The sequence below is a fragment of the Onychomys torridus genome, chromosome 2 (genome assembly GCF_903995425.1).
Source record: "Onychomys torridus chromosome 2, mOncTor1.1, whole genome shotgun sequence".
NCBI lineage: Eukaryota > Metazoa > Chordata > Mammalia > Rodentia > Cricetidae > Onychomys > Onychomys torridus.
Genome location: NC_050444.1, coordinates 53,795,693 through 53,939,871, shown reverse-complemented (window position 1 = coordinate 53,939,871; position 144,179 = coordinate 53,795,693). Strand labels below are relative to the sequence as shown.

The window sequence follows — 144,179 nt, the reverse complement described above, 5'->3', positions numbered from 1 at the left end:
TTTTTAGTTTGAGGTTCCACTCATTAATTCTTGGTCTGCGCTAATGGGGTTCTGTTCAGAAAGTTCTTTCTGGTTCCCATAAGTTCAAGCCTCTAGCTTGATTTCTCCTCTAGCAAAATCAGTGTTGGGTCTTATGTTGAGGTCAGGTCTTATGTTGAGGTCCTATTTGGAGTTGAGAGTCATGTGGAGTAAGAGATATGGATCTAATTTCATTCTGCTACATGCAGCTAAACAGTTTAACCAGCAACATTTGTTGATGTCTGTGTTTATTTGTTGTCATAAGAACCTGCCAATTGCTGAGAGTGGTGTATGGAAGACATCCACCACTGTTGTGCTAGAGTTAATCTGTGAATTTTCATCTAATGATTTTTGTTTTATGAAATTGGTTGTGCCTGTGCTCAGGCCATAAATCCTCACAATTAGAATGCTCTCTGTGTAGTCTGCTCTCTTAGTCAGCGTGAGTGACCTAGTATCAGGTATTGGAGCAGTGACATCTGCTTGTCTCCTGGGCCCATTGACTTGAAATGTCGTTTTCCATCTCTTCACCCTATGGTAGTATCTGTCTTTTCTGGTGAGGTACATGCTTTGGAGGCAGCAAAAAGAAAGGATCTTGTTTTCTAGCACAATTTCCTAGCCTGTGTCTTTATAGGGGACTTGAGGTTATTAATATTCAAAGTTACTATCAGAGGGTGTTTGATTTGTTTTCTTAGTTTGTTGTCTCCATGTCACCTCTTAGATGTGTTTATATTTCTCTTTAATCTCAAATATTCCTCCTGGTATCCTTTGCAGAAATGGCTTGATGATCATAAATTCCTTTAGCATGCTTCTGTCAGGGGAAGATTTTCTTTCTCCTTGGATTACGATAGTTTTATCAGGTGTGAGTTTGCAGCTGTGATCTTTCTGAATTTGTAATAGATCTTTCCTAGGTTTTCAAACTTTTTTTCCACTGGCAGATCAGCAGTTATTCTGATGTGTCTGTCTTTATGTGTTGCTTGGCTTTTCTCTCTTGGAACTCTCAATGTCCTTTCTTTGTTCTGTATATTTAGTGTTGTATCTATGTGATAATGAGGGGGGTTCCTTTTCTAGTCTTAATTGATGCTCTGTGGATCTCAAGTACATTAATGGGTATCTTTCCCCTTAGTTTTGGGAAATTTTCTTACATGATTTTACTGAAAACACTTCCCACTTCTTTGGCATAAACTTCTCTCTTTTCTATGTCCACAGTTTGTGAATTTTTCCTTTTCATAATGTCTCCCCAAATTTGCATATCCCATTGATGCACTTTTTAAAATTTATCATTGATTTTGCTGGAGTGACCCAATTCCTCTACCTTGTCTTTAAGCCCAAAAGTTCAGTCCTCTCTATGATCCATTTTACCATTGAGAGTTCAGTCCTCTCTATGATCCACTATACCACTGAGAGTTCAGTCCTCTCTATGATCCATTATACCATTGAGAGTTCAGTCCTCTCTATGATCCACTATACCACTGAGAGTTCAGTACTCTCTATGATCCATTTTACCATTGAGAGTTCAGTCCTCTCTATGATCCACTATACCATTGAGAGTTCAGTCCTCTCTATGATCCACTATACCACTGAGAGTTCAGTCCTCTCTATGATCCACTATACCACTGAGAGTTCAGTCCTCTCTATGATCCACTATACCATTGAGAGTTCAGTCCTCTCTATGATCCACTATACCATTGAGAGTTCAGTCCTCTCTATGATCCATTATACCACTGAGAGTTCAATCCTCTCTATGATCCACTATACCACTGAGAGTTCAGTCCTCTCTATGATCCATTATACCACTGAGAGTTCAGTCCTCTCTATGATCCACTATACCACTGAGAGTTCAGTCCTCTCTATGATCCATTATACCATTGAGAGTTCAGTCCTCTCTATGATCCACTATACCATTGAGAGTTCAGTCCTCTCTATGATCCACTATACCACTGAGAGTTCAGTCCTCTGTATGATCCACTATACCACTGAGAGTTCAGTCCTCTCTATGATCCACTATACCATTGAGAGTTCAGTCCTCTCTATGATCCACTATACCATTGAGAGTTCAGTCCTCTCTATGATCCACTATACCATTGAGAGTTCAGTCCTCTCTATGATCCACTATACCATTGAGAGTTCAGTCCTCTCTATGATCCATTACACCACTGAGCGTTCAGTCCTTTCTATGATCCATTACACCATTGAGAGTTCAGTCCTCTCTATGATCCACTATACCATTGAGAGTTCAGTCCTCTCTATGATCCACTATACCATTGAGAGTTCAGTCCTCTCTATGATCCACTATACCATTGAGAGTTCAGTCCTCTCTATGATCCATTACACCATTCAGGCTTTCTTTTGACCTTTTATTTGACCTATTGTTATCTTTCATTTCCATCATCATTTCAGTTTGCTTTTCCTTCAGTATTTCACTTTACTGAATTCTACTTTCGAATCCTGAATTGACTTATCTTCCAGTTGTTTCTATTCTCTTGAAATATAGTCATTTCCTCTTTGAGTCGTTTCAATGTATTTGTAATCATTTTTTCAGTTGTGTGTTTAGAATTTCATCTGCGTCTTTTTCATTTTTGTGCATTGATAATTTTTGGAGTAGATACTTTTTTAAATCTTTAGTTACAGTTTATACATTTAGTATATATATATATACACATATATATGTATGTGCAAATGTGTATGTGCATGATCACCTGCTGTGGGGTGGTCTTTCTGTACTCTGTGAACATGTGTTGCTACCATTGGTTAATAAATAAGCTGCTATGGCCTATGGCAAGGCAGAATACAGCCAGGAGGGAATCCCAGGAGAGACAAGGAGAAAAAGACAGAATCAGAGAAGATGCTGAGTCCTGCTGGGGGAGCAAGGTGTAATGGGATACAAGTAACACCTCAAAGCCATGTGGAAAACATAGACTGATAGAAATGGATTAATTTAAGATTAAAGAGCTAGCTAGCAAGAAACCTGAGCCATAAACCAAACAGTTTGTAATTAATATGAAGCCTCTGACTGGTTATTCAGGTACTGGCAGACAGGAGGAATTTATCTGGCTACAATCATGGGCCACGGTGTGTGTGTGTGTGTGTGTGTGTGTGTGTGTGTGTGTGTGTGTGTGTGTGAAGGTCAAAGGATAACTTTTGGAAGTCAAGAGTTAGCAAACAAAACACTCGTACACATAAAATCCACAGATCTTTAAATTAGTGGGTGATGCTCTACACATATTCACAAGCACTGTTGTTGCCCGCCCCCTCCCTCGAAAAGAAGAAAATCCAGACTGTAAAGGTTACTCTAAGCCTAGGGAGGAGGTTTCACCTCGAAAAGACTTAAAATTTAAGGGGACATAGTTTCTGCTCCCCCAGGGAGTAGAAAGAAAACTGGTGGAAAAGGTTCAGAGGAACTTAAAGGGGAGGTTGATGGCAACTGGGAATCTTACTAAGAAATTGCTTTTCTTACCACAAGAAGTCAGGCAATCGTCCTGTGTGTATTAAACACATTAGGACACCACACACACACACACACACACACACACACACACACACACACACCCCAAGCCCCCACCCCCCAGACAGCCTCCTCTGGCCGACACTTCTATGTGAATGGTCTGTGGGTGGCATCTCTGCAGCCTTCCATCACGACAGCTCCCCATCACTCTAGGGAAAATGATGCACACGCCTGACAAGGGAACGGAATCCTGACTCCACCCACGCGGCTTGTGGGCTTGTTTCCCTACACTGGGCTTCTGAGAGGCATTGTGAAGTAGAATTGCTTTGGCAGAGCCCGGGACTACAGACATTGACGGGATTACTAGGTACAAATTACTTGGCCCTGCCAGTTGGAACGATCAGCAAACCTTGTGACGAAAGGATGCCGGTTGTGAAGCAACTTGAGAACGGAGTAAACTGGCCCTGTTAGGCTTTGTGGTTAAGTGCCCATAATGCGTTCAGTTTGCTTTAGCCAAACTGTGTATTTATGTATGCAATTTGAGAGCTAGGGTCAGACTGATCAGCACAGCCTTGGCCCTCACCAAACGTGTAATGAAGGAACAAGCCATGCCTCAGAAGGCAGCCTGCCCCCATCCCAGATCGGATGGTAAGTCACATCATGTACCAGTAACCTCCCATTTCGTTTTTACAGTAACCATGGGTTTTTGTAGAAATTAATGACAGAAATGAGACTTCTGAAATAACACCATTTAGTAGAGTGATTTTCTCCCCCACCCGCACCGTCTTTTTGAGACAGGGTCTCTCTGTTGTAGCCCTGGCTGGTGTCAAACACAAAGACCCACCTGTCTCTGCCTCCTGAGTGCTGGGATGCCTGGTCCTCTCCTGCTTCTCTGCAGGTCAGGAAGACACCCCTTGGGTCCTGACTCAAGTCACTCAGTCGCAGTGCATGCAAAAGCTGGCATTTAAGAGCTGAGGGTGGCTGTCGGGTCTGGTCTAGCATACAAGTTCCTGTAGTGGGCAGCCATTCCAGCTTTGACCTGGAAGATCCAACCCCCATTGAGGCTTCGGTAACAGTCAGGCCTACAAGGCGGGGCTGAGAGAGGACCCTGAAGACCTGAGATCGGGATGCGCCAGCTCTCTTGGTTCCTGGACCCTGGATGCTGGAGGTAGACTGAGCAGAGTTCTCCAGAGAACACCGCAGGACTGTACCACACCTTTCCCAGACCCTATAACCTATCCCTTCATTTGTGAGTTACCCCACAAAATAAACCTTCCTTTTAACTATGTGGAGTGGCCTTAATAATTTCACCAATAAGTTCCCTCCCCTCCCTCCCCTCCCTTCCCTCTGCTCTACACCCAGGACTGCATGGCTCTTCCTTGCCTTCCCTCTTCTGTTCCCACTGCCTTAACTTTTGAGAGTCATCTTTCTGTAACACAGATCCTCACTTTCTTTTATCCTTCAAGTAAATGTTACTGATTCTGCTGATTCTTGGCATTTATCTTTATCTATTTATCTATTTATCTATTTATTTTGGGTTTTTGAGATAGAGTTTCTCTGTGTAACAGAATCCTGGATGTCCTGGAACTTGCTTTGTAGACCAGGTTGGCCTCGAACTCACAGAGATCCTCTTGCCTCTGCTTACTGAGTGCTGGGATTAAAGGCGTGTGCCACTACCGCCCAGCTGGCATTTATATTTATAAAGTTGATTCTCCTTCACTTTTGTTTCTTGTTTTCTTAGGACACTGGTATTGAACCCAGGGCCTTCTGTGTGCTGGGAAAGTGTGGTACCACCAAGCCAGCTCTCTATGTCCTCACTCCTTCTGCTTTGATTTTGTGCATCTTCCATTTCGAGATTCTCTTTCTACTAATTTTAGAAATTTTAAATTTTATAATAATTTTATAATTACTGAAAATCTGAAAGAATAGTAAAAACAGTTCTCATGGATTCTTCACTCAGATTCCGCAATGGTCATTATCTCTTCACACTTATTCTATCATTTTCTCTCTGGTGTGTGTGCGTGTGTGTGTGTGTGTGTGTGTGTGTGTGTGTGTGTGTGTGTGTACATTTGTCTAAGCTATTTCTGAGAAAGGTGCAACATGGTTCTCTTTTGCCCTAACATATTTCAGGGTGTAATCTCACCCTTAAAGAATTGCTCTTCAGTGCTCAAGAAAGAAAACACAGATAAGGAAAAAAGAAGGTAATTAAATTCCATCTGGGATCTCACCACCCAGAAATAAGCGCTTGCTCCATAGTCTTCCAGTTCTGTTCTATGCATATATTCAATCTCTTAAAACACAAATGTGCTGTTTTACATATCTTTCTGAGCCACACTGTGAGAGGCTGACTAGTAAGGTGGGAGACTTGCCTGGGTACAGATCCGGGTGGAGTGCGTTTTTCTCCTGCACCTTCTATAACTAATTACTGCAAGCAAGGTAGATTGGAAGAACAAATCTCATAGCTTGTGAGGCAGGAGTCTGATACCAACATGCTGCCAGGTTGGTTAGTTTCTGAAGGTCCTCCGGGAGAATCTGCTCCATGCTCCTCTCTGGCCTTCCAGGGATTACAGGAACCTTTGGCATTCCAAGGCTTTCAAATGATGACTCTAGTATCTGCCTCTATCCTCACAGCTCCAAATCACACCATTGATTAGAGTCCTAATTCGAGAACACCACCATTTCAAGACCTTCAAGTAATCAATCGCATTTACAAAGACTTTCTTTCTAAATAAGGCTGTGTCCTGAAGTTCAGAGTGGGCATGAATCTTGGGGGAGATGTCACTGTTCATTCTACTATACTATTCATGGAAGGATCTGTACCTCTCCAGGTATGTTATGTTTTCTGAGTTTACCTTCCTGGCCATCAAGGATTAAATGTACCTACCTATAACACACAGAAAAGGGGTAGTCGATAATTCTGGCTATTGACTGTAGAAAAATATTGTTATAATTTATTCAACCAAAACCCAATGTCTGTTTCGGGTGATGTTTTATATCTTTTGCTGTTGTGTGTGTGTGTGTGTGTGTGTGTGTGTGTGTGTGTGTGTGTGTGTGTCTAATAAATATCTGTGGCAATTTCTGAGAACTGTACACAATTATTCCTTAGTATGAATGTTTGTGTGATTTCCAAAATTCTAAGAGTTTTGATTTGACAAGTTTCTTTCTTGAACTACATGCTTCCTGTCTGATTTTTATTGCTCATTCTATGAGGTCCCCTTTTGTATGGCAGTCTGTGGACTGTTGGAGTTTGCCTGATGTGCGCACTTTGTGTGCTGAAAGCTTGGTCTCCAGTGTGATGGTGGGAGCTGTGGGGACCTTTAAGTAGAGGGGTCTAGTGGGAAGTCCTAAGACCCCTGAGGCGTGCCCTGGGACCAGGTTAAAGCAGTTCACCGGCAGTTCTTTAGAGTGTTGTTTTCTAGGGCTAGGATGTCCCTCAGTGACAGAGCCCTTGCTTAGCGTCTATCTAGGCCTTACATTCAGCCATGAGGACCATAAAAAACATCAAAAGTTAGGCAAAGATGGGAGTGTTGGATTTAAGAACTAGAGGCTGGCCACACCCAGCACCTGAGCTTCCAGGTTTGAGATGTGTTCTGTGATGGGTGGTGAAGGAGGCGCTCACCTGATTCTGCGCCGTGCGGTTTGGACTTCAGCATCCAACATGATGACGTAACGAGCCTCTACTTTATAGAGACGTGTCAGGCATTTTGTTACGGCACACACAGCTGACCAATACAGGACCCATTGTTTGTTCCATCCAAAGCATCATCCTTGGAAACACACTCTGCTAAGGGACTAGAGTTGACATCCCCTTTCTTCGTACCCTTTCTCCTGATGGTTAGTCACATGGTGGACACACAGTGAGCTGTGAGAAAAGGTACAGTGTTGTGCTATGGGGGTGACCGGGAGTCAGGTCAGTGGACAAGGGAGAAGCACTCAGCTTGAAGCAAATCCCCTGCTTTTATAAAGCAGTTGAAACACTTGGGTCAGCAATAACTACAGTAGTGTTGCTATGGCATTGCTTAGCAACTCAATGGGCGTGTCCAGAGCCCTCTTCACTTACAGAGGAACCTGATAGGTGTCTTTTAAAGGGACTTCAGGCCTGGGGCTCAGGTGATTCCAAAGAGAAACGTGCAGATCTTTCAAGAGAACTAACCCCTCCTTCTCCTAAGTGCAGAGCTGATGTGGGGTAAATAGAGAAGATATAGCTAGGTGTGGTGTCACAGAACTGGAATTCTAGCTCCAGAGGAAGAGGCAGGAAGATCACTGTCACTTTGGACCATCCTGGTCTGTACAGTGGTTCCAGGCTAGCCAGAGCTACATAATGAGACACAAAAGTCACAGTGTTCCCCGGCATGGTAAGAAGTTGTTGGTTTCCAGTGTTAACACGAGTCTTAGCATGTCTCCATGGTACGGCACAGAGGCTCACACAAAGGCAGCACCAAGCCAGGCCAAGCATGCTGACGAACTCCCAGGCCCATCAGGCATGTGGCAGCTCAGAGTCCTAGAGCATCCCTGAATTCTGCTGCTTCAGCTGCTTCTGACCACACTAGAGAATGTCCCCAGTGTAGGTGACCATGGCGGTATTTTAAAAAATTTGATGGGGTGAAGCCACCAAGCTAGCCCCTACCCTCACATGCCCAGCCTGGGTTCCACCTGCCACACACTGGTTTTCTTTTATTTTTGTTTGAAATTGTTTAAAAAAAAAAGCCATGAATTTGGAGGTGAGCAGTCTATCATCTGAAGCCTGCATTTAGTTCTGCAGTGAGCTTATGGAATGTTGTTTTTATTTTGATTGTTGTGGGGCTTACACATTTGGAGTAAGCTTTGACTTTTAGGGTTAGATTCAAAATAAAATTCATCCAATTGTCAAAATCTTGCCTGTGTTTCAATTTTTGAAGATGGAGGTGGCGTGGCGGCATGGGGGAGGGGGGAAGGTGTCTCATCCCACAGGTTTGACTGTTTTTCAGGACCTAAACCTGGAAGCTACCGAGTAGCAGGTGTGACCTCGGTCAGGTAGGGAGCTGGGAAGTCCTTCTGTGAGAGTGCTGGCCACAGTCTTTCCCTGTTCTCTACGGAATCTCACAGGGTTGCTTTTAAACCGCCTATGAGACATGTCAAGTGAGCAAACCACAGCTCTGTGTGGATTGGGCTCATTTCCTATTGCTGCTGCAATGAATTCTAACTGTGGCTCTAAACACACACAGGCCCATTATCTTAGAGCTCTGGAAGTTAGAAGTCCAAGACAGCCATCCTGGACAGCATCAAGGTGAAGAGTGTGTTCCCACTGGAAGCATCGGGGAGAATGTCCGCTCGCTTCACCAGCTTCCACAGGCTGCCCATATGTCTAGGCTTTGGCCTCACTTCACTTCTGTCCATGCTCCTGCCTCCCTCTGTGGCCACTCAGGCCCTTTAGACGACCCGTAGAATCTCCCTGTCTTAGGATCCTAACATAATCACATTGGCAGAATCTCTTTTGTATGATGACACAGTCACAGATTTCATGGGGTGGGGTGTAGACACTTTCGGATGGATGTTCAGTCTATTCAAGTTATAAAAGCTGAGGCTCGGGCTGCCTTGTTGACCTTGGTAGAACGTGAAGACTGCTCTAGAATCCACCACGCTCGTGAGCTCAGAACAGAAGCAGTCATGGAAGAAGAGCAGGGATGGGTCCTAGATGCTGGGCACAGGCCATGTATACAAGAAGGTCGTTTAAAAAGGCAAAGTGTATCTGATAGTTGCAAGCCTCCTTTTAAAGACAACAGGCTCTGGAAAACTTCCCAGCCTTTGAAGAATGACTGAACATCCAGAGAAAGACATCTTCTGTTCCGAGCTCACAAGCATGGTGGGTTCTAGTACAATCTGAAAACTTTGCCTTTACAAATCACCTTGCTTGACTAACCAGTAACACACTGAGCATGGACGTGTTGGTGCTATGCCCTTTTGGTGGAGGACATTGGAAAAACTAGGTGCCAAGTTCACACACTTGCTTTCATTTCAGCCCACATGGGTTTAGAACAGGTTCATTCACTCCAAATATTTCTAGAAAGTTTTCAAAGCCTGAATCTTTTAATAATAACACATTTCTGCTTTTGACAGCTGAGTACACACACACATACTTTAAAAAGTGTGCATACACAGGCATGCACATACACACATACACTCTGGTGCACGCACATGCACACACACGCATGCACACACCTTCACACGTGTACACACATGCATCCCTCCATATTCATACACAAACACCTTAAAGTGTACACACACACACACCCCTACAATTTGTAGTCTTAAAAAGTCAGTGACAGTGAGCTGTGATGACCACTAGATGGCACTCTACAAACCACTCACAAAGAGACTTGCCTGAAGGACATTCAGAGACAACCCAGAGGTAAGAGTCTCCGTTTTTTTAATCTGTAAAATTAGAAAAGGAAAAAGAAATATAGGGAAGGGAAGGGAATGGAAAGAGAAGGGGACTAGGAATATAACTAGGTTGGTGCAGTACTTGCCTGGCACGCTCCGAACCCTGGTTTGATGCCTAGGACCATCTAAACCAGGTCATAGCTGTAGTCCGAGCACTAAGGAGGAAGAGGCAGGAGGATCAGAAGTTGGGAAGGGATTGCAAAGGAATGGAAGAAAAGATCACCCTACTCCTGCCAGGCTTGTGCTTTTCCAGGGAATACCATTAGACACAATAAGCTTGTAAGCACCCTAGAGAAGTGTTACTCAGGAAGAAAGAATTTCAGAGGAAAGGGTGTTCTAAACTCCATGTTTCTTCTTCCTTCTCACTTTGATACAGACGGGTGAAAGCAAGTTGTGAACAAGTACTTGGAAACCAAACCTAGAGGAAGATTTGCAATTCTGGGGTATGTTCCCAGGAGTGGCATTCACACCTGCAGATTTGGGCTATCTGAGCCCCTAAAAGACTCTAAGACCTAACCCAGCTCAGGGCTCAATCCAGAGGCACCAAGAGAAAGAGAACCACTCCCTGATAAGAACCAGAGTCGGCAGAACTGAGTGCGAAGGCCAGACATTCTCATCCCCTTCTCTCATTTGGAGTATGCCCCTCCCCCAGACACCTTTGGTTGAGATCAGAGCCATTCATTGCTGAATCCTCTGGTCTTCAGGATGGGCCCATTTGGCCAAATTTCTGGTCTAGGGCATAGGAACTTCTAGAAGGCTCCATTCTGATGGCTGTGGCTAGGCTTGCCTGCATTTGAACTTCACCAAAGCATTCTGAGCTAGAACCTACAGATAGGCACAATGGGCAGGACTCCATTACAGTTTTTGATCAGGCGGAGCCAGTTTCAGATTCTAGGGCTTGGAACAATCTTTTGTAGCTATTGAGTTAATGAGGTGATCTCCACCAGGAGTTCAGTGTCTGCACTAACTAATAATACTATAACTTCGATCAGGGGATCCCTTCCCAGAGCAGGCTGGCTCAATTGCCCTCAAAGATGCTCTTCTCTAGAATGAGAACTCTTAGGATGCAGTTGGGGGAAATTTTTGCCCCTAGAGAGAGATGGCTCATAGGTGAGGGGGAATGTGAGGGAATCCTATTCTTCCAGAAGTTCCTAATTTGGTTCCCAGTACCCATGCCCTGCTGCTCAAAACCTCCTGGAACTCCAGTTGCAGGGGAGCTAACATTCTCTCTCTCTTTTTTAAAGCCATAGTCCCGGTGCCCATGTGGCATACAAACATATACATTTTAAAAGCTTCTGAATCGAATTCGAAATTCCTTTGAGCAGCTGGTCACAACAAGTAAGTGACTAGGATGTTGGCGACCTGGATAGAGCTTGTAGATGGAGCCCCCTTGTCCAGAGGGCGATGAGTGGAGTGTTTCTCTCAAGTCACTATATTCGATTTCCTGGAGGGCTCACGGTGTTGCCCCCCTCCCCACCCCCAGCAAAATTATGACAACTTTGGAGAGCCTGGAAGTGCAGAGGAAACTCCAAGTGGCCAAAAAAACGCCGAGTCGGACACCAGCCATCTGAAGTTATAAAAGACAAAAAAGAAACAAAACACAAAGCCAGCCTCATTAGCAAAGCGGGCTGTCACCACCCTGTCAATAAAAGCCCGTTGGAAGGCTATGCTTGTACTGCCATCTAGTGGCTAGAGAAGGCAAGGCTGGAGCCGGTAGCGTCCCTGGCCACGCTGAGCGAGGATGGTTCAATAGGAACCACCTTTCTCTTGAAGAATTTATAATAAACGTGTGATCAGAAGCTTGGAATGATCGTTCTCTGTTTTTGTTTCACAATGTCCCTAAATCACTGATAAGTCTCTGAGAATTGAGAAGAGGGCAGCCTATGCATCTGGCGGCTCAGCTGGTCCCTAGCTGGCTGGGGTGTCTTAGGGGAAGTGGTAAAAGCCTGTTTACTGTTAGAGCAAGCGTTCAGTTCATGATCCTCAGAAATGAAGGCGAGGGGTGGTTAGCTCAGGAGGGCTGTGCTGGCCTCTCGTGAAGGAGACCAGGTTGGAGGTCTGAAGGTAAAGCCAATCGCTCTCCACATGCAACCTCCTGTGTCCTCAGCCCTGTGTTCTCCAACTTCTAAATGAGCGTTCCTTGCTTCCCATTTAACTTCAAAAATTCTTCATCTGAGTTCAGAATTCCAGGGAAACATCCCGAATTTGCGGAGCCTCTGGATTTGGGCTGTGGGCTTGTTCCCTTGAGTCACTGGCCCTAAGACTACAAAACAGTGCTTTCCACGGGCAGCCTTCTCCTTGACATGGCCACGGCCACGATCACACCAGGGTTAGGCTCGGCGAAGGGCGAAGGCCCGTGCTTCAGGGACACAGAATTTGGGAGCTGCACCAAAGTGACGCGTTCGAAATCCTTCCCCATGTTAATAGTCTGTAACCTTTTAGGGCAATGGAAAATTTGCTGAGTATTATATTTACTGTGTTTTAAAAACAAATCTAAGGCTGAGGCCAGATGAGTAAATGGCTGACTGGATAAAGCACTGTCCTGCAAGCCCGATGACCACTGACATCGTGTTGTCGTGTCCTCCTCCCCTCCCACCCAACCCCACACACAATTATTTTTAAAAAGTCGAGGGTGGCAGTTTCTTATTGTAGTTCCTGTGCTAGGGAGGCAGACATGGGAGGATCCTCAGGGCTTGCTGGCCAGCCAGTCTAACTGAGCTGGTGAATTCCAAGTTTCTTCGAGAGCACATCTACACACACACACACACACACACACACACACACACACACACACAGAGTCACTCACACACTCACACAAATAAAGACAAAACAGAAAACTAAGTCGATGGTCTCTGAGGAATGGTACCTGAGGTTGATCTCTGGCCTCAAAAGGCACACGCACACAGGCCACACGCAAAGTGAGGATTTAGATTGAATTTAGTCTCCCGAAGCCTGGGATCTTTCATAAGGTTGTATATGAGAACCATCATAGTTTGTAGATCCATTAGCTTGCTTTCTAATGACCAAAAGAAACTTGGAGAGGAACGTTTCTTTCACCCTTCCACTTCCAGATAACAGTCCATCACTGGGAGAAGTCAGGGCAGGAACTCAGGCAGGGCAAGAAGTCAAGCACTGTGGAATTATAAAAGCAAGGAAGAGCTTGCCGGGTCACCTAGTACCTGAGACAGAACCGCAAACGATGCCATGCCTTCCGAGTTTGAAACCTATGCCCCTACACTGCCCTGGAAGACACACCATTTCAATGCCCAGGCACAGGCTTCTCCATGGCATGCTGGCGAACAGTCTCATATTATTAGCTGGGACCCAGGGAACCAGGTCACACAGCGCGGAAAGCCAGGAGAAGGAGCTACAGAGCAGAGGGCCCACCGTTGCCCAGGCCAGCCCAGGAAGGTTGTTTCACTCTCGCGTCCATGTTCCGAGTCTGGACCAGTCAGCGCTGAAACGTTGCTTCACTAGAGGAAATGAGCGGAGCAGCAATCACACAGGTTGCTGAGAATCAAGAAGTGGACCGTCGTCCTCACCATCATCGTCGTCGCGTCTACCAGAAAACCTTCAGTGGGATGTCTGTCTCCTTACGCTCTAGTACTGGAATGCTTGACACCCTTCTGGAGATGTCAGACTTGCCTTAGCTGCTGTGTTAGTTAGGGATTTTTCTTTTCCTCTTTGTCAACATGACACTAGCTAAAGTCATCTGGAAAGAGGAAACCTCAGCTGAGAAACCACCACCGTCGGATTGGCCCGTAGGCAGGGCTGCGGGGCATTTTCTTGACTCTTGATGGATGTGGGTGGGGCCATCCCTGGGCAGGTGGTCCGGAGCAGGATGGGCAAGCCCTGGGGAGTAGGCCAGCTGGCAGAGCTCCTCCATGGCCTCTGCTTTGGTTCCTTAGTTCTGTCCTGATCTTCTTCAATGGAGGGCTGTGACCTACATGCTGAAATAACCCCTTTTTCTTCTCAAGTGTCTTTGGTCACAGTGTTTGATCACAACAACAGAAGCCTAACTAGGACAGTTCTTACCATAGTAGAATCGGTAGTGACCTTCAAACCAACGTGCAACAGGGGTTAAACTTTTCCTCTTGTTTCAGTTAGCTGTGGAGCCGAGTATCGCATAGGGAAGCGGCTCGGGGATCTTGGAGTAACCACCGGTGTCTTTGATCCTGGGTGACCCGCTTACCATCAGCATCCTCATCTGAGAACCAGGATTCCCATCAGCAGAGGTTAACCAGAAGGACGTGCCCTGCCCCAGGTGTGTGGTGTTTAAATACGTGATGGATCCACCTAATATCCCTGTTTGAAGATGGTATAGTCGCAGCTTCTGCGGTTTTGTGAGGCAGCAAAGAATAGTTTAATGGTTCAATTAGCTCCTTGAGGAGAGACGTGGTGCTTGAGATATGCCAAATAAGCAGCATGTAGCCTCTGTGGGAGAAAAGGGTTAGCAACTTCTTGCGAAGACACAGCTTCCTGCAGAGCCAGATGTAGTCTGCATTTTCTTATTGCTTTTTCCCAATAGCAGTGCTCAGGGGGGATAAACTTTACTTAACCTAATTAATTTTAATCACAGCTTTCAAATCTCATACTGTGAAAAGAATTACAAATTGGAATACATTAATAGAAGCCATAGTTTATGCTGCAAGCTAATCATGAAATGTGCATTTACATTTTCTGCATGAGTTTGCAATTATCATTAAAATAAAAATCTGTTATGTCCTTTTAAATTACCAAAATGTGAAGAGCAGATTGAGCAGGCCCATTTGTGTGTGTGTGTGTGTGTGTGTGTGTGTGTGTGTGTGTGTGTGCTAAATTACTAGAGGAATGTCTAAATTTCCAAGAAATGGATGACTGCCTCCATGTGAGTTACTGTGAGGAATGATTGACAGTCCTCTGCTCCAGGGATGTTTCTGTTTTTAAAAAAAGCTCATGCTGCAAAAAGTCTCACCTGCTTTAACAAGTACTACTCTGAGTTTAGTCCAGAGATATATATTCTCTCTCTCTCTCTCTCTCTTTCTCTCTCTCTCTCTCCTCTTCTCTTAATAGTATCATCTACAATCTACATATAATTTCGCTTTTGGGTTCTGTGTCTATTTCTGCATTATCAATATAAGAAAATTTTAGTTGCTTCCTCAAATGATTACAGGAAGTTTAAAGGCAACAGGAGGCATACTAACAAAATTTTAATTTAAAAATTGGTTTCCGGGCTGGAAATCGAGCTTAGTTGGCAGATGTTTGTCTAATGTGCACGAAGCCTTGGGCTCAGTCTCCAGCACCACAGAAACTGGTTGTGATGGCACATACCTGTCATCCCAGCACTAGGGAGGTAGAGGCAGGAGGGTCAGAACTTCAAGGGCATCTTCAGCCATATAGTGAGTTCAAGGCCAGCCTGGGCTCTGTTAGGCCCTGTCTCAAAAAGCAATTGGCCTGGAAGGGCAGTGCAGCTGCAGAGGGATGCACAGGTGTCTGTGTCTCTGTGTCCTGTTCTTTTCCTCATCATACACAAGCTCGCTCCCCAGAGGGATGGTGCTAGGGTTGCAGCATAGGTGTGACTGTCCCCACATCATAGACAGGAGACCCAGAGAGTTGTCATGATCCACACAGTTTGGGTCTAGAAACCTGACTGGGGTGGTGGAGAAATGAAGGAGGACAGACACACTACAGAAAACCCGGGTCAGGTGGGCTCTCTGTACTCTGATGGAGCGTCATAAGCTACCATAGCAACCAGGATGCTCAGCCTCTATTTATGTGCAGCACGGGGGAGGGGGAGGGGTGGGTGGGTGGGGGGGTGGGGAGTCTGCTCCTCTGGGTAGGAGGTTTCTGCAGGGAGCAGTCTCAGGCTCTACACAGAAGGAAAAAGCTGTTGTTGCCAGTTTTTGCACGCATCCATCAATCATAAACATTTGTTCTTGCACACACTACCAATGTTCACACCCAGACCACCGAAAAGCTTTGCCAATTTCCCATGGGTCTGAGGCCTTAATCTTTGCTATGGCTGCGCCCATGTCAGACAATACACATTCACTCAGGGCTTCCTCAGTGTCTCGTAGAGAGTGTTGTTGAAAGCAATGTGATTTTTCAACTACGGTCTTAGGTTCTGACCTGGATGGGTTTTTTGTCAATCTACTCAAGCTAGGATCATCTGAGAAGAGAAACCTGTAGGCATGTCTGTGGAGCATTTTCTTGATTGATGATTGATGGGATGGGCCCTGCCCACTGTGGATGGTGTCACTTCTGGGAAGGTAGTCCTGAGTTATATAAGAAAGCAGGCTGAGCCAGCCATGGAGAGCAAGCCAGTGAGCAGCATTCCTCCATGGCTTCTGCTTTAGTTCCTGCCTCTAGTTCCTGCCCCCGACTTGCTTCACTGCGGACCCTGATGTGATAGTGTAAGAGAAGTAACCCTTTCCTCCTCAGTTACTTTTGGTTGTGGTGTTTTATCATGCCAGCAGAAACCCTAAGACAGGTCTTTCTGCAGAGAGGCTCCTGACTGTTAGAAACACAATTTTCAAATGTGCTGGATAAAGAGGGAGCTACTTCTTCTCAGATAAAGATTCCATTTCTGAGAAAATTTCTATCCAAGATGGCTTCAAGGTGCCCACCAATCAGTGAACTTACCTCTCTACATGCCGACTGAGAATATGCTGGGCTCCTGGTGGTCCTACACAGAGGCAGACCCCCACCTGGCCCAGGAGGGTCAGGCCATTTGTAGAATGGGAGTCCAACTTCAGGTACCCCTGTTTCCTTCAGACGTGACTGTCTGGAACTAGCACTTCCCGTCTGAATCACTGGCTTCCAGTATGGAGGCTCATCTGTTTTTAGAAGGGTTAGCAGACAATGGGGCACACCTGAAAGATGAGGATTTCAGAAACTGAAGATGGGGGGGGGTGAAGTGTGGATCCACCCTGTGCCTACTGGGAGATCAGGTTGCTAGGGAAAGGCTCCACACTTTAAGCTTCTTCCCTGTTAGCAAGGACTAAAGTCTGTTTGTAGGGACTTTAACCATGATGTGTGATATTATGGCTGGTTTTAATGTCGGCTTGCCACACAAGCTAGAATCATTTAAGTAGAGAGGCCTGACTGAAGAACTGTCCTGATTGGTTGCCTTGACTGATGCAGAAAGACCCACTCCAACTGAGGGCAGCACCCTCTCGTAGCAGGGCACCTAAAAAGGGTGTCTTCCCTCTTACCATCTGTCCTGTTGTTGCTGCTGATTGCTTCAATGACACCAGAACCAGCGTCTCTGGCTTCTACCAATTGCTCTCTGGAAAACTTCTAGGTTTTCAGTGACCAATTGAGACTGTTGAAGAATCTGGCCTTCAAGGACAAGCAATGACTAGATTTTCAAACTCTGGTGTGATTCAGCTGTTGTCATTATTTCATAAGCTTGACTTAATAAATTCACACACACACACACACACACACATACACACATATGTGATATATCTCCGTATGTAACCATCCATCCAGTTGATTCGGTTCCTTTAGAGAACCTTGACTAATTAGTACATGTAGCCTCTTGTAGGATACTCTTTTTGTACACTGTGAAGATGTACTCTACCAAGGCACCTTCTTATTGGTTTAATAAAGAGCTGAATGGCCAATAGCTAGGCAGGATAGGATAGGCAGGACTTCTGGACTGAGGTAGGAACTCTGGGAAGAATGTATGACATTTCCAGACATGGAAGAAGTTAGGTATACTGTACTGAAGAGAGGTAATAAGCCATGTGGCAGAACATAGATTAATAGAAATGGGTAAATTTAAGTGCTAAGAGCTAGATGGGAACAAGCCTAAGTTAAGGCCAAGCTTTCATCCTTAATAAGGAGTCTTTATGTCATTATTTGGGGGCCAGTGGTCCAAAGAAAGTCTGATCACATTTGGTGCCCAACAAGTGGCATTGTATAGCCAAGCATAGGGCCTGAGAGGGCTGACAGGAGTTCCGGGTGCAGAGTCAGATGTGGCTTCCTGATGACCTGGGTCTATAGGCCTGGTGCTCATGGTGTACAGAGGTGAGGCTCCTGCAAGAGGCCCTACTGTGCGGTCAAGCACTTGAGCAGCTGGCATGATACTAGGGCCTGGGTAGAAATACCTGCTGTAGCACAGGCCCACCAACTTCCCAGAGCTGGGGTGGGTAAATGTGACTCCTGGCCAGTGCCCGCAGGTGTAAGGCTTGGCTCTCACAAACCCAAAGTGGGTAGAGCCAGCCACCAGCCACATGTGCTAAGTGAAGCAGCAGTAGGTGGCCTGGCCATTTAAGATTTGGCTCACATGATCAGAGAACAAAGAAGGCATGTAGAAAGCCAGGTCCAGACCAAAAAAATCCTCTGAACAGGTACAGTATGCTTGAATATGCTTAGATGCTGAAGAAAGAAAAGAAAATGGGAATAGACAATCATAGAAAAAAAATAAGTAGTTTAAAAATAATAAAGAGAAGTCTTTAAAGAGAGAGTAAAGTAATATAAAAAGAACAAGCCATGTAAGGGTGGGGAATACCATAACACAGGGCATGTGGGCCCTATATAGTTAAACCAGCCTATGTATTTTAAGAATGTTTTAACTTCAGAATGGAAGTCAGGAATTGTGTTGTATTTGGGGAGAGGTCATGCCTTTGTTTCCACAGGAAATAAAAAAGCTATAGATTCCTTCAAAACTAATAAAGGTCAGATTTGACTGGGGGAGACCTCTTGAAAATCTTGGCTGCAGACATGAATGAAAAAAACAAGAAAAACTACAAGACAGGTGATGTATATGCTGATCCCTTGACATGGGAACAGCTCTGAGACTGGATGTGAGACATGGTAAATCTTGTTGGCTACAAAGTCCTTATTGTAGTTTTTTTTTTCTTTTAGTTCTTTTTGGGTCCTACCACCCAGCTCCCAAATAAATACACATGGAGACTTATTATTACGTATAAATGCCTGACCTTAGCTTGGCTTGTTTCTTGAAAGTTTTTCTCAACTTAAATTGTCTCATCTACCTTTTGCCTCTGAACTTCCTCTACTTCTGTGTATCTTACTTGCACTCTTATTCTGTGGCTGGCTGAGTGGCTGGATGGCTGGTCCCTTGTGTCCTCTCCTTCTCTCTCTTGCTCTTTCTTCTTTTTCTCCTAGATTTCTCCTTCTTCTTATTCTTCCTACCTGCCAGCCCCACCTATCCTTTCTCCTGCCTCACTATTGGCCATTCAGCTCTTTATTAGACCATCAGGTGTTTTAGACAGGCAAAGTAATGCAGCTTCACGAAATTAAACAAATGCAACATAAACAAAAGTAACACACCTTAAAATAATATTCTGAAACAACTCATGACTTCTTATTACATGCCATCCTTTCATATGGCATGGATGGAGATTTATATTACAGTTTGGTTATGCAGTCCAAATGGACTTATAAAGTTGACAGATGCTTTTTACCTGCTCAAACATAGAACAGAAAATCATCTTTACCTGATTTGTGCATACCACTTATTCCATACTTATGTTAAGGCAGATATGTATGTTACCTTTAAAGGTTTGTGTATTTTCAGAGCAAAAGGACCAGACAGCAATGGAGAAGACAAGAAACCCAGGTGATCCAGCGTTTCAGAATGCTTCTCTTGCAGTTTCTTCAAAAATATGCACCCAGAACAGCTCCAAATCAGCTAGCTGACATGCTCCAGCCTCAAGGACTACTCCAGCCAGGGCTTCAGTTAAGCCCTACATTTTCTCATCACACAGAGACTAGAAAACAAATGACACAGCCAGCTCTCCCAGGACTGGACCATTATCACAGGGTCCCCTAAAGATTCTGTCACTCCCAGATAGCAGGAAATAATTTTAAGAACATGACACTCACATTCCCAAGAGGTGGTGGGTGTAGGACAAATGCTTCTTGAGTCCCACCAAGCCCCTGCAGTCCTGTGGCCCACTTATAAAATAATCACTCAGAAGCTTATAATAATTATAACTGTTGGCCATTAGCTCAGGCTTATTACTGACTAGCTCATTAACCCATAATTAACCCATAATTCTTATCTACATGGCTTGGTACCTTTTCTCAGTTCTGCCTTGACATCATCTGTGTCTGGCTGGCAACTCCTGACTCAGCCTTTCTCTTCCCAGAATTCTCATCTGCTCACCCTGCCTATACTTCCTACCTTGCTACTGGCCAATCAGTGTTTTATTTATCAACTAATCAGAGCAACACATATTCACAGCATACAGAACAATATCCCACAGCAGGTGGGTGGTTTTTGGTTGTTTGGTGGGTTATGGATGTTTTTCATTGTTTAGGGGGGTTAGTTGCAAGTTGTTATTGGTCATGGTCAAGGAGGAAACTAAACAAAGGAGGTTGGATTAAGGAATTCCTTCCTTCCTTCCTTCTTTCCTTCCTTCCTTCCTTCCTTCCTTCCTTCCTTTCTTTCCTCTTTCTTTTTTTCTTCCTCCTTCTCTCTCTTTCTTTTCCTTTCCTCTATCCTATCTAGTGAAAAATGAGGGCAGGCAGCAGAATGATAAAAGGGTAGGCTATTGAATCTACTTTTAAACTAAAAAGCAACTACTAGTCTTAAATATTTTACATTGGTATAGATTTTGTATATTGATACAAATTTAAGGTTGCTATAATACCTCTCGCTTAAGGTATTGTACTTATGTAGCTCATTTAAAAATTTAATGTAAAGTTCTAGTCCTTGAAAGCTACCATTACAAACTACTTAGAATAATTAAGAAATGTAGGTTAGTATTAGTCATCTATAGCAATCAAACTTGTGGTCATGTTAGATATGTTTTCAAGGTCAAACAGAGATATATTTTGGATAGATAGGTCATCTTCAAACACTTCAGGGAGCTACAGACTATGGCACTTAAGATGTTTTAATAACATAAGGCTTTTCATGACAGTGAGATGTGTCCTGGCAACACCAACTTACTTCAGAGAAATGATGGGCACTGAAGAACCTCCATATGGAGTTTGCTTTCAATGTGGCAAAGTTAACCACTGGGCAAGAAACTGCCCTTGCCTCAACTGCTGACAGTATGCTGTCCAAACTGGACAAGCAAGACACAAAGAAAATCAACTACTGAACTTTGCCAAGACAAGGCATGGCAGTCCTTCAAAATTCCTGCTTCACAGAAAAGTCTATCAGATATTCCAGGCCTGTAGGCTGAAGATGGATGCCCATAGCAGACTTTGGGTGACTGTGCAGACAGCTAGCTGTCTCGGTCATTTCTAGTTTTGGAGGTTGTTTGCTATGTACTTCTTGTTTACTCAGGTAATATTTTATCCTTCTCACATCTCTGATAGGGATGAAGACTAAATTAGTACAGTCTTACAGTTTTCCTTGTTACTAAATTCAGAAAATTTACATCTCCTCACAAAGGAGTTATGAAATTTATAAAGATTGAGAGACATAAAAACTTAAGTTGTTTATCTAAGAACAGTTTTAAGGTCTAACAAGATATTTTTAGGTGGCAACTCAAATTATGATAGAAAGTGATTTAGGTACAACACTTTGGACTCACGAAGACAGGATAGATAATAGAGTACTTTCTACAAAGTTGCCATAAAAATGGACTGGACATTGTGACTGTAATTTTTACCTGATAATTGCTCTTATTGCATATGTTTTTACTGTGTTAGAGTTAAAACCTTTCCTTTTTATTTAGACAAAAAGGGGGAAATGTTATAAAATTTTTGTACACTGTGAAGATGTGTCTCTGCCAAGGCACCTTCTGATTGGTTTAATAAAGAGCTGAATGGCCAATAGCTAGGCAGGCGAGGATAGGAAGGACTTCTGGGCAGACATAGAAACTCTGGGAAGAATTTGAGGCATGTGGCATTCACCAGCTAGACACAGAGGAAGTCAGATGCATTGTACTGAGGCAAGGTAATGAGCCACATGGCAGAATGTAGATTAGTATGAATAGGTTAATTCAATTTTTAAGAGCTAGTTGAGAACAAGCCTGGCTAAGGCCAAACTTTCATACTTAATAAGAATTCCCCATGTCATTATTTGGGAGCTGGTGATCCAAAGAAAATCTAACCAAAGCCGCTAGGTGAAGCAGGAATCTAATCTTTAGCACATAGTCAAGATTTAGTGCCCTGATTTGAATGTCCGTCTTTTCTTGCCCCTCAGATTGGATTGTGATTAACTTCTGCTGGAGAGGTCTAGGCACATTTTCAGAGCACTAGACTGTTCCACAGTTTCTACCTCCACTCTCCCAATCAGGTGTTAGCACTCCTCCTTGCCGGCCAGAGCATCTGCCTAGACTCCATAGATGGGACCCTACACTTCAAGTGCTGGGAGCTTCAGTGAGCAGTCCACTAGTAGCCCCTGCACTAGAGCAGTAAGTTCCTGTGATTTCTTGTAAGGTGTGTGTGTGTGTGTGAATATGTGAGCACCGAAGGAGATAGTGAAAGAAGAATGGGAAAGACCTGGATCCTCACAGTGTGGCCAGAAGCACAGATACCACCTTAGAACTTGTTAGACATACAGACTGTTGAGCTGAGGACTCAGAGTGTGCATCTCCACAGGTTCACAGGTAAGCCCTGTGCACGTGAAAATGGGAAGCACAGACAGAGCTCCCAGGAAGCAAGGGGTTCCCAGCCACTGCCTAGAACCTCCAGCTGCCCACATACCCTGCTATTCCACCCTGGCCCCAGACTTAAGGACCTCTTTTGAGTGCTATCCTTGCCATGCTTGTTAAGTGTTCCTTACCTACAGAAGCTATCAGGCCAGCCAAAGCCTCCGTCTTGCTCAAAATGGCCTCATAATGACATTTCTGCAGCTTCATGGCATCACAAAATTTTGTGTATTATTTGTACACTTGGTAACACTGAAGGCACAGCTTTCTGTCTGACACCGAATTTCAGGCATGTCCTGGATGCCCTGAAAGTGCTTCTTGCATAAGACAAAACAAGCTGAGCCCAGTGTGAGGGGTTCCCCTTTGTCCATTGCAGTTTAATTAGAATGAAAGAGAACCACTGCAGATTCAAAGCAGTGGGGGAATATCTGTGAAGCCCCACAACCAAAGTGGAAAAAACAGGTCAAAGGGAAATTAGATGGCAGTGTGTGTGTGTGTGTGTGTGTGTGTGTGTGTGTGTGTGTGTGTGTGAGAGAGAGAGAGAGAGAGAGAGAGAGAGAGAGAGAGAGAGAGAGAGAGAGAGAGATGGTGGCGTTTTAATTAGAGGGTCTTCTGAGGAACTCCCAGGGAAATACTTGAGACATTAGAGTGTCCCTCCTCATGTTTCCCTCCAGCTGTCACAGGACCCACTGAGAAGCCTTTGTGAGGCAGCACTGAGAAATCACACAACAGAGCACTTAGCACTCTGCTAATGTGCAACTCTCTCCCCTCCTGGCCCGCAGCGGTGAAAGCCCACATTATGATCGGGATTTACTGGTGAGAGGTTCGAGAAGTTGAGAATAAACTTACTGGGCTCCATCCATGTGAACCTCCACATGGGAAAATTATCTATTTATCCCCCTAAACAACAAGGCTAATAAAATTGAAAATGTATGACCAGAATTATGCCTTACACACAAATATTTTACACCCAAAATAAAGAATTGTTTCAGTTTAGGTTTTGTTTGTTGTTTGCCTGGTTTGGGTTTTTCTGTTTTGAGATAAGTTCTCACTACACAGCCCACGTTGGTGATCTTCCTGCCTCTTGAGGGCTGGGCCTGGAGACATGGCACTCCTGGCAAAAACCTAAGTATTTACAGACTTTTAAAAAAGGTTTATTTAATATGCATGTTTTTGCTTGCTTGTGTTTCTGTGTACCATGTATGTGCCTGGTGCCCCCAAAGAGGAAAGAGTGCATTGGATCCCTGGAGTGAGGGATGCCTGTGAACCATCCTGTGAGAGCTGGGAACTCAACTCCAGGCCTGTGTGAGATCAACAAGAGCTCTTTACTGCTGAGCCTTCTTTCTGGCCCTGAAATGTAGCTTTTAAAAGTGGAATGCACTTCACTGTAGGAGAGTCTCGTCTACTGCTATTTTTCTCCTTCCACTGCAGATTGATGAAGACCAGTTTGGATCTGTGCTGGGAATATCTCACTCTAGTGACCCTTAGTAAACAAGCTTAATCCACAAGGTGGATGCATTTAGGATGGTTTAAGAGTTAAACTTTATTTAGTTTAGAGACAGGGTCTTACTATGTAGGCTAGGCTGGCCTTGAAATCACAGAGATCCACCTGTCTCTGTCTCCTGGGTGCTGGGCTTAAAGGCCTGCACCACCACACCTGTCTTACTTAACCAGATCTATGATGAGTATCTGTTAAAACCTCAAAGCCTGACTTGTCGAGGAAAAGTGATTGCCTGTGGTGGCCTACTGCAGTGTGTTCTCTGCTCCTCCTTCATGGCATACACACATAGGTGCCACTCAGAATGGGGATAGGACTTAATGAGAATCAGCATTATAGCCCTGCCAGGCCAAGTTCCAAATACCAATCAAAATCAAAACGTGAGAAACCAGGAGAGAGTGAAATTTACCTGTCCATCCATCCATCCATCCATCCATCCATCCACCCACCCACCCACCCACCCACCCACCCATCCATCCATCTATCTATCTATCTATCTATCTATCTATCTATCTATCTATCTATCTTCTATCATTTATCTTATCTATCTAGTATATATTCATATATACATACACACACACACACACACATATATATAGTGTGTGTATATATACACATGTATGTATGTGTGTGTATAGGTATATACAGTGAGGGTATAAAGGAGGAAGAGGAGGGAGAGAGAAATGTGGGGAGCAGGAGAAAGAAAGATGCTTTAGCTCCTGGCATTTTAGAGACTGCCCTACTGCTTCAGTCACCTCTGGTCTGAGTCTTCTCAAAGGTGTTCTGACCTGAGCCCATTGGCATTCAGATCAGTCTTGAACCACAGGATCTTGTTTTCACATATAAATGGCTGCTTTCTGTTGCAAAGGCTTGTGATTTATCTTACCAGGATCTGTGGCCATTAGAAGTTCCTTTTAGTAAAAGCAAGGGAGCAAAGGAGAAGGAAGGTCCAGTGACCCTGAACACATCTACGTTTATTTTATTTTACATTTTCATTGTGTTGAAATATAAAGTTTGGTCTGGTGTGGTGGCATGCACCTTGAGCTCAGCACCCAGGAGACAGAGGCAGGTAGATGTTGGTGATTTCAAAGGTCAGCCTAGCCTACGTAGTGAGACCCTGACTACAAACTATCTAAATAAATAAATATAAATACATAAAATTTAACTCTTCAACCATCTTAAGAGCATCCATCTAGGGGATTAAGGATGTCTGCACTGCTGTGCAACCATCTCCAGAACATTCTCCCTCTCCAAGCTTTAGCATTGGACCTCCAAACCCACTCCTTCTCATAGCCTCCTCCAGGCTCTGCTTTCTGTAGTTCCCTCTTCTGAGGAGAGCCGCGCTGTCCTCTTGTGACCCACATGCCTTACGTAGGCTTCCCAGTGCTGTGCAGGTTTACCTACTACAGCATGGGCAGAAGTGTCCCTCTTTATAAAGGCTGGATAATACGCCATGATGTACACATACCATCTGCTTTCATCCAGTCTTCCATCAGTGGGCTGATACCTTCTGGCCACTATGAATATTGGCATACAGATCATTATTTGAATCTGTTTTTATTCTGTGGGTGCTATATTCAGACGTGGAATTCTAAATTATACAATTATTATCCTTAATCTTTTGAAGCAATTCTGGTTGTAGTTAAGGAACCGAATAGATGTCTGTTTACAGGTATTTCATTGACCTTTCTCATTTGATTTGCAGGTTCCTTTTTTCTTGTTTCTTGCTCCCCACACCCCCAGCCAAGCAGGGTCTCATGTAGTCCTGGATGGCTTTGAAACCATTATGAGGCAGAGGATGACTTTGAACTCATCTTTCCTGCCTCCACTTCATGGTGCTGGACTTAAAGAGATATGCCACTACACCCAGTAAGGTCTGTTTGTTTGTTTGACCAACAAGGTAGAAGTATCGAGGCCACCTGTAAATTCATGCAGCCAGTGCTGGGGTGAAAGATCAGATTCTTCTTTGTATTTCATGTCACTATACTAGAGGGTCTCACATGTCACTAATTAAATAAAGAAAAGAATATCAACAAAATAGCATTTTGAGCAAGTATCATACAATAGCTACCTTGACATTTTGACAGCTCCAAGTGCTCTCCTTCTGAGGCGAGCACAGACTTCCCTGGTAAAATTTGAATGTTGGTGAGAAAACTTCATTGTTCCTGGAGGTTGGCTTCCTTTTCCAGCATCACCCTCTGCCCTTCTGGAAAGAACTCAGACTGAGGGAGGGGCCTGTCTCCCTTTAAAGACACTGTTTCCACGGTAACGGGCCTTCATCTTCAGTGTAAATCAGGAAATTCTATTAAAGGACCAGCCAGGCAGTCAGCCGTTTCTGAAATGGGGTTAGCTTTCAGCTGCTGGCTTCATCCACCCATGTCGCTCAGTAATCTTTTGGATTTGGCAGTTTTGCTCTTGTCCAGAGTAGGAAGCTAAATAAGACAATGTGAAGGTGATTATACAGGTTAGGTCCTGTAGTGTGCTTTCTCTGTGACCGTGTGAGCTGCGCTCAGAGCTGGGCTGCTGGAGATGCACGGTGGGTCAGCAGAAACAGGGTCAGCAGCATGGTGGGGAGAGCAGAAACCAGCTGCTCCGAGCAGCGACTCCATTGGTGACGGATTTCATGCCGGCTGTGAGAACAACCGCATCTAAACACGAGCAAATGAAGCAAGTAACAGAATTACCTCACACTGAGGACCTACATTTTCCTGAAAGCATATTTTAAAGCTTCCCTGCCATTGGCAACTGGGCAGAAGGTTTGGGCAGCTTTGGTGGAGCAATGTGATAAGAATGCATTAAATCAATGTAATTTTCCAGTTCTCCAGATCCTCAAATAACACGTTTCAATTTCACTTTAAATCATAGGGGATTTCTCAGAAGTTGAGGAAATTCAGCTGCTCCGTTCCTCTTGAGAGCACCATCACCTGATCAGATTGCAAACAGAGCCTTCTACTGGCTTTCCTCCTTCTGTGTAATAGGCAATCACTAATCATCATCTTACCCCAACTTCCCAACACAGTTCCTAGGTGAAATACCAATATTCAAAAACAGTTTTGAGATTGGGGGACCGAGACATTCTGGAGCTGGATGCTGGTGAGTTTCCAAATGCCCTTGAACAATGTACTTCAAAATGTCATGAAGGGCAGGAGAGATGACTTAGCTGTCAAGAGTACTGGCTGCTTTTCCGGAGGAACCAGGTTTAATTCCCAGCACCAATATGGCAACTCACAACCACCTGTAACTTCAGTTTCAAGAGATCTGAAGCCTTCTTTTGGCTTCTGCAGGAACAAAGTACATCTGCATATACATACATGCAAAATGCCCTTACACATAAAATAATTACAAACGAATCTTAAAAAATAGAAAAACATGTCAAAGTAGGTCAGTGGCATATTATACATATTTTACTGAAATGGAAGAATACTCAGGATTTTCAGTGTAAAAATGCAAAAGTGTCTGCAGATCTCAGTCAGACTTAGGGTCAGGGTCTGAGTGGGATATTTGCAGGTTCTTAGCCTCTTATTAAAGGAATTGAAATAAGAACACCACAAACTGCAAGAGTGGCAATACTTTTCATTCAAAGCTAAGCAATGGTACAGAGTAACAAGGAATGTACTGTCAAGACAGCCAGCGAGACATGTGGTGAGTGAGGGCAATCGAGGGCTGTGTTTATTGTTTGGAGTTTCCTTTTATGGGGTTCAAGAGCAGGAGAAGTGTGGCTACTAATGGTATGATTTGGGTGTGTTTCTATTTTGACTGACAAGTATGGGTTATATAAGCCTTGCTCCCTGTTTGTATTCCTTCCCATAATGTACAATTTTCAATAATCTGTAAGCCTGCTTTTGCAACCTTTCGGATCTCTGTCCCATCTGACCCTCATATCCATAAATCCACCCAGGATGTCCTATACAAATGAAGCTCTGGCTGGCCTTGAACTCACAGAGATCCATCTGCCTCTGCCTTACTGGGTTAAAGATGTGTGCCACCCACCCAACTAAATAACTATTTTTGAGTGCCTGCCTTTTGGGGGGATACAGTGGAGAATAAATCAGGCAAAATTTTCACATAGTTTACAAGATAGTTACAAGGAGAGGCACAGGATTGGGGGAGAAGGGCACACATTTACTATAGAGGAGTTTCCTTTTAAGTTTTGAATGGTTTTTCAAAAAACTAAGCACAGAGTTACCCAATGAGTGAGCAATCCACTCCTAAGCACCCACGTAAAGTAGCTGAAATATACATGCTACCCCTTCATGTGACTATTCAGGGTAGCTTCATTCACAACAATCAGAAGGTAGAAAAGACAAAATGCATTGCATCTTTCAACAGAGTGGTACTAAAGAAGCAAGGAAGTAGCATGTGCAAGCAGATGGGAGAAACTGAAAACACTGTGCTAAGTGAAAGGAGCTAGACACAAAACAAGATTCATTTAATAAGAAATATCCTGAGTAAGTAACCTATAGACACAGAAGGAGCAGTGGGTTGCACGGGCTGTAGAGGACAGGTGAGACCTTAACGGGAGGAGAATACTCTCTTGGGGGGGGGACGTTTTGGAATTAGATAGTGCTGGTGGTTGCCCCAGCCTAGGAATACACAGGGTGCTACCCAATGGTGCATATGAAGATAGCTAATTTTCAATTTGGTGAACTTTGCTTTAAGTATTCAAAGAAGCATAACGAGAAGACTCATTTAGATTGAATAGCAGGAAAGATGACTCTGAGGAAGTGGCATTCAGGTTCAGATGTAAAGGCCAAGTGAGAGTTGACTGGGAAAGGTGGTTGTGATCATACCATTGACAAGAAGGGAGTGTCTCAGAGCGGTAAGAAGTTACCTTCTACTTACCGACTTACTGCCACACAGCACCCAGACAGGGCTGCTGGAAGCCTTACTCCAGATGGGTTCAATGACCTGGGATGGATGTGTGAAGTCGGCACCAAGAGGAGACTGTGGCCACCTGTTGTTGTTCAAACAAGAGGCCCTGGAGAGCCTGGGCAGTCTTTATTTATACCGTTTCGATGGTTTTCATGGTTTTACAATCAGTTCTGCTTTGAGTTTCTAAAAATGGTTACAATAATTACCAGTTTATTCCTTGTTTTGCACAGTTAATGATGACTTATGGTGATGGGGCACCACATTCAGCTCCCACTAGGCTTCAGAGTAGTGTCACTAAGGTTTGATAGGGGCTGCTGGGAATGTAGGTTTCCACTGTGCCAGTAATCCTGGCCCAGAAATGATGTGGCTTCTTTGTGCAAGCTTCTGGATGTTTGATGTTTGGTTGCATGAAAGGTATTTAATGGTTCTCAGTCAAGATAGGATTTTCAAAAGGACTGTGCAACATTTACACTGATATACTGTGTTTGTGAGAGGCTTTAACTTGTCCTAAAAGTAGGAATCAACAAATTCACACTAATTCTACTCCCCCATTTCAGTAAGTTTTATCATCAAGACTTAACTTGCAGGGGACAGAGCCCAGTGGAGAGTGAAGCTAATACAAACAGTATTGAGGAATTAGATACTTTACAGTGGGTGAGATTTTGCTGTTCTTTTTTTTTTTTTTTTTTTTTTGATGCAATCTCATACAACCCAGGCTGACCCTGAACTCATCATGTAGATGAGGATAATGCTGAACTTTTGGAACTCCAGGTTCCTTCCCCATGACTGCTGGGATTACAGCCATTGCACCAGAATGCCTGGTTTATGCATGATGGGGATGGAAACCCAGGGTCTCAAGTCTAGCTGTACCAACTGAGTTCCATCCCCATGCCCAAGTGTAGAAGGATTTTTCTTCGGGATGCCAGCTCACAAAAAATGGCATGGAAACTTATTAATTATGAAAGTTTAGCCTGTAGCTTAGGCTTGTTCCACTAGCTCTTAGAATGTAAATGAACCCAACCCATTTCTATTTATTTACATGTTGCCATGTGATTTGTTGCTTTTCACTCTTCTATGGCATGACTTGCTCCCTCTGTGTCTGGCTGAAAACTCCTCCTTTCTTCTTCCCAAAGCTCTCTGTCCCCAGAAGTACTGCCTCACCTCTTCCTGTCTAGCTAATGGCCATTCAGCTCTTTATTAAACCAATCACAGTGGCACATCTTCACATAGTATAAAGGAATGTTCCATCACATCCTAGACGTCACCATTTGACCTAACCCATCCCTCTTGCATAGTTTTCTGAGGAGGAAATGGAGCTGGGTTCATGAAAAGATCGGACTGTGAGGAGATGGAGCCAACTAGGACTAGCCCAAGTCTGCTTCCACCTGTTAACCCTTCACAGTCAGCTCTTCATCCGAGGACCAGGAGAGACCAGGCACCCTGGGGCAATTTCATGACTGCTGACACAAGGCAGAGCAGCATGCTGGACAGCAAACCTCTCTGAGTACCAGTTGTGAAACCTGAGGCTGTGGCATCTTGACCTCATTTCTTTCCCTTTTCACTCTATTTCTGAGCACACACAAATCAGCAACAAGACAAACAATGGTCATTCAGAAAGGGGGAAAAAAGAAGATCCACAGGCTACGAAGCCTGCTTGAGGAGGATGGTCTTGAGAGGAGAGATGCCATGTTTGAATGGATGATGTTTCTAACAGCTAACAAAATAGAATTTGAAACAAAGGTGTTAAATCTTTTAAGTAACAAATATTTAATATTTCCAGATTCCATTAGACCTTTAAAAATATTAAAAGAAGACATCCCTCACACCCTCAAATAAGCACAGCATTGCTTCTAAGCTGTAGAAGTTTCATTTTGGTGAATCTGCTTCTTGCTCATGCATGGAAGCTGTAAATGCAGCCTGCCTGAATACTTAGCATTTCAGATCAGCTACCTCCACACTTGTCACTGTGACAGGTTGTTATTTATAGAGTGGCTCACTGCTCAGATGCTGAATGTAACAACAATACATTTCAGGCAGCCACATTGGCTCAGGTGCTGGTTTACTTAGGCAAGAAAAAGAAATGTGTGTCTTGCTTTATATACCTTCCCAAAGAACATGTGAAGTCACAAAGGCAGCATGCAGTTTGAACTGCAAGCTGACAGGGCATGTGCTGGACAAAACAGACTCACTGATGGCCTGTAATTGTGGAAATGAAAGAAGCCAGCCTCAAAAGTAACCCATTCTTTTGTGGTGTTCTCAGTCTATTGACATGAACTCTTGGCCTGCATCTTGTCATCTACTTAAGGGAGCAAAACTGAAGGCAGAGCAAGTTGAACTTGAAGGAAGCTTCCTCAGTGGCATCCAGTTCTGGTGTTTCATCCCATGTAGAGCTGCATTTGGCTACATGAATCGCTAGCACATGTGTGTATTCTGTTGTTAATTTTGTGCACATATCTGTAAGGATTGTGTTTCAAGGAAAGAAGAAATTAGGATTTGTCCCTTAGGAACTAACTGTCCCAACACTTACTTCCCTCAGAAGACAATACAGTTGTAGGTAGAGTTTTCTGTCTAGACCGTTGATCAGTTCTGTCCCACCAGCCGCTTCCCAAATAACCACACAGAGGCTAAATATTAATTATACATGCTTGGCCAATAGCATAGGGTTGTTTGTTTTTTGTTTTGTTTTTTTTTTTTAGCTAGCATAACTTAAATTAACTCATTTCTATTAAGCTATGTGCTGCCCTGAAGCTTGATTACTTCATGCATGTAATTCCCAGCCTGCTTGCTCTGCATCTCATGGTGTCTCCTAAGACTCCTGCTTCTTCTCAGCATTCTTAATCTGGTTGTCCTGCCTAACCTTATCCTGCCTAGCTATAGGCCAGTCAGCTTCTTTATTAAACCAATCACAGTGACATATATTCACACAGTGTAAAGGAATATTCCACATACAGTTCCTGAAGATTTTCCTTGCATGCTTCCAATGATCAAAACCGTTCTGGTGATAAGGAGATTACAACTCACCTTTGAAGAAGTCCCTTGCTCATGTGAGTCTACAATGGATCCCATATTTCCCCTTAAAACCATAAAATCCACACTTAGCCCAGTTCAAGGGAAACTATTGAATCCATCATAGACTCATCAATTGTATACTTACACATGAGCAATGGTGTCAGCAAAGGAGCTAAAACAATGTTATAGATACAGGTCATTCAGTAGGCAGTGCTGGAACACAACTCCATAGCTGGTGAGGGAAAAGCAAGCAAGCAAACAAACAAAAATATTGATTCTTGCTTTACCACAAACATGATAACTTAGAGTAAACCTAAATTCAATAGCCAAATTAGCTAACAGAGTGGGGGAAGTCTTTGGTATCTTGGGTTAGGTAAATATATATATATATATATATATATATATATATATATATATATATATATATTTGGCATATATGTTTATAAAAAGTTTATTGAGTACAGTATAGGAGGATAGTGGGCTGGGGAACAACTAGAGTACCACCTGCAACATAGGTAGGCAAATTTTTTAAAAAAGATTTATTTATTTAATCTGGGCAGTGGTGGCACACGCCTTTAATCCCAGCACTTGGGAGGCAGAGGCAGGCGGATCTTTGTGAGTTCGAGGCCAGCCTGGGCTACCAAGTGAGTTCCAGGAAAGGCACAAAGCTACACAGAGAAACCCTGTCTCAAAAAAAAAAAAAAATTCCTCCATGTTGGCTAGCTTTCAAAGGGCTAGAAGGTTCATGTGATGGCTGCTGGGTAGAAAGGGCATCAGTGGTCTTTCTCAGCTATGAACCCTATGAACCAAAAAATCCAAATTATGGAACAATATATTCCTACCTGTGCTATAACAGCTGTTGTGGGATGAAGCAACTGCCCTTTGATTGGATTTGAGGCCTGTCCCACAGAAGGAGTCCCATGCCTGGTATTATAAGCCTGATTAACCACTAATGCCTGGAAGTCAGAGACCCAAGTGTGGAACTACTAATATTGTTTAACTAAATTGACTCGACATATAACTGCCTTTTCCCCCTCCAAGACAGGGTTTCTCTGTGTAGCTTTGCATCTTTCCTGAAACTCACTCTGTAGCCCAGGCTTGCCTCGAACTAAAAGAGATCCACCTGCCTCTGCCTCCTGAGTGCTGCTAATTGCCTTTTAAATGTCAAATTTATACTCATAGACAAAAGCTTCTCACCTTAAAGAAATGCAAGTAAAAAACCATAGTAAATGAGGAGTTGGAGATCTTGGAGGAATTGTAAAAGAAAGTTGATCAAAATATAGTGTATGCTGTCTTGAAAAACCAACACACACACACACACACACACACACACACACACACACACACAGTATGAATTTCTCCAAAAGCAAAACATAACTCAAACCACAATAAGATACCCATTTGAATGGCTATGATTAAAAAGAAAAGGGCCAGAGACACCCACATCATGTCTCCCAAAGGTCTGTAACTCCAGTTCCAGGGAATCTCACGCCCTCTTCTGGCCTCTGTGGGCACCAGGCACACACATGGTGCATAGACATACATGTAGGCTATGTGAAACACTAATACACATAAAATAGAAATAATTTTTTAAAGACTTAGAAATGAAGGACCACACAATATGTTGGCAAGGTTATGGAACAACTGGAATTATCATAATCTGCCAAAGGGAATATGAAATTGTACAACCACTTTGGAGCATTTGTGAATTTTCTGAGAATTTAAAGACATACTTATAAGGTGACTAAAGGATGAGAAAGATAAAGAGCTTTGTCTCATGCCAAGCAAATTTATTAAGAAGTACTGCATCACATACACTGTTTGCAAGGGGGTAAACAGCCACGGGCAGTAGAGAGCCACGTCAGACAATGTTGGCAGAGAGAACACAGGTTACCTCAGAGAAGCTGCCCATGGACTGATAACCACAGCCCAGGGGGAATAGTCGGGTCCCCAGAAGCTGCAACCTTGACTTCTGTGAGGCTCTGGCTCCAACCCTACACCATCCTTGCCAAGTGCACTCCTGGACAAGGACACAGAACTGAAGTTCCCATTGTCCTTTTATCAGGGCTTCTGAGAAAGTCTTGGGTTTGTCTGCTTGCCCACATATGTATATTTACTTTCATGTGAATATAGATGCAATTTCACATGATATAAATATGTTGATAGCACCTTTAGTTGTGAGAGCCCTAAAGTGGAAGCAGCTCCAAAAGTTCACCAGGGAGGGATCAACAAAGTTTATATAGGATCCTGCCCCTAAACTTGAAGACAGGAACAAACTATTAATACATGCATCACCTGCAACAACCCCAGGAGCAAATCCATGTGTGAAGCCCCGCACTGTTGATATCTTGCAGCAGCAAGCTCTAAGCATGGGAGTAGAGGAGCATGGATTCCAGATAGGCCCCAGGACACTCTGGGACAGAAAACTGTCACATTTCACATTTGATAAGTATACTTATTAATTAAATTGTATACTTAAAATTTTCTGTATGTGAATAATTACTCAACCTTAAAATACTCTCTAAAACCCACTCTCAATGCTATTATATTTCTTAATTTAAATGAAAAAATCACCATGTAGATGTATGCAGATACAAACTTTGAAATTTTGAAGCTGTTTTATCATTTAGGAAAATGTTCTTCATTATGACTGTGACTTCTCTCTCTCTCCCTCCCTCCCTCTCCTTTTTTATCCTTTCCTGGTTCCTGTTAAATAATTTTTCCTATAATTTCATTATCTGTTAAAACTTACAAAAATGATTTATTTTTATGTATGAGTGTTCTGCCTACATGTACATATGTACATGACATGTGTGCAGTGCCAACAGAGGCCAGAGAGTGTTGAATCTCCTAGAACTGGAGTTAGAGATGGTTGTGAATCTCCATATTGGTTCTGGGAACTGAACCTGGGTCCTTTGCAAGAATAGCAATTACTCTTAGCCAGTGAACTACCTTCCTAGTGCCCAGTTAAGACTAGCCATTTTTAAAAAATCATTTTTTTGGATACTTTCATGAGTACTATATTTCCACGCCCCTCTGGCCTCACAATTCCTCCATGTCTACCCTACCTTTCAAATTCATGACCTCTTGTCACACACACACATATTAACATACATGTAATTACATATACAATCTACTGAGTCTACTTAGTGTTGGTTGTTTGGACACTTGGTTAGGACTGACTACTTGGTATTAGATAACCAATTAGGAGCCTCATCCATGGAGAAAAAGGATTTTCCCTTCCAGTAGCCATTGATTCCCTGCAGACTTCATTACAGAATGGGACTTGGTAGAACGTCCTCCGTCTACATCAGCATGCTGCTAAGTATTATCATTACAGGAATTCACGGGTACAGTCCCCCATCTCACAGCAGGTGTTTTGTTCTCCTGGCTTCCACAATCTTCCAGCTCTTCTTATACTATTTTCCCTGAGACTAGACATAGGGCTTGCTTTGTAGTTTAACTGGGGCTAGGTACCAATTGGTATCACTTATTCTCTGCATTTTGACTAGTGTGCGTCTCTGGAAGTCTCCAGCTGCTCCACAGAAGGAAGCTTCTTTGTTGAGGGATGAGAGCCACACTTGTCTGTGGGATAAATACTTAAGAGTGCAGTTAGACATTATATTGATTTAGAAATGTGACAACAGGAGTTTCTCCTCTAGGGTCCTTGGCCTCTCCAGCCAAGAGTACTTGGCTATGTTTATAATACCAGGAATGAATTCTCACCTGTTAAGTAGGCTTTAAGTTCAATTAGACAGATGTTCATTACCCCCATGATGTAAGTGTCATTATTTCACCCCCAGGAGATACCTTGCTATGCTGCTGGTCATTGTGGTATATAGGCTTTATAACTGGGTATGACTACTGATTGCTTTTCTTCTTTCCTCAATGACGTTTCCAGATCAGTTCCAATTCAATTCCTCCAAATTCTCTGTCCAAAGTGTGTGTCTTCAGCAATAGAGTCTTACTTTTAAGTTCTGGGAGGTAACAAAGGGCAATGGAAATAGCCTATAGTTTTTTTTTTGGGGGGGGAGGTGTCTCGGACTCCCTTGACCAACGCCTGGAAGGGAAGTTTACCATGCCTGGCACAGGGCTTTTTTATTAGTCCTGTGTCTCTTGGAGGAAGCATTACCATCCCATGTAGCAGAACTTCCATTTAAACTACATATATGTACTATCCGTTTCCCTGCAGCTTTTTCAAGCATCCTTAGTGTTACCACTTCTTCCTCCCTTGGCTTCTGACCTCTCCATTTTTCCAATTTCTTCCTTCATAGCACTGTGTCCTACGACCCCCCCCCCCCTTCCCCCGAGCTCCTTCCTCCACAGTCGCTTTTTACTTTTCTGGCTTCTAAGGTTACTTTTGGTTAGACACTCACATCTCAAGATTTGGAGCTAGGATCCACAAATAAGAACACAAGGCATTTGTCTATCTGGGTTGCCTCACTCAGTTCCATTCATTTAGCTGAAAGCCTCATTATTTCATTTTGTTACAGCTGAATAGCATTACATCGTGTGTATGTACATTTTCATTATGCATTTATCAGTTGAATACCATTTAGGTTGTTTTCATCTTCTAGCTCTGTGAATAGAGGCAATGAACCTGGCTGAGCAGGATACTGAGCAAGATATGACTGCAACCTTCAGATATATGCCAAGGAGCGGTATACACATCCCAAACCGTTATTGATTGGGTGGGGCCACATCTCCCATGTACTTTCTCAGGGGTTACATAAGTGTATTTATGCACAATGTCTCTCTTTTTCTTCACTGTACTAATGTTTAGGTCCTTGGCAGACTTCAGCTTGGACATTGCTTCTTCAGAGGGTTATACTCAGCTTTTTGCTCCTGGGTGTCCCCTCGTCTACTATTTTCTCTCAGGATGTCCTATGCTTCTTCTTCAGGACATGTGATAACACCTGTAATTATAGGTTTGTTGATCTGCCATTTATTCTTTCTCTACACTGAAAGCTCCATAGGAATAGGGACACTGTCAATCAATTGCATATTTAAACAGTACTTTGATAACTGTATGGTGATATTTTACTTGTGCTGAAATGAGATTTTATTTGCATGTCAATAAATAAAAGTGCCTGGGGGGTCAGAGCTAATAACAAGCCATTTAGCAGAAGTCTGGCAGTGGTAGCACACGCCTTTAATCCCAATCACATAACAAGCAGATCTCTGTGTGTTCAAGGATACAGCCAGCATGGAGACACATGCCTTTAATCTCAATACCAACCACAGAGACCTGGAGGTCTGTATAGACAGGCAGTGACAAGGAAGTCATGCGATTGGGTTTATAACCAATGAGAAGGCAGAACAGAAAGTCAATAAAAGGACAGACACACAGGAAGTAGGTCTCTTTCAGAGGGGAAGGACGACAGAGACAGCAAGGGGTAAGAAGGCGGTCTTGGTCTTAGCTCTTGGCTGCTCTGACCTCTTGAGCTTTTAACTCTGCATTTGGCTCTGTGTTTCTTATTTAATAAAACCATTCAGAGTTACATCTACACAACTGTATACTAAGTATTCACCAAATGTTTTTTTGAATTAAAGAATCTATGATTGTTTACCTCCAATGTAATGATGTAATGATGTGAATGGGTAGCAGTGGGAGCTTAGATGTGTCATGTCATGTAAGAGAGTTAGGAAAAAGATTGTGTAACTATTTTTTAATCCACCGAGTTACATAAAAGTCAAGGATTTGGCTCTAGACTTGAGTTCTATCAATGTTGGAGTTTAAACATAGGGAACAATGCTTGCTAAAAAAAGAATAGATTCAAAAGAGGCCAAATCATAAAAAGAAAAGAAAAAAACACTCGAATAAACAATCACCTACAGTTAGACCAGTGGTTGTCTACAGATGGGGTCTTGAAGGGGACAACTGATAGCCTCACTATATAGCTTAAGATGGCTCCAACTCATGGTGATTGTCCTGAGTGTTGAGATTGTAGGCATGTGCACACATTTAGCACTGATTATTATCAGTGTCTCTTTTTTGTTGCTGACAAAATGCCTTGGCAAAGCAACTTGGGGAAGGGAGTGTTTATTTTGGCTTCACAGTTCCAGGTGAGTCCATCACAGCAGGGATATACAATGGAAAGAATTGGAGGCGACGAGAATCACATTGAACCCACATGAAAAAACCAGAAAGTCCGCCTTCCTGTCCTCCATTGTGGCCACTCCAGTTTACTTTTAGTCCTGCAGCCTGCCCACAGGAGTCCCTCTTCCCAGGGCACCGCCATCTCCTATGGACTCTGCCTCTTGGTATGAAACTAGGGGGGCCCTAGTTCTTTCCTACCATTGCTCCTTTTGGCCTTCATTAAAAGCCCATTTCAATTCCTTTGTGACAGATGTCCACCCACAGAAACTCTCTACCAGGGATAACATTTGGCTAAGACCTAGAGTGGGCAGCAGCAACCAAGAAAGAGAACAGTTAGTCAACAAGGAGACCACATAATTACAGCAAGAAACATTTAAAAGTTCAGATGCCTAGATGCCAGCACAAAACCACAAAGAATAACCAAGGCAATACGCATCCTCCAGAAGCCAGCAACCTGAATGCACCCAGAGAAAAGCAATTTACCCAAAGGTACAAGTTTTCATTTACATTGCCCTGATGGCTAAGGATGTTGAGTAGTTCTTGTTTTTCAGGTATTTTTGTCTTTTGAAAACTGTTCAATTCTATACCCTGTATTTTAACTGGGTTATTATTGTTTTTTCCCCTTAGTTCTTTATATATTCTAGATACTGACCTCTATCAGATGTATAACTGGTAAAGATTTCCTCCCCATTTACTCACATGATGGTGTCCTTAGCTTCATGAGGTCTCGTTTATTGTTGGTCTTAATGCTTGTGCTGTTTGTGTCTTGCTCAGAAATCCCTCTTCTGTGCCTGTCACTTCAAGCCTATTTCCTATTTTCTTTATCAGACTCAGGGTACCTGGTCTTATGTCAGGGTCCTTAATACATTTGGGACTGAGTTTTGTGGAGGATGATAGATACGAATCTATTTGCATTCCCCTACATGCAACTACCCAGCTTGACCAGAAACAATTTTTAAAGGTGCTGCATTTTCCACAGTATTTTTTTGTTTTTGTCAAAAACCAAGTATCTGCAGGTGTGTAGAATTGTATGGGTGTTCAATTCTATTCTACCAATCCCCCCCTTTTTTGGGGGGGGGGTCTTGTTTGTATGTCAATACTATACTGTTTTAACCACTACAGCCCTGCAATACAACTTGAAACCAGTTCACTTTTTATTCAGGATTGTTTTAGCTATGCTGAGTTTTGTGTTTCCATAGGAAGATTGTTTTTCAATCCCTGTGAAGAATTACGCTGGAATTCTTACAGTAAGTGAAGATGAGGTGTATACATACACATCTAAAAATTAAATAACTTTAAAAAATTACCTTTGCTTTTCAGAAGACAAATATTTAGCATATGTGAGGTTATCATTGGTCACTGAATTAGGACAAAGAATTCAGTTCCTCACTTGGAAATCTAAAATCACTGGGAAACATCTACTCATTTCTTAGAAAAGCTTCACTGGAAAGTGGCCTTATGGATTTTAGATGACTCAGATGATAACACAAAACTACAGTAACTGATATGAACGGCAGGCGCCTTAAACAGAAAATTCTGGCAGAGCCGCATGGCAGGATGGGAAACAGCAGAGGCTGGGCATGAAGGCAGGCCATAGATGGCACTTGTGCAACACAGAAGTCAAATGCTCTAAAGCTCTTTCCACAGCCACTGAGCAGTTCTGTATATTGTTCTGTGATGTAGTAAGTCTTTCCTAGATGAATACATTTTGATTTGTTGTATTTTCTTTGTATGAATGTTGTCTGAATGTATGTATGTGTACCATGTACATGCTTGGTGCCCTTGGAGGTCAGAAGAGGGTGTCAGATCCCCCTGGAACTGGAGTTATGGAGTTGTGAGCCACCATGTTGATGCTGGGAATTGAACCTGGGTCCTCAGTAAAAGCAGTAAATGCTCATAACCACAGAGCCATCTCTCTAGCCCCCTTTCTTAGGAGTTTTAGCAAGCAGGAGGCACCTCTAATCTAACCACAAAGAGAAGAAAACATTCTTAAAAGCTATACTGACCAACAGTATATACTAAAAATGTAACATGTAACATGTACCTACCAACATGCTACTTCCCATGACTATATACAGCTACAAATACATACTTTAACATACAAAGGCAGGGGAATTTTGCGAGCAAAGGATTGAGATTCTGTAAAAACATAAAAATGATGATCTAAAATGTTTCTAGCTATGACACTGCACAGTGAAACAGGACATAACAAGCACATTTCCATTTCCTAAAATCTAGGTACCCCTCAAAGGCCAACACAGAGTTTAAAGTGTTACCAGAAATGGCTTAGAAAGTCCTCCAAAGGAATTAAGAAACCATTCAGACTGAAGGCAAAAACTTAAAAATGAAATCCACAGGGCAGGATTTCATTAAGGCTACAGACAATGCAAATTCATCTTTACAATTAGGCCAGTGGTTGTCTATAGATGGGGTCTTGAAGGGGACAACTAATAGCTGAGGGCACTGGGGAGCTTATACATGTGGTAGACATATTCAGGATGCTGATTGCTGGAGTGGTTTCATGTGTATGAATCTGTCAAAACTCAGTAAACTATACACTTCAAAATGGATGCAGTTTATTGTATATAAATTGTGCCCCAATTAAATAAAAGACTTCCTAATAAAAACACCACCACCACCACCACCACAGAAATGACAAAGCACGACCCTAGCTCACTTCCTGTGTGCTGGGCAGGTCTTCTTTCAATTGGCCCAGAATCTTCTATTTGTATTTCCATTTTGGGCACTTTGTCTTTCTGGTGAAAGTTAGTGAATGCCAACACTGAGGCACCCCTAAATTATGGGGGAACTTTATAGCATAGCAGTCACTCAGAACAGATATTTGGGTTGAGGAGGTGGGAAAATGTTTCCTCTGCTGATTAGTGGCCTGTCTCCACATACGTGACTTCACCTAAACAGGTGGAGAAGGTAGAAAAGTAGATCCGGGGACAAATGCTCACTTTGAGGAACCCCAACCCTCCGCATCTTACAGGGGATCCTTCTACTATGGGGCTGCCATGAACACACGGACCTTGGCATCAGTAACATTAACAGCTTATCAGTAAGTACTGAAGAAACAAGGAAACTAATGGATATATAAGCTGGAGCATTGCTTGATAAAAGAGCAAAATGCTTACTGTAGCTTAGAAAACAACATTAAGTAAATTTGTTATGAAAACAGTCACTTTTATGCTGTCCTTCATTAAAATGAAGGCCCATGAAACATAAAGAGGATTTTTTTTCTCACTTAAATAATGGTTTTGTGTGCGCCACAGTAAATATGCACCATCTGCATGCAAGAACCCTTGGGGAACATAAGGAGTCAGATCCCCTGCAACTGGAGTTACAGAGGATGTAAGCCTCCATGTGGGTGCTGAGAACCGAATCTCAGTCCTCGGCAAGAGTAGTAAGTGCTCTCAACTGCTCAGCATCTCTCTAGCCCAATGCCTCAACCTCTCCAAAGCATCATGATTATGGCACAACAATACTGAGTATCCTAAGAAACTGGTGTTTCAGTCATTAGTCTGTGTTAGGTAAACTCCACTGGTGCAAACCCCACAGCTCAGCTGCTGAGAAAAGCCAGCTACCATCTCTATATACCAGCCTGAAATAATAATCTGAATTTTATTAGAAACAAAAATAAATTGAAGAAGCCTCCTTCAGTTACATAATATGCACAAGAGTTTCTACATATCATTTTACAAGAAATTTCTGAATGACAGGAGTAAAGGAAAACTTACTAACATGAAGGAGGGAGTCAGGTGTGGAAGGCACGTGCATGCGCACACGCACACGAGGAAACAAGTTCACTTGTAATCTCTGGCTATAGCAGGAGATTAAACTAGGAGCATGACAGAAATTTGAAGGAAAAAGACTTTCGCTACTTTAAAAAAATACTTCAGCAAAAAGTGGTTGACCATTTGTAAATAACTTTAAGCAGAGCTTTTCAGTATGTAGGGTAACATTATTAACTGACTTTTATTCAATCCAGAACACAGTTTTACCGCTGAGGAGGATCTCTCTCCACATTACACAAACTTTGCTTCCTTTCCTGGAAAAAAACAAAATGCAAGTAGTTTCTGTGCAGGGACTGTGATTCTTGGACATCATTTGGCAAACCTGTCTGCCAATTCAGTACTCCCATCCAGAAAGTTAGGCTTGAATAAACTGTAGAACAAGAAGTAATGACACATCTGGTTCCTTGGTTATTTGAGGGTTTTATGGGTAGAGTCATTGAGGAAACTGGTATGGATTCAAGTACGCATGTTGTCGTTTTAATCTTCAGAGACAGCTGGAACCTTAAAAAGAACATCTGAGTGTGGCAATGCACTTACTTAGGCTGTCCGGGGAGGACCACTACAGTATTGGAAGCCACAAGGAACTGACCACAAGCAACTGCTGAACAGTCTTTTGCCACTGGTACCATGAGTAAATTTAGTCTTTTCTTCTATTTACCTGTTTGGATGCGTTTATCAAGTGACTGCATACGATGACGCAGATAAAATTTCCTTTTAGTTCTAGGATGACCTTGCAAAATAAATTTCTGGTTAGAACTGAGATTATAACCATGTAACATGAGATCTAATGGAAAGTCAAACTTAGCACTCATATTTCGAGATACTTTTGACATGCTGCCTACAGGAGCCCACACCCCTTTGGAGCAGTACCAGATATACACATAGGTAGCGACGCCAGGGAGAAGTTGGCCTTTGTCATCTCAGCCTACAGCTATCTCATTTTCTCTGCTAGTTTTACTTCAACTATTAATGCTGGGCTTAACATTAATTCCACCTGACAGAATCTGGGAACGATAACCTTTATTTAAGTGAAAGAAGACACTTAGTTCTCAGGAGGAAGGCACATATTACTATAAATTGTCCTATACCTTTATTTGTATACAGAAGGGATTCATTATAAAACTCAGAGAGGAAAAAGTAATGGAAGAAAAGTTACCTGCTTTAGCATTTTAAAGAACAATTTTGATAGCTTCATGTGCTCCTCTGAAACAGAGCAGGAACATGATAGATGTCTAAGAACCACAGCAATCATGCTTTCAATTCCACAGTGTTCTCTTTACAAACATGAACACTATAAAAACAAGACTGACGGCAGCCTTATTTAAAAGACATTCTCATACTGGTATCAAAATGTAGTAATGTGGACTGAAAAAATAGAGCTTAGGGGATTTTTTTTTCAATGGCATTTTATTATTTACCTTTAAGTTATTTTGAAGGTTGGTAGTAAACTTATTGTTAACAATATAAATATTTTCTTTGTAAGTGCTGAAATTCTCTTAAAAGCATGGGAAGGTAGCAGTCATTCCAGATCGGACTTCAGAGAAATCAATCCTCCAATTATCTATGGAAAGTGGGTTTTCACTTCATCTTCCTACTCAGGTCTCCTGATTTGTCTGCATATTTGCTATCATAAGCAGACATGCCTTTTTAGCTGGGCCAATCATTTATGTTTCCATTATTTTTCAATTTTCTACAAATATATCACAACACGATCCAATAATTGTTGTAAGGATCATTTAAGCTAGACCATGTTCTTTCAATTTCATCTGATACTAATATTAAAAGTCAGAAAAGCTTCTGTTTCTACACGGAACTGAAAATCCTTAGGGCATACAAAAGAGCACACATTCAGTATCTCATAAACGATGTTCAGCCTAAAGAAAATCACTAAACTTGCTTTCATTAAACACAGCTGCCACCACTTACCTTTAATATTAACAGATGGAACTACATTTAATATTGCTCCAGGATGTTGGCACAAAAACCTGTCTTTGAACTCAGCATAAACGTTCTGTACTTCCGTAATGTACCACCAGTTATTTATAATACCCTGTCTTTCTGTTGGTGTACACCAGCTTTTGGAAAATAGCAGACTTTTGAGATGAGCTCTAAGAAGAACATCCTTGAGGTTCCACCTTCTACTACAGAGAAAAGGACGATTCTTGCACACAGTAGCTGATGTGATACCCCACCTGTCAGCTAGCTCATACCAGGAGCATGCATATACAGCCAAGTTTACTGGATGTGTTCTGAAATTGAGAACTCTTGCCTTTCCAAGCCACAGGTGCTATCATCTTACGCAAGAAGACAGTGGACTGTATATCCACCATAAGAAGAAAATAAAGGACATACAGATGCAGCAAATATAGGCATTTGGCATTCAGAACACGCCAAAAAGCTAACACACACGAATTGTCATAATAGTTTGTCTTTTCTTAAAAAAAGGTCTTTGCATATTTTAAAATTTAACGGTCCCAGAGAGTCATGAAGTGCCTTGTCGTTTCTGCTGTTGGCTTCTGATGACCTCTAGTTGTTTTTTGCATTGCTGGTAATAAGTAGAAAGGCTTTTGTTTTCATCTAAAAGCTTTTTATGTTCCTGTACCAGACGAGATGTATTTTGCTGGTCCTTTTCATCCTGGTCCAATTCTGCAACTAGTTCTTGCCTAAAAACAAATTACACAATAACATTACACATGGTGGAAAGAGCTACACCTTTAGGTGATGAAAGAAACTCAGTTAATGAGAACCTTTTCTCCTTACCATTCTGCAGGTTAAGTGTTCTACTCCAATACAATCCTAGGACAGAATGGAAATTACCACCCACTCTTCTACAGTAACCACACAAGAACCACAGTCGTTTCAGTAAGTACTTAAGGCAATCAGGGAAACAGAGAAACCCTGCAACGTTTCAAAAAACTTCATTTGATATCCTCTTCATTTGGTAGGAAGAACAAAGGTTCCATCCAGCTCCAGGCTGGTAGAACTGTGTCCTAGTTCACACTCCACTTTCATATGCCATTATATCTCAATCCATATTCTGAAGTCTCAGTCCCATTTAACTATAGCTCCAATGACAGAACATCTGCAAGCTAATTAAGACATTACAGCACCTAAAGTTCTTCTCTGCTCTGCAACAGCAAGAAGAGTATCTGTCGACATTCTCAGGAGATCCCTATTCTTACAGGCAGGTAAGCTTCAACTCCCTCTCTTCGGAGGATATTGAGAATTAGCCCCTGAAGCAAAAGACTCCTGCATGTAAATGAATAATGAGGTCTTATTATTCAAAGTAGCTTCCTGACATTTATCAGGTAAACTAAGTATTCAAGTTGGTGAGATGACCAGTGGGTAAAAAAGGCATGAGTTGCCAAACCTGAGGCTGAGTTCAATCTCAAGAACTCACACAGTGGAAGAAGAGAGTAGTACCCCCAGCTGTCCTGTGACACTGCTCACACAATAAACAAACTAACTAAAAATGTAAAGCAAGTACTGTGGTCAAGTGTCACAGTTTTCACAGTCACCTAGAGCCAACATTTCTATGTTTAAAAACAATTCTTTATTTTTATTTGATGTGCATTGGTGTTTTGTCATGATGTTGATGGGTCCCCTGAAACTGGAATTATAGACAGCTGTGAGCTGCCATGGGGGTGCTGAGAACTGAACCTGGGACCTATGGAGGAGCAGCCAGTGCTCTTAAGCATGGAGCCATCTCTCCAGCCCCTCAACACTTGTATTTTGTTAACAGAGAATTCTTCTTTCACATAGTTAAATGTGACAAGGCAGGTTAAATACAGAAATAAATGCAGGGCTCCTCCCCAAACACAAAATTTCAGAAGTTCCTTAGCTATGCCTACATAGGCTTCCAGACCATAATATTCAACTTCCTATTTGAGATCTTTAGGATACCAACTTAGATTCCTTTATATTATTATACTATTTTCCTCTTTTAAAAAATTATTCTTGTGTTATTACATTGATATTATTGTGTGTGTGCATGAGTGTGCATCCACATACACACCATGGGTAATGTGTGGGTCAGAGGACAAACTCCTTCCATCAAGCAGGCTCAGGAGATGGAATTCAAGTCGTCAGGCTTGGCTGCCAGTGCCTCTACCCATTGATGTACCTTACTGGCGCTAGCCTCTTTCTGAAGCACAAGTACAGATGATTTCTTACAAATTACTCTGGAAAATAAGAATTTTTACTCCACTGCAAGTTACTGTAAGAATTCTATTTCCATATATACATTTATCAGTTTTTTTCTAGAACATTTAGTTGTCAATCTTCACAAGTCTAAAATTTCACAAGGTTCGTGCTTAAGTAAATACCAACCTTTTAACCTAACCAAACCAAACCAAATCAAACCAAACCAAACCAAAAGCACCTGTGTGGAAATAAGCAGGAGTTTTTAAATACAGAAGGGAGGCAGTTTCTATCACTCTCAGGAAATCATAGGTGGCTACAAAATTACTCCTAAACACTCACAGATACAAAATAGAGCCTACTGTTACAGTATCCCTGCTCTAGTCAACACACACTGAAAAGACTGTGAAAACTTTGCCTCACAGAACATACTCAACTGAATGCCAGGAACCAATAAAGCTTGTAGTGATAACTCTAAACACCCTTCCACTGTTTGACTTTGACAACATTAACTTGAGTATGCAACCAAGATTATTTTCCTTAGCACTACATGATGTCATCAAAAGGGTGAGTTTTGCATGAAACTGGTTAAAGGATGCTTATAGTTTAACACAAATCTAGATGGAAATACCTTTTGTATTTATTCATTAGCTTATTTTTTGAGAAAGGTCTCTAGATGGCCTTGAACTCACAAAGATTCACCTGTTTCCACTTCCTGAATGTTAAAATTTAAGGCACATGTCACCACACCAGCCTAAAGATTTATTTTTAATGACGTGTATGTGTGTGTGTTTGTGTGGGTATGTGCACATGACTGCAGTACCCTCAGAGGCTGGAAGAAGGTACTGGATACCCTGGAGCAGTAGTTACAAATGGCTGTGTGCTGGCCACTGTGGGTGTGGAAGTAAACTTGGGTCCTCTGCAAGAGCAACACGTGTGCTTTTAATGTGCTGAGCCATCTTTCTAGCTCTTGGAAATAAGTTTAATTGACTAATTTTAGGACTCTTAAGACAAAAATTTCTTAAAGTTTTTTAAAATAATATTGCTATCTCAATAATATTTTAAATTAAAAAAACTAGTAGGTTAAGTTTTTTATTTTTATTTTTTTAAAGGACTTACTTTCTCTGTAGTAACAACGCGATTTCAGTTTGAACTTTCATATACTCCTGTGCCATTTTACAATGCTGTTCAAACACTGCCATGGATTCTTTGGAATTTGGGCATGGTGCTAGAGGCTGGAAAGAAAGCAGAAATGTTAAAAAATAAACCTCAGTATCTACCTAAGATGATGGTTAAGGCAGAGACTGACTGACATATTTTTATAGCACTAAAGCAATGTAAGCAAAAGTAAGCGTGGTGAGGAGCCCACCAGGTTTCACAGGACAGTGCCAAAACCTGGGCCTCAAGAGTTAGACACAGTAAACAAAATGAAATAAAACTTACGGGTGTGAGAAAGAGACTTGTAGGGAAAGGGTGCAACAGCGTGAAGAGGTAAGAATGTATGTAGAGGTGAGTGGATTAGGGTCACCAGGATGCACTTCATACATTCATGAACTGCACCAAAACAAATTTTCTGAAAGCTGTTTTTAAGTGTTACTCTGTGTCCTGGTAAACTTGGTGCTCCCTTGTCAGCCAATTCAGAATGGCTGTGATGAGACCAGGTGAAGCTTTGGGATGGCATTTCCTGCTACAGAGCTGGAACATACTAAGGACCCTTCTTTTATTTATTTATGTATTTATTTGTTTGTTTTTTGAGACAGGGTTTCTCTGTTAGTTTTGGTGCCTGTCCTGGATCTTGCTCTGTAGACCAGGCTGGCCTGGAACTCACAGAGATCTGCCTGGCTCTGCCTCCCGAGTGCTGGGATTAAAGGTGTGCGCCACCACCGCCCGGCTCTTTTAATTGGACAGGACTGGGCTGCCCAGGTGGACCTGCAATTTTCAGTCCTATCTGCCCTCCAAGTAGCTCAGACTAATGGCACATGCTGGGCTCCCAAGATGCTTATAATTCTGACATTTATAAAGAAGCATTGAAACACATTACATACGCTTTCAGTCATTATGAACCTAAGGACCCAACACAAAATGCTTAAAAAGGAAGTTTTGTATCTTAATACACTAAAAAATTATGGCATGAAAATGCTATACTTGGCAGTCTTACAACAGAGATATGGACCTATTTTAAGATGACTATAGGGATGAGAACATAAATTATGTCAATCCTAAGTAACTTAAAAACAGTTTAAAAAAAAAAGAAAGAAAAGATTTTTGAGACAGGTTCTCTTGTGGTTCAGGCTGACTTCAACCTCTTTTGTAGCTAAAGCAGACCTTGACCCTCTGACCCTCTTGCTTCTGCTTCTCACTTGCTGGTCTCAGAGGTGTGAGTACCATGCCTGGCAAAGCCATTTACTTTACTGTGATTGTGAAGTTGGGTGAAGGGGGTCAGCTAAAAGCATAAGAAATGCACAGGAACACACTGTGAATACCATGAACTCTCCTAGGAGGAAAAGCAAATGTGTTCCTTTACCTGTAGCTGGTGATCCAGTGTAAGATACGCCATTGGGATGGAGTTATCTGAGCCATTGGTATCTGGAAGCCAAGCATGCATTTTATTTATTAATTCATGAATGTAAGTATTCATTTGTTATAACAAAAAACAAGTGGGAAAGGGTATGAGATATTATCTCTCCAAATATTATTAAATAAAAGTTACTGTTATTGGTAATGAACAGGGTCTGATTCTGAATACTAAATGAAAAAGGGGGAACATGTGGTCACAGATATTAAAATACAAGCATATTCTACAATTTAAGTTGGCTCTAAACTGAATAGGATACTATATATTAAAGATCACAGTCCCTTGTTTAATTAAAAACAAAGAGACATGGCACATAGCCTTTATATTTTTGAGTTTAAACTCAGTCCTAACTGATCCTATGCAATTTAAGGCCACATCCCTTTCCCCAGGTTCTGTTCACCAGGAACTGGATCAACTCGGTCAGTGCTAGTGTACATAAGAAAGGCAAAAGCAAGTGTTCTGGAGTCTTCAGATAGTTTTCAGGTGACACAGATGCTGTTGTGAACAACCCCAGACTGCCCCTAACGAGACACTATCGGTGAAAATACACAACATGAACAAACAATAGAGACAAAAGAGGCATTTAGGACGCTGGCTCAACACCATGTTCTAAATAGTTATATTGGTGAATTCAAGCCATTAGCCAATCTTATCAAAAGTACTCAAAGTATAGGTCTTGTTTGTTTCAAAGGAGGTAAAACTGCCCTCCCACTTCAAAGACTGGTTATGGATTAAAGCAAGGTCATACATGATGGCGATGGAGACCCTGCATAGAATCCAGTGAAAACATGAGGAAATGAGATGACCCACTCAGACACTGCTTTCCATAAAACTCAAATGGGATGAAAGTGATAGCTTCTTTGGAGGAAGAATGAACCATCTTGAAAAAGTTTCCTCAATTAAACACTTCCCTCCCACGGCTCTTCCCCTCAGTCATGGCTACCTCTCCACCACACTCACTGTAGCAGCATGTAGTCTCTGATGGGCACTTCACAATCAAGTAGAATTTGTTGGTATTTCAGAAGCACTGTGCTGGTTCAAACAATGAAAGCTTTGCACAAAGGGAAAATTACGGTCCTTTATTGGATTTCATCTTTGTTTTGCAAAACCAAGGAGTGGCATTTCACTTTCTCATTTGTACCTAAGTTGGAATACCAGCTTCCAGTTTCTAATATTAACAACTGCTCACAAGATAGCATGGTTATTACCCCATGAAAGTTTATTTTTACACTTACTAATTAAACATGACCTCTTCTGATGAAACATTAAAACTCATACTGTTTTAGTTAAGTAAGGCAAAATTTCTGTTTTTCCAAACATAATAGATGTTAACATTGTCCTTTCTTTACAGACATACTTCTTTGGTGGTGGGTTGAATGAGAATGGCCCCCAAAGACTCATATATCTGAATATTCGGTACCCAGTTGGAACTGTTTGGGAAGAATTAGGAGGTGTGGCCTTGTTGGAGGTGTGTCACTGGTGGTGGACTCTGAGGTTTCAAAAGACTTGTGCCACTTCCAGTGTTTCTCTTGGCCTCTTATATGAGGATCCTAATGTGAGCCTTCAGCTGCTGCTCCAGTACCACGCCTCCTGCCTGCTGCCATATTGTCTGCCACGGTCATGGGCTCTAATCCTCTGAAACTGTAAGGTCTACAGGATGCCTTGGTCAAGGCTTCTTATTACAGCAGTGGTAAAGTAACTAAGACATACTTCTTAATAACAGCTGATCTTATGGAAAATTCCAAACGGCTTCATCTTCCAAGGCTTAAGATACCACCTTCCTTCCTGACTTACGAAACACGAATCAAAATCTTCGCTTAGCCACATGGAGCCTGGGGTTTGAGCCCAAACCTGTGGCCTTGCTGGTGACCAGGGACCATGCTGGTGCCAGAGCCATCCTGATCTGAGTGGCTGGGGCTTCCACCTGGAGCCAGGTTGTTGATTGGGCTGAGTTGCTGGTGAGGGCCATGTCTAGGTCTGTGGTTGAGCTGCAGGTGGGGTCTGTGTCGAAGTCTGTGGCCCCGGTTTCCACTAGGGCCCCCATATGGACACCTAGGATGTGGGCCACAACCTGTGGCCTTGTTGGGAAGCCATGTTACAGTTGGGGACCATACAGATCTGGATGGCCTATGCTGCCACCTGGGACATATCATCTGGGTCCAGGCATGTCTGGGTCTGTGGCCCTATAATGGCCAGGGTTTGGATTGACATATGTGGCTCCTGTTGCCACTGAGGGCTGTGAGGATGCCCAGGGTCAGGTCAGCCACCTGAGTCCAGGTTGGTGTCCAAGGGCCATATTGCCTTCGGGGCCATGTAGATCTGAGTTTCCTGAACTACTACCCAAAGCCATGGTAATGTCTGGGCCAGGGATACAGCTGAGGGCCATGTCCGGGTCTATGCTGATGTCCAAGGCTCCTGTTACCATCAAAGGCTGTGTAGATGCCCGAGGTTTGGGGCCATGTTGTTGTCCAAGGGCCATATTACCGCTGGGGCCTGTGGCGATCAGAGTGGCTTGCACTGCCACTTGGGGCAATGGTGACATCTAGACCAGTGGCTGCTGAGGACCATGTCTGGGTCCGTGGTTCTACCATGGCTGGGGTCTGTGCTGAAGTATGAGTCCTGTACTGTCACCAAAGGTTACATAGAAACCCACGGTTGGGGCCTCAACCTGAGGCCCTGGTGGCATCTAGGGGCCATGTTGCTGCCAGAACCATCTCAACCTGAGTGTCCAGTGCTTCTACCCAGAGCCAGGATGTCATCGGGCTCAAGCTGCTGCTGGGGACCATGTCTGGGTCTGTGGTCCAGGTGCAGCTGGGCTCTGCATTGATGTCTGTGGCCCATGCCACCTCAGGCCCATAGGAAGCATGAGATGAAATCAGAGGGCCAGGTTGGGCTAGCTGCACCCTTCGCTGATCCTGGGAAAGCTGGCTTTGCCTCTTGCTGGACACGGTAACAAGAGAGCTGACCTATGCTATATCGGGAGAGATGATCCCACCCCTCACAACAGGGGAAGAAGAACTGACTCTGAGGCCTTGGGCCTAGGAGGGCTGACTTTGCCCCCTTGTCTGAGGCAGGTGGCCCCAGTGGCTCAGAATGACCAGCTCAGCTACCACATCCCACAGCTGGGACCTAGGTTGGCCCACCCTAACATCTACTCCATCTAGGACCTGCTGGAGCTCATGAAGGGACTGGTCCTGTGGAACAACACCCTCAGGATTTCCATGACTCGGGGTAGCCACAAGGTATCTATCCCAGAAGAGCTCCAATGAGGATCCAGTGATGATGGTGTATTAGAAACCAGAGGCCTTGAACAAGACCAGTGATTCATTTTAATGAACATTTGCTAATAAAGCTGACTGGACAACAGGGTATACTGTGTGACACATTGAGGCTCCCAATGCTGCCAGGCGAATGAAGAGGTAGAACTGTTTGCTTGCTTGCTTTCTTTAAATCTTTTAAATTTTGTTTTGTGGGGGTGTGCTGCAGAGGTGAGAAGAGGATATGAGGGGATCAGTAGGGGAGTGGAATTGGGGTACATGATATGAAACTCCCAGAGAATCAATAAAGAAGTTAGATTAAAAGTAAAACAAAAAAACGAACAAAAACCCAGAGGCTGACATTCAGGAAACAATACCAACAACTGACAAAAGGATTTCATGAAATTATAAAGCTTCTTCACAGGAAAAAAAAAAAAGTTAAGCTGGGTGTAGTGGCCTTTAATCACAGCACTTGTGAGGCAGAGGCAGGCAGAGCTCTGTGAGTTTGAAGCCAGCCAGGTCTACACAGCAAGTTTTGAGGACAGCCAGTGACAGACTCTGAGATCCTGGCCCTCTCACAAAACAACCAACCAACCAACCAACCAACCAACCAACCAACCAACAAACCAAACAACCAACAACCAATCAGTTAAGTGAATAGAGTCTATAGAGTGGGAGAAAAGTCTCTGATGGCTGAATGCATGACAAAAAAATAATATTTGGAATATACAAAAGAAAAAACACTCAAGAAATCAAGCAGCCAGCCAATCAGCTCAGTACATAAGCTAGTAAGTAAAGAGTTCTCAAAAGATGAAACACAAATGGCTGATAAACACATGAGAAAATGACCTGGTTAAAGCCCAGGGCTGATTAGGTTATAGGTCCTAGAAGGGACTCTGTTATCTTACTAAATTAACAGGTTGTCAACGTGCCTTCTAAATATTTATGTTTACATCTATAGGTTAGTGTTGCTCTGAGCCTCGGCAGTGGTTAATGCAGAGACTCATTACTGGTTCACGTGTTATGTTCTAAATGGGAACTCTGTATCAATGACCCCAAGGCTTAGAACATCACAGAGGAGGAAGGAGACTCTGAGAACCAGAGGATCTGAATGCTGTGAATGCTGTCTGATGGACAGGACGTGGGCATTACACTCATGAACCCAAAGCAGCTATGGCTACCTGCACAGGATCAAGCCAGTCAACATCCCAGCTTGCACTGGGAAGAGGCTAAGCAGTTGATGGCTGCCTGGGGAAGGGGAGTCACTAGCATTTCTTGGAGGGGTGTGGCTGTTGGTAGGTTGCCCATGCTTGGTGGATGATCCGAACCCACGGGTATCTGAAGTGGTCACTGGATTCAGTGGGACATAAAAAAGAAGAAGACACGAAGGTGGAGGGGGACATGTTGGGAAGAGGGTCCAAAGGGAGTAGGATAACGGCTACTTATCCCATGGGGATGGGTAAGACACACTGTGTACATGCATGGCATTGTCAAAGAATAAAAGATATTCCCATGGGGGAAAGTCCCTCGAAAAATGCTCAATCTCACTAGTCACTCTGTGTGTGTGTGTGTGGGGGGGAGGGAGTACAAATGAGAACTTACCTGCAATCTCAACTCATCTGGCAGAACGGCACCTTATATACATTGCTGGTAGAAATGTAAACTTGTCCGGCCATCATAAAGTCAATGTACAAGTTCCTTAAAGCACTAAAAGCAGAGCTACCACTTGACCTAGATATACACTCCTGGGTATTTACCCAAAGGACTTTACGTTCAACAAATTCCAGCAAAGCTTACACATCCATGCTTACTGCAGCACTACTTATGAGAGCCGAGTTACAGAACTCATGGGATACCCAACAACAGAGGAGAAAGAAAATGTGGTAAGTATACACAGAAGTTTTCAGTGTGTCCTTTGTAGGAAAATGGAGGCAACTGGAAACAAACTGAACTGGTCTACAAAAAGCATTTTATGTTTTCTCTCATTTGTGTCTTTATGTGACATGGAAGTAGAAGGGAACTGTCCAGGGGGAACGAAGAGGGCTAGCAGGAAGGAGAGGTGAAAGAGAGAGGGTATGGGTAAAGGTATGTGCAGCATGCAGTATGTACTTCCGTGAAAATGGCCTTCTACAACACAGACTCTTGAACAAGGAATACACACCATGGAAATTAAACAAAAAACTGAGAGAGAGTAGGGCAGGCGTTGGAGTAGGGGGTGGATATGTTCATGTATGAAATACCAAATAATGTCTAATAAAAAGCAGAAGTGGAGATAAAGATGATGATGGTTTTTTTTTTTTTTTTTTTTACCATTCTAGGAATTTTAATTACTGGCAAGATCCAACAGGAAGGATCATGATATAAAAATCACAGAGTTAAGTACAAGGACACATGATGTTTTCTAACTGGAAAAACCTATTCTCAACATATATATTTAGTATTTGGGAAAAAATACACACAGGATAAGGCAGTCAGCCTCTGCCATAATACTCCAAAGGACATTTGAGAAGTTATTATCATATAGTTGATTTTATAAACATGAAAATCTAAATAATTACATCATGCTTGTTTTTGTAAAGAATGATGCCTCTAAATTCACTCAATTTCATATCACAATGAGAAACTACACTGGTCACCTGTGGAGTCATCGGGGGTCCACGGATGACCGCGAGCTGGCTTCTCGGAGGTCGGTCCTGAGGTAGTGATCATTCTGACACTAGGACTGGATGACCTACTGCTCACCTGGAGGAAGGGGTGGAAGGAGGAAAAAGTGTCAGTTTTTTTAAAGAATGTCAAGACACATTTTCATTTCTAGTAAAAGGCAAAAAGATTTTCATTTTTATTAGCAGAGGCCCTGATACTCTTGAAAACGGAATTCGAAGTATATAAGCAATGTGTATCAAATTCTCAAGTCAATGTATGTTGAATTCATACAAGACATCTCTTCAACACTTACAGGGCTTAGACGAGAAAAGTAGAAAAGAAGCCCACAAAGCCAAAGGGAGCTGGGCAGTGCATAAGCTGCCAGTGCGAGGACTCCAACCTAGAGGCCTCGACTGTCTGCTGTGCCGAGAGGAACCAACTAGTCACAAGGCCTAGTAAGGAACTGGATAAGTCCTTGTAGGATGAGAGGCCTGGAGGCACGGAATGCTTTGTTCTCCAGGAAAGAGACAACTAATAGAAAACAACAAAAATCTCCTGACAAAGGCAGGTGGCAGACACCTGTTATCAGCACTTGGAGGCAGCAGGATCATGAGAAGAGAAGAACAGTGCCCACTGTACATCCAGAAACCATTTCTAGAATTAATGGAAGACAGAATTGTGCAAATGTATGTGGAAAGTATGAGACAAACCCATATACCAAGTTCAACATGCTCATATCCAGTCAGATTCCAGAAAATAGAACGGCCTCCAGAGGGAAAAGGGCAGCTATCAGTGAAGCTTCCCTAAGTCAACAGATCTGAAATTAGAAATGCTTTGAAACCTGAAACTGAGTGCTCACAAGATGCCACAGGCAGCAAACTGTACCGAACTAACACCTCCCATTCCAGGTACACTGAAACAATCAAAATTACCTGCAGGCGTGCTTATCGTACAGGGAAAACAAATGGGTAACAAATTTAGACCTGGGCCTCATTACCAAGATGTCCCCATCAGATACATGCAAGTATTTCAAAATCTGAAAAGAAAACACTCAACTGGAAACACAACTGATCTCATGCATTTCAGAACAAACATTCAAAACACATTCACAAAATATGAGCTACAGCCACAAAGGAAGCCGGAAAAGTGCATTTCTAGCTACACAGTGCCTGCAGAATTACTGACAGCCAGCATAAATGAATTAGATCAGAACAACATCTGCAGATGATGAAAACGGAGCTGACCATCCACAGACTCTTATGATAGGAATTTCTAAGAAGAAACCCCCTTAACAAGAAACTTTTCCTTGACAAAAGGGCCAGGATACAATTGAAGAAAATTCTGACAGAGAAAGGTGCTAGTCTACATAAATTGAAAAACCATAAGTGAAGGAAACAGTAATTCACAGAACTACCAAACAACATAGCAAAAAAATCTACAAAATAATAAAACCCGAATAAGCAAGAACATTGTTGTTAAAATGCCTCTGCTGCTGTTCAGAAAGAGCAGAGGTATTAAGCAGGCTGGATATACACGTTAAAATCTCAAAGGTACTCACTAAAAGTCGTAAAATCTAACTCTTAACCCAGAAAAACAAATGTGATGAGAAACAAGAAATGTACCTATTAAACTTTAAAGAAGGCAAGAAGGTAAAAGAGGAGTCTCAAATAAGATGGAGCAAAATTACAAGTAAAAGTAACCAATATAAACTACAATATCATAGCTCAAAATGAAACAAAGCAAAACCCCTAAGCACAGGGCTGGAAGACAGCATGGGGGTTAACTGCTTCCTGTCTCCCAGAGGACTGCTTTCAGAGTTAAGATAACAGTCCTGAGGAGGCTCACAACTCCAACCCCAGGGGATCTGAGGCCTACTGTGGCCTTTCTAGGGACCCATATGTGTAGCAGGCATATGCATGCACATATATACAGACATAATTAAGTGAAAAAAATAAAGCCCCAACTAAATTAAAGGCCTGCACCACCACCTCCTGGTGTTTTTTTTTTTTTTTTAAAGATGTATTTTATGCATGAGTGCTCTATCTGCATGTACACCTTTATGCCAGAAGAGGGCATCAGATCCCACTAGAGATGGTTATGAGCCATGTAGTTGCTGGGAATTGAACTCAGGACCTCTGGAAGATCAGTCAGTGCTTTCAACCACTGAGCCACCTCTCTAGGCCGAAGTGTGATTCTTAAGAGACACACCTAATTTACTGGCAAGATGACTTGTGGGTAAGAGCGCTTACTGCTCTTCAAGAGTACCCAAGTTAGGATCCTAGTACCTACGCCAGGTAGCTCACATGTGCCTACAGCTCCAGCTCCAGGGGATCCAATACCCCTTGCCTCTTCAGGCAACTGCATTCTTGTGCACATCCACACTTCCCATTTAAAAAAATAAAAAATAAAAACAAAAATTAGAAAAATACTAAGTTAAATAGAAAAGACAAACCAGGTAAAAAGCACTCAAAATAAAATATCTATGTTAACACCAGAGAATATATTTTAGGGCCAAATTAAGAAGAAGCAATAATGTACGGTGCTCTGAGGCAGGGAAATCATGGGGACATAAGAAGGGAAAGTAACCCTTCCCCTGAAGTCCAGCCAAAGCCTCTCACCAGCAGAGAAGCAAATGTCCAAAGCCCTTCTCGCTTCCCTACCACAAATCTTGAGAGTAACCAAATGGTATACAGGGCTAATTCTAAGACAACCTTGCCTCTCCTTCATGCACACCTGAGGATGTCTTACTCTGGCATTCTGAGACACACTCAGGCTGCTTTCTTCTGAGAGCTTCTCATTCTCTTAACTCTATGCTTACGCCTATATTAAAGACATCTTAAAATCTCCAACATTACTTTATTACATTTGCTAGTCCTACAATGATTCCAGTATCAAAACTACAAATCCTGGTTTGGCCCAAGCTGATGCCCCTGAAGTCTAGAGGAATTAATTCTTAAGGAGCTGAGAGGGGCAGTGTGGACCCGTGTCTCTGTCCACTCAGAGTTTGAGCTTCTGCTCTGCCATTTATTAGTATCAAAGGTTTAAATAAATCCCAAGACACAAGAGTCAACTGAGGTTACATTAAGGGTCTTGACAAAAGAACAACACTCATTAAGTGGTGGCTGTGAGGGAGTAGAAAACACAGGATGAGACCATGTGGCAGTGTGCAGCGCTAACAAGTTCTCCCTAGTTCAAAAGTATATCTATAAGGCATCTGACTGACTGGGTGCTATCATAGGGATGCCACCCCACACCTGCCGCTTAGAGTTTTGGTTATATGTATAGTGAGTTCCTACGTAAACTTGGGCTTTATATTATTATCAAAGATTCCTCAACAATTAACTTCAAGGACAGAGAAAAAACTCATAAAGGAAATCTATGGTTCTCAAAAACAACATTAACAGTACTTTTTAGAGTATCTGAAAAAAATATATGGCATAAATAAAAATTAGGTACGATTTGACATTAAAAAATTATTTTATGCTAACCTATGTTACAGCTCACAATTATGGAAAACGCTGTATTACAGAATCTGCTTTTCAAATCTTTCTGGTAGAATTCCGATGGGCCTAAATGCTAACTATCATAGTCTATTTGGGTTGATTCTTCCTGGACATTTCCAGGTTACCCTCTTCTGACATAAACTAATGTTCAGGGCAACATGGACAGAAATGCCATTTGGCCACCTGAGGCAGCAAAAGGGTGCAAGCCAATGTAAACTCTAGGGGTGTACTGCCAGCAAGAGACATGGGCCATAACTGGCCTTCGACCAGAATCTTCTCTCTGTATTTATGAAATGGCTTGAGTAGTGATTTTACAGACAAATCTTAGGCTTTTATGTCTCATCAGGTAGACAGGAAAATAATTCCATTAAGCCAATAACTTGTATGTTTGGTGCTGAGACACATCCTTTTAGAATCTTAGTTACTGTAGTCACAGAAGCACAAATCAGAGACGTAGTACAGTTTGGGTCATAGACTTGAAAGCAGAGATCTAAGTGTCAGTGTGGACTTAAGACAGGCACTTCCTTCCTCTAAGGCAGGCAGTCCTAGGTACCCAGAACAGTTACTGAAATGCTCTCTAATCTGTCTGCAATTTGCATCACTCACAGCATTTTGTTTTGTGAGACAGCATCTCTCTATATAGCACACACTAGCCTTGAACTCAAAAGGACATCAGGAGCTTTTATCCACTGACACCTGCCCCCCCACATCTGGATAGCAAGAATGCTACAGTGAGGACAAAGAAATATTACCAAGCGCTCTGTATAGAGGAAGGCTGTACCACAGATTAGCATCTACTGTGTGTCTGTACTCCCATTCCACAGGAACCCCATATAGTGGGTGTTACAGTGTACAGCTACATAAAGACTGCTGAAGCTCAGGACAATTAAGGAGCATGCTGGGCTCATATTGTGTCTAATTCTCTAGATAATGGTAACTGCATCACTAAGGAATGGCAAACATATACTGGATGGAATCCTAAAGGGGATGCGTAGATCTACTTTACAGTACATCATTTTAGTGAAACAGGAAGGTTCACCTAAGTGTTTAAAAAGTAAATGTGTCTGGTTATCTGTCTACATTGCCCAGCCTATAAAGGTATTTTTAAGTTAAACAGAGAGCTAGAAACATTCTAACTTTTATTAGACACTACAAAATAAACCATTAATTCTTGTAAAAATGAATAAAACTTTTTATGATCAAAGTATTAATGTATATTTCCTCAAAGTAAATTACATTGATACTTTACATGTATACATGAACCATGTAATAATTTTATCATTTCATAGGAATACTATACTCACATGAAAACAAAACAACAAAATACCTCATACTTAGTCCTTACTCATTTTAGAAAACATGATAAAATGTATGTCAAGTATATTAATTTAAGTAACAGAAAAAAAATTTACTTAGTTACTTTTATATACCTGATTAATTAGAACTCTATAGTAGAGTAATATGGCTTGAATTATAGCATTTTTTTGGACTATTTACAAAGAAGCTATGATAAAGAGGGGAATTCAGAAGAACATTGAAAAAACGAATAATAAAATCTGTAATGACTAGAACAGAAGTTTCCTGGAGTTTAGCCATCTGCTTAGTAGTATTTTCAAAGGCTATTTAAGAAAAATATGATGTCAGTGGATACATCAAATTAAAAGATGTTACCATTCTCCAGGTGGCCCCAGGAGTAGCATATTAGGGAGGTATTTATTTCTCTCATTAGTAAAAAGTATTATTTACTTTAGAGGACAAAGACAAAGATGCATTATTAAGTTCTATAACAGAGTTCTTTCTTAAAACATGAGAAACACACGGTTTCTGCTGAACATAGTTCATCAGAGCTTCTAAGTTCAGTGGCAATAAACTTCTGAACCACATTTTCAGGTCAACTAATTTGCAAAGGATATTATGGTTCATTCCTGATCTCTGTTTATTATAGTTCTCCACAGACAGATAATTTGAACGTTAAGTCTTACCTGACCAGGTTCTGTCCCAGTAACAGTCAAGTCTTGGATGGATCTACGCCTTGGTTGCCCGTTTCCTTTAAACAAAACAACAACAAAAAAGTAAAACTGCAATCTATTCACATAGTGAGAAGGGTGTAATTGCTGCAGAGGAAGTGCAATCTGCTGCTCCTGGGATCTACGTAACACGTTCGCAGGAAAAAGAATGAGTAAATTTATTGTTAAAACAAACCTACCCAAAAACTGAGAAAGAAAGAGACAGAGAGAGAACTATAGTGTATTAACTCAAAATTTGCTGGCCCACAACAGAGTATGTCCTAACACAATGACACTCCTACCACACAAGCAGCAGCTGAACTGTCTTCCACCATCTTCTGTCATGTGTTTAAATAGATGAATGCTTGGGGGCTGGGGCTGATGACGGCATCTATTTCAAGGGCCTTACGTTACAGTTTTCACAGCAAGACAGCTAGCAGGTTGCAAGACACGTTTGGCTGTAGCTGGCAGCAATGCCGAAGAGGATGGTTTAAATTACTGCCCCAAGTCACATTGAATCCCATTAGTCTTTGTCAGAATGCAATAATTCATCATTAGTGAGTAACAGCTCAGGTTCCTCGTGGAGAGGAACAATGTTCTATGCTCAAATAAATGCTTGTTGAGATGGGCTATTATGAACGACCTGCTTTAGAAACATCTATATTAGCAACAATTTTTTACTCATTAAAAAAGAATTCTACAAATAAGCCTTCAGCAGAACAGATGGACTTAAACAACAGCTTCACTCAGCACCTTTACTTGGGAGTAGGGTTGTTTATACAGTATCTTTTAACATGAGAGCCCAGCTGTTAAAGGGAAACACTGAAATACTACAGACAGCTGGAACAATAGTTACAACTCCTTTGAGCCCGAAGCTGGACCATACAATTCTGCAACTAGCAGGCAGGACTCAGGACACATGCTCTAACAGCTCTGTTCTGATGAGCAGACAAACCATTCACATTTTTCACACTTCATGATCTCAGATATAAAAAAATTATATCTAAAACCAATCAGTATTATTTAGCACCTTAATCCATGTGATCTCATTATTGTTTGACATATAAACTAAATGGACTTTGAATAGAATTAAGAATGTTTAATGAAATAATACAAGTAGTGAATATAAAACTCAAATGTATAGTCACTCTTGTAAGTATAGCTCATAACTTTTCCCACTTTAGACTGTTTTAAAATTCTTTGCATACTCTGAATTCAAACTTACTTCAAGTTTCAACTTATTCTGAAATGTCCCAGCTTTCCATTACAAAGTAAAACAAACCACATTTCTTAAATCAGACACTTTCGTGAATGCTTTTAACTATTTGTGTTTCCCCAAATAAAAAGGATACTACTATGACTAATGAGCAATTTTAGGCACATTTCACTCAACACCCTCATTCTAAAATTAGCCCAGATGAGACAGACTATCAAAGTGTCTGGAACTCTCTTTTCAGATCAGCAACATTTAGGAATCTGAGGAAACCCCCAGCATATGTGTATACACCATGACATCGCCATCACGTTTCACCAAATATGAGTCCAAGTCTAGCTGAGGGACAGAAAGAAAGGGGAAGAAAAACTTTAAGGAAATGGGGTAAAGAAGAGCTGACAGTTAACAAATGCCATAAAATGAGAATTTTCATGCTATAGCATGAGTGTAAGCAAGCAGTATTAGGCAATTCATTTTAATGAGCACAACCATGTCAGAAACCACCTGGCAAACAGCTCAGACAAAGCAAAAGAGGATTGCAATCAACAAATACTTGTTGCTCCAATATTAAGTTTAAAAGCCATAATTTAGAAATATGAATGTAAATAACTCAAGCTCCTAGTATTGCAAATGAAAATCACTGGGTGTGTTCCTAGAAAATTTCAATTCTCAATTTTTTGCACTGAACACTAATCTAGAAATGTATTCATTTAACACTTCACATACATCTTACTGTGCATGTGTGCATATGGACTCTTGCTACAGCAGGGGTGTGGAGGCTGGAAGACAATGTGTGAGAAGCAGTTCTCTCCTTCCTGCCTGTCAGTCCTGGAGATGACACTCAAACTGTCAGCTTTGGCAGCAAGCTCCCTTACTTGCTGAGCCATCTCCACTTCCCTTCTCACTTTAAAGTTATTTGATATGTGCACACCTGCATTCCATATGCTCTAGTAAACAAAAAGGCAGAAAACCCCAGGGCAGTATGATGTAAGCAATAACCAGCAGTCTACACATGACACTCCAGAATTAGCACTGTAAAAATTCTTGACCCTCTGCCGGGCATGGTGGTGCATGCCCTTAATCCCAGCACCTGGAAGGGAGAGGCAGGAGGATCTCTGAGTTCAAGGTCAGTTTGGTTCACATAAGGAGTTTAGGACAGCCAGGACTCTGTAGAGAGACCTTGTCTTAAAAATAAAAAAATAAAAAAAAAATCCCGATTGTCTACAGTTTGTAAGAGAAAAATGAGAGTTTTAAGAATGGTTTGTCTAAGATCTCACTGCCAGCTCATGCTACACACCCTCCTCTAGGCCTCAAGGCAGAAAGGGGAGACAAGAACATTAGAAAGCTGCTGTCACAGCTCAGTTCAAGTGTGTCACAGATACAATCTAACTCCTCAAAAAGGCTGCTCTTTTAACTACAGTTGAGTTCCTAAGCAAGTGTTTAAGTCATTTCAGAACAAGTCCAAAGATTACTAAACTGAGGTCTCACATAGTCTACCACTTTGCTTTCTTATATCAGTCCACAGCTTTCTCCACCAATGCCTTAAACTTTCAAAATACATGCAGACTCTTCACGTAAAAGCAAACTATTATTGTGGAGACTTCTCTAGTCCAAATTGCTGAAAAATCAGAGATCTGTAAGTTCTAAATAAAAATTGTTCTCATGCATAAAATAGGATCAAAAACATTGTATAAAATTATATACATAAGTATTAAATTACTGCTTAGTGGTAAACTGATGGTGTAATTTAAAAATGTGTGCTCATTAGATTGCCACAAATCTCTTACTCTTAGTAATTTGAATAAATTATGCCTCTTTTCTTAGGATACCAGATAGGTTTTTCAAAGCAATTATTCATGACTGATGAGTTTTGCTTTGGAATTAGCTTTTTTAGAATTTGAAGTCCACCCCTCTTTTCTTTCTTTTTTAAATAAATTTTATTTCTTTTAGACAGTTTCACTATGTAGCCCACTGGCTGACTTTGAACTCTGAGAGATCCACAGGCCTCTGTCTCCTGAGTGCTGGGACTAAAGACAGGGGCCAATATACTTAAATGTTAGTTTAGTTTTTAGATTATAGAATGTGACCCTGGTAATCTAAAATTTGGTGGAGAGAGTTGCTGAATATTTACAGTAAAGTTACATTAACTTCTCTATTTAACTAATCACAAACACCAAATTCCATAGGAAGTGAACAGGAGTATCTTAACATAGTCTTCAATCAAAGGTTTACAATTGTTAATGAGACTACCTGCGATAGGTAGGGACTTTTCAACTGTAGAAAAGCTTAAATTTCCCATTATACTATCTTATAATATATTACAAATGGGAAATGTGCAACACTTTGTATAATTCTGGTTGAAGAAGTATTTACAAACATTAGTGTCTACTAGTTCTTGAAGCAAGCACAGCATGAGAAAGCTTTATTCTCATGCTAATGAATAAAGTACAGCGCTTATGGTGTCTCTCAGGACTGCCTCTACCTCCAGGGCGTGGCACTCTAAAGAGTCCTCCCACTGGTCAGTATGCCTGGCAATACCTAAGCTGGAGGAGGGTGAGAAACCTAGTTAGTTACATGTCCACCTGTTTTACCTTTCTCTTCATCACACTCTTGCTATAAAAGTAAATATACAGCACAGCCAATGTTTTATAAAAGTGAAAGTGAGTATTTATTTTTTGACAGCTAATAGACCTAAATGTGGCTAACAGATCTAAAACTTACAGACTTAAGGTTTGTTTCCAACTTCAAAAACAATACTATAAACATAAATCAGATAACTCAAGGTCTTCAGGGATTTGTAAAAAATATTTTATATACATCAGTTAAGAAGGCTCAAAAATATTATTATGCAAAGAAAATACCTAAGATGGAATGCCATTTTTGGTGAAGGCATTCTATCCCTCTCCATACCAGGCCATATTATCACTGACTTAGAAACACAAAGGTATAGTAAATCTGCACTGTTATGCCCTCAAATACGAGTATTTTAAGGTAATGCACATCTAGAGTGGATCAGAGGCTATTTAAATGCCTTAAAATGGAATCAAACATTATAATTAAGATAGATACTCTATAATATTTTCTAGTTTAGCTTGTTTTCTCAAGATATGTATATATTATGACTGTAGTATCAGTATTTATAAGGTGACTTTGTAAGTCACATTTTGAGTATTTGTTTCATTTTATAGTAGCAATCAAGTTGGTATAAACCATAAATAACTGCAATAAACCAAATAAACCATAAATTTTCATATTAGAGAAAATGCAGGTTGTTTCGACTATACCATTTGTTTATAGCTATGTGTGTCTAACTGTGATTTTTTTCCCACCAGTGGACTTTGAAATGCATTATAATCATACCTGGTATCCTTGAGTGCTCCAGTCACTCATAAAGTGACTTTAGGGCACACGTGCTCCTCCCTGACTATTGGTTTTAGAATTACAAACCAAGAGCCACAAAAGACCAAGGGCAGCACAAATACTCCTGAGCAAAGAGAACAATGCTGGAGGGATGCCCATTCCAGACCTCAAGCTACATCGCAGAGCCACAGTAGCAAAAACGACATGGCATGGGCACAAAGGGAGACACACAGACCGATGGAACAAAACAGAAGACCCAAACACAAGCATATGTAATATTTGATGAACATGCCCCAAACAGCTCTCTACTTGGATATAAGACCTGCTCAACAAGAGGAACACCATGCTTGGTACTGGAAACCTTGCCCACTACCCACAGCTAGTGAAGTCATGGATCTTGGAGAAAATCCTACAACCACTACTTTGCTAAACCACTGAATCTCTAACTACATTTTAAATATTTGTCCTATGCCCACAGGTAAATGTAGTTCTTACCTCTTATCAAGGAAATGTCTCTATGCAATGGATAAAGACCATTACAGAAAACTACAACTGGTCAAAATGCAGAGCTGCAGAGCCTAGTCCCAAATGATTCGTCTACAACACAACTTCTACACCTTAGCCTAAAGGAGCATTCATAAGATAGGGAAGACAGATTGTAAGAACCAGAGGAACAGGGAATTTGCTCTGAGACTGTCTCCTAGAAATGTCTGAAGCTACATGCATGAAGTCTCACCAACATGACCGTTTAGACATGACATAAGACAACAACAGACATTACTAACAGCACAAAGGGAAAGCTCATAAGGCCTCAACCCTAGACAAAAAAACTATAGGCAACTAAGGAATGCTGAGGCTGGAGAAACAGTCTTCCCAAGGGAAGAGTAGACTAACTAACTACTCAATACCACAAGTATTATTCTACAGATTGAGCAAGTTGTATTTATATATTCAGGAACAAATAACACACCACTATCACCACCACTAACATCAATATTTGAAAAGAAGAGGCTGTGAATTTGAACTGGCAAGGAGGGGACAATATGGGAGGGTTTGAAGGGAGGAAAAGAAAAGGAGAGAAATGATGTGGTGGCATTATAATCTCAAGAAATAAAAAACTTATTTAAAAACAATTCTGAACAAAATTTGTTTTCTAAACTATTCAGACTCTCATTCTCCATTTTAAAACAGGAAGGCTGTTACTCCTTTTATGTAACTTTTAGGCATTTTACCTATTCATCTTCGACAAATGGTATTTTTAAAATGTGCAAGTTAGATATTTTAACACCAGTTGAAAGAGATGACCTCCCACTGCCAGGATAGTTTTGCAAACATAATCCCATCTGGGCATCTGAGAAGGGGAAAGAAGAGAGAACCAGATCAAAACATGGGGCAGCAGCCATGTCAAGATGAAGCAAAGATCTCCTTTCTAGGCACTGGCCACCAGAAACTCATTGAAGTGGATGATGAATGAAAGTTTCATATTTTCTAGATGTGCATGGCCACAGAAGTAGCTGCTGATGCTCTAGGTTTAGAGTAGAAGGGTTATGTGGTCTGCATTAGTGGTGGGAATTACGAAGTTCTCTCCTGACGAAGCAAAGTGTCTTGACCCATGTCAGAGCATGCCTGCTGTTGAGTAAGGCACATTATTGTTATAGACCAAGGAGGACTGGAGAGAGGAAGCACAGGTCTGTTCATGGATATGCCTTGTGGATGCCAATCTCTGTGTTCTCAACTTGGTTGCTGTAAAAACGGGAGGGAAGGACGTTCCTGGTCTGTAGAACTAATGTGCCTGGTGGATGGGGACCAAAAGAACTAGCAGAATCTAAAAGCTTTTCAAAATGCTGTCATACAGCCTTAAACAAAGAAGGCGAGAATCCTAGGACCAAAGCACCCTAGACTCAACATCCTGTTAGCTATTTGTGCTGCAACACAAACGCTGATGCACTGCTCTGAAGAAACAGTGCACCAAGAAAAACAAGGAGGAGGCTGCAGAATATGCTAAACTTTTGGCCCAGAGAATGAAGGATGCTAAAGGAAACACCAGAAAAGATTGCCAAGAGACGTAAGCTGTCCTCACTGAGAGCTTCTGAGTCCAATCAAAAGTAAGTCTTTCAGGGTAACAAATAAACTATTAGACCTCGAAGAAAAAAGTTAAAACTTGGGGGTAAAGCCAAGTTCAAGTTCTATCTTACTTTCTTTATTAAAGAAGTGGAAGGAAAAACAACCAGAAAACTTAAAGCAATCCAATAATACCTCACCCATTTCTGTTTCTTCAAACAAAAGAATCTATTGGAAGTCACTGGAAGCTAGACAGTGGTGACACACACTTTCCCCAGCACTCCAAAGATAGAAGCAGGTGAATCTCTGAGTTCCAGACCAGCCTGGTTTACAAAGCAAGTTCCAGGACAGCCAGAGCTACACAGAGAAACTCTTTCTTAAAAAACAAAACCAAAAAAATCCCCAAAAAACAAAAAACAAGTCACCGGCTGACAAGGAGAAAGGATCATGCTTTTAAAACTCAAGTGTCAAGGGAAGGCACTTAAGAAAAGCCCACTGCTTCTTTTAATAGCCCATTTCAATTTATCAGTGCACAATGTAACAAGCAAATGTATTAAGCAGTTATAGTATGAATGTCCTAAGCATGGGTGAGAATCTTCTCATCTGTACTGACACTGCCTAGGGAGAGTCGGCAGCACCTCAAAAGAAATGCATAAGCAGTAAAACATCACCAGCACTTCATTGATGAGCAGCTCTTAATGGTGTCCCGCTTGGTTTAAGAACAAGACTTAGCTACAGCTCCCTTTGCAGGGCAGGGGACAGTGGAAAATAGAAGGGAGGGTTACTATGCCAAAATTTGCCAACAAGTCAGCCCCAGGAATGAGACAACGTATGACACTTGTATGCTCTCACAGTGTCTAAAACAAAAACAAAAACAGCATCTCCCCAGGACTGCTAACCTTTCATACTAGCTCTTTCCAGCAGGCTGTCTAGGGCTACATAGGTTAAGTGCATCTAACCTCCGGTCACTGCACAACACTAGCTCGTGCCTACCTAGACTATTACTATGTTTCTTCTTTCTTCCCCATTATTTTGTCTGCCCTTTATATTTATAGACCTAACTTCAGATTAAATTGCTACTTGTCTAAATTTTCTGATTTTGTAATGTGTTCAAGGATAAAACAGCTCTATGTAAATAAATTTAAATGCTGCCATTTTGGGGGAAGTATATTATACCTATCAGTATGGAAATAAAATAATCACAAATACTTTGTTAATTTCTAAAGAAGCCATCAATCAATAAAAATTGCTACATGAGAGATGTTAACAATATTTGAAGCGGTGACAAAGTTAAAAAAATAGGATATCACTTTGAATATTAAAGAAAATTAGTTTTATATAGACAAAATAGCCCATAAAACTGTGACTTATATGTTTGGGGCCCAAGTTTCTAGCTATGAGAGATACTCAATGACTTACTCATCTAATAACCTATTAAACAGTATGTTCAGTGCGGGAAGTACTGGAGACAGTTACTACTGACAGAATCAATAACAATTAACAAATACATAGTCCTTATCCCTTAGTTTTGAGTTCAGAGAGAAAAAATTAAGTGTTGAACTACAGTTGAAACACAACACTAAATAAGTACTATCATGGGCAAAAGTACAGAATGCCAAAGAATCCATCCAAATCACACATGTGAAAAATATCTCTATAAAAAGCCATGAGATGAAGGAAAATCTTTAGTTTATTGAACAAAGGAAGAAATGATATTTTATCTTGCCCTGTGTGTGTACACCTTCATGTGTGGAGAACAGACTACAACCTTTGGAATCTGTTCTTCCACCATATGGGTCCTAGGAATTGATCTTAGGTCATTAGGTTGAACCAGAAGTGCCTTGACCTACTAAGTCACCTCAATGGCCCAAATGATCATTTTAAGAAATATACTGAAGGTTATTATGCTATTTAAGTTCGTACTGAAAATGGTGGCTTTTAACATTTGGCTTCTGCTTCTATTTGCAATGATGCTGTGGTTTGACTGTGGTCCGAAGCTTTGAAGCACTACTTGGCATCTCTTTCCTTCCTCGGAGGTCTCACCATTTAAGCAGAACAGATTTGATAAAGTGTTGGCAAGGTGAGGTCTTGTCTCCACTAGGTCATCTTCATATGAATCCAGTGGTTATAAGGTTTTGTTTTAGGGGTTTTCTTTCATGTTTTTAATAACGGTTTTTAGCTGATGTTCATGAGAGAATGTGCCACCACATAGAACTGTGCCACTAGGTAAAAGGAAATCCTATCTAAGAGTGTTTTTCTTTACAGAGCTGTGTCATATCATCCTTTGGACCCTCTGCTGGAAAAGTAGAATCAAGTCTCAAATAATGACTTTTCAATTGTATCCTCTAGTATTATAGGTGTAGGACAGTACTGTATCATACCTCTGTGAATGTAAAATAGCTTGTACCTGCTTTATGATACATAGTAGTGACTGTGCTTTATTAGAGCTGTTTTTAATGATGTTGTTCAGAATGTTTTCTTTCCAGATGATGATTGAGAAACTAATTTAAAAAAAAAAAATGGTGCCAGGTACCACAAGAGTAACAGGACTGTGCTGTTTTCTGGGGTTTTGTGTTTTACTTTCTTTCTTTCTTTCTTTTTTTTTTTTAAATGGAGTGTGCTGGATGTCTCTAAATTTTGTTCAAGAGATTGCAGAACCTGGAAAAGCTGTTGTTGCTATTGATGCATAACATACTGCTATTATTGGTATATATATATATAAAATTTGAATTTCTGGAAACTAGCTGTGCTGTCAACTTTGGAAAAAATTATCCTAGTTTTCCATGTTGAGTTGGCATTGTACAGAAATTAACAGCCATATTGGTCTAGAAATGTTGAACTTAATTTTTTTTTTTTCCATTTGTACAGGGGTAACGCACTGTATTAAATATGTAAGGTCTTATCTATGTGGGTTTAATTACAAACACTAATAAAGTATTCTCTAAATAAAAAAAATGGTGGCTTTTATTCATCTATGAAAGGCCCACTCTAAGATATAAAAGCATTCACCAATTGACACACTGAAGCATCATGTATGAATAGGGTATAAAATATAGTCTGTGTACTTCCTCTTAACATCCTAGCAGCAGAACTAACAGTTGTCCTAGCAGTTTTGTTTCTGGCAAGGTACTCTACAAACGGCAAGCCTTGTCTGGTTTCAACTCTGCTCTCCAGGTTAGGACGATGCTATGCAGCAGCTTTCTTCTTCCAGCTGCATGCCCACTGGCTCCCCGAAGACACAGCTGGACAGGGAGGAAGGGAGCCAAGGACAGCAAAAGTTTCAAGCAGCTGTAGCCTCTTTCTGCTATAAGTTCTGCTCTAATGTCCTATAGAAGAGTCTAAAGAATGCTATTTCCTTTGTACTTGACTCTTGTAACTAGAGATGTGAAATTACATTTGCAAGTTGGTTTCAGTGTGGCAGTATAGAGTTTTCTACAAGTCTCCCTGGCTACTGTATGCGAGGTATCTATTTTCAGATCATATGAAAATTGGAGCAAGAAGCATTTAAAAGTACCAGGATCATTAATCCAGTTCCATAGCTGTTACACCAACACAGGTGGTCTATGATACCTGATATGACGATCTCAGGGACATCCAGAATGTTGCCAAATGAAGCGGTTTTACGGTGGCCCCGTTTAGGCTTGGAATAGGCTGAAAAAACACACATGTACAGTATACATGCAAACAACCACGAACAGTAACACAGGAAATGACTGCAAAACAGAATAGTTCTGAAATAGTCATGTTAATTACATCTCATGCAGAATGGCATGCAGAACTATCTAACTTTTCATCCATGCTTAGGAAGGTGCCGTTAAAGAGCAAAAAACAAACAGTCTAGGAAGTTTTACACACTGGTTTTTATTAGCAGAAAAACAAAACAAAACAAAACAAAACAAAACAAAAAAAACTACCCAACAACAAGTAAAGACAGACAAAGCTGCAGGACAATGGAGAAGCTAACTTTCCAACGTGTTCTTAGAAATAGTCTACCTAAGTAAAGTCAATGCCACGAGGTGACGGTGGGAACGATGGATGGAGGAAGAGGAGTGGAGGTAGTGGGTAAGCTGCCAGATTTGTGCTAATGACACAAACAGGAACAGGTAGCTCTTTAAATTAGGTGTTTCTCGGAATGAGCTATAAATTAAAATTCTGTGATTAAACAATAGTTATCAAATCAAAGCATAAAATGTATGTTTCCCTAAGTACTTCTATATTATTTCTAATAAACTGAACATTAATAGCTTTCAAGTTTAAGGTATATAGTTGTTAGATATGAAGGCAGTCAAAAGCTGGAATATGAACCTTTCAAAGTAAGACAATTCATTATAAAATTCAAATTATTTAAAATTCAAAGGATGTATTGTCCTATATTTAGGTAGAGAGGACAAAGTAATTTATTTGTATATGATTATCCTTGAACTGGAAAAATTCATTCCTTTAATACGTAATTACAAAGCTGTAAGTGACTAGAAAAACAGACTTAGCAAGAGCATAGACTATTATCCTAACATTACTTCCCTTTAGGGCAGAATCACTACTGTGTGTCTACTCTGAATGACGCCTGTGAAGTGGAATGGTCTTCCAAGAGTTGTGGGTATGTCTCTGTCCACAGACAACTGTGCTTCATGGGCCACTAGATGGCCACTGACTTAGCTTGACACTTTCCGACAGTTTACCTGGGGCAGAGCCCTAGTTCCCTGCTAATCCCTAGTCTTTCTTTTCCTTAGCAATGGACCCTAATCGTACTAAAGCAGCAATGTCAGATGTGGATGCAGATCCCTTCTACTAGAGAGACAGACAGGTCACCTGACCATTGGCTCTGGCTACTGGCATGTATGTACAAGTTGTCAACAACAGCTTTTATTCTTCTGCTATCTCTTCTTTCATGCCATCAGAATTGTGGACGTGATGGCGTGAAGTGTAACAGCCATTTTGGACCACAAGGTAATCTTGAGAATGGAGTTAAACAATACAGACTGTGACATGGAGACACAGAAAACCAGCTGCCTAATGACCATGGGGCATGTCTAGACTTGCCTATGTGTGATCAGAGCTTATGTGTTCAGACACTGTTAATTTCAGATATTCTTTACTGTCTAGAGGCTTTTAGTGCAGGTCAATAAACTCAGTGATTGTGATTAGTTTGGACAAATACAGTACAGTTTATCTGGATGCCACTTTCTACAAAAAGAACACACACAATCAGAATATTTTACTTAGAAAACAACTAAGTTAAATACATAAAAAAGTCTGTATCTATAATTAAATGATATGCAGATAGACCAAAATATCCTCTGAGGAGAATTTGTAAGATTTTGTTATTTGTTAACACTTCCACATTCTCCAATACAATGTTTATTTTTATAACTCATACTTCTCTAACCTTGAAGAATCAGAAATAACAAAATAAGACCCAACTAAATAGACACCACTAAAAGGGAACCTGGTTAAAAAAGGTGCTGGCTGCCCAGGTGACAGAACACCATTCTTCTGCATTCTGGCCACTTCGGCTATTGTAACATTTTAAGAGCTGACAAAATGTAAACACCAGCAAAACCATGTTTGATGAAACTGCTACCATCTCATTTTATCACCAGATAAGCAAACTAAAACTAGCTCAACTATTCTTGCCACTGGCAGGAGAGAGGGACCACAACACAGTTCTGGAGCACAATTTTCCGCCATGACTTTTTGTTTCTGGGCTAAGCATAAAAACAGTGGTAAATTACTCAGTCACTGCAAATATTCTGGTATTTCAATTTCTTAGAGCTAGTTTATGTTTGAGGAGAAATATATTTGATAAAATCTGTAACTAGGAAGGTTATTTTATAATTCAAGTAATTTTTAGGCCATATTTCTCTTATTTATAAAATTCAAGCCAAATATACAAATTTGCTGTTGGAAGTTTAGAAAACCCACTATAAACCTGCTATCTGTGTAAAAAGTGCATAGAAGACACAAGCCCCGGTAGCCCCGCTGAAACAACGGAGTATCATGGGAACCGGGCACCTCCCTTGGGACTGCAGCCCTTACCTGCAGCCGCAATGACCCTAGCTTCAATCTCAGACATGTCAGCACTCATCCTCTTGCCCTCAGAGGTCGGGGGCAAGCTCTCCACACTGCTCCCACGAGAGGCTCCCAAGCTCAGCCGTCCGGACTCACTCTGTTAAAATCAGAGGTCAATCTCAATTACTGAAGTTCTTTTGATGTAGAGATTCAGGGCAGCCAAAGAGGAAGATGACAGAGGGATTTTTATGACTATGGTACTGTTCTAAAAGAGGGAATTTTATACTGAGAGGGAGCTAACGAAGGAGAGCAAGCTCAGATACTTGTCGCTCAAAGTAATAAAGCCAACAATGTCCACAATACAACCAACCTGAACGGGATGAAATGACAGTCCCATGAAAACTCCTTAACTGGCCCACAGAAGCAAACCGTATTTCACACTGTTCACAGGACCCTTAACTAGGGATGGATCACATGGAGGAAGGGGCAGGCATTGGTAAGAGCAACACCCAGTAGAAAGGAAAACTGCTTGTTTGGTTACAAATGGCAGCAAAATTTCATGTCTCTCACCATAAGCTCATTTGTCTGGTGCAGGAAGAAAACTTAGAATTGTTACATACATGACAAATAATAGGCTCCTTTAGTATAATGCTGTGACTACTAGTATGTTTAATAACAAACCTGTTGCTTTGCCTGATTTTTCAACAGTTTTGACTCTAAGCGTTTAATAGTATCATTTGTGGCAGGGACTTGTTCCATATTAGTGTCACTTTTATTACTGGTATTTGTAGAAGCGATGTCCATGAATGAGCCTAGGAAAGCAGAAACATTTATGACTTCAGGTTGAGAATGATACAAATGCCTCATTCAATAACTGATAAGATACACTTAAAAAAGACTTTCACACCAATGGAGACATCTTAAACAAGCCCATTGTAAATAAAGGTTACAGACAACACAATAAAGAACCATCAGTCTTCCAAACAGATGAGACTAACGTAAGGGTTCACCTGAAGTAGAACTAAGGGTTCACTGGCTGAGATGGGGAGACCAGAGGATGAATGAATGAGTTTGGAAGACATCCTCAGAACTCAGTTTGGAAAGCACTGTTTGAGTCCCTACTAGAACTCATGTTCTGGATGTAAGAGGGTGGAATTCAGGTATAAGATGAAACAAACATTCTTTCTCATCTGGGCCCAGGCACTTCAGGAGCCACAGGTTACTGTGCAGACATGCCAAGTCCAAGAACCACATCACAAATAAGAAATCCCCAAAACAGCACAGGAAGGCATCAAGAAACCCAGTTACAAAGATACTAATGTCTTAAGGGTAACTTCAGGCTCCTCAGGAACATACACTTTGCCAAAAAGCACAACAAGAAAGGCGGAAAAAGATGCAGACAAACAATGCAAAGATGAGTGCACATGCAGAGGTCATTGAGGCCCAAGGTGCCAAAGGGCACCAACCATAAACTTCGTCTTCCTGCTTTCATCGCTCACTCCAAGCTCGGGAAGCAGACTTGAAGTTACATGGCTAAGGGTTGTAGGCTCCACCAACCAAAGCCCAAGGTTTAAACCAAGGCTGAGGCTGCAGCTCCAGCTCAGTCTCCCAAAGGTGCTGGGCCCCTGTGAAGGCCCCATAGAAAAGGCTTCTGTCAGCCAATATGAAGGTAGATGGACTGATGTGACATACCCAAACACTATTTCCAGATGGTCAGTGGCCCTACGCTGTTCTTATAAATAAACATGAGGCAAGCTCTCCTGAGGGGTTGGGGGGGGGGGATGACGGTCAAAGTCCTGGTATTAGAAGAAGTAACCAAGGAGATGGAGATGAATGGCTAAGTGAGTAAGCCAATGGCCGAGCTCTTGGCACTCTTGGCACTTAGAGCTGAGGAAATGTGGAATGACCAGCAAAGAAAGCCCAGAACAAGCTGGGGACAGTCTCAGAGACAGTTTGTGTAGCATTCACACGTCCTGGCTTTCACTTGTTTTGCAAAACAAAATAATAGCAAAACAATAACTACCACAAAATCCCTAAATGACCAGAAATGTAATGTGAAATCCAGATTAGTATTAGGTCCTGCACAGCAACTTTACAGAGTGTAAGGAGTGATGAATGTACCCAACCTTCATTAGCATCAACTGTGACTATAAAAGTGCACTCATTTGCTGTAGTTATACAGAGATAACTGGTGACCTCCATGACAGTAATTCTGCAGTGGCAGTTGTAAGAGAAGTCTAAGTGAAGTTGATGCTAGAGAATGGGAAGAGGGGAGCTAGTGCATCTGAATACACTGTATTTGCTCTGGAAATGCTCCCAGTGGAAAGGCGAAATAATGAGAGAAGAGAAAGCAATCTCTCTGCTGGAAAGGGTAGATAGGGCATAATGTACAAGCATAGCGTCTTGCCTCTGACTAGAAGCATGGGCAGTGAGTTGTAAAAGACAGAAGACAGAGAAGGTGGGAACTGATCCATGTAGCTACGAAGACTCAGGGAACTTGTAGGAGCTGTCTGTCTTCTGATGACTCAAACATTCTTAAACAGAAAACAAGGTCAGACTACGTCAGGGACTAGAAAGACAGCTGAGCTTTTAGGAGAGTGCTGGGTGACCGCACAGTGGCACTAGGCACTCACCTGAGGACAGTCAGTGTGTGCTGTCCTCAGCCACATTCGGGGCAGGAGGAAGCTGAGAGCCAGTTAGGCCCGGAACTTAGCTAAGCATGCGGGAGAGAGGAATGCCACCACTGAGTAGGACTCCCGATGGATGATCATCAACCAGAATGAAGTGAGGGATGAAGGAACAAAGAGCCTCTGGGAACTGAGGGTCAGTGAAAAGGGGGGCACCATCAAGGACTGAAAATCAGAAGATGAAAAAAAGGAAAACACAAAGGGAGTTCTGGAAAAGTTCACTGTGGAATTTCAGGGCAACTCAAAGGTTTTCAGTAAAGCTGAATTTAAGCATCATTAGCTAAACAAAAACCTCCAAACAAACCAACCATCTCAAAGTGGGGGAAAGAGACTAACGAAAATACTTGTTGGCAAAAGGTGAAATTTTCAAGTGCAACATACATATTGACATGTACAAGTGTGTCTCTAGATGAAGTCAAATAAGTAAGAAAATGTCATTTATTTGCAAAGTGCCATCTCTCTAAGTTGAGTGCTGCTGTTTCTACTGTTTTTGATAACTTCAAACTACCACTTCTACTTTATAGTTCAGGAAACTTCTAATTAAAGCAGTTTCTTGCGGAAGTCTCTTTAGAGAAAAACCAAAAAGCAGAACCGAGTTAGTGAAGAAATCTAATGTTCACAGTAATCTGCAGTCTTGTTTGACCCGTGGTATCCACAGAGAAACTGTGGGGTGTGGTGGCATGTATGTAGTCTGAGAATTCACGAGGTTCTTGAGGCACGATCACGACTTTGAAGTTGGCCTGAATCATACAGTGAGTTCTGGACTATCCTGGATTCAAAGTAAGACTTTATCTCAGAAGGATGAAATTAGGAGTCACAGCAAGATAATATTCAATCCTTTCGCCCTAACTAAGCAGGAACTCTAGACATGGAAGCAGGTCTTACATAGCTCTTTAACCTCAGGACCATCATGGAGGAAGCACCTGGCTACTCAAACTGCACTGAATCCACAGAAACAAAGGACGTAAAATGCAAACATGGACATCATCCCTTTTTTTCACGACAAACTTCATGGGATAGAGGGGAAATCCTGATGTTGCTCTGACGCCATCCATTTACCTGTGCTGGTGGCTGAATTGCTCTGCCCTTCATCAGAGTACTGACAAGGATACTGTAATGGCTCGTCCGCTCCTGGAAAGTACTGTAGTAAAAGCAAGCCACAATTTAAAATGCCTTTAGTACAGGGTAAACCCTGTTACATGAACTCAAGAGCACATCTACATCACTGCTTTAATTTAAGGAGCACGAGAGGCGGACACAGCTCTGTTCTCCCTCAGGTGTGTACTGAATGTGGGGCAACTTTTTTCAGAAAGCTAGCTGTGGACAATGCCATGTACCTATGTAAGCTCTGAGATGACAGGAAGGGAAAGTCCTCTAGAGGAGCATACAGAATAGAAGGCTCACTGCTCCTAAGTACAGACTTGGAACAGTGACATATACTGAAAATTGTTACAAGGACTGTTAGTCTGACAAATGGCAGTGAACACCTCTGAATCACCTTTAGAACCAGTATTTTAAACATTAAGAACATACCTTATGGGAGCCCCCTTATGAACTGGGGACATAATACTGAAATTAATTACCTAACAGTGAAAGTAAAATTTAGGGGAAGATTTTGTTTTTTCAAATTAGACAAAATATGGGTGGACAGTTGTAATTTGACTTACACAACCTAAAGTTTAAGTGTAAAAACTTGAGTCAAAGCTACCGCTTACGCTCTTGTTGAAAAAAATAATCTATTTTCAATAAAGGAAAAAAAAAGCCCTAAAATATTTGAAATAATCCTAAAGTGTTAAGATAGGTAGAGTAGGGAATTTGATTATCTTTTTAAAAGGGTTCTTCTAAATTAATTCCATCAGACCGAGAAAAAGGTTGACCTTCTATTGGCATCTGAAAACACTCACTCAAAAGCCAAAACAGGAAATATTAAAATTACTCAAATACATGTTTCTTAAAATACCTCCCCAGCACACTAAAAATGACTGTATTTGGATGAAAAGCTGATGAACTTAGTTTAGTTTAGCATGTTATTAATCACATGTAGGCACTGAGAAGCTGTAGATACCTATACTAGCATCTTCCATACACTCTGGAGCCCAGGAACAAAACGCTTATCTATAAACGTTAGTGTGGGACAGCAATCCCAGACACCTCATCTAACCATCTTGCCATTACAGACTTAAATATTTTTCTAAAATAATGTTTTCTCTTCTGATAATGAGTAATAAATGACTATTCTAACTTTAAAACCTAGGAAAGTATAATGCAGAAGTAGTTCCCATTCCTTCAAGCCCATTAAAACTTGGTATATATTAAAGTCCCCCAAACCCAAAGCCCCTCAAAAGAAGGATTATACCCGCATCAAGTGAGTCATTATTTTCACAATTTCCTCCATTGAAGGGCGCTGAGACGGGTCCTTAGACCAACAGCGGGTCATCAAACTCTCAATGGGCTTAGGTAAATTTTTGATCAGTGGTGGTCGAGTACCTACAATTGAAAATTAGAGGAAGAAAAGAATTATCTACCCAAAGAGCAGTGCAAGGTTTTTATAGTTTATTTCCAACAATATCTGAATTAGCATTTTTGGTCTTTAAGTTGACCATTTATTGTATCTATATATTTTCACAAAGGGAAAACTATACCAAAGTGACATTAAATTTTGTAACCCATGGTGATACTAACAGAGAGAACTAAGACTACTTCACTTGGGCTAGGTGTACGCTTTTACTCAGTGCTTGTGAGGGAGGCAGAGGCTGGCAGAGCTCGTGGGCTCTAGTTTAGGCAGGACTGCAGAGTGAGACTGTCTCAAAACCCCAGTTGAACTGTCACAAGCATTCTTTCAACAAGTAGCAAAGACCAAATGCTCTACAAGAAAAACAAGTAGCTGACTTGAGGCAAGATGAATTTTCAGACCATAAAATTTCGAGAGTTTGAAAAAAAATCTTCCATTTATAGAAAGTGGTCAACCACAGTGTCACACTCACTGACTTTCCTCAGCTGTGGTATGGCACTCAGTCTTCCCTCACCTATGGTGTCCCACTTCCTTCTATTAACCAGTATTAGACTCACTGACTTCCGTAAGCATGGGGTCACACTGACATCCCTCAAGCATGTTGTTGCACACACTAACTTTCATCATCTACAATGTTATCCTTACTCACTTTCCTCGCTGTATTGTTACACTCACTGGTTGCAGTTAACCGTTTTATAGGATGACAGTGCCAACTCTTTATAATTTATTAAGTCTGCAATGGCATTAATAAGCTTCCCCTACTTGAGTGGCTTCAGATACAATAAGATTTTCAGAGGCTAATCAGTCAACAAGTTAGTTCTTTCACCCTGTACCTCATTGCCAATTATTTGCTGAGAAATGCTAGACAGAGGAAGCACACTGTCTTGGTCAAGGCTCCTGTATTATCTACAGTGACACTACAGGATGTAATAAAGTTAGCAGAGGAAATTGATACAAAAGCTAAGGTTACTCTGATGGTTTTGTTCGGCTAGTCTACAAACTTTTTAAAGTTAGACAAGTTGTTTGTTTTTTGATCACCTGTGGACTAATATACAAATATGTACCCACTGGAATGATTAGAGGCATGTGAATTAACAGTGATGCTGCAGTTCCTTCATAAAGAGTTTCTTTATCAAAGAAAATGTGAAGCACTATTAGTGAGGAAGATACCCTAACACATCTGTGAACAGAAGCATTACTGGAGGTCAGAAAGACATAACACTGTGCCCATTAAGTCACTATGATGAAAAGTAGGAGCACCTGAATCAGAAGAAGCTGCATTTGGACCCCAGCTCCATCACTTACGACTTGGGATGTTAGTACATGTAAGTACTGTTGCGAATACACAAATAAAATGTGTGAAGCACTGAATGTTGTGTCCTTTTGAGCTCAAATAATAACTCTTACCAGCAGTTTTGTGTTCTTTCCTTGATGAGAGACTTGTTTCCCCAGGACAAAAGGGGACCAGCTTCCCAACTATCTTAACGACAGGAGAGATTTCATTTATCTACTTTCCTGTAATGCTTCTCTATCCCCGAGAGAGACTAAAGGTGCTGGCTAAGTACTGACAGTCTTTTCCTAATCTCTGAAGTTGGCAGCCTCAGCCCTATGCAGAGGGTCTAAATTCTCCCCACCAGAACAGGAGACAAAGAAAGGTATGGAGAGTGCTTAGGGAAGGTGGTCTGGTATACATGGTCTACATTTCAATGTCAGGTATACACAGTCTCTGGGGAAGAGGATGGGAAATGGCTTTCCAAATAGGAAATATACAAAATATATTAAAGAAAAATTTCTTTTGACAAACCATTATGAACAGCCCACATGATTCGGAAAGCTGGGCCACCAATCTCATCAAAGGGTTTCCGGCGTGTTATCACTTCCCAAAGAATAATACCCCAGCTGAAGACATCACACTTTTCACTGTAATTGCTACCTACAAAAAAAAGGCAGTGTAATCTTGAGACCTGTTCCAAAGGAATCACAGAAACAATTAGTTTCAAAAATTTTAAAGGAATGGGTATTTTGGATAAGAGACTGTCACACACAGAGTTAAGCAATTACTTTCTTAAATTTTTCAAAATACAGTTTAATGAATTAAATATAAACAATATATTCAAAATCTACATGAGAAAGTCATTATTTTCTACTTTTTCAACAAAATATATTGGTCTTCTTCTGTGTGTAGACTGGCCTCTTTTATAGGCATAGTTCGAAACACCTTTCTATTTCTTTCTGTAAGTTTTCAATTCCTCTTTGAGAACAAAGTTTATTTATCTTTATTTTATGTGTATGAATGATGTTTTGCCTGTATGTATGTCTGTGTACCATATGTGGCAAAGTAGTCATCAGGCATCCTAGATCTGGAGTTATAGACCTTTGTAAGCCTTCTGTGGGTGCTGGGGATTGAACCTGGGTCCTCCGCCAAGTGCAGCAAGGGCTCTTTGCCTCTGAGTTATTGCTCCACCCCCTCAATTTCTTTTAAGAGTGCTTGCTAGGAGATGGAAGCGAGGGCCATTTTCATACAAAGCATATGTTCTGTGACTGAACTATATCCCCAGCTCCTGTAATTTGTTACCTTAATACTTCTCCTGCTCTGTAACAGACAGCATTCTTTGCCATCAGAGTAAAGCACTGTTTTAATTTAGTGGCTTCCTCCTTAATATATAGTTAAGAAATTTAAAAACCACAAAGAAAACTTAAGTGATTATTGTGCCACTGTAATGCATAGAAATTGACATTAAATAAGTGACTAAATTATTAGAAATGGGACCTACATTATCCAGATGAAAGAAAGGCATTATTTAATTTTATGTAATTAAACATCTTTAGTCAAACAATGTTTTTTCAGACAGGGTCTCTTTGTATAGCCCTGGCTGTCCTGGAACTCACTATGTAGACCAGGCTGGTCTCAAACTCAAAGAGATCTGCCTGCCTCTAGTCCAACAGTTTGTAACTGGCCTTCGAGGAAATAACAGTGCTAGTCAAGCGACAAGCTGCATAGCATTTCCTTTCTCTGGGGGTGGCTACACACACAGCATCAAAAAAGTTTAAAATTCACTGAAAGAAAGAAAGAAAGAAAGGAAGGAAGGAAGGAAGGAAGGAAGGAAGGAAGGAAGGAAGGAAGGAAGGAAGGAAGGAAGGAAGGAGAGAGAGAAAGAAAGAAAGAAAAGAAGCAAAGCACTACCCAGTGGTGATAGCACATGCCTTTAATCCCAGCACTCTGGAGGCAGAGGCAGGTGGATCTCTGTGAGTTCGAGGCCAGCCTGGGCTACAGAGTGAGTACTCAGCCAGGGCTACACAAAGAAACTGTCTTGGAAAACACAATAAAACAAAACAAAACAAAACAAAACAAAAAGCAAAGCCCCTAAGTAGAGTCTGATTCTTGAATGTGTTTTGAGTATTATGGCATTCATACAAATGGAGATTCACACAAAGCCCATTTCTTTAGCTCAGTGTCTCTCATTTGAAAGAGAACTTGTTTTCAGATAGAAACTTAAATATACAGACTAATCTTAGGACGTCTGAGTGAGCTACGGAGATGTAAAAGAAGCAAATGTTAGCTTACTCTTTACGGGTAGATCTCAGTACTCACAGTCCTTTTAAGGCTCACCTAAACCTCAGCACTCTTAATTTTTAACTGATAGCAAATCAGTGGAAAGATACAGTTCATTCTCCTTATTTGGGCATATATATATACACTCTATTAAGAAGTCTCTATAATCATTGAACCACTGCTCTCAGGGGAAATACAGAACTAGGTTCCTATGTATCTTTGTCAATTAATCAATATATGTCCTTGTCTTGTGTGTGTGTTTAAAGACTCTTCACCTAACACTCCAGTAGTTCATTAGTGTCAAACTCATGGGACTCCAGAGCATGTCGGAGAGAACACCTGCTAACATATATTTTCATGTATCTAACATATTCAAAGCTTCCTTGTACTTAGGCAGCACTACTCCTGGGGATAGTGTAAACAGTAAAATCACCATGACCACCAACAAAAAAAGGGAAAGCATGGGTCTGAATATATTGTAAAAGGGTCCCTTATTCACCTTATCAGAGAAACAAACATGGAGAGTGCTGGGTATGACTCAAAGTGTGTACTGTTGTACATGATGACCTTACTTCTGGAATAGTTCTGAAAGCATCTCAACTAGTAGCAAGTAGACAGCTTCCCAATTATGCAACCCGTGAACAATGAGGATTGGCTGTACATATGTGTGAATGTGCACAGAAAATGCCCATTTAAATTTTGCCATAAAATCTGGCATCTTAGGTTATATTCATTTAAGACCCCTTTATGCACTATTCAGAAGTACACTATATAGAGTGTTGTAAAAGCATCCTGGATTTACATAAATTATGGCAGATTACCAACCATTTCATGCTTTTGTGACTGTACCTTCAAAAACTTCAGGTGCCATCCAAGCAGCACTCCCTTTATTATTGGTCATGTGTGTCTGGATGTCACAAGCTGTACCAAAATCACAGATTTTCAGAACTGTCCCACCTGCAACCAGCAGCAAGCTATTGTAAAAGATTCAAAAGTCACAATGTCAGTATTTGATTTTATAGTAAAAGAAGAGATAATCATGGAACTGGAAAAAGCTAAGTTAAACGAATGCTATCATTATACTTCTATAAAATGTTACTTGGTCACTGTATAATGGCCTAACAGTTCAGAGGAATATCAGGAAAAATTAAATGGTCATAACCTAGAGGTTGGGGAGACCATCATATTCAAATTTTGATGTCTCCATCTTTAGTCCCATGACATTTCCTGACCAAACGAACATCCCTTTGGTTCAGCTAGATACAGGTTTAATAGCTTTCTATAGCATAGCACTATAGTGTCCTGGAGTGGGAGTTTAATCACAAACATTTATTTCTAAAAGAATAGCAACATAACATGAAACAAATAATCTAACTGAAGATAAAGTAAAACAGATCAATACAGAAGGAAATCAATAGTATTGGTTTATGTGTTTTGCAGTGTAGGAAATTGAACCATGGGTCTTGTGTATGCCAGACAAATGCTCTATTGCTGAGCTACACCTCTATACCAATGGTTCTTATTTTATGTGTTTATTCAGTGTTTAATCTCAATAGCATTTCTGAATTTAGAATGGTGTTGGCAAGGCGGACTATGAGTCTCGTATGGTTATGCTAGCCTAATAAATGCTAGCAATATTTCATAACTTTGGCTGCCTAGGTGATATGACTCAAATACAACTACCAAAGAGTATCTTTTTACTTACAAATTTTACTTTTGATAAGAAACAGATATAGAGATGGATCATAAAATGTGCATAACCATACTGCAGTAACTATTCAACAGAAGAAAACTTGTAATTATACATCCTATTAACTTCTTGTATGTAATGTTCTACTTAAATTCTACTTAGAGATCTAGAAAATTCTTTTAATTCAATGTGATTATAATAAGAAAATAAGCCACAATTTACAATGTCATACTACCAATCACTTTTGTCATATTTTAACTTTCCTATGTATGTAATTCAACAACAAACTTTCTCTCATTGTTTTGTCTAGATTCTTGTTCAACCCTTTTAAAGGTTCTTTAAGTATCAGGATTCTCACTCACTATGGAGAAATCTGGCCTTTTGCATCTCTACCCAGATTCAGAAATGCTTCTGCTCAGTCTCTAAGAACAAGAACACCAATGGCACAGTTCTGCAGTGTCCACCATGTACAGACCCCGTTCTGGTTAGAAGTGTGGCAGGCCACTGGCACAGTTCTGCAGTGTCCACCATGTGCAGACCCCACTGTTAGGAGTGCGGCAGGCCACTGGCACAGTTCTGCAGTGTCCACCATGTGCAGACCCCACTGTTAGAAGTGTGGCAGGCCACTGGCACAGTTCTGCAGTGTCCACCATGTGCAGACCCCGTTGTTAGGAGTGCAGCAGGCCACTGGCACAGTTCTGCAGTGTCCACCATGTGCAGACCCCACTGTTAGAAGTGTGGCAGGCCACTGGCACAGTTCTGCAGTGTCCACCATGTGCAGACCCCACTGTTAGGAGTGCGGCAGGCCACTGGCACAGTTCTGCAGTGTCCACCATGTGCAGACCCCACTGTTAGGAGTGCGGCAGGCCACTGGCACAGTTCTGCAGTGTCCACCATGTGCAGACCCCGTTGTTAGGAGTGCAGCAGGCCACTGGCACAGTTCTGCAGTGTCCACCATGTGCAGACCCCGTTGTTAGGAGTGCGGCAGGCCACTGGCACAGTTCTGCAGTGTCCACCATGTGCAGACCCCGTTGTTAGGAGTGCAGCAGGAACAGTAAGTCAGACTTGTCTCAGCTCTCAGAAAACTATGCAGGAGCAATTTTACACAGTACAAGTACAGAATGGGACTTATGGACTAATAGATTCTAATTATAATGTAGAGCTGCATTATAACATTCCCCACAGACAACATTCTAAAACAAAAGTTTAGATAAGTAGCTAGATGATAAACATTTAAGTAAAAAACACTCATGTAAATAAAAAAGAAGAGAAAAAGAAAGTCAAGAGTGACAATTACCTTGAATTAGGGATGAATTGGGTTTTCAAAAGGGGAGAAACCAGTGTCACACCATTAAAACTTACTTAGGAGGCTTCAGGTCCCTGTGAATTAGTGCTTTGGGCTGCATGCTGTGCAGATAAGCCACTCCTTGGGAACACTGTAAACACCAACTCATGGCATGGGCAGCAGTGTAGTAAGGCAATGGTTCAGCACCATGCAGCACTGCAAGAGAAAGGCACAACAAACTAAAAAGAACTTTATTGCACGTAACATGGAACACTAGAAATGCAACACCAGCAGAACACAAACGGGGACTCTTTCACGAATATTTTAGACTTGTTCTAATTCTAAGCCTTTTCTAGATTAAAACAACAACATGTTTAAGAAATTTTAGTAGATAACTTCCAAATGGCCATTGAAATGAAAGAAATACTACCATACTTTTAAAATGGAGTATCTTTCATACAATCACATCAACTGTAAGCAACCCTTTTCACTGTGAGGGAGGAAGAGAGGACAGCAGTAAAATTAGATGGCCACACCATATGCTCACAACTATACTGTGCACTGTAGCTAGAAAAGTTCTCTTAAGTAAAATTAGATGGCCAGACCATATGCTCACAACTGTACTGTGCATTGTAGCTAGAAACTAGTAGTTCTCTCAAGTAAACTTAGAGTGCTATACACACACTAACAATGAAGAACATGGTAGTGAGTGTAACTCAATGTTTATGTAAAATAATGGTAACTTAAAGTAAATACTGTCGATTTTCTAAAGCTTACAGGGACAACTCCCACATAGATGAGGATGGTATTTGTAGGTTGAGAGCTTTGTTCCATAAGGGTAATACAAGCACAAAGTTTTCTTTTACAGTAACTGTGGTGGTTTGAATGAGAAGGGCTAGTAAAGACTTGTATGTGTAAAAATTTGGCCTCCATATGATGGAACTGTCTGGGAAGGATTAGGAAGAGGAAGCAGTCTATGAAGGCAGGCTTTGAGAATTTAAGACTCAGCCATGCCAGTGTGCTCTCTGCCTCCTGCTTTCAGATAAAGGTGTAAGTTCTCTCTCTTTTTTTTTTTTTTTTTTTGAGCTGAGGATCAAACTCAGGGCCTTGCGCTTGCTAGGCAAGCGCTCTACCACTGAGCTAAATCCCCAACCCAGGTGTAAGTTCTCAATGGTCCCAACTAACATACTTGCTGCCACAATGCCACACCCTTTGAAACTGAAGCCCAGTTAAATGCTTTCTTTAGTAAGTTGCTTTGGTCATGGTTACAATAATAGGAAAGTAACTAAGACAGTAACAATTTAAAACGTTCTGTGAAGTGAAGTTTCACCATTTTATGTTTTGAAAAGAATGCACAAAAAAGCATGGTAAAATGAAATACAGCTGAAGAGTTCTAAAATGAAGGCTCAAAACAAAAAAGATAGAAAGAAAAATGACTGAGCAAATTTAAAAATCTATTTAGGGGTTGGGGATTTAGCTCAGTGGTAGAGCGCTTGCCTAGCAAGCGCAAGGCCCTGGGTTCGATCCTCAGCTCAAAAAAAAAAAAAAAATCTATTTAAAAAGCAACTGTTACTTCAGGCTTTGACCATAATAAAATATTGTTAACTTGAAAAAATGTATATAAATGTCATAGCATCTTTCTTGCTCTAAGTCCTTAGCAGTAAAAAAGACCGAACAACAAAATGAATTCTGAACTCTGATGGCGGATTGTGAAGAACAATAGGTAATTTAGTTTTCATTAAAAGCTGTCCAATTGCTTCAATCTACTAGCTAAAAGCAGGTTTAGCTGATACTCACCATTGTACAAAGAGCCTCCTTCAGCATATTCCATCACAAGACATACCTAAAGGAAACACGTCAAATTAACTGGAGTGACACTGTTGGGCCCTCCCTGCAGATAATTTACTTCAACTGTCTGACTGCCCTGAAAATGATTCCAGAGCCAGATATTGGGGTAAATGTTGAAAGATCAGAGGGACAAAGGAACAAGCCACAGCCACTTCTCGCCTCCCCAATTCCACGAATCCTGACTTGTCTCTGAGTCCTCAGCCCAAAGGCTCTTGTTCCTGTCTCCCCAGCCATTTCCCTTCCTTCCTAGTGCTGGGATTGATGGCACCTGTGCTTCCCAAATACTGGTAGCAAAGGCATGAGATCTCAAGAGCTGGGAAGAGAGGTGTGTGCCTCTCCAGTGCTAGGATTAAAGGTGTGTGCCACCACTGCCTGGCCTCTATGTTTAATTTAGTGGCTGGCTCTGTCCTCTGATTCTCAGGCAAGCTTTATTTGATATATATATTATATACATATATATATGTATGTGTACACACACACACACACACACACACACACACACACACACACACACACACGGATCAGAAGGCCAAAACAGAATCACAAGACCTTTTGAGGACCTTCACCAGTGCAAATAAAGGCATGTTCTAGGACATCAAGTCCTAAAGTCCTATAACAAGATGAGTTACTGGCAATGTAGGTTGGCGAGGACAAACAGATGATTACTCCATGACAGCACAGGCTTTTATTCATATGGGGTCTAGTATAGGAAGAAGAGCCCACTGCTTGCTTACTATAGGCCTGGGTAGTTCCAGGGCAGAAAAGAGGAAAGGAAAGGATTGAAAAGTTTCCTTTTGTGGCCCCTCATTGGCCACTGTCAGGTTAGCTAAGGAAATAAGACGAGTGATAACGTAAGGAATGTCAGGTGATCTCTCTTGGCCAGCAATTACTGGGGTCCATAGGTTGGGAAGGAAAGAATTTAGAAAAACAAGTTATATTAGCTCTGGAAATTAAATCAGTTTTGAGAACCGTTGTTTACGCAAGAAGAAGAAGAAGCTTTATAAAATGATGTGGCCAAAGCTAACAGGTACCTGAGACAAACTCCACCAACAACTCCACTGTTAAGACTAGGCAAATGAATTGCAGAAAGTGTAACATTTTCAGAAATAAAGCTAAGATAAAGCAGATCAAAACAGCTTCACATAGTATATAAACTGTATACACTTGCCACACTGTTTCCTACAGTCTTATGGAACAATAGGAGGAACACTTACTGGATTCAAGCAGGCTCCATACAACTTTACAATATTAGGATGGTTCACACGTGATAACTGCCGGAGCTGTAACAAATTATGGATTCTTAAAAGGTGCTAGTTTTTGAGATACTTATTTTACCATGCTGTTGAACTCTTACTGTCATATAGAACATCTGTTTAAATCATTCAGTAACATCTGTTCACCAGGTAGCAAGCACTATGGAAATCCCCTGTCCCTGCCTGGAATCCTTGTCCCACAGTTCAAGTGGGAATATAGACATAATCCAATATATTAAGATAGAGAAATCACTAAACCATGCACAAAGTGCTGTAATGGGAGTTAAGAACAAGTCAGGACAAACACAGAAGAAACCAGCTGCCAAAAGTCTGGGCATTATCCCAGATATGGCATTGACTGAGGTACCCACACTAGAAGCTGTGCTTGCTACTTTCATTAGAGCACAGCTGATCAATTTACCCTTCTGTATGTGTTCCTGGATTTCTTTGACTCTGAAGATAGGTACTATTACTTCCATTTTAAATATGACACCTTGAAGTTAAGTTCCAGAGAGAATAAAACAGCAAAGCTGTTAAAGATTCCATAGTCAGGATTTGAACTTCAGTTTTTAATTTTTAAAAATTTTTTTTAATAGTTGGAATTCATGAATTTTTTGTCCTAACAGAAACTATTATGTATTTATTGTATATAAATACATTCCATCGTGGTAAAACTCTAGAGTGAACTTCACATAGCACATTATTCAAGCATTTACTCCTGTTTTCTCTGAGTTATAAAGTAGATGAAATTTGTTGCTGTTGTTTACAAGGCATAAACTGAGAAGGATGACAAGAATCTGAAGTGAGACAACAGTATACAATTTTGGAAGTTGACAAGCTAGAGACTAGTAATAACTGACCCAGAAAACCTACAAACAAACCATAAACAAGCAAAGAAAACAAGAGAAGCAACATGATTTACTTCACAAAACCTTGTTATGCAGAAGAAACTCAAAGTAATAAAATTGATGTTACAAAGGGTTTACCAATAGCCTTGCTTAGGAGATAGGAATCACACAAAGTAGAATTTAGTTAAGGGATCACTGCCTCCAAAATATCCCCAAGATAAATAGTGTGCGAACCAGCCTGTTAGAGATAAACAAAATTTACAATGCTGGATGTAAACATTTGCTCACCAAGATTCACCAACCATTTATGCCAATCCCCACATAACATGCCTCTGGCAGCTCGGGGGCAGCATAGGGTCACAACCATTGTTAAGTCCTCAGCTGCCATAAAGCCCTCATGTCTCTTCTTGAGAAAAACATAATTCTGCCAGAAGGGCAAGAAGACCATGGATAACAACCATATGAAAAGAAAACTCTGGTGCTGTGTAAATCTCCCATGTGCACAAGTGGCCAGACTTGTGGTCTCCTGTATTGTTTAAACTGTTCCAAGTGTAACCTGGGCCTGAGACCTAAAAGAGTAAGGATGACAACATATGTGAAATGCAAAAGCCTACTGTGTATATAAGTTAGAAAAATCTCCAGTTTGAGGCGGGCTCCTCTTTGGGTGCTAGCCACACCTGGCCCCGCTTTTCCTTTATTGATCTCTAAGTGGTTTGAGTAGCTTCTCACTAGAAAGGTGTATTATTTCTACAACATTATAAGAGATTCTTAATTTTAGGTAATGGGAAAGAATACCATTTCAAAATTAAATACAATACCTTGGAACAGATTTGGAGTCCATGGATGAAAAACACACTCCTATGGCACTACCTGCAGTTCAATCAGATTGCTGAGGTTCATATATACAGAAAAATGAAAACTCAGAAACAATGTCTTTTATCACCTTAAGATCAGAGTATCTCCGGTGAAGAATCTGGACAGAAATGACATCGCAGCTTACCTCCACAATGAAAGCCTTCCTCTCGGACTCACTTTCTATCTGTTTAATAGCCACATCTTTTGCTCTCCACTTAGCTTTGCAAACTACTCCAAAGGCTCCTCTTCCGACAACCTTAATTAACAAACAAACAAAAAACCAAAATTCAGAAGCAGGCCCAGTTCAGTATGAAACAGGCAGTTTTTTAAGTCTGATCAAAGATTCAGAAGCCACCATTACCTGAATTTTCTAAGAATAAATTTTTCATGAGACTGAGGATGAAATGCAGTTTTAATCTGTGAAATAAACCTCTTCATTCTCAAGCAAAAACAAAAAATACAAGAAGATATAAAGCAATGTCTTAATCACAGAAGAAAATTAAAGGCAAGATGAATGAGTAGAGAAGTGGTTTGGAAAAAGAAAGATAAAAAAGAACATATAATATTTTAAAAAATTAAAACCAGCTTTCAAATAATGAAATAGGGGTAGAGAAAGGAGGGAGAAAGACTAAAGATACATGTGATAAAAGACTCATTCCAAAGTACCCACAAAATGTGTTATTGTCTGTACAACGAAATGTTGTTAAGCAAGAAAAATAAATACGGCTATATGCAATAACATGGATAAACCTGAAAAATATTATACTAAGTAAAAAACCCCAAAAAACCTTTGACCTTCAATACCACATATTTCAAGGTTCATTTATAAAATGCCTATGAGAAAAATCTAGAGACAGCGAGCAGATCAGTGGTTGCCTCAGAGTAGGATGAAAACTGGAATTAACATAAATGGCTACTGAGCATCCTGCCAAGGTGACCACATGTTTGAGAGTTGACTGTGGTTGGCTGACAACTGGATAAATTTGCAAAAGTCATTAAATCACACTTCACATAGGTGAGTTTTATGACATGTAAATAGCTTATTACTTTTAAAAAAGTTATAAAAATACAGATCAACCATTTGCCATATTCTTGCTAAACCTAATGGCTATCATATTGCTCTGTCAAGCTGTTCTATTTTTAAAAATACTTGGAAAAGTAAAAAAAAAAAAATAGAAAACAAAACTAAAAATTAGCTTGATATCTGTCAGATCGAAATGATTAGACTGTTATTATGAAGGGCATTAGTTAAGCAGCATCATCTCCAATCTCCACCTTCTATGTATCTAAGACTGTGGCACGGCCCTTTCCTTGGGCAAAAGTCCACCTCTATTCATTACATTTTTATATATTTTCTACTAGTGGGCACTGAGAGAGTGTTTTGCCCACATCCCTTTTTACACAGCTTCAAGAGGAGGTGCTGATGTCCTCCTCCTGTCACACATAAAGTACATAACTTCAAAAGGCAAACTTATTCTCTCCAGTCTACATACACAACAAACAGTGGAGTACAGTCAATGGCAGGCAGCCCAACAATAGAATGTCATTGGTTCAACACCAGAAATCAGATAAGTGGTCCCTTAGTGAGCACCTCACTTCAGACACATTTATATAAAACTCCTTAACAACAAAGCTGACTGTAGCTAGAAAGATCAAACGGTTGTCTTTAAAAATCTACATTGGATTACTCCACAGAGGAAAAAGGGAGAACTATTCTAGGGCAGGAGCTATAACCTGGGGTGCACGGATAGTCTAGCCATGGCTCCAATTCTATTTCCTAAGTCATATAAAGCAGTGTGAATATTTCTCATACTCAGTGTTCACCATAAGATAGGAGCACTGTGGTGTAATTTTTCATGGATTAGCACATTTAATCCTCTTCCATTTTAAAGGTAAGCAGTCACAGGTTGCAAGTTACCCACAATACACAGTAAGAAAGTATTCAGAAGCAGAATCTGAAACCTACAGTGAGTAATTACCACATGCTATGGGCTATACTCAGCTTAAAAGTAACCAGGCTGCCTCTAGGCAAGGTCCCAAGTAAGCCAGCTTCATTTGGAGAGTTTTTCCATTTCCTCATCCTGGGCACTGAGAGCCCACTGTCTTGTTCTCCAAGCCTTAACAAGCACAAGAAGGCAACACTGGTGATTTATACTCACAACCCAGTTACTTTAACATCACTGGGAAACTGGCTTGAGTTTGAATGTGTCTGCCTACGTACTCACTCTTATTGCTAGGTACCTTGTTCACACTGACTGCTAGATAAATTAACAGCTAAGTTTTTTGTTTTTGTTTTTGTTTTCTTGGCACTAAAGAAGAGTTGCCTCTATTTTCCCTAGTGAGTATCTATAGACTTTCTAAATTAAGTTTATCTACAGGGGTCATAGAATCAGGCACCTCCATAAACATTAAGTGCTCAGGGTTGGGTGTGAATTAGTGTAAGGAGCTGAAGCACTCATTTTTCCCACAGGAAATTAGCAGCAAACAGGTCTTATAAGGTTTCAACTTCATGGTCATAATAAACTAAGATGATATACACAGATCAGCCTACCTGTTGACATTATTAATTATGAATGAGTGATTATAAAGCAATTTAATAATTCCAACCATGTACCCACAGATGAACTAAAGTGACTAGTATTTAGCATTCTAAAGAATGTCAGATCCTAAATATTTTCTGTATTTATAGATTATGTACTTGTCATAATTACATTGAGTATGTATGACTATTTATAACCCACAAGTGCCACCTAGTGATGAAATGATGACTGACTGAGTATTCAATTTAAACCATGGAAACAAAATGTGAGCAAATGGATACACGATAACTCCCTTTTACTTTGAGTAATCAATTTTATAAAACAATCTGAAATAAAACCAGTCACTCTGAGAACCCATGGCCTTAAGAAATCTCCATTCTCATCTGAGTCATAAATTACTTCACATACACAGTTAAGTAACATGTCCTAAATAATAGAGAAAAGCAAGATGTCAAAGTTGTGCACATTTACTGAAACATCTGATAGAAATAACTGTCATGATTTCATAGGAGTCAGTTTATAAGCATGGAACCAGTGCTTAAATAATTATATTTCTTTATATTGTAAAGACTTCATTTTTTCATATGGCATTATTAGGAGTAAAATATTAGATATCAGGAGTAAAAAGAAAGAAAGTATGTAAGAACTGACTTTTTGTGAGATGAAAATGAGGTAGGAAAAAAATCCAAGGCTAAGAAGGCCAAAGGCAAGCACTAACAGTGGATTCTACAGACCTCACTAGCCTCCCTTTCCAGAACAGGTTTGGAGATTCAATGGTAGAAAACATTCAAACCTTTTCCCACCCACACTCTTCCCTGAGATGACCAAGGCAGACAACGTCTCAAATGTGCTCCATAAACATGGGCAGCTAAAGGCCTAAGAACAAGGCAAGGGCGACACAGACGAGGCCCTACCCCAGGCTTCTATGGACTCAGTTGAATATGGAAATGACTCCGAAAAAAGTCTTGCAAAAGGAGCAAGATAAGTGAAATTCAAGTCTGACCACAGAGAAGAGGCTACTGAGGGAGGGTTGAGACCTGAAATGGAATGAGAGCTGATCAATTAGACCTTAATGCAAAGTCAGTTGAATTTCTGAGGATCGATGACAGTCCAGAGAAGACCAAGCAGGAAGAAAGGTCTTTCTTCAGTCGTAAACGGACTTGCAAATTGCATTTCTTTACTCCTGAAACATTTCTTGAGTACCTAGTATATCCAGCTGCTGTTTTTTTACAGCAGAAATGGGAGAACTGAATGTTGTTCTTTATTTAAACTGACAGCATCAAACTGGAAGAAGCCGTCAGAAGTAAAAATATGCTACAACTAGCAACCATCTGTTTTTGACATGTCACATTCAACAGGTTAACTGTGGAGAGGGGATTTTTAAAAGGACTCCACCCTTTCATAAACAAGAGTGACTGGGACTAGCAGAAGCTTGCACAAAAAGCAAGTCTCCCAAGATGGCTGCCCTCAGTCTTTTCTGTCCTTGTCTGTCTTAACCATTGCTCTACTGAGGAGTTCACAGCTTCTTCCCTTGAGTCAATTCTATCAAGAATGGCTTTTATCAGTAGTATAGTGGATGCTCTGGAACCTTCAGAACCAGGGCTCAAGAAGCTTTAGCAGCTTCCATTTCCTTCCTTTTAGAACCCAACATCATGGGATAAATGCCCACTTGATACAGAAAGGCCACATGGAGAATGATTGGGCATTGCTAAGAGTCCAACTGAGTCAGCAGATGGGGTACTACCCTGGCAGGCATAAATAAGCCACCTCAGATGATCTGGTCCAGGTGACAGTAATACATATCAAGGTACATGTAAACAAGTGTGATCATTTTGACACAGCAATTTGACTTCTAAAACAATCTGACAAGTATGAAAAGATATTCCTTTAATCTATAGTAACCAAAAATTAGAAACCAAAATGTTAATCATTAGAAGACCAATGAAGAATAATTCCATCTTAGTCTCCTTCACCAATTTTTTTTCCTCTGTCCAACTCTCAGATCCTAGTACTTTTGAGCCTTTGTCTTTGTTGTCTGAACCCCCTTCTCCTCATTTGTGCTCTAATCTCATGACTTTATACACCAAAATCATGTTCCCATCCAGGTGTTTGCCCAAGCTCAGGATCTAATGTAAGTTGCCTTTACAAGCTGTAGGTACTTGTGGTCGTTTGAAGGAGAATAGCCTCGCCCTATAGGCTCATGTACTTGAATGCTTGGTCCTCACTTGGTAGAACTGTTTCAGGGAAGGATTAGGAGGTGTGGCCTTGTTAGAGGAGGTGTGTCACGGGGTAGGCATTGAGATTTCCAAAGCCCAAGTCAGGCCCAGTCTCCCACTCTCTCTGCCTCAAACTTGTGGATAAGATATGTGTTCAGCTACTGCTCCAGTGCCATGCTTACCTGTTGTCAAGTTTCCTGCCTCAATGGACTCACCCTCTAAAACTAAGCAATCACCCAATAAACTCATTCTTTTATAAATTGCCACTCTTGTGACATCCTGGCAAAGCATGTGGCTGGGAAGCCTTTATCCTAAGAATCTGCCTAAGGTTAAGTTGAAGAATTTTGGACTAATGTCACTGGAAGAGATTTCAAGACTGTCTAGTATTGAAATCAGTTGTGTAGTTACTAGTGACCACTCTTCTTAATCAGATCCACAATGAAAAAGAGCATGCAGGGCCAAAAGAAATACACAACGCACAGTTTGGGGGGGCAGGAAATATAATGTTGGAGTCTTGGTTTGTAATGAAAGAGATAAGTAGAGGTCTGATTAGGAATGGAAATATGAGACTGGTGCCCTCAGGATAAGACCCCACTCAGCTAATTCTCTAACTAGTAAAAAGGAAATGCCTAAGAAATCTTCTAAAGCTAAGAAAACAATATTAAAACACAGCAAAACATCAACAGATCAAAGTGTATGCAAATTTAATTCCTGGAGGGGGCAAAGTTCCATCCCAAACCTAGAGCAGAATTTGACAGCTTCCACCAGGATTCTGGGTTTAGGGTCAGGAATAATACAGTAGTAAAGAGACTGTAGAATCATCCTCTGGAAAATCACTAACATCAATCAGGTCATCAGGTGGGTGGCAGGGGGGGTCCCTGCATGAAGCTGTGAAAGTGTAGCCTATATTGTGATGAAGACCCTAAGATGCTGGAGATGCCAGAGCTGTGTGATGGCTGCTGAGGACAGAAATGTAAACAGGGAGTGGAGACAGCACAAGAAAGAATGGGAGACTGGAAGAGTCACCTAAGCCCTTTGACATCAAACATGGAACTACAGGTTTTAAAGTTTTCCCTGCTGAGTTTCATTCATTCTTGCTTTGTTCCACAATTTCCTCACCATGCCCCCTTTCCTCCCTTTTGAAATGGTAATTTCCTGTGCCACTGTATGTTGGATGTATGCAATTTACTTTTGAACAGGGGGGGTTATAGTTTGCCTTGAGTATCAGAAGTGACTGGGGCTTTTAAACAGCAAGTGCTGAGACTGTGAAAGACCATGGGGGACTTTGGAAGTTGGATTAAATGCATTTTGCATTTAATATGACTACAAGTCTATGGGGACCAGGGGCTGGAATGTGATGGTTTACATGAGAATGGCCCCCCATAGGCTCATATATTTGCATAAGTGGTCCCTAGTTGGTGGAACTCTTTAGAGAAGGAGGTGTGGCCTTGTTGGAGAAGGTGTGTCACTGGGGGTGGGGTGCTTTGAGGTTTCAGAAGTCTCTCTTCCTCTCCGCCTCCAACTTGTGCATAAGATGTAATCCCTCAGCTACTTCTCTGGCACCATGCCTGCCTGCTTGCCTGCTGCCATGTTCCCAGCCATGATGGTCATGGAGTCACACGTTGAAACTGTATGCAATTCCTCCTCTCCAGTACATTCTTCTAAGTTTAGAAAAGTAACAAGATAGTACTGTAGGCACCACAAAGGTCTAGCATGTCAAACACCAACTTGAGGCTTTCATGGCTCATGTTTTTACCCAATGAGCCATCTCTCTGCACAACTCAAGTTCAATCTTGGAATCCACACAAAAAGCCAGATGCAGTGGCATGGATATAATGTAATCCCAGCACACCTACAGGGAGATGAAAAGCAGAAGAGAACTGCCTAGAACTATGCAGCATAGCAGCAGAGAAGAAAAAAAGAGTCTCAAACAAAATGAAAAGCAAGACTGGACTCCTGAAAGTTGTTTTCTAGTCTCTACATGTGTTCTGTGACGTGCATGTGTGCACTTATCAATCTTAAAATGATTTATAGATTGTGTTATTTATTCTAATTAATCCAATCCTTACATTCTTGAGAAGTTTTATTTGGACAGAGTTTATTACAACTTAAGCTTTAATCAGATGCCAGTAAAGAACTACAAGTTAATGTTAGCTATTACTGACTCTTTCATTGAATCATGTTCTATAATGGGCCACACATCCTCCAATATACACAAAACAGAATAAGTTTTGTTTTACTACTAGGAAATGATCAAAACAACAGGTAGCCTATTGTCATTATAGGACTCATTAGTTAAGAAAGTGTACTTCCAGGGATAGAGAGAGATAGCAGTTAATAGTACTGACTGCTTTTTCAAAGGATCTAGGCTTCATTTCCAGAACCCACATGGGGGCTCACGACTGTCTATACCTCTTAGGAGAATTGATGCTCCCTTCTCACCTCTGTGGGCACCAGACACCTATGTGGTACACAGATATACATGCAGGCAAAACACTCACACACCTAAAATATAAAAATAATAAAAGAAAGTCCATTCTCTCTGTCTCTCAGATTGATAATGTAAAACAACACTTGGCTGATGGAGGAAATTTTCACAACTGGAAGAATTAAAAAATAAATTATTTTTCAAATGCCAATAGCTTGGTGGCAAATTTTATGTTTGTACTAATTGAGAATATAAAATGTCAGATCTTCATGGGAGAAACTAGCCTGTCTGGACTATGAAAAACAAAATCAAAAAATAAAAGAAAATTATGTCCACTGTTAGAAAGACAAGTCAATGTTGCAAACAGCAGCTAGTAACCCAAAAAGGTAACCCTTGAGATATAGTGATAAACTGAAGGAGATAATTACAAAATAATAAAGTTATTCTTTATTTGCTACCTCATTTCTAGTTCAAGTTCACAAAACAAGCTTTGCAGACTGTTTTCATAACTGAATAACAACACAATTTCTGTATCAATTTTAATTTCTATACTATCATAATCCACACAGAACAATTTTCTTAACAATGTAGAAAAGAGAACATGTAAAGGTTGAAAATATCTATACCATCATACATGTTTATTAAAACGGTGAACCTGCAGATAGATTTCAGATGTCTTGTAATCACTTCTTTGTAAAACCAGAATAGAGAAATATAAAGACACTGATTTTAAAAGCATTTCTTTCTAAATTAAAATGTTTTAGATTCTCTTGTTGCATGCATTTTTTCCTATGGTTTTGATATTCAAACAATTTAGCTTCATAAAACAGATTCAAATTTAATCCTTAATAAATAAATAAGATGGTATATAGAGTAATCATCATGCATTTACTACTTAAAGACCCAAAAACAATTAAAATATTAATTTATTTGCCTGGGGAGATAGCTCAGTTGGTAAAGTCTTTGCTCCACAAGCATAAGAACCTAGTTCAAACCTAAAAGCTAAATTTAAAACATTTGGTATAGTGGCATACATTTATAATTGCAGCACTGGGGAAGCAAAGATGGGCAGACCCCTGGGGTTCATTGATGAGTTTCAGGCCAGCAAGAGATTTTGTTCTAAGACGGTTAATGGTACTCGAGGAAGAACTCCGGTTGTAGGTCTTCTGGATTCCAAGAACATGTGTATAAAGGTGCACCTACATAGATGTGAACATGCACACAGGCAGCCTAATTCCTTTAAGTATGAAACATTAATTATTCCTTTCCTTCATGTAAATAAGATTAAAAACCAACACCTAAACACCTAAAGTAATACTGTATACTCTTGAGCTCTTAATTTAATACTAGATGATTCATGTTAATTGTCTCCATTTCATTTTGTTCAGTGACTATGGCTGTCAGGTCTGGCTCTGTTCTATGCACTGTATGAATGGACCACTAGCTTTGCTACTATTATTCTGGCAAGAAATCTGGAACATGACAGAACAAGCATAGATCCTAAATTCATTAGTTAGGACGTGGCGTCTCTAACTATTCAGAGCCTCAATATCTATTAATAAACTGTCACAGAGTAGAACTGCTGACAAGACAGACTTGATAACATAAAAACGATGCTTTCGGTTTCTTGCTCTTCTAGTCTTTTAAAGCCTGTCAAACTGTCTTCACCATCAACATCTAATTCTCTACAACTGTAAGCCAAAATCAATTCCTCTTTAAGTTGGTTTTGATCATATTTTATCACAGCAATGTAAAAGGAATACCATACCTGACCCACTTAATGAGCCTTTCCTTTAAATGATATGCTCATGCTCAGATTATCTGTTCAGCAACATGTATATGACACATAAACAATCTCTATAGCCATTTCTTTATTGTAACCATTCCTGATTTCTATTGAGATCAGTGGCCACCAGTTTCACATAGAGGAACTTACTGATTATTTTTGGATATCTGTAACTAGCCACTTACAAACCCACAGACTCAGTTTATTCAGGCCCTATAATTTTAGGCTTTCCTCTAGAATCAGTTGCCTAATAGTTTATAGTCACTGCTAACGTTCTTTCTACATAGTCTCATCCTAGAATATTTTATCTTTAAAAACAAAACCTTTTTTATGCCTCTTCAATAAAATACAAGCACACACATAAAAAGAGTGATTGTACATGTCCAATATCCTTGGTTGTGGTCAACATTCTGGGACTCTTTTACAAAGTATCCCCTATAAATGCAATCTATGTACTTAAGTTAAAGTCCACCTTAATGACTGACTCACTCATAGCACCTGGCTCTTCATAGTATCTTTTACCCCTGCTAAATCTAAGTATTTGCTAAGTATAATGGGGTAGAAGGGAATCAAGACTGGGAAGAGCCAGATCTCATTTCTTGTGTAAATGCTGGCTTAGGTAAATTATGTAAATTAACCCTTGATTTACCACATGTAAGAAAACCAGATGTACATGTAATGCTCATAATTTTGCTGTGATAATTTTGTTTACTGGCTCAACAAATGGCTAACAAATGAACACCTTAAGGTGCTGTGCACTAGGATTAGAAATGTAAATAAAACACTTCACATCTGTCTCAGAGGGATGTACAATTCAATTACAGGTAAGTGACACAAAGGACAATAGAAATATAACAAAGTCAAGTTGATTAGGGAAAGCTTCTCTAGAGAAGGAACATTTGTGGTAGGACCTGAGTGGTGAGAAGGAACCAGTCATTTGATGCTTTGGAGGAAGAGCATGCAAGGCAGAGGAACAAGAGCAAAGACAATTATTCACTAGTGATATTTTTGAACCAACAAAAGTGGTTTTATTTGGCATCTAGTTTCAATCCTGTCTCCACTTACTGGAGCTGCTGAGAGTCATTCAACTGTCAAGTTATGGCTTATATGCTTGAGCTATACCACATCTACAACTGTGACATCTTGATTCTGAAAATGTAATTAATCCTAGAATTCTTCCACTGAGCCTTAGCATACTGTACAGAGAAGAAAATGTTAGATGAGGAGGACCAACTCCTATGAAGGAAATGAGTATTTTGTATCTTCAGTTCTAGAATAAGGTTCCTTTACGGAGTACTGCAGTGACATTGTAAATCGAGAGGAAAGAACAAGGGACTCATGAGTGAGAAAGTTCAAACACCCAGTTCTACCACTGATGTTGCTTTTGGCAAACCAAACTCTATGATCACTAGTCAGTATCTATAAAATGGGCTCTGTCTACCCAACCCCATTTCCTAGGAGATTATGACTACTGTCTGAGAATGTCTAAATTTACTGTGGAGAACAGGAAGATACAGGTTTTTTATTTTACAATTAGAATAGACATCTAATGATCTTCTCCTATCTGTCAATTCAAGAGAGAAATCACAGGTCTCCAAAATGAATGACCTGCCTAAATATATTCTGACACAATCCATACAGCACCTAATTTCCTACATACTCAGCTTAATACATTTTTCACCAAACCACATTGTTTTTTTAACCATCCCACCCTCAGTGCCATTTATAGTTCTAATTTTTTCCACTCAAGTACAAGAAGGTTAAAAACTGAATGACTTTTAAAAGAGTTAAGTACCCATGTAGATTTCCAAGGCAGAGAACTGATAAATTTGACAGCAGAGTTAAATTTTGATGGTGAAGAGCCACAATACTAAGAATGCAGGGATGGAAAGCATCTGCTGTCTTGGAAATGTGTATCTATTAAATGATTCCACATCTGCTCTGTAGCTAGATTGCTTTTTTTAACCACAGCTTCTAATTATCTTTGTATAATGCCGATTCCATTATATTGTTATTGAGAAATAAGTAATATGGTTCTCTTAACTCACTTTTTGTGTGCTGGAAATGAAGCCAAAGCCTCAAGCATGGTGGGCAAGAATTCTATTCCTGATTTACACCCTGAGCCACCATTTTCTTAATTTAAAAGGTGATATACTTGTCCATATAAAACACTGAAAGCAATGTAGAATTGTTTTTGTGTTGGGTCATCTTCTGTTTTTCTATTTATGATTTAAACTAGAGGTGGAATGTAAGTTGAAAAATAGCTAGAGTGCTAGTGTGCACCACTGACTATACAACACTGTTTAATATGCTCAAATGAAGACTATAATGGAAAGTATGTAAAGGTTTTGACATCAGAAAGGCCTGAATTAAATCAAGAATATGAAAATAAACTAGGCACTAAAATGAAACAAATTTCAAAAGTGGACCAGCTTTGGGTTGAGAGCAGTCAACTGATTATGGTCTCCCTTAGCAACTTGCAGGCCTCAATGAAGCAAGAGTGTGAAAGCTTTAAAGAGTAGTGTATAAAAAAGAACCAAACAGAGGAAGTTTATGGAAACAAGTGGTAGACCATCAAGTACAAGTTATTATTATATAACAATTTGTAGTCTCCAAGCACAGCAACTCGCCAGAGTACATGTAAACGCTTATTTAAAAACTGCAATTCTTGTATAATGACTCACTGAAATTTTAGTCTTAAAAAAGAACGTTATCCATGAAAGCTGGATCAACTACCAGCTTCTGCAAAAAGGAATTTATCTTAGCTTCAAAGAGGGGGGACATACCTCACATATAAATGTTTTCCTCTTAAAAAAACAGGCCTTCTTTTAGCATGTGACCTTAAAGCAGGCCACCCTTTCTCTCCTGAACTTTATTTCCTAACCATATGTCAGACACTACGTCGGCTTTTTTGCATACGCTGCTCAACTGGATTTGTCACACTGATAAAGCAGCAATTACTCCCATCTTACAGCTAAGGAAACTAACAGAGGGAAACCAAGTCGCACAGTGGTCTATCCCACCCCCTGAACCCTCCTGCCTTAAACCTCCCTCTTCTTACCACACTTGTAAGACAGTCATGTTCTCAATGATCGCAGTGGTCTCTAAAGTTACTTTTTGTGATAAAAAGATACGACTTAATAATCATCTAAGGTAAAAATGTATGGGTTGAGTGTTAATTAGCTTGCAACTCTTAACTCTTACTACAATAATTAAAAAAATTTAAAGACAACTCAGAGTCTAGACTTCAATAAACCCCACACCGAGGTACAGAAAACACAAAGTGCTTAAAAACAGGATAAACTCATAGTAACTGCATGAAAGCATTTCTAACCAAAATTTTAACGAGTTCCGAGCTGCATTTTAAGTACACACACACACACACACACACACACACACACAGGGTTTTTCTTTTGTAAAAATGAAGAGTCTTAGAACTAACTGACCCCCACTATGGATCTGAAAAAAGGTGATGTATTGAAGACACTCTGAAATGTTTGTCCTGAAATTCCAACTGAAGGTTTATTTACTCGGTTTTTCCAACAGTGACTTCTGGTGTAGTGTTATATTCTGACTGTCACCGTCGTCATCACTTGCCCCTTCGGAATGTGCCACATTTCAAACACCTTTTCATGGCAGACTCAGGTCACTGAAGAATGGAATTAATCTACATTAGCTCAGAACTACTCTATGGTACCAGAGAAAGAAGCCGGGACCAGGGAAAGCACCAGTGAGGCGGATCTCTTTACCAGCCTGTCCCGAGCATCCTTTCGTATCACACCACGCTAGAAGACAGACAGACAGACAGACAGACACACACACTCTCCCTTGGCCCTTTAACACCACGACCAGCGAACCGAGACTCCGCAGCCGTCAAACTTTGCTCGAGCTATTTGCGGATAATCGAACGGTGGACCACATCTGGAATCAGGTGGAGAGTCACGGACTCCAAGTCAACCGTGAAGCCCGCCCGGCAGCCGCCTCCCGCCCCCCGGTCCGAGGCGGCGCGGGGCTGCAGGGCCGGGCCTCGCTCACCTCTTCCACCTCGATCTCCTTGTAGTCGATCTCTTCGAAGTTGAGGACCTGCGAGGGCGCTTCGATCATCTCACTGGCCGAAGACGAGGAGGAGGACGAGGCGGCGGAGGCTGTCGACATGATCCCCCGCGGCGCCCGGGGGGCCGCGCCCGCCCACCCGCCCGCGCGCCGCCCTTCAGCCCCGAGCCGCGCCGCCCCGCCGCCGGGCGCTCCGTGGCGCGGGACCGACCGGGGCCACAGCCGAGTCCCGGCTTCGGCGCCTCAGCGCTTTCCGTCGTCGGGCCCCGCCCACCAGACTTCCAGTTCCGGTTTGAAGTCGGAACTGGGAGGAAGGAGGCGAGGCTTGAGGAGCCGGAGCAGGGAATTTTGTGACGCGGGAGAGACAGAGAGAGAAGCCCGGGTAGGGGAGGAGTGGAAGCGGGCGAGAGCCGAGCCGCGGGCCCGGGGAACAAGTTTCGCGAGACTTTTGTGAAAGGGCCGCAGCGGCAGGGTGGTACCGCGATACCTGGCGCGGTGACGTCATGAAGATGCGCGAACGGAACTGGCGCGGAAGAAGGCAGAAGGCGATTCGGTTGGTCCCGCAAGAGGCAGCGGGAAAGATAAACGCTGTAGCTTATTGCTTTTTTCCCCCCCTCCGAGCCGTGTCGTGCCTCCCCCTCCTCTGCTCTGGGCCGTCCGCAGACAGGCAGGGTGGTTGTTTGTGTCGTGCTCTTTTGGTGCCTCTTGATGTTCAGTTTCCCTCGTGAGCTGTTGAAGAAGCGTTTACGATTTGCAGAGTTTCCGCGGTGTGGCATTTGCAGCCTTGTGTCTGTGACTTGGAGCTAACCCCTGAGCCTGTGAGGGATTCGGAGGAAAGTAGTTAGTGCGCGTAACCTGAGTAACACCATGAAACAGGAGTGCTCATTGATAGAAGTTAGCATTGTGGTGTAAGACAGATAAACTTTCACACAAGTCATAAAGTAGTTAAAATGGTTTAACTTTGTCAAGTTACCGAGGCGGTCGCCCGCAGCAGCCCGAAGAGTCTGAGAGACTTCCCATCGTGCAAAGCTGGACCCATAGACACACCAAGGAAAAGAAGCCTAAGAGGAGCCAGTATGAAGCAAAGCTGGAAGAAGAGTCATGCTTCATTGTCCTCACAATGTTTATGTACAGGATTTCGCTGGCCTTTGAAGGCATTGTCTTTGATGGCTTGTTAAGTGAGATCGTAGGATGGTTCCTGAAGAATACCTAACAAGATTACGATTGATATTGTAAAACTCCAGGCTCCAGGGTTGCTTGAGTTAGGATAACTTCTCTGGAAACAATTAATACTCGTTTTGTGAGATTCCCAGAAGATATCTAGGAAAGGATTAAGGCCTTACTTGAAGGGCATAGAGGCTTGAACCTTAAGCAAGACCCACTGGTAGTTCAATCTTTATATAAAGGGATGTTGGCAGTCTTCATAGCAATTGTTAGTTGTACTGGAATTCTTGATTTTCTCTAACTTGGTGATGAGCTTAAACTTCTGAGTGAGGAGCTCCTTTCCTTTATGTTCCCATAATTCTTCCTTTCCTGCCTTAATGCTAGTGCTGTATGTTTCATAGAGTGCTCATCAATAGCTTTGCAATTCAAGTTCGAGCCTCACAAGTTAGAACACCCCAAGATGGATAGTATTATCCGCGTTGTATGCCAACACAATTTCTAGTTTAAGATAGGTGTTGAATTTTAGTTATTTACCAGCAGGAACACTGGAGTTAGCTTTAGTGCTCAATGATGAACTCCTGAGACTGCCAAGTCCTGACTTTAGTAATGGAGACCGAAATGGTTGGAAGAAGGGGTAGAGGTCCCAGTTTAACTACAGGGAAGCTTTCCAATGAAAGAGTAGCCAACTAAGTTAATGCAAGTGAAAGTAAGTTAGCCATGCTTGGGGTTGCAAGTAGATTGTTGTATTTGACAAGCAAGAAGGTATTGTGAGTTAACCATTCTCATTTTCTAAGTCTAGTAACAATGACAATTTGTTAAGTGGATGACAAAGAATAAATTTCTTCCTGATGTACACATTTTCTGGATAATTTTACCCAAGGTCTTGACCTTCAGTATCATTGTGACAATACTTCTGAGGTCTTCTGAATACTAAATTTTACTGGGTTTGGGACCTGTTGGACATCTGTATCTGCCTGTAGATGTAATATAAATGCCTAAGCTTGAATAGAGTGGTGGTTCACCATGCAACTGATAAATGCCTGTAATGAAACTTTTCTGGGCTAGCTGGGTGGATATGGGTTGGGATTCAAGAGTGAAATATTTGAATCTGCTCTCTCATAGGTAATGATGTATCTAGTGAGAATCTGATCTGATTCATGATTTCGAGAAAAGAGAAGGTAGGCTTTATTTTTATTTTTATTTTTATTTTTTTACACTTTAGGGGCCTGCCACCTAGCTCCTTATTCATACTTATGAATACCTGGCCTTAGCTTAGTTTGTTTCTAACCAGCTTTTCTGACATCTCATTTTTCTTTAACTACTTTTTGCCTGTTGGCTTTATACTTTTTTTATTCTATGTACCTTTCTGTCTTACTCCATGACTGGCTGCGTGGCTAGGTAGCTGGCCCCTGGCATCTTCTTCTCCAACTTTTTCCATCCTCGCTCCTTTTTAGAGCCTGTATTTCTTCTCCTATTTATTCTCCCTGCATGGCAGCTCTGCCTATCCCTCTCCTGCATAGCTATTGGCTGTTCTGCTCTTTTTTAGACCAATCAGGGGTTTTAGGCAGGCAAAGTAACACAGCTTTACAGAGTTCAACAAATGCAACATAAAAGAATCCAACACATCTTTGAATCATTACATTACACAAATATTCCACAATATAAATGGGTGTAACACATCTTAAACTAATATTTGACAACAGAAGGTATTTGGAACTGAGAAGGGTGAGAATTGATAAGGAAGGATATTGATGGATTGTTATTCAGTTATCTGCTTTTTCTAGTGATAAATATTACTGAGATGAACATCATGTACTTAAATCTAATGTTAAAGTATTGTTAGGTAAAAACTATTTTGGTTTTATGGTAATTTTACTTTCTCTGGAACATTTTTAGTTTGCCTGTGTTTTGAAGAAAAGTGCTAATTAATTGCTGTTAACATGTATGTCTTTTATCTTAAAAGCACAGATTTTAAAATTCTAATATAATCTCTTATTCCAGTTCTGCCACATATCTTGAATAAATTAAACTCTCAACCTTAATATGTCTACCTAATACCAACCTTAATGGGTTATGAAAAATTAGAAGAGTGACTGATACATAACATTAGTTAATCCTGAAATAATTATTAGTTTCATATTTTCCTTCCTTGGGGTGTGAAATTGGGGAAAACAGTTATTTGTCACAGACACTGGGTCCTGATGATTAGGAGAGTCTGTTATCACAGGATAGCGTAACTGCTGACTGGCTTACCCTTGAAAGTGGAGTCTGGCTTAGGTTGATAAGTGGCTGAAGAAGAATGTGTCTGAATGAGCTTGGATGAACAAGTTGGGGTTCCCACATCTGGAGATGTGTAAAGTCTCTTGTGGTATAGTTTGAACCCAGGGGAAGGGGACAGGTTAGAGAGAGGATAGCTTTGCTCAGACTACCATTTTCTACGGAAGAGAATGTTATTAAGGTAGGAGGATGGAACACCTTTAACTAGTTTGTTTGAAATGTGGGATTTTTAAATATGTAGTATGTGGCCCTCTGCTTGTATTCTTGCTCTGGGCCCCTCAAATGTTTGTTGTTGTTGCTATTTATTTATTTATTTATTTATTTATTTATTTATTTATTTATGTGTGTGTGTGTGTGTGTGTTATTTCTGTTCCTATGTGTTGGCTGGTTACAGATCAGGTATTCATAACTTGAGTTTCCTATTTCCTAAATTACTCAGGAATGTCTATCTTTTCACTTGGGTCTCAGCCCAATCACAACTTCAGAGAGAATAATGTCATACTTCCTTGAGCCCCTACCCTTTCAGTTTCTATCTGTTACTGTTTTATTTCTACATAGTTGATGTCTGACATCTTTAATTTTGTTGCAGGTTTATTTTCTGTCCCAATCTTTTCCACTTTACTGTCCTAGTTAGCATTAACTGTTGAGTTGCCACAGCCTATAATCACCGGAAAAACTTCTCCATTGAGCAGTCGCCTCTATCAAGTTGGTCTGTGAGGGATTGTCTTGATTGATGTAGGAGAGCCCAGCCCACTGTGGGTAGTGCCACTTCTTGTCAGGTGTTCCTAAGCTGCATAAGAGAGCTAACTAACTATGAGCCACAGAGCAGAGTTAATTAGAAGCAGCGTGTCTCTTTGGCTCTTATCTCTGGATTCTCACCATGACTTACCTCAATGATGCATTGCAACCTGGAAGTATAGGTCATTTAAACTCTTTCCTCTCCTAAATTACTTTTGATCAAAGTGTTTTGTCACAACAACAAAAGGAAAGACTAGAACACTTGCTGATCAGGATTTAGAGCAATACCTGAAGTTCAGTAGACACGTTATAGAAAGTGAATGAGTATAGATCCTAATAAATACTGCGTTAGTTTTGATGTGTAGTTAGCATACTAGTTTGTAATGAAAGTTTGCTTTTAAAATGTTTGAGAGTTTTGAAAATGCTTTCTCTCCTAGTAGGTAGCTCTGCTATGTTAGTAGTAGTCAGTTTAGGGGACTCTCTTTTCCCAGAGTTTCCAAAGTTAAACTAGTTCTTCTTACCAAACACTAATACTATTTAGCTTGTTTCACTAGATTGCTGTCTAAAGATTAGTAACACTATTATTGTGGCGTTAATGATTGTCTTAAAAATAACTGGTATTTTAACTGTTTTAGTTTCCGAGTTTCCCAGGCAAGCTGAAGCTTCCTCCTGTAGCTCAACATCATCTTTTTTTAAAGGTAGAACCCTACACAGATAAGAACATGCTTTAGAAAGGAGAACAGTCCTCATGAAAATAGTATTCTTTGTTAAAAACACATTCATTAAATGTCTTATTTCACAGGCTATATCAATAAATGCTTTAGATGATCTTTCTCAGAAGAAATTTCAGAAGCAATTTGGCTTCATTTTCAGGGATAAGTAAGAGTGTTTCATCTCACACAGCCCCAGAGAATCACAAATTAAAACTTTCTACTTTAATGATGCCATCTACTATTCATTATTTCAACAAACAACACTCCACTCCACCAAAGTCACAGTCAGTATGGTATTGGAGTGCTTGAGACATGCAAGGCAGAGAGACCCACTTTGCGTTCTTGCTCATAAGCAGTCCATTTCCCACTGTCCTCTGCTTCTCCAGCACCCCACAGAGCTCTCAGTGGTGAGAGGCACCTCTGAGTGAGAGATTCCCATTTGAAAGTCATCTCTGGGAGCTGAAAGTGCTCTAAGAGAGAACTATCAACTGTTAATCAACTCAATCATGTAACACACTTTACACACAATGTAGGGAAAGTAAGAGTCTTTTAATTATGCCCAGAGGCATTCAAGTAGTTAAAGGAAATAAACTAATGGGAAAACCAGCCCTAAACAGTGTATTATTTTGATCCTCAATATTCACTCCTTATCTTGCACTTGATGGGTTCAGGGAAGAAATACTAGCATCCAGATGCTTAAGAAAGAATTAGAAGTGGAAGAAGAAATTCAGGAAATGGAATTATAGCATGTATTCTTTAATGGGATTGCTAACCTGAAATGCAGAAGATAATCTCAATGTGGATTATTAAAGCCATGCAGTTTTATCTTGAACCTATAAATGAAATCAGATAAACTTTTAATATATGAAGCCAGAGTGACTATGGTAACTAAATACCACACTGCATAAGCTATGCTTATTCCCATCACTATTATAATGTTTTCTTAGAAGTAATTATAGGAATTAGTGGGAGCTGTAGAAATTATAGTAAGTATTCAATGTCTGTCTCTAAATCCTTTACTGTATAAGAAGTGGTATGTGGAATTAGTACATTGCTTCAAAAATCTATGTGGCACTCAAGAATCTTAGGCTTTTCTGTACAGAAAAGGAGACCCAGGTGACACAATTCAACAGACAGCTCGTCACACCCTCTCAATGAGTTAGTATTCTGAGTTTCTCATCCAGTAAGTCTCGGTCAACCTTTGTTTAGATTTTACAGTCCAGTCAGAGCTAACCCTTGAGGCCACCTAACAGTAGCTGTAGCCATAACATTTATTGAGTAATTTGACTGTCATTTTGAAGAACGAAACTTTGCTGATTACATTTTAATCTTGGGCCTAGTTTCCTTATCTCTGAAAGAAGAAAGCTGGCATTAGCAACTTTGTTTTAATTTGTAATATGTTTCTTTTTATTAAGTTTAAGATTTACTTCCAATAGGCTCCATAAGACTTTGATGTGGACACTATCTTGGCTGCAGTCTTTTGTTTTGTAATTTTAGTAACTTTGTGTTTTGATTTGTTCAAAGAATGATTGCTTTTAATTTCTCCTTTCCCAGACCACTATTGGCCATATGAAGTAAAGAGTCAATACCATTTACTAATTTTTTTCTTGAAAAGTTTAAATTCATTCTCTCTCTCTCTCTTTCTCTCTCTCTCTCTATCTATCTAGCTATCTATCATCTATCTATCATTTATCAATCATAATCTCTCTCTCTCCCTGTGTGTGTGTGTGTGTGTGTGTGTGTGTGTGTGTGTGTGTACATGCACATAGAGCAAGAAGTGTGACCAAAGGACAACTTGCAAGTTGATTCTTTCCATCCATCCTGTGGGGTTGAGTGTGAAACTCAGGTCATTAGGCCTGGTGGCAGGCTCCTCTACTCCCAAACTGTCTACTCCCCTGCCATTTGCTAATCTTGAGACGGAAACTGGAGGAAGGAATTCCCACAATCTGGGGAGAGTTATAAATAATTGGGCTGATGAATAAAAGAGGACTTGAAGTAAGCTGTATATATCAAGACGCTGGTACAGATGAACTCACTGTCCTAGAAAAGTCTTGAGTCAAGTTGATCAGATCACTGAAAGACCTCAACTACCTTGATGTGCATAGGAAGATATTTCAATCCTCTTTAGATGATTTTCCTGTCTCCAAACCTACTTTTCTAAAAAGTGGGAGAGTTACATGCACAGTTCTATAGTCTTCAACTGAGCTATCAGATAGTATTTCTTTGGGGGGTACATTGGTGTAGCTGGAGTTTTCTCCAGTCCTGCCTGACCCATGGTCAGGACAAATCTCTCTCACCCGCCAGTCCTGCAGCTGCTCAGACCCAACTGAGTAAACACACAGAGACTTATACTGCTTACAAACTGTATGGCCGTGGCAGGCTTTCTTGCTAACTGTTCTTATATCTTTTTTTGTTTGTTTGTTTGTTTTTGTTTTTCGAGACAGGGTTTCCCTGTGTAGCTTTGTGCCTTTCCTGGAACTCACTTGGTAGCCCAGGCTGGCCTCGAACTCACAGAGATACGCCTGCCTCTGCCTTCCGAGTGCTGGGATTAAAGGTGTGAGCTACCACTGCCCGGCTCCGTTCTTATATCTTAAATTAACCCATTTCTATTAATCTATAAGTTGCCACGTAGCTCATGGCTTACTGGTATCTTAACATGTTGCTTCTCATGGCGGCGGCTGGCAGCATTTCTCTGACTCAGCCTTCCTGTTCCCAGAATTCTCTGCTTGTCCCGCCTATACTTCCTGTCTGGCTACTGGCCAGTCAGCATTTTATTTATACAGAGCAATAGCCACAGCACTTCCCCTTTTCTTTTTTTTCCAAAAAGGAAGGTTTTAAATTTCACATAGTAAAATTACATATAACAAAACAGTTATCTAACAAGAATTACAGTTACAATCTAGTCTATTTGTATTTGGCAAAATTAAAGAAGATATCCTATCTATCTTATATTTGTGAATCTAAGGTTTTATATCTCACTTATCTCTTATTATAACTAAGGTAATTATAACCATCTAGTCTTCAACTACATCAAAGACCTCAGAAGGATATAATATTACCTGAGAAATAGAAGGACGCAAGCAACTTTCAAGAGTCTTGCGAGAGTAGACAGAGACAGCAGGCAGCCTGGACAGTCATCCAAAGTTCTTTTGTAAAGTTGGGGCATCTGTCTTCAGCCCACAGGTCTAGAGTCTCTCAGTCAGTTTTCTATGTGTTCTGTAGAATGTCTGGCATTCCTGACGAAGCAGGAACCTGAAGTGTAGCAGAATTGTTAGAAGTTCTTATTAATAAAATAAACTGGAAGCCAAGTATTGGGGTAAATGCTGGAAGATCAGAGAAGCAGAACAAGCCACAATTTCCTCACCTTGCCAGTTCCTCAGCTGGTCTTGTTTCCTCAGACTGTAAGCTGTGTCCTCATCCCAATGGCTCTCAGATGAACTGCTGCTTCAAAGCCTAAAAGCTTAACCAGCCAAATGCTGCTAGTTTCTGGTCTTCACGACTTATATAATCTTTCTACTTTCTGCCATCACTCCCTGGGATTAAAGGCGTGTGTCTCCATGATGGCTGTATCCTTGAACACACAGAGATCGCCTAGCTCTGCCTCCCAAGTGCTGGGATTAAATGTGTGTACCACCACTGCCCAGCTTCTGCTATGGCTTGCTCTGACCCATTTTCTAGCCACCATTTTTTAGCTCTGTATCTAGTGGCTGTCTGTTCTCTGACCCCAGATAAATTTATTAGGGTGCACAATATTTTGGGGAACATAATACCACCACACTGAAGGACTAATGTGCTGGCTTCCCTTAAGATAAATGATTGATTGATTGTAATTTTTTAGTTTGAAGAATGTTATTTTTAATATGATTCTTCCCTAGGAAAAAAATAGAAAACTTTAACATTGACTTATTCTAGGTGATAACTATACTTTGAGTTACTTACAGTATTTCTTCTTATCTGATCATTTACTACTTATTCAACCAAGTGTACTTAAAACTTGTGGAATCGCCGGGTGGTGGTGGCACACGCCTCTAATCCCAGCACTCGGGAAGCAGAGGCAGGTGGATCTCTGTGAGTTCGAGGCCAGCCTGGTCTACAGAGCAGTCCACGACAGGCTTGAAAGCTACAGAGAAACCCTGTCTTGAAAAACAAAAACAACAACAACAAAAAAAACAAAAAAACAAAAAAACAAAAAAACCAAAAAAACTTGTGGAATCAAGTGGAGAAAGCTTTCGTTTGGAGGAGAAGGAATCAAAGCTGAAATTGAAGCATAATGAAATACGTTAAAGAGTGCAATCTCATTAATCTCTAGTGATGATTCAGGAATGTTCAGGAAAGTGATGGTTACTGTAATGTCATCAAATGTGATATTGTTAACTGTATGCATAGGTAACTTGGGGAGGATGGAATATACAAATGCTGTCACTCATTTATGATAGAATTTTGAGTCTTTCCATTTCTTGACTATATAAATACACCTTTCTGGCTTCTTGATAAACGGCAACTGCTTAAGGTTAGTATATTATTATCTTAATCAAAATTGGGTGATATTCACAGCCTAAAGTCAAATTTAATTTTGAGATTAAAATTAAGCAATTCTTGATCAATCTCAATAAGTTCCACATCTAGTACATTCAGAATCCAAAAGTTTATCAATCGATATAAACCATCTTCATTAAAAGAAAAACAGCATATTTTAATTGACATATGATCTTTATTAAACTAACAAAAATAGAGTTGTCTTTGGTCTTAATGAGGTTGCTTAACTAAATATGCTGCATGGAATTGATTTCTGCCTTTTTTAAAGGACTCATTATCAACTTTAATAAGCCAGGGATTGATCCTTTTTGGAAAACAAAGAATATATTATATCCTAGGTCTCCAACTTAATTTGTAGAGAAATAGATACCATCAGAATTGTGAATTCTCCTCCACTGGAACATATCGAACTGGCCTAAGAAAGATTTCTGAAAGCAGCACAATTTAGTTGCAGGATTGTAATAGGATGTGGAATCAGTATGGACACCTTAGTCTTGAGATGCTGTTTGTCTAAGAATGTGAAGGATTCAGCAGACAACAAGAAAATGATGCCTCTGCTCTTTAATTTTAAGATGCTTTTCTGCTTTACATTTTAATTGGCTATATAGTTGCATGTTAAAACTGTTAAGGTTAAGTTATTATTTTTATTCTTGGTTCTTTATGGCAAAAAATGCAGTCTGTGACTGTCTCTCACAGAGAAAAGTCCTGCATCAAAGCTAGTTCACCATAGTGAACTCTTAAGAAATAAAATGTCCTATATTTGCAGAGCTTGCGGGGGCTGCTGTGGCTGTTCTGGTCTGTCTGTTTTTGGACAGCTCAGTCCTATGTCATGTATTCATTCCTTCAGCAAGCATCATTCACTGTGTGCCCACAGTAGTACCTATCATACAATAGTCTCCTTAAGTACAAGCTGTTTATCCTGGGGCAAAAATAAATTAACAATTGTATTTTGTTCTCAGGTTTTCTCATTTTGCTGTAAGGCATCTTTTCCTGACATAATGACATGACAATTATCATTACTCCTCTCAACCAAGTGTTTAACCCTTATCTTTGCAGATATTCTTACTATTTCTACATGTTGGTTTGGCTTTGTAGGCCAGTGTGCTGGCTAGATTTATGTCAGATTGACACAAACTATAATCGCGAGAGGAGGAAACCTTGATTAAAACAATGCCTTCATAAGATTATGCCATAGGTCAGTCTGTTGAGCATTTTCTTAATTAATGATTGATGTAGAAAGACCTAGTCCATTGTGGTGATGCCATCCTTGGGCTAGTGGTCTTGTTTTCTATAAGAACGCAGGCTTACCAAGCCATGGGGAGCAAGCCAGTAAGCAGGACCCCCTCCATGGCCTCTGCATCAGCTCCTGCTTCCAGGTTCCTGCTCTGTTTGAGGACTTGCCTTGACTTCCCTCAGTGATGGACTGTCACCTAGAAGAGTATGAAGTAAACCCTTTCCTCCCCAGTTGTCTTGGTCATGGTGTTTCATCACAGCAATAGGAACCCTAACTAAGACAGCCAGCAGCTACATATTTATTGGGGTGCTACCTTTGTGTTACCAGAATCCACTTTCTCCACATAACATAGGCAGGCTATGGAAATTCATGCTCCCCAGGTGATGGGCCTTCACCCAGTGAGCTGGGCAATAGAAGTTTAAAGAATTTCCAAGATCTTCACTCTCTTTGCAAGAATAATGTTATAGCTTCTTCATGTCTCTTGGAGTAGTTGGCTTAACAATTCTCCCTGCACTGGCTATCTTTATTTTTCTACAATCCTTGTCTTAGGGATTGTTTCTAGGAAAAACTTCTAGGAATTTTGTATCCCACAAATAACTCAGGTGGAGGTTTGGTTGTATCAGCACAGTTCTACCAAATATGGATGGTAGATAGGAATGTTGTTTCTCTTTCAGGCCTGGAAACTTACATGCCTTACTGTGTGAATAAATATATTAGATTTCAGATCGTTGGTAAATAAATGTTGGTATATAAAGTCATATGCACACAGTTCACATTCATGTGAATCTGGTGTTTGGTCGGTTGATTTTCTTTGAAATCACTAAACATCTCCTAAACTATCAGTTATAGATAGTTGAAGTATTTGGTGTGGTGGTACACATTCCTGGAAATCAGGGCTGAAGCAGTATTGACAGCCGGAAGCCAACCACCTGCAGCCCAGTGTGGGATCCATAACAAAGTTGACACAATGATTACTGGATGAAGCAATTTCTGTGTGTCACTCTTATTTGAACAAAACTTACCGAATGACTATAATGTGCCAGGCACTATAGTTGCCTTTGGACACACAACAGTGACAAACAGTAATGGTTGCTTAGTCTTAAACTCTCTGCCTTTGTGGAGCTGATTTTTGCTATACCCAGATATATTTACATGATATTCTTCCAAAAATATGTTGTTCTTGCCACCTATTTTGTGAATCTTACTAGCTATTTTGATAGATTTCTATTGCTGTGACAAAACATCATAACCAGAAAGCAACTTGAAGAGGAGAAGATTTATTTCTATTTACAGCTTCTAAGTCTGTCATTCTGGCAAGTCAAGGCAGGAACCTAAAGGCAGAAACTGAAGCAGAGCCCTAGAGGAGTTCCATTCACTGCCTTTCTCCTCATGGTTTGCTTAGCCTGCCTTCTTATAACCAAGATCACCTGCCCAGGGTGGCATCATCCACCATGTTAACCCTCTCATGTTAACTATCAATCAGTAAAATGCCCAGCAGACATATCTAAAGGCCAATCTGAGGCCAAGCATTATCTCAACCAAAGAGTGCTCTTCCCAGATGACCCTTCCTTAAGTCAAGTGGTACATTTGTTAAGAAGAAGCTCTCTCTGGGCTGGGCAATGGTGGTGCATGCTTTTAATCCCAGTACTCAGGAGACAGAGCCAGGCCGATCTTTGTGAGTTTGAGGCCAGCCTGGTCTACAGAGTGAGTTCCAAGACAGTGAGGGCTGTTACACAGAAAAACACTGTCTCAAAAACATCTACAAAAGAGGCTCACTTTGTTCGTTTCCCTAGGATTTTCTTTACAAGCTCGGGGTAGTAGTACACTTTCTGTTATGTTTTTCTATAATGATTGCAGTTTGACTGCATGTCTGCTACATCCATGTATATGGCTTTTTCCCCTCTTCATCTTTGTTCAAGAAGGATTTTTCATTGTAGAATTTTGTTTCAAGTTCTATCTTTTTTTTTTTTTCAGAGCTGAGGACCAAACCCAGGGCCTTGCGCTTACTAGGCAAGCACTCTACCACTGAGCTAAATCCCCAACCCCTCAAGTTCTATCTTATTATCTTATTAACATCACACCAAGAACAGCATTTCTTAATGTTTCATATTTGAGCCAGTTGTATTTACTCAGAGGAATTTCTTAGCTTTTAATTAAGTACAAAATAATGTGTTCAAAATTGAATATATTTTTTATTAAGAAAATAAATGGGAGCAGGTGAGATGGCCTAGTGGGTAAAAACACTTGCCCCATAGCCTCACCTGAATTTGGTCTTTGGAACCCAAATGGTGGAAAGACTGACTCTATAAGTTGTACTGTGACCTCCATCTTTGCACCATGACACATGCATGTGTGGGTGTGCACACACACACACACACAGACACAGACACACACACACACACACACACATAGACGTGCACACCCCCCCCCAAAGTAACAGTGTAATAAATTTTTTTTAAGTGAAAAGAAAATAACTAGTCTGAAACACCACTAATTATTCTTTTCTTTTCCTTTTTTTTTTTTTTTTTCCAGACAGGGTTTCTCTATCTAGTTTTGGTGCCTGTCCTGGATCTTGCTCTGTAGACCAGGCTGGCCTCGAACTCACAGAGATCTGCCTGGCTCTGTCTCCTGAGTGCTGGGATTAAAGGCATGTGCCACTGCCACCCGGCAACTAATTTTTTTCTTTTTCCTTTTCTTTTCTTTTCTTTTCTTTTCTTTTCTTTTCTTTTCTTTAAAAAACAAAACAAAACAGAACAAAACAAAAAAAACAAGGACTTACTATTTTGCTTAAGCTGGTCTTGAACTCAAATGTGTAGCCCAGGCTGGCCTTAGACTCATACAGGCCTTTTGCCTCAGCCTTCCAAGTGCTAGGATTAATAGCTCATTTAAAACCTTTTTACATTTATCTGTTTATCTGCTTTGTGTGCATTTTTTAGAGGTCAGGACAGCCTGTTGGCTTGGTTCTCTTCTGCCGTGTGGGGTTCTGGGGTGAGACCCAGTTCATTAGGCTTGGGGGAAAGCGCTTTGACTTGAGCCTTCTTGCTGGCCCCAGGCCTAATACTTCTTTTTAAAGATTTACTTTCATTTAAAAATTATTTGTATATTTGTGTCTACGTGTAGGTTTGTGGATGTGAGTCCAGATGTCCACAGAAGCCAGAAGAGTCCTGGACCTGGAGTTAAATGCAGTTGTGAGTTGCTGGGAACTGAACTTAGGTCCCCTGGAAGAACAGTATTCACTCTTAACCTCTGAGCCATCTCCCACCCCAATAATTCTTCTTTAATTTTTTTTTTTAAATATTTTATGAGTATGAGTGCTTTGTCTGCATGCACGCCTGTACACCACTTGTGTCTGTTGAACAAGGAGGCTAGAGAGGGTGTTAGATCCCTCAGAATTGTAGTTACAGATGGTTGTAAACTACCATGTAGTATTGGAAATAAACTTTGGTCCTCTGAAGAACAGCCAGTGCTCTTAACTGATGAACTGCCTCTCCAGCCTCAAGTTCCAGTATTCTTACTACTTTACAGGTATTGCATATAGGTTCAAAATAAGTGCCATTTATATTCTGTAACAGTATTTCCAGCTTTATTTTATTGTCAAGTTAATACTCCCATAAAATGCTATAGTTTTCTTGCCTAGGCAGTGGTGGCACACACCTTTAATCCCAGCACTCGGGAGGCAGAGGCAGGCGGATCTCTGTGAGTTTGAGGCTAGCGTGGTCTACATAGAGGGCTCCAGGACAGTCAGGGCTACACAGAGAAACTCTGTCTCCAAAACAAAACAAAACAAACAAAACAAAACAAAACACAAACACAACACAAACAAAACAAAACAAAACGCCAAAGAAAAAAAGCTGCAGTTTCTCGTCAGTAGACACCTGTGCACTTATTTCTTGGGGTTCTCACCTAGCCAAGCCTTACAAAAACAGGAAAACTTGAGTGTGTATATGTGTATATGATGTTCCACAGTTTGAAAGTTTGAACTCATGCAGTGTATTCTTTGAACAAAGTATTTCTTTGGGAATTGGGGAGATTGCTCAGCATTTAGAGCACTGGCTGCTTTTCCAGAGGATCCCAGCATGCACATGGTGGCCCATAACCATCTATAACTCTAGTTCTAGGGGATCCAATGTCCTTTTCTGGCCTTTGTGGGCACCAGACACACATGTGGTGCACAGACATACATGTAGGCAAAACACAGAGATGCATAAAATAGTAAAATAAACTAAAATTTCTAAACAAATCCTTTGTTAAAGTCTTTTCCTGTCTTGAGGGTTGCTTGCAGTCGATGTGTCTGACTTTTCTTTTGGGGGGGACACTTGATTTCCCTTTGGATTCTGAGCAGGAGAGCCTCAGAAAGGCTCACTGCCCTTCCTTTTTGTGGTAGTCATCTTCTGAGAGTGACCGAGGCAGGAAGTAGTATGTGTCTGCCATTGTCCCTTTGCTGATTGTTAGCAGGTGTGCTGTAGTTGTTTGTTTTTACTCTTTGCTCTTTTGAGGGGCCTGCCACCCAGCTCCCAGATAAATCACATGGAATCTTATTCTTACTTATGAATGCCTGGCCTTAGCTTGACTTGTTTTTAGCCAGCTTTGCTTAGCTTACATTTTCCCATCTTCCTCTTGCCTCTGGGCTTTTGTATTTCTGTATACCTTTCTTTACTTCTTATTCCCTGGCTTGCTGTGTAGCTGGGTGGCTGGCCCCTGGAGTCCTCCTCCTTCTCTTGCTCCTCCATCTCCTGTGAGTCATGGCCTCAGCGTTTCATAGTTGATTGTGGGGGTAGCAAAAAGTTTAGAAAGAATGAAAGATTTCTCAATGCATATTAACCATAATTTAGTTTGAACTTGGAAGCATAAATGAATCCATGATAATAATGGCAGCTCTGCCCCTTGTTGCAACTTCACTTTAGCTAGGTTGTGAACATACAACATGCACATGGTACACTGCACATACCATCATGCCATGCAATGCCAATGAATGCTACCTGAAGGAAAACATTGCAGTGTTTTTTCTGTACATTTTCTGTTTTGTTAGAAACACAATGACATAATTCTAGGAAACAGACTTTTAACATTTTCCTACCTCCAAACCTCTTTGTCTAAGTACCAAATTGGAGTATCTTTGGATTGTATTGTGTTAGAGTGTCTAATTTTAAAAATTGGTATATCTGTCCAGGCAGTGGTGGTGCACACCTTTAATCCCAGCACTCTGGAGGCAGAGGCAGGTAGATCTATGTGAGTTTGAGGCCAGCCTGAACTCACAGAGTGAGTTCTAGGATAGCCAGGGCTGTTACACAGAGAAACCCTGTTTCAACTCCCCACCCCAAATGGTATATCTGTTGCTGGCTTGGTTTTCATAAACAGTCACTAAATGAATTTTGGCATGAGATTAGAACAAAATTTCCAACAACTGTTGAAATGGCCCTAAAGACACTTTTGCTATTTGTACCATGTGTTTATGCAAAACAGTGTTCTCCATACTGACCAAGTGTTTTGATAAGTGTTTAAATGTTGGGTTCATGTAGTATATCCTTTGGGAAAAGAATTCTTTGGTGGGGGTTGGAGAGATGGCTCAGTGATGTCAAATACTCAGACAAGGTTTAATTCTTTGTGTAAAAATAAACAACTGCTTTCATTTTTAGTCATGGTAAAATTTTGTGTGTACCAAAGAATTGTTTTAAAATAAATTTCTTTACTGTTTATTATCAGTAGAGTTTTTAGTCTGGATTGTTATTTTATATACCTGTGTAACTGGGGTCACATAACAAATTTCTTGGGTGGAAAGAGTTTGTGAAAAAGTTTAAGATACCCTGCTATAAATAAGGCAAGCCCATCGAAGCTGGAACTTTGGGGAAAGACATTTTATTCTTCCTAGGATCACTAGGGAAACTGTATCTGGGCTACCAGTAAGTATCTGTGTAACAACTTGGGAAGAGCTTGTTGGAGAACAAAGCACATGAAGGGAGTTTGCATGAATTGCAGAATCCTAGCACCAAAGCCCAAGCTCACAGTCCATTGGTGCTAGGGGATCCACTTCTAACTTTTATTTATTTCATGTGACTGAGTGTTTGGTTTGCCTCTATGTATGTGCACCACATCTGTGTCCAATGCCCATGGACATTAGAAGAGGGGATTGGACCTCCCAGACTGGTGTTACAGATAGTTGTGAGCCACCATGTGGGTTTTGGGAACTGAAGCCCAGTTCTCTGTGGAAGTGGCTACCGATTGTACCCAGTGAGCTTCCAGCTTTCGTTGGAAACTTTAACTTCTAGCCTGTCTACCAATGCTTTCCTGTTACATTATGACTCTAAAATCTCCACTCCCACCCCCTCTTTGAACACTTATTCCTCTCAGCTGGTGGCACTATTGTAGGAGACCATGGAGCCTTTAGGAGGAGCTGCTGAAAGTTTGTCACTAGGGGAGCTCCTAGGAGGTTTTAGTTTGACTCCTGGTCCTACTCTGTGTTTTGTCCTCCATGATGTGAGAGCCCTTCCCAACATACTCTTGTCATGAATTCATGAACTCTGCCATACCATCCATCCACACTGGGATGGACTGAGAACCTCGGAAACCATGAACCAAACCACTGTTTCCCCTAAAGTTGGTTCCGTCCATATCCTGCCAGTGTGGTATAGAATTAGTGATACAGCCCTTCACAATCTGTCAAGGCCTCCTAACAGTCTTACAGAGATTGTACTATTCCATGCTCTCTCCCCTTCTCAAGACTCTCCAGAGAAGTGGACTTCTGGTTTAAGAACCTTCTGGCCCTTGACTCACATATGAGAAAGTTAGACTTTTCCTTGCTGTGCAGCAAAAGTGCCCGATGCCATTGAATCCCCACCTAGATATATACATGGAAGCGCAGCTAGGAAAGTGTAAGCCTTAGCTAACTCTACATTTATAGAGGACAACTATTTTCTTTGGAGATAGACTGTTCATTCAATACATACATCCTGAGTTCCCGCAAACATGTGCAACAGAGCATGAGCAACACAGAAAAAAGCCAGACTCTGAGAGCTAATATTCTTGTATATGTGTTTTGTGGAAGGCTTGATATTCAAATTCTGGGCCAGCTGGCACTCAGAAGCTTAATTTTACTCCCTAAAACCCTTTAATGAATTTCATTGTACTTAAAAATCTGAAAGCCACAGCACCTAGCCAGGGCTGCATCAGATCTGACACATGTACTTGTCCAAAATCTCCCTTGGGGATATTCGTCCCTGGTTATACTAGTCACAGCAGTGTGTTCCCTCCCTTTAATGCCACCCGGTTTCAGAAGTGTTGTGTTCACATCTTCTGTCTTGACTGGTTTTCTCTGGCTCGTCACCCTGTACTTCCCTTAGCGTGGTCACAGCTCAAGTGGTGCTTCTTTAGGGTGGTTTTTCCTATCCATCCCATCCAGAGCAGGCCTCCTTAAAAGTTCTCTTCAAGAACCCTGTTTGCCATGATGTTTAGAATCAATTGTTATCTAATAAATTGTTATATATGTCTGTGCTTGGTTTTTAGTGTGTGGTTTTTAGTGTGCATTTACCACTGTTCTTACACCATTTAGTGTGTACAATGGTGTACACACTTACTCCATTGTAAGCTCCATAAGGAAGGTCAGAGGCTATATTTGTGCTTTTCACCACCATATTTCCAGTGTCTGGCATAATGTCTAGGACAAGCATATTTGTTGTATAAATATTTGCCTTGTAGGGACAAATATATTTGTTGAATGAATACTTGGCTTGACTTCAGAGTCTTTAGAAGCAGTCTCAACTCTCAACTCTTTTCTCAGTCTCAGGCTTTCTAAGTCAGACCCTTTCTAGCCGCCTTCTTCTTTTGATGCCTATCCTAGGGTTATGCTAATACATCAGTCATCATCTATTTATGTAGTAGGTTGTGCTTCAAGCACCCAAGTTGGAAAGTGACTGCAGGGACCTGATGAGCTAACAGGAACCAAAACAGAAATGCTGCCCTCACAACTAGAGCTTCCCAGAGCTAGAACAGAAAGGAGTGTTTCCCCATTGGTCCTCACTGGTCTACTGAATCCCAAACCTGAGTATGGGCAGAAGACAGTCAGCCAAGAACATATGAGAGCACAGTGAGGCAAAGAACAGTTATACACTGACTAGCTGTGTCTGCTTACAGGCTGACTGTAACCTACAGAACGTCTGGGAACCTGGGTATGATTGAGCTGGAGGTAAGAGAACCACCATCGCAAACTGTATGGTGTCTGAGGGTCTGCTCTAGTGAGTTCTGCTGACATTCTGACCTATAATTCTGGTTCTCAGTTTGGTTTTAAATGAAGTATAGACCATTCTCTCAAAACAGCATACTCTGGTCCTTTTAGATTTCAAACTTTCTCAGAATTAAGAAATTAATTTTCCTCCCCAATATCTTATTTTGAAAATTTTCAAATATAACTAAACTTAATTTTTTTTTAACTTTGAACCCCCAGACCTCTCCCATCTACATCCTCTCATTAACATTTCACTGAGCCCATTTCATCACATCTCGACCTGTTTCTATATCCTTTAGTTACCCATGACTACATCTTAATTTGTATTTAAAATTGGGGTTCAAAATGCTCCTCAGAACTAGCTCCAAGTTCCTTGGCTCATGCAGTTCTCCTATGTCATCCTTCTGGTTGGTGCCTGCCCTTACATTCAAGTTTTTCATATAATTGCTGTGCAATTTTTTTTTTTTTTTTGCCTAAGTTGGTACCCTTTCCTTAATTCTTCAGAATTAATATCATTATCAAAATTCAATATTTTTACATATAATTTACATGTAATATATATTCAAATATTTAGTATACATACCAAATCCTATCAAAATATAAATGTCATCCATTATCCCCGTGAATTCTGCCATGCTTTTTTCTAGTTAATCCTTTTGACAGAGTCTCTAAGAGCCCTGGGTGGTCCTGGTCCTGCTTTTCCTTTTATTTTGTTTCTTCTGACTAGTTTCAAGCTACTGATTTATACTAGCTGATGAATTTTGAAATAATCTTTCTTTAATGGTTATCTGTTCTTTTTATCCACACAGAAAAAAAATTCTGCTTCAAAAATCAAACTCAAAACCTAAGAAAGAACTGGCATGAGAAAGCCAGTGTGGGCTTCATAGTCATTTTCAGTTAGGTGTATGTCTAGCTCAGTTTCCCTGGTTACACCATGTACAGAATACAAATAGGGTTGAACTTAGGTGATGCTAACAGAAACAAGGCAGCGTTTCCCCGGTTATTACCTCTTCTGTCCCTACTCCAAGATCTTTCTGGCTTCTGAAATTCTTACCAGTGATTTGAGGACTGCTTCCTATTCTCACATGATCTTGTTTATTTATGTATTATGATTCCTTCAGTTTTCTTTTTTGGTTTTTTATTGAAACAGATTTTCTCTCCTACGTAATATATCCCGATTATGCTTTCCCCTCCCTCTGCTTTTTCCACATCTTTAATCCCAGCACTCATGAGGCAGAGGCAGGAGATCTCTGAGTTTGAGGCCAGCCTGGGCTACCAAGTGAGTTCTAGGACAGGCTCCAAAGCTACACAGAGAAACCTGTCTCAAAAAACAAAAAAGAAAAAGAAGGAAGAAAAACCCAACAACAAACAGGCTTCTAAAGCATAATGATAAAAGAAAATACAAAAAGATAAAACAAAAACTAACACATTGTGTGAGGAGAGCCTCAGTGGTCTGGTCTATATATATCAATTTATTCAGGGGTTCTATGGGGGAAACAGACTCACTGATGCAGGATAAGGTAAATCAGTCGCAGAGTCCTTGGAAAGCTGGGGACTGGTCACATGCTGCTTTCCACTGCCTGGTTGGATCTTCACCACCCAAGAGAGTGTGACCCCCTTTTTCCTCCCTTTGAAGCAGTCAACATAAGCAGGTAAGAAGCACCGCCTCTCAGATAGTCCAAGGTCATGGGTGGAGGAAATTCCCACTACAACATTGGAATAGGACAAAACAAAACATGAAGAGAAGGAAAAGAGCCCAAGAAAAGGCACAGGAAACAGGTAGAGATGCAGAGACCACGCATTCTCATATTCAGGAATCCCATAAGGACGTTAAACTGGAAGCCACAACATATTCACAAAGGGTAAAAGAGAGAAAAATATATAAATAAAAATAAGATAGAATTAAAAAAAAATAAAAGGAAAAGCCCAGTGTGAGACAAGGAACCTCCAGCAGGCCGTGTGCATGCTGCCACAGTCTCTATGAGTTCATACGTCAGTCGGTCCTGTTGAGTTTAGAGGGCCTGTGTGCTTGGTGTCCACCATCCCTTCCGGCTCTTATACTCTTTCTTCCTTCTCTTCTGCTGGGCTCCCTGATCCCTGAGGGGAGTGATTTAGTGGAGACATCCCGGTATGGCGAGTGTTCCTAGGTCTCTCCCTCTCTGCATCAAGTCTGGCTGGGGGCCTTGTGTTTGTTGCTACTTGCTGAAGCAGGAAGCTTCTCTGATGATGGCTGACCTTATTAACACAGCCAAAGTCACCCCTCTGCACTGGCACTAGCTCTTTATAGTTCACTGGGTTTAACTGGTACCTTGAAAGTCTCTGTCTGAAGATGAGTAATTTTCCTGCAATGTCCTTGGTCTCTTTTATAAATAGAACTGTGGTGGTTGAATTGTGCTTGTGTTCTAGACATGCTCAGACATGTCTGGATTTTCTGTGTGTCCACAGCTTGGCTTATTCTTATTACAACTTATTCTTTGACACTAACCCATCGATATGAGTCATACGTTTTATCTAGCTCTTTCTATTCCAATACAGTGGAAGGCATTTTAACTGGGGAGTGTCATATATACCTTTTCAGTATAGACTTTAATGTATTAAGCATAGAGGCACAAAATGCCTTCTGTATATTGAACTTGAAAATTTTTTTTAAATAAAAACTTTCTTTTTATTTATACTTTGTGTCTCTTACATCATGCATCTCGATCCCATTCATTTCCTGTCCCTTCTTTTCCACCCTCTGCACTTGCAACCTCCCCACAAAATAAGATAAAATACAATTTAAGAAAAAAGAAAAAATCTCGTCATGGAAGCAGTAGTGTGACACAGTGAGCCACACAGTACACCCTTTTATCCATTTATCTTTACTTGCAAGTGTTCACTGCAAGAAGTCATTAGTTTGGTTCAAGGCCTCTAGTTTCTGCTCCCCTATCAATGCTGGGAGCTCCCTGGGGCTCCTCCTGGGTATCCTGTTGTTGCCCTGTGTTGTGGAGATCCCGCAGCTTTGGGCCAGCTGGTCAGGTCCATTTACATGCTCCAGCAGATCACAGGTGGGGTGGATGTTGGGGCGGTTCAACTCATCCCCCTGGTCCTGGGCCTGGGTAGTTGCAGGGTTGGCCAGCCGGCCAGTCCCCCCACCCCCACCCCATCACCACCAGGGTGAGCTCTGCTGCACTGCTCTGGATGGTTCACCCCTAGCAGGGATGAGCAAGGGGTAGGGCCAGTTCTCCTGTCTTCCTGCCCTCAGGGTCGGCTCTCCCACACCTGCAGCATCAGGGCCAGCTCTACAGTGTTGCCCAGGCGAGGTGTGGGGCCACTCTCTGGAGTGCTGCAGCTGGTGAGGGGCAGGGTCAGCTCTCCCACTATTCGGACATCAGAGCCAGCTCTCCCACCTGCCACAGGCAGCGAGGGCAGGAGGGAAGGGTGAAGGGTGGAGGGCATCTCTTCCTTGCTCACACCACCGGATGGCAGATGAGGGGCAGGACCAGATCTCCCATGCTCACGTTCTCAGGAGGGTCTCCTGCACCCCAGTCAACAGGGGCAGCTCTACTGTGCTGCCCAGTAGCAGAGCCTGCTTTCCTGACTGCTCCAGCGGCTAAGGGCGAGAGAGGGCCAGCTATCTTGTCTGTCACTGGCAGTGCTGAATTTGAAATCTTTTAGACCATTTTATTAGCTGTGATTTTGGAATAATGCTGAGTTGGAATTGATGGCCAGTCAAAAGTTTAACCTCACTTAAGTTTGTGGTCTTATCTGAGGAGTAGTATTTATTTATATATTTGCATAACTGATTATATTTTATCCTTATTTGAGAAAAAAATACTCAGAAAAGTAAAAGGAACCACAAAGATGAAAATGCTTAAATGTCTTAACAGTATCCTAACAATAAAGTTTGGACAAGGTCTAAAATAAGCTGAGAGTGTTGTTACTTTCACAGGTTCTTCTGACTTAGGCAGCTTGTCTGCTGCGGTGTACTGAAAGGAAGGAAAAAGGTCGGTGCCTGCATGTAAGATGTTTCAGGAATATTCCCCTCAAGGCTAAGTCTGAAGTACGATGAGAGATATGATGACATTCTGTAGCTCTTTGAAGGGAAAACCCTGCGTTAAAATAACTTATAATTTCTTATTTCTATTTATCACAACTTGTAATGACATATGCTATGTGATTATTAATCATGTGTAAGTTTAGAAGTTCTTCTAGGTTTCTTCCAATCACTCTTTTATAAGAAACTTCTAAAATGACCAGGACTTAAGGAGAGTCGGTAAATGTGTTGAATGAAGTAATGAGCTTGTGTGAGTGTTCCCAAAGAAAAGCTACCCCAGGGGCATTGGAAACGGCTCAGTGGAAGACGCTGTCCAGCAAACTCAATGACGTGAGTTTGATTCCCAGGACCCACAGTGGGAGAGAATTAATGCTCCACTCACTCACACAAAATAAATAAGTAAATGTAAAAAACACAAATCTACTTTGATGTTGATGGATGCGGCCGAATAGTTCTTCAAAAACAGTAACAACAAAACATATTTTTTTTTCCTGCGTGGAACTAGAATACCTAAAACTGTATGGAAGTTTACTTTATTTCTTGTGAAGAAGTTAATTTGGGGCTATTGTAAAGGCATCCGATTGTTTGTATTTTAAACAGGAGAGAGGAAAATGTGTTGTGTGGAGAGATTATGTATAAGGATTTGAAATGATTTTTTCTTAAATTGATGGTAGTTAGCCAAGGTGGCCAACACTTATAATCTCAGCACTTGGGAGTCTGAAGGAGTAAGATTACTATAAATCTGAGGCTAGCCTGGGCTATACAGTGATACCTCCAAACAAAACAGAACAAGTAAGCAACAAACAAAACCCCATAAAGTTGATGGTGTGGCTTCTCTGGGGGGGGGGGGGGCATTTGTTTAAATGTTGGTCAGACAAAAAGTATAGGGAATATGTTTTAGATAACAGAAAAGACAAGGATAAGAATAAGAGGAAAATTCCAAATACTGAATAAGACAGATGAAATTAAATGAATAGTGTACACCTATGCCCTGAGTACTGTGGAGTTTTGCAAGGAAGGAAGCATCAGTAAGATGTTCTCATGTAGCTGAGGAAAAAGCAAATGTTTATAATCCTTTTTCCCTGAGCCACAGTAGAATCCTCGTCCTGCATGGAGGAACAGGAAGATAAAGAATGTGGAAGCTCCATTGAGGTTGTGATGTTTGTATATATACCTGTGTTTTCGTGCAAGAAAAACACAGGAAAAGTGGGAGCTAGAAATCAAAATGCAACTGTGCTCCCCCAGGAGTGAACGGATTGGGGCTGTCAGATGGGAAGTCTTCATTTAATATATTTTGGGTCCAATTTAGAAAAACAATTAACCTATCTACATTTTATAATGAATACTTTTTTGTTGTTGAAAGAAAGGACACATTATATGGAAGCATGGAGAGCTGCCTGGCAAGCACATAGTTAATAAACTTGCGGGAAGCTTCCAGAAAAAGTTTAGGAGTAATTCTTTGTTAGACTTATAAACTAGGTTAGGCTACCTTGGTGATTTTCTGATCCTTTTGTAGCCATGGACTCTGTAGTTTGCATACAGTCTTAGGTAGACTGCCTGTTTATGAAGACTTTGAATGCAGAGTGCTTGCTGAGACAGGAGTGAGGGGGGTTTCTCTCTGTTTCCCTTCCCCTCATAATCTTTTCACAGCCCCTGGGGCTCTGCTGAACACAGTTTGAAATACACTGCTCTCTTCCTGGGATACCTTTGATTTAGTCCTTCTTGAAGGTCAGGGCGATAGAGCAGTCCTGTGATTCTAAAATACAAAGAATAAAGGATGTCTAGAGGTAACCCTGAATCCCACCTTGTCTTGCAGAAGACGTCTGGCTAGGAATCACTCACACCGTGTAAGTAAGATGTTTCCTGCTGCACCATAGAAGAAGGGCAGCTTCAGTATGCATGTCTTAGCTTTGGAGTCCTAGAGTTTCACTTCTTAAAGTTTAGGTTTATGGTCTGTAGCCTCTTCATAGCTAGACTGTTAGAACCCTGCTGTTAAGGTCATGTTTGTAGGCCCTATAAAGTGTTGCCCTGCCTTTCTTAGTTAGAACTAGAGAGTTAGAACTAAAAGAAGCTTTTAAAAGTAAGATTGTTTATATTTCTCTAAGACTCCACTTTTTCCAGATGCAAGCAGCTGAACAAAGAAACTACCTTTTCTTAAAAAGACATAAATATTTAATAGTGAAACCTATGAAGAATCATTCTTTTAGGAAGTGGACACAATTTTATATTTACTGTTTCAAGCAAACACTAATTTTCAGATTATCCCATTAGAACATTTCTCAATGCTACATATTGTTATGTTCGTTGGCTTGTTATAATTTTAAAAGCTTTGATATAAACATACTAGTATGTTCAAAATAACCCAGAATAATATCACTCTTTATTCACATAAATCAAATTTCTACCTCTCTCCTAGGTGGTGGCTTAATCTTCCTCTCTCCCTCTGCCCCCACCCTCCCCAACTAGGTGGAGGGAGGGGAGAGCGGGGAGCAGGGAAGACAACCCATAAAGCTGCGGAAGAAAAAGAAATCCCTTTTTCCCCACAAGGTGGCACTGTGGTTCTTTTAGTCTTTCAAACAATCCGAGCACACAAATGATACTTCTCTTCCTTCCCCCACGGTTTTCAGGTGATCCTCAATTAGATTCTCATAAAAATGAGAAATAATTTCAAAGGAAACTTGATACTTACAAGTTTGAAGTAACCTGCAAGCAACTTCGATTTCTCTATTTAGCTCTCTTTACAAGAGTCCCCCACTCCGAGCTTTGCTTTTAAAATAAAGTTCTTATACCAACTTTGGTTATGGTTTACGGCGTTCTCTTTGTGCTCTGTGTACTGTGATAGTGTACATGGTAGTCTATTATGAGGAAATAACGTTTATAAGGAATCTTTGAAATGTTTCGGGAAATAAGCATAATACCAGCTCATCGCCTTTAGATAATCTGGTTTTGTGGTGTTTGAATTGTGTCTTTTCTAGCCAGCTTTTATACTTAAATTGTTCCATGTCTCTTTCTATAGGTAAAAATTAAAGAATATATCTTCATTTTTTTAGTAGCCTTTATGCCACATGCCTGTGTGTGCATTTATATAGATTTATATAACAAAGTATTTTTTGGCTTACTGTACTTTTTAAAAATGCTCATATTCTAATGTAAACGTCTATATCAATTTGTTGTTTTCTGTACCAAGGTCCAGAGCGAGCTAGGTTCCACTCTGCCCGCAGACCACCGGCCTACATGAATCTCCAACGGTGGCGTCGGGTTCTAGGGACAAGGCGACCAGGCCGGTCTGGTAGCTGCTGCTCTGGGGCAGAAGTGGTCTCCAGGGCGAGGGCCGGGAGCTCTAAGCCTGCTCCGCACAGTACTTCCTGGCTGCTGCTTGTTGGGTGACCTGCGGAGCGGAGTCGTGGGCGACTGAGGAGTGCTGGGTCTGGGCGTAGGAAGAAGCTTGATGAAACTGTTGGCCACAAAAGCCAACAAGGGTCAGGAAAAGGAGGAAGAACCGGGGAGGCTGGGGAGACAAAAACAGAGAGAAACTGTGATCAGTCGCCAATGCCAGGGAAGATAAAGGCGGCGCCTAGGAGGGGAAGAGCGGAGGATGCGGGGTGAAGCCAGGCGCCGGCTAACGCGGCGGGGGGAACCCTGGGCTGGGAGCTGCTGGGTCACTGGCCGCGGGTCCCCAGCTCTGGAGGGGCTGCGGGGACAGGAGCCTCCGCTCGCTGCGGAGCTTCCAGGTCCTGGAGCCAAGGCAGAGGCGTCCCAGAGATCGGCGTCCCTGGGCCCGGGTCCCGGAGCACGTATCTAGCCCTGCAGGCTGAGGCTGGGGGTTGCCGGCTGCTGCTGCCCAGCTAGCTCCTGTCCCGAACCGCAGACGCCCTGAAACAAGGTCTCCAGCTGGGACGCTGCAGGGATCATTCCTGCCAGGGTGCCAGCTGAGACCGAAGCCGAGAGGGATTTATAAACCTCACGCTAACTTCCATGAATGCACAAGTGCTTCGGACTCGGGGAGTGTGTGCCTCGCTGGCGGTAAACGCAAAGCCGTCTCTAGGAAGAACAGTGCCCAATCTATACTGTAAATCGATGCTTTCTTAGTGATAAGCACCCCGTTTAGTGACTAGCTCCTGCCAATCTTCAGTGAGTATTTAATGATTATTAATTGACGAGACACCTTTCACCCGAAAACGGCCTGTCTGGATTGTCTTTCTTAGCAGAGAAGTGCGAATTAAAGTTTCTTTGTTAGGGAGAACAAAGAAATCCCAACTATTTTAGGGAGGCTTTAGCGTTCGACTTGGCAAACCGTTTTTTTTTTTTTACCCCCTAGAGATCAACGCTCTTTGACTCGCCCCCTCTCTGTCACAGCCTCTGCAGAGTTGTCTGTGGGACTAGACTGGTGTTCCGGGTGGGCTGGATCCCCTCTGCTAGAGACTAGCAATTTAGAGTTAAGAAGTTTAGGAGCACTTTAATTCAGCCTTGTACTTTGACATGGGAGGTGATTGAGATCTGGGGAAGTTAAGGCCATCTTGCAAGTTTGTGCCCAAGCCACGAAGGGTCACCCGGTCCCCAGCTCTTGGGAGAAGGGACTCGAGGTTGCTTGGTACCCTAAACTTAAGCTCATGCTCTTGGGAGCCCAGGACAAGCGCCCTTCTTCAAAGTTTGTCAAGAAGGGAATATCTTTTTCCTTTTCATTAAAAAAAAAAAAAAAATTATTTCTCTTGCTGTCAGCCTCATTCTGACATAGATCAGGAGTGGAAAAGCGTGTGCTATGGAATAGAGTCATTAGTAAATCCATCTCGTTTTTTGTTTCATTTGACAGCAACACATTAAATTAATCCCTGTCCAAAAGAATCACATTAAGGGAGCTGTCAATGCTAATCCCCAGCTCATTGTTGCTACCTAGCTCAGGGTTGACTTTAATAGGTCGCGCTGACATTTGTTTCTTTCAAGAGACAAGAGACAAGTCGGTGACTTCATCCAGACCCGAGAACGTTCCCTTCAGAAAGTAGAAGTACCTCAACTTTTTGTATACTTGGGATTCTTTGGGCTTCTAGCTTTGGGGTTCCAGTTGTTGTAGGAATAGTTGATTTTCGTTTTCGCCCTTTGAGTGAAGATGTTTATAACAATGAAAAGGAGTATAGAATCTCCCTGTGAGGAAAAAAAAACCACCCCCAAACAGCAGCCTATTAAAAAAACTTAAAAAGAAGGTGATATTGCTATTATTTGTGTACTTCTAGCATATTAGCTACCACCGTTGTCTATTTATAGACTTGATTGTGCATGAGCCAGATTTAAGATAAATTAGGAAAAAAAAATGGCCGAGAGGAACAGCTTGCACAACCAGGGAATGAAAAGGGAAGAGAAGCAGGGCTGAGAAAACTTGAAAAACTCTATCAGTTAGGACTCTGGAAAGGGTGAGGAGAAGGGAAAGTTCTTGGCCCGTCTGGGTAGGAATTCAGATAGGGAGAACTTAGGCAGCACAGACATTAGGAAAAATACATTACGCCAATATGAAAACACCCTTTAACCGACATTCATAAACTATGGCTATAAAATGTCCATGCTCTCGCTCCTCTTGCACCCACCCCCACCCCTGCACACTGATGTAGATTTACCCCGCTTTGTGCTTCTGACATTTATGGATTCCAGATCTCATGGTTATATATTAGTCTTTGTTTGGGCAACTAAGAAAAAGCAGAGGGCTGATTCAACCTTAAATCACTTAACCCGTTGTTAAAATATGCCTCCCATTTTTATTTTCTTAGATATTTGGCACAATTTTGATGACAGAATGTGAGCTAAAAGTTGAGAAATGACCATCTATTATTTAACAGGCTCATAGTGAATGGTTTGTGTACAGGCACTAGAAAAAGTGGTTATGTGTGTATTATATATCTCCACTATTTGAACCATGCTTTTTCCTATTGCAAGGTGACATCGTAAATCATTTTATCAGGTACAAACTCACCTTTGCCAGATCTACTCCCCCCCCCAAAAATCTGTACTTCAAAGTAAACTTAGTACGCTTATGCCTCTTTGATGATTTTAGACATTTTAGTTTTATTATATTATTCTATATTATTGTTTTATTATTATATGTTATTATCATTATTATAGTTTCAGTTTCCATTCGCTCCTTTTATGTTGTAAGACTCACTTCTGGATTGCGGGGGGGGGGGAGATCTTTCATTTTATGCATATTGGGTTCACACTTGAAGACTCTATTTCAAAAGACAGATGAACAAGAGAAAAGCATGCGTATTTATTTGATACAATTATAAGTGCCATAGGAAATAGAGATGTGAAGAAAATAGTTCAATTCGAGAGTTTTTTTTTGTTTTGTTTCTGTTTTATTTTTGAGGACGGATCTCACTTCACAGCCTAGACTGACTTCCAACTTGTGATCTTTCAGCTCCAGTCTCCTATAGGCTTCTACTATGCCTGGTTTAATTTGCAGTTTTTAAAAGTAGGAAGCTTGAGGATGCGTGTTCAGCTATGGAAAAATATGATAGGACAAATGGAGTGTGAGGTAGAGGTCATGAACTGGTGAACACAGCCAGCTCAGTCTTTCTCTCAGCTTTGGAGATAGGGATTCTTTCCTCTGAGTACAGGAAGGGCACCCCATGTGTGAGCGTTATGACCTGCTTCAAGGAATGCTGGGAAAGCCTTCCTGGACTTTATCACCTGTTCAGAGAGGAAGGTGGGGGAAGGTTAAAGAGGGTTTCCTATTTGTAAGAAAGCTTGGGAAAAACCAAAACTAAAACCACAGTCTTCTTAAAATATACTCAGGCTCTGTATTTGGTGGTAGCAAGTCTGGAACCCTGTCTGGACATTGCCACCAGTGAAGTAAGATTTGTGTTTTGTAAAAGTTACAGTTTGACTATGCAGCTTAGGCTGCCCTCGAACTCATAATCTTCCAGTCTCAGCCATCGGAGGTGTAGGAGGAGAGGTGTAAACCAACCACCACAACCAGCTTAAAGCCAAGCGTTACAGCCTCTACCAAACAGTCTTTCATGCTGGCTGTTGAAGAGTATTCCACTTACTTTAATGATTGAACAGACAAGTTTTATTCAGAAAATGGGCTAAGGGATTTGTATTCCTAACAATAAGGCTCAACAGGACCAGAGAGAAAGGAACTATGCACGTACCCAGACTCTGACAAATGTCAGGAGTCTATAAAATAAAAACTTAGGTTGTACGGCACTGGTGGACTAAGACCCAACTGACATTTAGAAATTGGTGGATTAGTGTAGACACAAATGGAATGTTAAAGCGCCAGGGACTCCAAACAAAAACAACTCTTAGATTAACAGAGTGTGGGTGTATGTATGTGTATTCATGTGAGTGTGTGTGCGGTGGCACATGTGCACATCCAGATCCCTGTGTGTGGAGGCAAGAGGTTAATTTCTGGTCCCTATCTTCCTGGTCCCTTACCTTCCATTTGGGAATTTTGACTGAACCTGAATTTAACCAGATTCAGCTAGCCTGGCTACCTGGCAAGCCTCAGATATCTTCCTGTCTGTCTCCTTGGCACACGCTATAGTGCTGGCTCTTTATGTGGGCGTTGAGAATCCAAACTCAGATCCTCATGCATTCTGTACTTTACCATAGGAGCCGTCTCCCCCGCTCCTATACTGAAATTTTCTCTAATGCTTTCAAGTCCATTGAAAAGACTGTTACTGCCAACTGTGGCTCATTTTCACTCAAACTGTGTCTGTGTGACGTAGGTAAAAAGCCCTAGGGCAGGGACACTACCCAGGCGTGCCTGGGTACCGAAGTTACTGAATGCATTAACAAGTGGTATAATCCTTTCAAGCAATGGGAGTGCTGGGTGTATGGGGAGATAAGAAACCAGAAGACTGGGCCCCACCAATAATTAATAGTGTCTCAAGAGGTGGTCTACTGTTTTTGGATTTCAGATCTCCTTGTTCAATTTCTTGCTGGAGTGAATTCCACACAAAAAAGAACCATCTTTAATTTGATACTTAGTTACTTCAGTGTCCTGTGCTGAGCCAGTTAAGATTGCATATTCTTGTGAAAATACATGCATTCATAATCGGTCAGATAATGCTGCTCTCCAGGGTTCCTGAATGGGAAAGTAAGAGATTAGATATTCAGATACGTGGCTTCAAAGTCATAGAATCATCTGAGAAGTTCACATTCTTCATCTTTTACTTCTTATTCTTAGGATTGAAAGAAAAACAACACTGTGGACATTTCTAATTAAATACACAATAAAATTAAGCCCAGCATCCACAAGGTAAGGTTTTATTAGGAAAGAATTCTTGTCCTTCTGTGTGACGGGCTACACTGACAGACATTTTAATACAGTGGCCGGGTAAGTGGCGTATGCCTTTGATTAAGGCTTAATTACCAATTATTGTGTTGCCCCTTGTGCGTATGCCCCATTTCCCATCATTTGCTCCGATTAAAATGTTCCGAGACCATAGAGAAAGTTGCGGGGAGGCGCACTAGATTGAGCGTAGTAATTCCTCCCAGAGAATTCTTCCCACATCTGGAACATCCTTCACCTTCCGCCTGCCTGGGGTTTGGTTAAATTTTCCTTTCCCCCATTCCACAGCTTAGGACCTTTGCATTTCTGAACACATGGCACTTGATTTCAGAGTTGCTTTGTTTACACTCTTGGATGCGGAGACAGAGCTCTCAGCCATCCTTTTTTTAAAATATTCTTGACTCCTTCCCCTCCTCCAAAGGGACAGTGTCTGTGCTGCAGTCTCATTTAGAGTCCGCAGCATCTTCTTCTGACTTGCTGTAGTGGCTTCCGCAGCGGTGAACTCAGCTACTCTTCATGCTGTTGCGGGGTGGGGGGGGGGGGGGGGGGGGTGGGGGTGGTGTTTTTATTTTTTATTTTGTTTTGAGACAGGGTTTCTCTGTGTTGCCCTGGCTGTCCTACAACTCACTATGTAGACAAGGCTGGCCTGGAACTCGCAGATCCACTTGCCTCTGCCTCCCAAGTGCTGGGATTAAAGGCATGTGTCACTTCCAACTTAGGATTTCTGTCTAAAATTCAGGTCTGATTTTATCTCCCCTCTGCTTAAACACTTCATCAGCTCTAGGGAAAAAGTGTACCCTGAGCAGATAGAAACTTTATGTTGTCATTTGTCCCTGGCTACCTTCTAGCTTCATTAGTCGCTTTCTGGCAATGGATCTTTATAGAGGGGTGTTCCTTTATATGGGGTGTTTTGCTCCAATCATATCCTTGAATATGACACTCTGTGTGCTTGGAGGGCCTCTTCCCTTGTGTTTGCTTTCCAGTCTGACTGAGAGCTAGTACTGTACTAGGTAGGAAATGATTCCCTCCGCAGCACCATACCATCTCCAGGAGAATCTGTCCTTGGATTAGGCATGGATGAAGTCAGATTCTCTGTCAAAGGGTTTGATATAGAGACAGGCAGAATGAAATAATTGGCTGTGGGTGTCAGAGGTCTTCAAGGCTAATGTGATCACATGTGCAAGCATGTGATCTGTAGAAAGAGTGGGGAAACGAAACCAGCTGCAGGAAGAAATAGACATGGGGTATCTTGGCCGTGGGCACAGGAAACGTGCCTCCTGGTTCTGTCAGCGTACCTTGTTTGAGTCTCTCCGAAGACTGCAATTGCTTGTTAGATACTTTTAGCTCTTTATGCTAATGCTTTTTAATCTAACTTCCTTGAACAAAATTTTGTTCCTTGTCAAATTCTTTCTTATTAAGAGTCACCCGGCGGTGGTGGGGCACGCCTTTAATCCAGCACTCGGGAGGCAGAGGCAGGCAGATCTTTGTGAGTTCAAGGCCAGCCTGGGCTACCAAGTGAGTTCCAGGAAAGGCGCAAAGCTACACAGGGAAACCCTGTCTCAGAAAAAAAAAAAAAGAGAGTCATTTATTGCATGCAAATTGTGTGTGTGTGTGTGTGTGTGTGTGTGTGTGTGTGTGTGTGTGTGTGAGAGAGAGAGAGAGAGAGAGAGAGAGAGAGAGAGAGAGAGAGAGAGAGAGAGAGAGACTGAATGCACATGGAGATCAGAGGCCAACTTGTGGGAGATAGGGTTCTCTTTCTACCATGGAGGTCCTGGATATTAGACTCAGAAATGTCAGGTTCAGCAGCAGAGGCCCTCACCTGCTGATCCATTTTGCCAGGCCCCAAATTATATATGTAAGTATTTATGCCTATTTTCCCCACTTAGTAAACCCTTTAAGAGTAAGGGCATTTAAAAACGTTATGTCCGGACTGTACTATTAGATCATCTATGGTCGATTGATATAAACCTATGATAACAAACCCCAGTTTTCAATGTCCCCTTTAAACAAAGGACTTACGTTATATGCTGGAGTTGCTGAAATAGCAAGTGGTAAAGGATAAGGTTTTACACCAGCATGTGCGTTTTTTAACAAAAGTTTTTGACAATCAATCCTTTGAGGTATGGGAAAAGCCATTAAAATAGGAGTTTGCCAGTCCTGGACCTCATGGGGTGCTATTTTCAGAGCTATCTAACATCTCTGGAATTTATCACACACTTTTGTTTAGTGCCCAGGCAGCATGATTGGGACCTTACTTGCTTTCCTGAGAATGTCTTTAGATAAGAGCAGAGCATCCAGGAACAACACACTATAAGTGAACTTGACGAACATCCAGTTCCTCGGGGTAGTATTCGCAGTGGGACACTCTGCTCTGGGAATAATTGTGTGGTTCTTTAAATATTGTCTCTAATAATCCACTGCCTTGGACTCTCTCTATGCTAGCATTTCTGATCGAATGACACTTAACAAACATTCAATAAAGACTTCTTTTCTGTGGTGGGGATTAAAAAGGATGCTGTCATATCATAGCTGAGACCTCACTATAGGAAAATCGAAGGACAGATTGCCGCCATTATCTTTCCTCCAATTAATTCTACCTTCCAAAATACTTAGGTCAATAGAATTCTTGATCTCTTTTAATCATGAGCTGCACCCTCTCATCCTCGCCTCACTTTGTGATATTACATTAGTAAACCTCCTCATATCTGGCTACAACAAACCAGGACAGAGAAACTATTATTTTGAAATTGCCATCCTCCCTGCCTGGCATCTGTGTGGACAGTTACCTTAGAGAACATTAATCTTCCCCAAACTGAATCCTGTTTTAGGTAAAGTTTCCTGAAGAACCATTGAACAGGGAATAAACCTTTCCCACTGTTTCTGGCAAACGGATCAGAGTTAGAGGCTATCTTTGTTTAAGGTCTTAATATATTCAACTGTGGTTTGAGGTGATGCTCTTTTAATGTTAAATATAATTATAATATTGTAAAGAAACAGTCTATGCATGTTGCTGCAGAGACAGATGTGGGGTACTTAACCGATTCCAGGCTTATTGTAAAGCTTACTTCTCCCTTGTGAAAATGTTGTCAGTCCTAGTGAAGCATACACATATGAACCTCTGGAGACTTTGTGAGTATAAATACAGGTTAAGCAGTCGGACAGAATGCCAGTGCTTTAAAATGTAAGTGGCTATCAAGGCTGGGAAACAAAAAAGACTTCCTTAGTCTTAAAGGCAGCCAGTTGTGTGGCAAACACTATGGTAATAGTTTCTTTATTCAGAGGGTTATTATAGAAAGCACCACGCTGTCTCGAAACAGAAGAAGTTGCCTACAATTGACTCCATAATCCATAATTGAAAGAATCAGAAATGGAACAATTATTTTCCTCTATGATTGCTTTCACAATTTCTTGTTCTCAGTAGGATCCTTTTTTTTTTTTGTTTTATTTTGTTTCTTTTGGCTCATTGTAAAAATCAAGCAACTATAGTGTGATTATTTTTAAGATGAAATTTTGTATGACTACTGAGATATTAAAAAACGATTTTTCATAATTGTGAATGTTGTTTATGTAAACAATCTACTTTTAATGTAATAGTATTGATTGGAACATGTACTTCATAAGTGATGTGCATTTGGCTCATTTTTGTAAGTTTTGTCAATTAATGACATAACGTGGAGACTGGAGTGTAGCTCAGCAGTATAGCACTTGTCCAACATGCCCAAGACCTTGGGTTTGATCTCTAGCATTGTTTATAAAAAGCATCATGATTAATTTAAAGATGCTCATAAATATAGTAGCATGGCATTTGAGTCAGAGAAACTATTTTGTGTGGTGGTGAGAAAGAGATAAGAAATGAAAGTGATTCTCCTCTGATATATTTAATCTTTAAACATTTCTGTCATCTTCCAGGAGCTATTTCTGGCTTTACATACTATAAAATATTTAGCAGGGAACTCAGTGAAGGTGTTATTACTTCTCAGATTCAATATTGTCACTCTGTAGCACCACGCTGTGACAGAGAACTCGTGTGGCCCTATCTCTTTTCTATCCCAACGAGTTAATATTTGTTGAGCAGTGACTGTTCATTGGGCTTGGATGGGAAAATACCCAGCTTCTTCGTGAATCTTGATTCAATAGAGCGGAGGCCCTTAGGAAGACCTGAGAAGCTTCTTTTCTGTTTGCCCCTTACTTCCCTGACCTCAAGACCAGGAGGCAGGAGAATGGAAGTAAGTAACCAAAGAGCAGGAGGTGAACATTGATGAGAGAAGGATGCAGACTGGGAGAGGTGGCACCCTTCCCAGCCAGGACAGACAGCAGAGCCGCTCTCCACACACCTGTTCGTTTGCGCTCTACCTACTTTAGAAACAAATCAAATTGTACTATTTTATCCTAAGCAATTAGCATTTCCTAGGATTTTAAGCTTTATTCATAAGGCACCCAAATATTTGTTTCCATGTATTTTGCATGTATTTTTCACAAACCCTGTGTTTTCTATGAGCTCAGAGGCCAAATTCTTTCTCCTAGTTTTATAGAAGAAAATAACCGAGTACTTTACATCAGAGTTAGAGTGACTGTATACTTTGTTGTTTAAAGCTGGATACACCTGAGAATAAAAGGATTTGCTGTTACTAATCACCCACGACAACAGATATAAAATAGGAAACTAGAAGTTATAATCACATGATGATAAAAAGTAGAAATTAGGATTACCAGATAGATGAGGCATTAAAATTAATTTACTTGCTTTGTTAGAGTGCTACCATTTCCACTTAGGAAAAAGTTAAATTGGGCATTCTAATAATAGCTAACTCTTTAACAGATTTATTTTATTTGTAGTTATGTGTATGCATATGTCTCTGTGGGGCATATGCTTCTGAATACTGATAGAAGCCAGAAGATGGTGTCAGGTCTCTGGAAATGTGGTTTATAGGTGGCTGTGAGCGGCCTGACATCAGCACTGGGAACTGAACTCGGTACTCCGGAAGAGCAGTAAATACTTTAACTCTTGTGCCATTTCTCTCTCTCCAGCCCCACTAGCGTTTTCTTAGCTGATTATTGATGTCGGAGGGCTCGGCTCACTGTAGGTGGTGCCACTGTTAGGCTGGTGGTCCTGGATCCTACAGGAAAGCAGGCTGAGCAGGACATGGGGAGCGAGCTGGTAAGCAATGTTCCTCCACGGCCTCTGCTTCAGTTCCTGTCTCCAGGTTCCTGCCTTGTATGAGCTCCTGCCTGAATTCCCTCAGTGATGGACTGTTCCCTGTAAGCAAAACAAACCCTTTCCTCCTCCAGCAGCTTTTGGTCATGATGCTTTATCACAGCAATAGAAACCCTGGCTAAGACAGATGGCCTTAGAGTCAGGTCTCAAATGATAGTATTTGAAGGACTATGCAGATCTCAAAAGTTTGCTGTCTTTGGAGGGTGAAAAAAAAAAAAAGAAACCCTGAATATGATGTTGTGAAGAAAATGACAAATCATTTTCTGCCAGAGATCAGAAGCTAAGGAAACTACAGTTATGCATAAACCTCAGTGTTTTTTCCAACATGCATGTCTTCTATATGTTATTATGAGAGTAGGGATGATGACTGAGTGGTGAGTGCCGGTGGGTAGATGGATATAGTAGGAGCCTTGAACAGAGTATGGAATACAGGTTGCTGAACACAGATTTGACCTACGTAGGACCTACACATAATCTTGGCTTCAGTTTTTTTTTTTTAATTAAAGTAAAAGAATTTATTATATTCATAGAAAATGAAAGGATAGAAGGAGCTGGTGCTAACAGGGAAAAGGAAAGGTTTTATGATCAGTGCCCTGAGACTAGTGGGACACAGCCTCCAATCCTGCTGCTGCTAGACTGCTGGAGAGCGTTGCAGACGTCCACCAGGCTAGTGCCATGCTGAGAAGTCACAGAGGGACTGTTGGCAGTGCCCTTGATGTCCAGCTGTCCTCACATTGGGGAATTATGGGACTGAAAAACTCAGGGCCAATTCCGTCTAATGTGAGTTGTGTTGATATTTTAGACAGCTTTTCATCCACATTTAGACAGCCAACCATTTGTCATTACACAGAGTTTGATGCAAATGTGTTTGCTGCACATGCTTTACATGTTGGAAAGTACATTGTGTGTGTGTGTGTGTGTGTGTGTGTGTGTGTGTGTGTTCATATGTGGAAGTCACAGCACAACTTGCTGGAATTGGTTACCTCCTTCTACCATGTGGTTCTGGGATCAAGTGTCTCTTCCCCTTTAGCCATTTTGGTGGGTCCTGAAATATTTTAAAAGCCTTTGGAACATGGCATCTAAGTTTTCTTTAAGAATAGGAGGAACACTCTTTACTGATAATCCGCTCACCGGGGGGCAGCTATATTCTATTCATTGAACACAACACACTGAATCCTGACAATGTTGGTAAACCTTATTGAGGATCCCCGTAGCCAAATAGTGGTACTATGAGGCACTCACATGAACGGAATAATTCCTGCCTTCAGTGTCTGGAGGTGGAACATACAGCAAACCAAACAAAAGGTAAGTGAATTAAACACAATTCAGGTATTGGCCAGTGGCAGCAGAGAGTACCTGCCTGAATTCTCCCTTGTTGTCACTTAAAAGTCTATGTTTCACCTTATCATATTTTCTTTTACTACTAATCATGTATTTTGGATCAACATAACAAATTTAGAAATCTAATATCTTATAATTTTAGATTAAATGCAAAATGTATATATATTTTTCTATAAGTATTTTAAAAATTTAAATTACAAATGACCTAATTTCATTGCCTCTTTAACTGGGCAGTCTCCTGTGTTTTTGCTCAAGGTCACTTGGCTTCACAGACAGAATTAGAATTCAGCTTTTTTATACTTTAGTCTGAATTTCTTTTTATATATTTGTATTCTCTTAAGACATTAAGATTGCATGGGTAGTTTTACTGATATACAAATATGTGGAAAAAAGATTTTTCTCTAATAAAATATCATATTTCCATGATGCACACAAAAAGCAGCAAATTGCAAAAATAATTCTGAATCCTTATCTTGTTTCATAAAGAATTTTGTGGAATTTTGCAGTAGGTCAGTTTACCTCAGTGACGGTTCCTCCATACATAATACGGAAAAATGTCTTTATCTTGTGAAGCAGGGACAAGGTTGAGCAGTTTGGATTGTTTCCATTCACAATCAGGAGTTGACCGTCCCTCTTGTCCCTCTTGCCGGGCATACTAGCCCATTCTGGAGAAGAACAGATTACTGAAGTGCTCCCAGTGGCGGCATAAAGTGGCAGCTTTACATGCCATTTTCTGTCTGTGTCTTTGGTTCTAATTCTACTCTTTTGGACACACACATAAATAAATTTTCTGTGTTTTTCAGTCACAACAAAATTCTTGTTGGAAATAAATTACATTATAAAAATACAACTTTTATAATTTAGTAAGCAGCATGATAAACTACTAAAGCATTCACCCGAAACTAAACTACTAAAGCATTCACCCCAAATTTCTGCCTCTCCCCAATTAGCCAGTTGTTTATGTCACTTGGGTAATTTCTTAACCCTGATTATTTGCTGCCGTTACAGTGAATCCAAAAATCAAGGGTCTAAATGCTGAGGAGAGATTGTGAACCTATCAGCACAAGTAGTCAACTTGTTCGTGTATTTCTATTTCTTCCACATGATGAAGATAGTTATTCACTTTAAGTTAGAGAAACATATGGGAGTGAAGCACCAACAATTGTCTATTTTTGGAATAATATTTTCTCTAAACTAGATGCTTAATGTATAATACTGGAATAGGTGCAACCACATTCTGTATTTCTGTATTCTGAAATTCTGTATTTCACCATCAGCATATGCAAGAAGTAGCTATCAATACAAATAGTCGATGTGTTTTAAAATTGGCAGCTAGCACTTCAATCTGTTTGGCAAAAGTCTGTTTGCTGTACCTCATCTCCAACACAGTGTTTGTCTCTTGCTACTTATTAAAAGACATCTGTTTTAATTTCAGAGGTAAAGGTTCAAGCCAAAGAAGTTACTTCTAAACGGGGACGATCCTTGAAGTGAATATTGACACTTGTTTTGTGGTTCTCGTTACATTTTTATTTTAACCATTAGAGGGCACATTAGTTCAAGAGAAATTAAACCCAAAGCAGAGCCATAAGATAGAAATACGTTTAGAAGTGGTAGAAAAAAATTTGTATGTATTTAATGGAGCTTATTTTCATTCATTTCATTGTCATTTGCAACATAAGTCATCAGAATTTCTATACTCTGAAAAAGAATCCCAAGTGTTTATAGTTTCTTATTTTTAAAAAAAAAAAAGATCTTCACTTTTTAGTGGCGGCTGCTGCTCCTAGGAAAGCCAGGCTGGCCTGGTTGAACTTGACGAGGTTGACTGTTATGTGACCAAGGAGGATACAATAAATCATGGCATTTGAAGAGCACCCTGAGTTCAAAGGTGCTTGTGATTAGGTTATTATGAAGCAAGGGAAGGCACATCCTCAGGCTTGCAGTCAGTACAGCAACAACAACAACAACAACACAACACAAAAAAGCCCAGCATCGGTATGTGAATGGACAAGCTCAGCAACCAGGCTGCACTGCCAGTATTTATAACCTTTACAATTTGGTACAAATTACAGGGAGAACAATAGACAGCCCCAGAGTGAACACAGCCTTTATTTCACTAGAAAGCCTTGACTGAGGTCATAAACTGTGAGAGAGAGGGCAGGCAGCTCAAGTGGTTTATGAATGATGCCGAGTCTCCGAATGAGTTCATTTGTTTCCAGTCCATGGCAAACTATTATTATTTCTAATGTTCAATCTTTTGCTCTAAAGGCTGCAGGTTGTTAATCTGTAAAGGCTGAAATGGATACTAGCTAGCATTCAACAATAATACTGCCACGATGTCAAGTTAAAGGAAACCTTCCAGTGATTAATTCACTAATTTATTTAATAAAATTTATTGAGCACCCTCTAGGTTTCACTTCCTGAACTGGGTGCTAAGGGATGAAGACAAATATATTATTCTTGGCTTGAGAATACACTTTTTATTGTTGTGTGATTTATAGAGGGATAAATCAGCAAATAACAGTAGTATACAATAACTTTATATATTAGTGGAGAACAGGAAAGAGATTTATCAAACCTATTAGAAAAATATCTCACATATTTTTAAGAGAACTGAGGTGTTAGGAAGAGCATTAATATATACTATCTTCAGTTTGAGACTGCAAAAGCGCCCTGTTCCTTTCCTTTGCGAGTCAATTATACAATAAATTGTGGTAATTAGTAGCATAAAACAAGGTAATAATGTAATTAAAACCAAAATATTTACTTGCTATAGCAGATTCTTTGCTGCATTTTAATTCTGCTCCTTTCAGGCTAATAATACTCTATAGGAATTTCCGTGTGGCTTTTACATCTGGAGGTAGTGAATTAGTGTGTGCAAAGAGAGCTCAGAATTATGCTTTAATTATGATTTGAATGATGATTTGAGTCTGAGCATGAGCTGTCAACAGAATTGTGAGCTGAGGGGAAGAGATAAGGGCTGTTAGTGGGATAAAAAGTATATTTGCGTCACTTACTTTTAAGTGTCTTTTGTTTAAAAAGAAGTAATTAATGTTAGGAATTAATTGGTTTGGATTCTTGATTTTAAAGTTATCACTTGGTTGCAAAGATGAAGCCTTTTCAAAATTACTACATGATATGCAATGGCAGGATCATTTCAGTAGAAGGTAGAAAACATAATTGAAAAGCTGGCTTTTGAAGTGTTTGCTTATCACCCTAATTGATAGCAGATGAGCCCAAAGAACGGAAGACAGAATAAAGAGATGTATGTGGCCTGATTTCACAGTGAGGTGCTTGCTTCTGCAAGGCAAAGCGTGATTGTTGGTGTTTTCATAGGATAGTAGGCTTTAAGGGAGCCTGGTCAGAATGCATTAACTGTCACAAATCAATCATGAAGTCAATGGGTAGATCTACAGTATTAAAATAGTTTAAGATTTGGATCACCAAATGAAGAAATCCATAAAACTAAATATTATATATATATATATATCCCTAAGTAATGTTTTAATTTTTATTCGTTGAAAGAGAAGGCACATTATAAGACAGATTATACAGTGCAAGTCCAGGATGGTAAGAAAACAGTAACTATGAAAGGGTGGAAAAAATCAGAAAGGCTATCCACCAAATGTTAGCGGTGTTATTTTTAGGCATTAGGAGTAGGGAGATTTTCATTTTCTTCAATCTTATCTGTATTTTCCTATAGCAAATATGTTTAGTTATATAACAAAGGATATATTAGTATCTGATCTACTCCATATTTCTTTGGAAACTTTTCATATACAATATATTCTTGCTGGCACTTAATTGGCTCTAATATGTATTTACATTTCCCATTTACTCATGTCTTCTGCCCTTATATTTATTTATTCCCCCAAAGCATTAATGCTTAGCAAGATATACCCCAGTAGTTCATCTCTCACAAAGGAGAGAAATGGGTGAGTTTAGAAACAGAAAACAAAGATCTATTGAACAATGGAACAGAATTTAGCTTTGTACCTACAGAAGTATTTGAGTCAATGTGAAGGAATTGGTACAGGATGTGACCTGGTTATATAAAAAGGAAAGGAAAAGAAAGGAAACTCAGATGAGATTACATTTGGAGTAAGCAGCAGGGGTGGAGACAGAGGGACCCTTGGAACTGGCTGGTCAACCTCGTCAAAAGGAGGGCTGTGGCATTCATTCCAAGAAAGACAGCAAGTCCTGGCACTCTCTTCTCAGGAGGCTGCTTTCTTTCCCGTGAGGAGAGAGCTTGGACTGTTGATCTGCTTAAGGAGAGTTTAGTTCCTTATTTTCATTTAAGAGACTAGCTTTTGGCTGAGGCATTCTCCAGGAGCTTAAGTCTCAGACATCACATCAGCGACACCAGCTCAACCACACTTAGAAAAACTG

The 144,179-nt window shown here is 40.9% G+C and overlaps 1 protein-coding gene across 2 annotated transcripts; it reads right to left on the bottom strand.

Moving 5' to 3' along the window:
• Window positions 1-41,871: 41,871 nt before the first annotated feature.
• On the bottom strand, window positions 41,872-102,474 carry Map3k7 (mitogen-activated protein kinase kinase kinase 7). 2 transcript variants are annotated; one of them, XM_036177758.1, is made up of 17 exons: window positions 102,020-102,474; window positions 89,160-89,270; window positions 87,273-87,338; window positions 86,008-86,053; window positions 84,288-84,426; window positions 82,085-82,209; window positions 79,487-79,615; window positions 77,527-77,657; window positions 76,230-76,311; window positions 73,165-73,295; window positions 72,511-72,640; window positions 70,045-70,125; window positions 59,817-59,881; window positions 54,325-54,430; window positions 48,381-48,442; window positions 46,976-47,091; window positions 41,872-44,379 (listed from the first exon to the last, which is right to left on the bottom strand). In XM_036177758.1, the coding sequence occupies exons 1-17, from the start codon at window positions 102,137-102,139 to the stop codon at window positions 44,199-44,201; spliced, it is 1,821 nt and encodes a 606-aa protein (XP_036033651.1). In that variant the 5' UTR covers window positions 102,140-102,474; the 3' UTR covers window positions 41,872-44,198. The 2 variants fall into 2 exon arrangements, with proteins under 2 accessions (XP_036033651.1, XP_036033652.1); XM_036177759.1 differs by lacking the exon at window positions 70,045-70,125 and having other exon boundaries at window positions 102,020-102,473.
• Window positions 102,475-144,179: the final 41,705 nt, after the last annotated feature.

Coding starts and splice junctions, on each gene's coding strand:
- Map3k7 (XM_036177758.1), bottom strand. CDS start 102,139: ATGTCGACAGCCTCCGCCGCCTCGTCCTCCTCCTCGTCTTCGGCCAGT. Junction 89,271..102,019: donor AGGAGATCGAGGTGGAAGAG/GTGAGCGAGGCC, acceptor TTGTTAATTAAG/GTTGTCGGAAGAGGAGCCTT. Junction 82,210..84,287: donor AGGGACCTGAAGCCTCCTAA/GTAAGTTTTAAT, acceptor CTTTTACAATAG/CTTGCTGCTGGTTGCAGGTG.